Raw genomic sequence first — 115,489 nt, 5'->3', positions numbered from 1 at the left:
CAAAAAAAAAAAGAAAAAGAAAAAGGTCTATATGAGAAATGAGCATCTCATCCATATTTCTTCTGGTAATTTACATGAAAATTCACATCATTTTCTTCCAGTTATTGGCTATGAGTATCCAAGGGCATGTTTTTCTTCTGTTTCCAGCTCACAGAACAAATGCTACCATCAGATTAACAAGAACAAGCTCACACACACCAACACAGAAGTAATGTTAATGCTTAAATGAAAAGGTCCTTTCCAATAATTCATTAAAATATTTGCTTTGTTTTTAAAGTCATTTTGGGACAACACAACACCCAGGACGACACTGAAGGACTGGTAAGTAGTTAAGGCACTCGAATCGTCCGTGCCGCTCTCCCGCACGGGCGCGTGGTTAAGGCTATGGCACCGAGAGACGGCCCTTCCTCCTCGTCTCCCTCTCCAACAGCTGACAGGCACGGAGGAAATCTCATGAAACAGACTCAGGACACGGTTCTGCGGGCCTTGTCGGTGTGCTGGGGGCAGGAGGAGCCGTCATTCCACTCCCAGCAGCGGCGAGGCAGCCTCGGCGGCCAGGATGGGGTGGGCAGGCCGCTTGCCGTTCAGCTCCAGTAGGTCTTGCACAAGGGCTACCGGGCTCTCCGGGTCAGGGTCACCCTGAGGCGCCTGCTCCGTGGGGCTGCCCGGGCGAGCGGCCTTGGGAGCACTCCTGCCGGCCTCAGCCTGCCCGGCGCCAGCTGTCCGGCCCGGGGCCCTGTCCTCCCTGCGGCCGGCATCCTTGGCCTGGCTCTCCTTCCGGCTCCGGGTGACGGCCGCGTGGTTGCTGGCCAGCACAGCCGCGTCCGCCTCGTTCTCCGAGACGGGGTTGTTGCCACTGTGGGTGGACTCGCTCTCGCTGTCCTCCTCACCCCGCTCGTCCTTGTCACTGTCCTTCCCCTGGTGTTTGGCGTGCCTGGCCTTCTGGTGGACACGCTGGTGGCGAACCAGGCTGTGTTTCAAGGTGAAGGTTCGCTCACAGGTCTGACATTTGTACGGCCTTTCTCCTGGAGCAATGAGGGAAAGAAATGTTGGTTAATGGTAAGGCCACCAGGAACCACCTCTCAGCTCCACACTAAAGCAGCCACGAGGGGAAGACGAGGGGTGGGGTGGCAGGGTCAGGACGCCCTCCTTTACAGGGAAACCCTCTTATTCGTCTGAATTGGTAAAATGGGGAAGCAGGATCGCCAGGTGCCACCCCGGGATTCCTCCCCGTCATCCTCAGCCCGGGTTTCCACACCCGGATCCGGGAACCAGAGCCCCATGAGGACAGCAGTGGCACCTCCCACAGGGACAGGCACGTTTCTGAGGCTCTACGGACAGGGCACCTCCCACGTCAAAGGCAGGAGACACTCCGTGTTCTGATATGCAGCAGCTGGGGCTTCTCTCAGCTCACAAGCTGGCTGTGAGCAGCTGAGACCACCACCTGCCCGGAGCCCAGGAATATCTCTCTGTTGCGAGGACCAGCCCAGAGCCCCCAACCCCCCCAGGCCAGGGCAGAATGGCTGCATGAGGCGGGGCAGTGTGCGGGGAGCAGAGGTGTAAACCCCGCCAGCCGGGCCGGGAGGGAGGAGGAAAGCCGAGACGAAGACCAGGGCCTGGGTTGGGTTCTTTGGGCGGAGGGGGTGGCGATGTGCTTGCATCTTTTGGCTTCAGGAGTGTATCCAGGTCTCCTTCCTACTAAACAGCCCCTGCTGTGGGGTTTGCAGCCTCAACCGCCGGTGAGTCCCAGGAGTAAGGGCCTGTGCAGCGCAGACCCGGACGGCCATGCAGCAGCCCAGACAGACAGGAAAGCCCCCAAGGTGCCCCCTTCCCACCTGAAGGTTAGTAAAAAGACAAACCCAGGTGCCTCCAAAAAGAGCACCTGTCCCTACTGCCTGTCCCAGGCCACACCCCACAGTCCCCTTCCAGGCTCAGGGCTTGCTGAGACCACGGGCCCACACGCCCAGCACGCATATTCCCCCCTTACCCGAGGGGACAGACATCGCCCCCATTCTAGAGACAGGAAGGCTGAGGCTCAGAGGGACTGACCAAGGCGCTCTCACGGACAGCACTGCTGAGGGGCCCCCCACTGCCTCCCCGCAGGAGCCCCTCCGCTTCGGGCGCTAAGAGAACAGCCTGCTAAATCCCCCGTTTACAGCGCTCACAGCACGAGCAGGCTTGTTCGTCCTCCGCCTCTGTTCTGGCTCCGGGGGAGGGCGGCCTCCTCGCAGGCCTGGGACCGGGTCCCCCCTGAAAGCGCCACGGCCGGGCCTGCCTTACCCGTGTGGGACCTCATGTGCCGGGTCAGGTCCTGCAGAGACCAGAACCTCTTGTTGCACACAGTGCAGACCTTCTTCCTCTTGTCCGCCTTGCTGGCCACACTTCTGGAGGCGTCTGTCTTCGGCTTCTTGTCATCGTCGCTCCTCTCTGAGGACTTCTTCTCGGCCGCGCCCTCCCCGTCGGAGGTGCCCTCGGCCTCCTCGCCCGGCTTCTCTGCTGGGCCCTCTGGCACGGCCTCCCCCTCGGCCGGGGGCTCGGGCTTCTCCTCCGGCTCCAGCGCGGGGGCCGCGGGCAAAGGCACCGGCCCGGCGGCCCCGCTCTCGCCCTGGCCCTCCGGAGGGAGCGGGCTTTCCTCCCGGGGCACCTCGCGGCCATGGGCCTTCCTGTGGCGGCTCAGGGTTCCCAGGAACTTGAAGCTCTTGCCACAGATGCCGCAGGTGTGCTTCTGGTCCTGCGGGGAGCCCTCGCCGCCCACGGCCCCCGCGTCGCCCTCGGCCAGCTTGAAGCCCATCAGCTTGCTGGCCAGGTTGAGGTCCAGGCTCTTGTTGCTGACCGTGTCTTCCTCGGGGCCATCTTCTTCATCCTCCTCCCGCTCCTCCACACCAGGCTTCTCGGGCTCCGGGCTCTCCTCGGCGGCCTGCTCCTCCCCCTCCAGGGGCCCAGCGGCTCCCCGAGGCAGCTCCTCTCCGGGGACCTCTCCTCTGACCTGACTGGGCTCAGGGCCCCCCTCTGGCCGCGGCCGCTCTTTCTCCCGAGAGGTGAGGTCCAGCACTTCGCCCCCTGCGGCCGATGTCTCCACGTCTGACTGGCTGTCTGTGGGAGCAAGCACACAGCATGGATTGAGCCAAACGCCACCTCACCTGCCCCTTCCAAGGGCTCCTTCGTGAACCTCAGCGGGACCCGCCCTGAGTCATCACCCCCTACACCCATCCCCGAGGGCCCAAAGAATCTGGGGTTAATTTATAAAAGGCAGAAAGAGCCTCCACATACACCCAGGCCAGGGTCGCAGGGCTGGCTGTGCCTCGGAACCCCTGCCCCCGCTTTCCTGCGCTGGCCCCTGGCGCCCGGTGCCCTCCCCGCCACACACAGCGATGTTCAGGCCCCAGGGAGGTGTGAGTGACTGAGGGCAGCACAGGAAGGAACAGAGAGAGGAGAGGTGGTGCATTCCAGAGATTCACAGCGCTAGGGAGGCTGAAGGAGCCGAGCTGTAAAAGCTACTTTTGAATGCAGAGATCATACAAACATGCAACATACACGGGACTTCCCTCAACATGGTGTCTGATGACAAAATGGCCCAACGCACATACTGTGCACTATGGTCCACACTCTCACCTGATGCCCGATTTCCAGGTGGAGTTCCAAGGCAAAGGAGACACAGGCACACCAGTGGGCCTCCCTGGCTGCTGTCAGGACCCCACGGAGGGAGTGGAAGCACTTCCCGTCTCTCCATTTGTTCCTACCTGTTCACTCTCCATAGCAAAATCAGATGTGGACTGTCCATCAGTCTGTAAGGCCTTCTCGAGGGAGGGCACTGTGGCTATACTAACGGCACCACACGGTGGTAGCGTTTATCAGAAGCACTGTCTTCCTTCAGCTTACACAAGGGCCTAATGACCTTCACATTGTGTCTACGACAGTGAAGCTGTCTGCTGAGACCTACTATTGACTATAACCCAATGGCCAATTTATTAGGCCGATGAAACGCACTGTTTCAGAGCACACACGTTAGAGGTGCCCCGCACAGGAGAGCCCGACGGCAGTGTGAGCCAGCACTCACACCGCCCTGGACCCTCACCTGCTGTGACCACACGTACAACAATGTGCACCCCCCCCCCCCCGCCCCCAGCACTCTGAGCCACAGGCTTCATCATTTCAGCTTACGTACCACCTTCAGCTTACGTACCACCGTCTGCTCAACACTCCAACTTACACCCTTTCACTGGTTTCATTCTGCCTGTATCTTTTGGCAGCTACTGTCTGAGTATCTCAAAAGGTTTCAGAAGAAAACAAATCATTATGCTGTGACTAAAATTTCTGACAATGATTTTTGAAAATTATTCACAAGTTTAAAGAGGAATCCTGAGCTATACACCCCAATGTCGAGGCTATTTCCAAGGATAAGACAGATGCTCATGTTCTTGAATCATTCCAATAGGGAGCATCTATTAAATGGATTGTGGTATAAACTCTACAATAAAAAAAAAATCACAAAGTGCTCAGTGTCATATTTACTGGCTTACTACTGTAGTAGTTACATTTTTAAAAAGAGGCTTCGCCCTAGCTGGTTTGGCCCAGCGGATAGAGCGTCGGCCTGCGGACTGAGAGGTCCCAAGTTCGATTCTGGTCAAGGGCATGTACCTTGGTTGCGGGCACATCCCCAGTGGTGGGTGTGCAGGAGGCAGCTGATCGATGTTTCTAACTCTCTATCCCTCTCCCTTCCTCTCTGTAAAAAATCAATAAAAATATATTTTTTAAAAAAAGAGGCTTAAATTCTGGCTACTTCCTACTTGCCTCAGTACATTCTAGGTTTTCTTAATTGTTAATATTTTTCACCAAAGAACATGGGTTATTTTAAAGTTTAACTGGAAAATATATTAAGACGAACGTGAAAAAAATCGTAATGAGTTCTGAAACCAAACCCACATAAATATTCTAAGGTCAGATCATTCTCACTCCTGGGCCCTTCCTTCGTGTGAATCAGGGAGCGTTCAGCCCTAGCTGGTTTGGCTCAGTGGACAGGACGTCTGCCTGTGGACTGAAGGGTCCCAGGTTTGATTCCAGTCAAGGGCACATGCCCGGGTTGCAGGCTCGAGGCGGGCAGGAGGCAGCCAATCAATGATTCTCTCTCAACATTGATGTTTTTATCTCTCTCTCCCTTCCTCTCTGGAATCAATAAATATACATTTAAAAAAATAATGGAGCGTTCACCCTTAAGTCAATGAAAGGCGGACTGACTCACTTCCTCTGGTGGACAGAGGCGGCTTGGCTGTGCTCTCGCAAACATCCACTAGGGGGAGATTTTTAAAGGACAGCCCAGGCCCTTCAAGTTCCAAGCAACCCCAACTGATTTTTATTAGTGATTCTTGGAAGCAATAGAACCTCTTCTCATCATCTCATGAATACCCAGCTCATAATAGCAGATCCTATTTTGATCTCTGCCCTCCTCAGCCACCCACACTTCTAAAGACAGGTAGCTGATGACTTTTTTTTATAAGCGATGCTACCTCCCTTACACCTGCAGTTCTCTGTCCTCATCAGTCCCTCATTTGTGATGATAAATCTAAAAAAACTGCCATGGGAAAGTGGAGACTTTCCATGCCAGCTCAACAATGAAATATCTACGGCCTCCTAGAAGTTCCAAGTTACTCAGCCAAAGCGAAAAGCGACCCATCTGAACACCGCATCTGACTGGGCAGGGGCGAGGCTGTTGGAGCCGCTGCCTGTACTCCAGGCTGCACCCACGAAGGCCGTCCTGTGCTGTATGTCTTCCCACGGGCACCTGGGCTCCCAGGGGGGCAGGGCGGCCACCATTAAGAAAGCATTTGAGAACTTTCACATTAAGCTGATTTAGAAGTCGTGTGCAGGCGCCCACAAACAGAAGGCCCTATTGCCTGAGGAAAAACCTATTCCCCAAGGGCCAAGTGGGCCAGGGTACCTCTGCCCACAAAAAAAAATATATATATATATATATTAAGTGGAGTTTGTTGAACTCTGAATGAGCAATATGCCCTTTAAGCAGAACTGCCCCCATCACAGCATTTCAGCATTCCTCTGGGGGAACCTAGGTGTAGTTTCGTGAAAAACCTTATGTGATGGAAAAAGTCAGACCCTCGTTATAAAACACGTTTAGGGATTTTAAGAAAATGCAACCCAGGCATATAAACCTAGAAAACCCCTCAAGAACTTCCCTGGTCATTTCCTGCCTTTGTTTTTTATGGTCTTCCTCTAAGGCCCTACTTGCAAGTTCATGGGAGGGAGCGCCCGAAGGAAACTCACCCCTCCATTACGCTCACCTGGTTTTAAAAATGCTCCCTGAAGCCAGTGAACTCCACCGCCCCAACCTCTCCCCTCCCCTTCTTAAATCTCAGTCCTCTTTCGCAGCATGGATTGGGACCACAATTAAACCAACCATATATTTTCTCTTTGCTGGTTTCACATTACAACTTGCAGTGAATTCTTTTTCCAGAGGCTTTTTCCTTTAAAGAAAACCTACAGGGCGGAGATGAGGAAGGACTCTGACAGAACTTGGAAAAACAAAACTCTTAACTGCAAATTTAAAAACTAAACCCACCACAATGTAAAACCTGGTGCTGAATGGAAGCTAAGACACACACTCCAATTCGCGTGGTGTCTGCACCTCAGACTGCAGCCGGAGTCCCAGGCTGGCTCCTCAGTGCGACCCGGAAGGAAGGGGAGCTCATGTGCATCTGCCACTCGTTCTTACACTTTATGACCTGTCTGCAAACCCCGAAACCAAGGGCACCCCTCCACCACCTCCTTTATCCCTTCTCTCCCTCCTCTGGCACCACTGTGGGCAGAGGCACAGAGCTGCTGCTAAGCCAGGCTGCCACCAGGCCTCTCAGCGCGCACCGCTGAGCATTAAGAGCCATCCTGTGCAGCTAACTCGAGTTCTGACAGCGTTGCTGTGGCTTCCTGGGGGCCGACCAGCAGGTCATCCGCTTCCTTTTGCTCAAGGGGATCCAAGTCATGGCAGAATTCCGTAGGAGTCCACAACTTTACTCAAAGATTTTGGCAAATTATGTGGGAATGGAAGCTGGCCAACATTTTTATACCCTTTAGAGGGGTTGATTTTAAGAAGGGGCCTAGCCGTTTAAGGGCTTGTTTCACTAGGGATTGGTGGGAGGTGTGGGGAGAAGGCAGAGGGTTCCGGGTCACACCCTCTTCCTGGATAAGCTACCCATCCAGATGCATCCCTCCCTCAGTAACTGAGACAAGGATGAGGGGGCCTGGGATTAAAGGCGACCCCTCTAGTCAATCTGACAAGGGGGGAAGGACTCCCGGACACCACAGCTCCCCATCCCCACCGAAGTCTGAGAGCGAGCAGCACAGGACACAATTACAACTCTAGAAAAATAAATACATTTTGAGGGAACAGTCATCTGCTTCAAGCAGTGGGGGAACCTCAAGCTTCCAAGATTTGCAGAACTGAATCCATACCTGTGAGACCGTTATCAACCAACGGCCAGCTAGCTGTGTCTCAGTGACCTGCAGCAGCCAATTTTTTTTTAGTTTGAGGGGATGAGGGGTGCTAAACCCCAGTATTTGGAGATGAAAAAATGTACTGAATAGAGGACATGAGTAAATGCAGAAGCTGTAAGGGGGAACGGGTGGCAGGAGAGCACTGGGCAGTGTTAATTGCTCTGTGGGGGGCTGGAGGAAGGAAGCGCGTATCAGCACAAGAGAATCACCGGATCCAGGTCAGGCAGAGATGTGATTAAGGAAAGGACATGCAGAGTGCTTTTTCAAACAAGACCAAGTTTTGTTTTACTGGGAAGAGAGTTAATGAAAAGAAAAACACCCACCCTCCCTGCCAAGGGCTGGGCATCCCTAGTTCCTGCCATGCCCTGACATCTGTGTAGCCCATCCCTGCTCTGGAGAATTTGGCAGCAGAGGCTGGGGCTGGAGAAGACAACACCCCAAGCCTTTAAAGTTTCACATCCCTTTTAGAAGTCTTGCTACCAAGAGCTAAAACTGTATACCCTTCCTCATATCCCACATCCAGCAGGGCCCACAGCCTGAACAAAGGGGTCTGCTGGGAGGGGGTGGGGGAGGGGTGACAGCTCTTCCCTGCCAGCTCAGCAAAGCCTTCCAGGGGCACTGCCCTGGTCTCCCACGTGGTGATCCTGCTGCATGCTCTGCAGGGCCCCTTTCTGACTGGAGTCCTACAGGGAAGAGGGAAGGGCTGCCCTACATGCGCCAAGGGCCGAAGTTTGCTAGGAAGTTAACGGGCTACCAATGGGCTCTCCTCTGTCCCTCTCCTCTCCATCACCTGGAAGCACTACCTGTGCTATCATGGGGTCCAACATCACTCTCTTTTGCCTGGGGAATAAGCCCGTTTCTTCTCAGGGAACAGTTGGTAACTCCATGTTTGCGCAACTGGTGGCGTTCACAGTTAGATTTGGTAGAAAAGAAGGCATCGCATTTTTGACAAGGGAAGGGTTTCTGACCTGAAGCAGGAAAAAAAATAGATATTTATCTGGCTTTCTACTGCAATGAAAAAGAAAAGTCGCTTTTGATTCATTCTTCTGGGATTACTGGCATTTGCTTCCCCCTCCTCCACCCGATTCTTTAAAGAAAATAAACAAAACACATTAAAAAAAAATACTGAACACAAACAAGTCAATGATCATCTTCCCTTAGTCTGAGTGGGATGGAATGACTTCAAAATACTAAAAGTTAACAATGAGACCAAGACACATATGTTTAAAGTAAAACGACAATATCACAGTTAAAACCTTAAATAATAACAACAAAGAGTGAGTGGAGGGATCTTAGAGCACAGCAAGAAACAACTGCAGTTTGTCACAAGGAGAAGACACAGCTTTTCATAATTTCTCGCAACGCAAGTGCTACCCATGCTGGGAAATCGGAGGGACGCCAGGCCCTCCTGCAGGAATCTGGAACCCCTGGTATCTTTGGAGGGGGTCTCCTCTTCCTGACCTACATGGGCCTGGCCTCCCACAGAGGAGGCAGGTGGGGAGCTCTGACTCTGCAGGTCTCCCCCTGGCTGACTGGATGAGCCATCCTGCAGTGATCTCTGCCCAAGTTCACTGTGTCCCTAGTCAGAGGAGGTCTGCTCACGTAAGAAAGGTTCTTTGTTCCTGCTCTAAGATCCTGCGAGTCGTGAATAAGTGACCAACATATCCTGAGCCCACACTAGAAGACCATGTGCTCCACTCAACAGCCCCTCCCCACCAACTCCACCATGGGGTCACCTGCTGAGAGGAGCATGCCCATCTTTCTCCCCAGGTCATCTGCTATAGTTTTCCTATCTTTTCTTTAAAAATAATAAATAAATATAAATAAATAAATAAATAAATAAATAACTATATCTTATTTGTTTGCCTTTCCTCTCCTTTCATTTGGATTCCTTTTGTACTGTAAACATGATGTTTTAAAATGCGAGCCAGGCCCCTCTGCAACTTGTTCCTTGTTTGCATGAATGACAAGGAAAGCGAGAACCAGAGCAGAAAGTGTGGACAGAAAGTAGGAAGGAAGGAGGAAGGGGAGAAGGGAAAGGATTAGGTGACCTCAGGAGAGAGAAGATGGATAAATCACTGACTGCATCACTGGATTCTTCTGTTTCCCCATCTCCAGATTGGAAGGTCCTAGCTTCTGAGTTTAAAGGTTTGTGTACTAAAAAACAGGACTTCAGCCCTACAGCCCAGTATGCCTGTCTTGTAACCTTGGGATGCCACAATGAGACGCACATGTTAAGAAATGATAGCTCAGCCTGTGTGGCTCAGAGGTTGAGCATCGACCTATGAAACGAGGAGGTCAGGGTTTGATTTCCTGTGGAGGTACATGCCTGGGTTGTGGGCTTGATCCCCAGTAGGGGGCATGCAGGAGGCAGCTGATCAATAATTCTCTCTCAGCACTGATGTTTCTCTCTCTCTCTCCCTTCCTCTCTGAAATCAAGAAAAATATATTTTAAAAATATGACAGAAAAAGTAAAAAATAGTGTTGCCATATGATCCAGCAATTCCATTTCTGGGTATTTATCCAAAGAAAATAAAAACACTAGTTGAAAAAGACATATGCACCCCTATGTTCAGTGCAGCATTACTAGTAAGCCTGGGAATGGATAAAGAAAATGTGATATATATATATATATATATATATATATATATATATATGGTGTACATATACAGTAGAATATTATTCAGCAATAAAAAGAAGGAAATCTTGGTATTTGTGACAACACAGATGGACCTAGAAGGAATTTAAAATAAAACAAATGCATAAACAAAACAGAAACAGATCCACAGAAACAGAGAACAAGCTGATAGTTGCCAAAGGGAAGGAGGGTGAGAGGATGGGAATAAAAAATAATAACCATAAAATAAATAAAAACAAACAAACAAAAAGGCATGATACTAAATGCAAGGCATGATACTAAATGCAATGCATGAATCCAGACTGGATTAGACTGGGAAAAAGTAGCTCAGAAGGACATTTTTGGGTTAACTGATGACATGATTATGACTGTGGATTAGGAAAAGAAACAAAAAGAAGAGGCAGGAAAGTCAACCTGCACACTTCTGCTGAAACACCAATCATGGGCCCTTCCGTCTCCACTGAGACAGCTGTGCATGGAGGCCTGGATTAGTGCAGGGACCAGCCCAGGCCTGCCCTCGGGCCTTGCAGAGCAAAAAAGGACCATCATCATCATCTCCCAGTCTCACAACTCTGGGGTGCCATTCATGCAGACCTCAGATCAGGGGTGTATGACTTAGCACCACGAGAATCACTGCCCCACCAAGTTCAAGCATCAGCACTAACCAAAGAAAGGGGCGCTCATTCCCTCCCGAGCTGAAAGACTCTTTCAGCAATGGTCCAAATCACCACGGAGCTTTTTAAAAATACAGATGCCTGCACAGGTGATGTATTATAGAACCGTACTCCTGAAACCTATGTGATTTTATTAACCAATGACCCCCAATAAACGCAATAAAAATAAATTTAAAAAAAAGAAAAAAAAAAGAATACAGATGCTTAGAACAACCAAAGACCAGGGAATGTGAAACCTGGGAGGTGGGATCCGAGACCCAGGAACCTGGCACACACACTCGTAAGGAGCTCCACCAGGGCCCACAGCCTCAGCAGAGCCCTCCAACTACCCTACACTTTACCTTCACAGAGCCCAGTAGGTGTTTCTGCTAAAATTAGAAAAATGACCTAAAAAAAAAAAAATCACACTTTTAAGTAAAGACTAGTTTTAAAAGTATGTTAATGTTAACTGTGTACCCTCCCATTATTCCTGCTTTTCACTAAAAATTGAAAATATTTAATAATTATTTGGACTCTGTTTTAAGTAAGAAAAATATACTTTTCCTTTAACATTTTATTATCAAAATTCAGGCCAGATGAGAGGGAGAGAACTGGGCCGAGAGCAGACAAGTCAGAGCTATGACTATTAACTGTGATACGATTGTTGCTTTTAAATAAAACAATTGGTTTCTTGCTTCTACCTAATTCCATGCTTTACTCTGTGATTTTCAAGTGGGTAAGTGTCTCACTGTTAAGCTGGGTTGGACAGTCAGGCTGATGTCCCATGATGGCGCTTTATATTAATGCTAAATTCAGAGAACAAAATAATGACACCAAAGTTACTGTATCGCATTATGAGGATTCCCAAAGGGACACTAACGGGAGTCTTTAAAGTTCACATTTCACTGCCAGTCTTACGTTTCGAGTAGCAGTGTGCTTTCCGGGCTGCACGGACAGAGGAAAACACGAGCCCTCCAGCACTTACACTGTACAGGTTTCAAACGTGTTCCCTGGTAAGCTATAGGGAAAGCATCAAATGATTTCATTTACTTGGTAACTGCCACAAATAAATGCTTTAGGAGGGGTGTTTTAAAATGTACCTGTAACCACAAGGAGTTACCTATGTGCCCAAGACTTGAGATGACCCTCCACCCCAACGTGATACAAACCATCGCCAGCCAGTTTCCACTCTCATAGAACAGTCAAAACAAGAGGAGAGAAATTTTATAGTCAACAGTACTATCTGACAGGCACTGGAACACAGAGCAGAAGAATAAACACTGAGAATAAGGTTCATGATGTGACCTCACACCCCACACTTCTCTCCACCACCTCTCCACCCCTCAGTGAAGGTCTTTCTCTCTTTGAATTTGGCAGAAGGCGTGCACAGGGCTGGCTCCGTTAAATGGCCAGAGCTGCCACTTAGAAGGAAAGTCATAAGGAGCCAAACACACCTGGCGTCAGAAGTGATTTACACACCGAGGTTTGCACATCTTACTGATTTTAAATGCAATGCCTGTGGCCCATGAGCAGCAGGTAGGAGAGGTGAGTGGGAAGGGCCCTAGGCTGGTAAAGAGAAGGGGTAAGACCCATCAGGAGGAAGTGAGGGAGCCGGCATCCCTGCATGCAGGAAATGGAGGGCAGCTGAGACCCACAGGTCCCATCCCCTCCGCGCTCTGAGGAGGAAGGAGGAGGACCGGGTAGGAGTGGCCTGGCGGTGTTTTTCTGGCACTCACTCCCCCACCTGTGGCCTAAAAGCACACAAAATGCTCAAAAGCGGAAAAAGGAAGGAACTGTGACCCAAAGAGGCAACACTGTTCAGACAGAGAAAGGCAAGGAGCCAGGAAATGTCCCTGATCAACAGGACCCTGTGGCCGGGAGAGGAGCAGAGGGAGGAGATTCAGCTGGTGTGGAGAGCACACCAGGGGACATGAAATCTGGCAGCTAACACCAGCCTCCTCCTGAGACACAATTCCTAGAACCTGAGCTACGCAGAGAGAAAGGGCGAAACCAGATGCCCCTCGCCCACAGCAACAGTGACCCCTAGGTCATCCCTGAACACCTGGTCTACTCACCGCTGCCTGTTCGGGGGCTGGGGTGGACTGGAAACACGTCTATGAGACAACAGACAGACATGATGGTAGTAACTCTATGCATCTGCCCAGTGGGCAGGAGAAGGCCGACTCTCAAGATACAGACACAGTCGCCTAAATGTAACCTAAAATGGGACGCTCCTCGAAGCTGCTGGCTGAAATGCAGCTCGATTTTAATGTTCCAATAAAAACCCACAAAAACCTCTTTTCTGTATGACACTTGTTCACAGGGTCATCCCAGAGCCCACGTTTAATTTCTCTTATGTGTGAGCCTTAGTCTCATTTCAAAGTTCCTGGAGGGAGACATCATAGAAAGCAGGGGAGCAGGGGACAGGCAGCTCGGCTTCTTCAGCAGCAGAGTCGCCTTCCAGAACACTGCTGGTCCGCAGGGGGAGGAGGGGGGCGCGCGATCTGACCAGCTTCATCCCTCACTTGATGGATGGGGAGTGTTCAGTACCAGGCGCAGCCAAGTGCTCTATAAAAGAACTTCACAAAGGGAATGCCGAGACTGTTTCTTGAAGCTGAGGCAGTGCAACAGCAAAGAAGCTAACAGCCCAATGGGCGCCGACCTCTGTGAGTGTCTGTGCGTGCGGCTAACACCATTCTGTGGTCACTAAGTGTCTGATATAGAGTATTCTGGTCCACATCTGTCTTCTAACCTTTCCTCAAACATCTTCCCAATCTCCTGCACTGAGACATTTGAGGATACAGAGAGGGAGGGGGCATGGCCTATACAAGTTCAGATAGAGGACCAGCGGCCACACCACCCTGACGCTGGGGCAGCTGCAGGGATCTGACCCTAGCCCTGAACTCTAGCTCTCTTGCTCACTGTTCATTACTCATATGACCAAAAGCAAGCTACCCTTCCTAAACCTCCATTTCCTTATGGCACAATGTGGGCAGCATCGCCCTCAGGGGACAGTGATGAAGACTAGCTCTGAAAGTTTGCTCTATTGGCCCTGAATGCTCACCACAGGGGTCAAGGCCTGCAACTTGGCCCACTACAGGAACACAGTATATAGGATGTCAGGGAGGGGGCCGAAACAGACACTGCCACAGGGCACAGGAACTGTGAAGGGACAAGTGGCACAACATGCTTATATTTACACCCACCCCACACCACCCTGTCTTCAACAAACCTCCCATTTTGTTTGGCTTTAGATGCTACCAAATTTTAAACCAACTAGAAAATTTTGATATTCCAAAGCCAGGCAATCTAAATGACTGGATTCACAAATGGTAACTTTCTTAAAAAAATTCTTTATTGTTTAAAGTGTTACATATAGTATTACATATGTCTCCCTTTTCCCCCACTGACCTTTCCCCTGCCACCCCCCCCCCCCCCAACACACTCCCTCACCCCTCTAGTGTCTGTGTCCATTGCCCTTTGGTTGATCTCTTACCTGTCCCCCCTCCCCTCCCCTGCCGTCCCTCTGAAGTTTGATGGTCTGTTTGATGCTTCTCTGTCTCTGTATCTATTTTTGTTCATCAGTTTATGTTCATTATATTCCACAAATGAGTGATATCATGGGTTATTTATCTTTCTGACTGGCTTATTTCACTTAGCATAATGCTCTTCATGTCCATCCATGCTGTTGCGAATGGTAAGAGTTCTTTCTTTTTTATAGCAGCGTAGTATTCCATTGTGTAGATGTACCATAGTTTTCTAATCCATCATCTGCTGATGGGCACTTAGGTTGTTTCCAAATCTTAGCTATGGTGAATTGTGCTGCTATGAACACAAGGGTGCATATGTCCTTTCTGATTGGTGTTTCTGGTTTCTTGGGATATATTCCTAAAAGTGGGATTACTGGGTCAAATGGGAGTTCCATTTTTAATTTTTTGAGGAAACTCCATACTGTTTTCCATGGTGGCTGCACCAGCCTGCATTCCCACCAGCAGTGCATAAGGGTTCCTTTTTCTCCGCATCCTCGCCAGCACTTGTCGTTTGTCGATGATAGTCATTCTGATGGTACCTCATTGTTCTTTTGATTTGCATCTCTCGGATGATTAGTGACTTTGAGCATGTTTTCATAAGTCTCTTGGCCTTCTGTATGTCCACTTTCGAAAAGTGTCTAAGTCCTTTGTCCATTTTTTGATTGGATTATCTTCTTTTCGTTAAGATGTAGGAGGAGTTCCCTACAAATTTTGGAAATTAGGCCCTTATCGAATATAACATTGGCAAGTATGTTCACCCATGCAGTGGGCTTTCTTCTTCTTTTGTTGATGGTTTCTTTTGCTGTGCAGAAGCTTTTTATTTTGATGTAGTCCCATTTGTTTATTTTCTCCTTAGTTTCCATTGCCCTAGAAGTTGTATTAATTGCTATGACATATGTTTGCTATTTTGCTGTCTATGGGTTCTTTTAAGATGTTTATGATTTCCCATCTTACACTTAGGTCCTTTATCCATTTTGTTTATTTTTGTGTATGGTGTAAGTTGGTGGTCTAGTTCAATTTTTTTGCATGTATCTGTCAATTTTCCCAACACCATTTATTGAAGAGACTGTCTTAACTCCATGGTATGGTCTTGCCTCTTTAGTCAAATATTAATTGAGCATAATAAGTTGGGTCGATTTTTGGGTTCTCTGTTCTCTTCCATTGGTCTATATGTCTGTTCTTGTGCCAGTATCAGGTACTTTTGAGAACAGTGGCTTTGTAATATAGCTTGTTATCTGATATTGTGATCCCTCCAACTATGCTGTTCTTTCTCAAGATTGCTGTAGCTATTCAGGGTCTTTTTTTTTTTTAATTCCATATTAATTTTTGGAGAGTTTGTTCTAGGTCTGTGAAATATGCCATTGGTATTTTAATGGGAATTGCATTCATTCTATAGTCTGCTTTGGGTAGTATGGACATTTTAATAATGTTGATTCTACCAATCCATGAACACAGTATATTCTTCCATTTGTTTATGTCTTCCTCTATCTCTTTTTCCAGCATCCTGTAGTTTTCTGAGTATAGGTCTTTTACCTCCTCAATTAAGTTTATTCCTAGGTATCTTAATTTTTTTGGTGCGATGGGAGAAGGGATTTTTGTTTGTTTGTTTGTTTTTTCTGTGAGGACATTATTGATGTATAAAAAAACCCATAGATTTCTGGGTGTTAATGTTGTATCCTGCTACACTGCGGAACTCATTTAAGTCTAGTAGTTTTTTGATGGAGTATTTAGGGTTTTCTATGTACAATATCATGTCATCTGCGAATAACGAAAGTTTCACTTTTTCTTTTCCAATTTGGATGCCTTTTATTTCTTCTTCTTGTCTGATTGCTAAGGCTAGCAATTCCAGTACTATGTTGAACAGGAGTGGTGAGAGCGGGCATCCCTGTCTTGTTCCTGTTCTTAGGGAAAATGGTTTTAGTTTTTGCCCATTGAGTATGATGTTGGCTGTGGGTTTGTCATATATGGCTTTTATTATGTTGAGGTATGATCCTTCTATTCCCACTTTGCTAAGAGTTTTTATCAGGAAAGGGTATTGGATTTTGTCAAATGCCTTTTCGGCATCAATTGATATGATTATGTGATTTTTGCCTCTCAATTTGTTTATGTGATGTATCATATTTATTCATTTGCTAATATTGTACCATCCTTGCATCCCTGGAATAAATCCCACTTGGTCATGGTGTATGATCTTTCTAATGTAATGCTGGATCCGATTTGCTAAGATTTTGTTGAGGATTTTAGCATCTATATTCATCAGAGATATTGTCCTGTAATTTTCTTTCTTTGTAGTGTCTTTATCTGGTTTTGGGATTAGGGAAATGCTGGCTTCATAGAAAGAGCTTGAAAGTGGTTCCTTCCTCTTGAATTTTTTGGAATAGTCTGAGGATAGGTTTTAGTTCTTCTAATGTTTGGTAAAACTCCCCTATGAAGCTGTCTGGCCCCGGGCTTTTGTTTGCTGGAAATTTTTTGATTACTGCTTCAATTTCTTCCACAGTTATCAGCCTATTCAGATTTTTTGATTCATCCTAATTGAGTTTTGGAAGGTTGTATTTTTCTAGAAATACGTCCATTTCTTCTAGGTTGACCAGTTTGTTAGAATAGAGTTGCTTATAGTATTTTTGTTACAATCCTTTGTATTTCTGTGGAGTGTTATTTCACCTCTTTCATTTCTGATTTTGTTTATTTGGGTTCTCTCTCTTTGCTTCTTGGTGAGCCTGACTAGAGGTTCATTAAGCTTGTTTATCCTTTCAACAATCCAGCTCTTGTTTTCATTGATCTTTTGTATTTCTTTCTTTCTTCCTTTGGTCTCTATGTCATTTATTTCTGCTGTGATCTTTATTACTTCCTTCCTTCTGCTCACTCTGGGCTTTTCTTGATGCTTTCTTTCTAATTCTTTAAGTTATAGAGTTAGATAATTTATTACCAGGTTTTTTTTTTTGTTTGTTTTGTTTTGTTTTTAGGTAGGCCTGGAATGCCATGAACTCCCTTCTCAGGACTACTTTCACTGTGTCCCATACATTTGGGATTGTTGTGTTTTCATTGTCATTTATTTCCAGAATGTTATTTATTCTTTGATCTCTTGGTAACCCAATCATTGTTTAATAACATGCTATTTAACCTCCAAGTGTTTGAATTTTTGTGATTGTTTTTATTGTAGTCATTACTAACATTATGCCATTGTGATGTGAGAAGATGCTTTATATGATTTCCATCTTGAATTTGAGGAGACTTTGCCTGTGTCCCAATATTTGGTTTATCTTAGAAAATGTCCCATGTGCACTTGAGAAGAATGTATATTCTGTAGCTTTGGGGTGAAATGTTCTGAAGATGTTGATTAAGTACATCTGATCTAGTGAGTTGTTTAGTGTTGCTATATCTTTGCTGGTTTTTTGTCTAGAGGATTTATCCAGTGATGTCAATGGGGTATTAAAGTCCCCTACTATGATTGTATTGCTGTTGATCTCTCCCTTTATATCTTCCAGAAGTTTTTTTTTTTTTTTTTTTTTAATGTATTTGGGTGCTCCTGCATTGGGTGCATATGTTTACCAAAGTTACATTCTCTTGTCATATTGATCCCTTTAGTATCCCTTCTTCTGGTCTTCACTTTGAGGTCTATTTTGTCAGATATAAGTATTGCTACCCCAGCTTTTTTTTATTTCCATTTGCCTGAAAAATATTTTTCCATCCCTTCACTTTCAGTCTGTATGAGTCCCTTGTTCTGAGGTGGGTCTCTTGGAGACAGCATATATATATATGGGTCATGTTTTCTTATCCATTCAGCCACTCGATGTCTTTTGATTGAAGCATTTAGTCCATTTATGTTTAAGGTTATTATTGATAGGTACTTGTTTGTAGCCATTTTTATCCTTTATGACTGTGTTCCTTCTTCTCTATTTCTTCTTTTTACAATAGTCCCTTTAGCATTTAGTGCATTGCTGGCTTGGTAGTGATATACTCCCTTAGCCTTTTTTTTGTCTGCAAAGCTCCTGATTTCCCCTTCAATTATGAATGATAGCCTTGCTGGATAGAGTATTCTTGGATTCATTGCCTTGCTTTGCATCACTTTGTATACTTCATTCCATTCCCTTCTGGCCTGATGTGTTTCTGTTGAGAAATCACTTGATAATCTAATGGAAGATCCTTTGTAGGTAACACTCTGTCTGTCTCTTGCAGCTTTTAATCAGTTAATTGCCACGTGTCTGAAATGGAAACCATTCCCACATGCCATGATATTTTGAATTTAGTTAAAAAAATCAATTTGCAATGAATATTATAAAAATAAATATACTACTCACAATTCAGGTGTTCTTGAATATTTTCAGCTGAAAATTCTCACAAAAAATTACTTTAAAGCTGATCAGGGCTGCCACTCAGGGATACATTTTTTTTTTAACAGATACACATGGCATGTGGGGAAGGTCTGCTGCTTGTGTCTATAGACATATATGGCATACAATGGGTTAAGATTCTTTGTCATTAATGTTTCCCTCTGTAATTACCATTTGGTGTGGGTCTTTTTTGGGTTCATCATTTGGGAACTCTCTGTGCTTGTGTGACTTTTTTCTTCCCCAAATCAGCGAAGTTTTCTGTCACTATTTCTTCAAATAGGTTCTCTAATCCTTTCTCTTCTTCTTGTCCTTCTGGCACCCCTATCATACATATATTACTTTGTTTCATGTTGTCCCAGAGTTCCCTTAGGCTCTCCTCCTGCTTTCTGATTTTTTTCTCCAATTGCTGTTCAGATTGGGTGTGTTTCTCTGCCCTATCTTCTCACTAATTCGGTCTTCCAATTCTTCTAGTCTACTGTTGAAACCTTCCATCATGATTCTTATTGTGGCTATATCATTCTTGATTTCCTCTTGATACTTACATAAGTTGTGGACTTTCTTTTATTCGGTTTATGAACTGTATGACCATTACTCTGAATTCTTTACCTGACATATTGCATGCTTCTGTTTCATTTAGTTCTCCCTTTTTTGATTTCCTTTTTTCTTTCCTTTGGGGGTTTTGTCTTCCAATTTTTGCTATCACCAAAGTGTCCAGGTGCAGAGTTGCATGGGGCTTGTGGCAGAAGCAGAGGGCTTGGCGGGTGGGTCACGTACCTTGAGAGTCATAGGAGAGCTCAGGTGCCAGACGTGTGAGGCCTGGGGCCAAGGCAGTGGACCGGTGGGGAGGGAAGCTCACTCCAGAACTCACAGGAGCCTGTGTCCAGAAAGGCTGGAGTCCCGGTGGTAGCGGGAGCTACCGTCTAAGAGAGCCTGGTTGGCCAGCCCCTGAAAGTCCTGCAGGATTTAACTGTTCCTCACTCACATCCACACACACCACACACTCCCCTTTTGCTCCCTCATTCACACTCTCTCCCTCACTGCCATTCTGCTGGCCGCCATCTTTACTGCACAAATTGGAACATTTATCAGACATCTTTAAAGACATGGGCACAACTCTTGAAAGGAGTTCCTGGCCACACCAGTCTTATTGGGGAGACTGATGGCTCACTAGGAAGAGAATGTCCAGGAAGAAAGGCCTCACCCAAGGACAATGGCATGGGCTCCACCCACTGACCACTGGACTCCCAGCTGGAAGAATGAGCTGGGAGGCTGATGGGGGGCAGGGAGGCAGGGTAAGAGCCACACTGTTCCTCAGAGCCAGACCATCTGCTTTCTAAAAAGCAGGAACAGAAATTCCCCTCCAGACTCCACAGGGGACCATAAAGTGTCATCCAAAAAGGACAGCAATAGAAAGTGTGGGGTCACCTTCTCTTTAAGATGCACCTCCTTTTCTGAACTGTCCCCTTTGTCAGAACTGTTACTTTACTTTGTCAGGCTTACATGACTTCAAATGGAAAGAAAACGATGGTTTAAAATGCAGCCTATACTTTACAAACCTAGAAATTCTGCTACTGGCAATGAGTCCCCCAGGGACAGGCATGCCTGACATGCCAGCATGGGATTCCACCACACTGGAGAGAGGTGTCACATCTAGGTGGTCACCAGCCTCAGAGACCAGCAGCTTTCACTCCCCTCCATCCCCTCTCACACTCTCTTCGACTTCCCCTTTGTAGAAACAGCCTTCCTCTGTGGGTTTCTGCGGAGCTTCAAGGGATGATCAGCCCTGAACGAAGTGTTTCCACCTGGCACAGAGCATGGCTCACACCCAGTCAGTCCCAACACCTCCCTCACCACGCTGCCACCACCTTAAGCCTCCTAATTACCCAGGGTTGTCAGACTTACCAACTAAAATTACAGATCACCAGTTAAATTTGAATTTCAGATAAAAACCAAGTAAATTTTTAGTATATCTCAAATACTGCATGAAAAACATACAAAAAAATTGTTACTTATTTGAAATTCAAATTTAACTGGTATCCTATATTTTATATGGCAATCCTATACTGTCTAATTCTTTATTCAGTTTTAGGTACTACCTATTAATATTTAGGTTATCAAAATATTATCTAAAGGTTGAAGATCTCACCCAATTTGTCCTCAGTTCCATGACATACGTCCTGTGTGAATATTTAGTAAATTATAATTAAGAAAACAGTTGCATGGTCATTAACTTAATACAAAGCTCCATTTCTCCCTCATTGCCTCCTGTGGGTAACCAAGAGTTTAATCTTGCTGCCTTTTCCAGAAGGGACCAGAGGGATGGCAGTGAGTAACTGATTGGTCTAGGACCATTTTTCACCTAAAAACACCTTACTTTCAACACCCTCCCTTCACCAGCAGCCCTCAGAGGGATCATACAATAGCAATAGGTCGTCTGGTTACCTGAGCACATGGCCTCAATAGGCCAACCCCCTGCTTCTGAGACAGAAGGAAGGGAACCTAGGAATGGGGCCATGGGAACAGGACCCCACACTTTCAACTCCACCCTCTTTCTCCCCCTGGCCGGTGGCCAGTCTCCCCACTGGACGTAGTGTGTGTGAGGCCCTCTTACCAGTGTGTGTGAGCATGTGCCTCTGGAGGGAGCTGGCCCAAGGGAAGACGCGAGGGCAGTGGGGACAGTTGATCTTCTGCAGGCAGTTGGCATAAGAGTTCCGCTTTGTCCTCAGCAGCTTGTCTTCTGGGGGGCTGCCCTGCTCTTCATCACTGGGCCCATTGTGGTCAGCGGGGGCACCGGCCAACTCGTCCTGAGCATCGTCCTCTGCAGTCTGCAGAAATGGACTGAACTTGTTGGTGTCTGTGGTAGCCAGCATCTTCTCAATGCTGGCAAATTCCCCACTAGAGTCCAGGTCTACCCCACCACTGCTGGCCCGGGGCCGGCTCCTCAACCCCTTTTTCCGGCCCCTCTTCTTTGACAAGCCAGCTGGCCCCTGCCCAGTGGGTGAAGCCGCCTCTGGACTGTTGGCAGCAGGGGGTGGGTCGCTGGATTCTTTGGGGCTGGTGGTCTCAGTGGGGGCAGTGGTGCCTCCCAAGCTGTCTGAAGCTGTGGTGTTACTGCTGGTGCCTGTGGGCCCTGGGTCAGCCACCTTGCCTTTGAGCAAGGTGGGGGCTGAGGACACGGATGAGATGATCTGGGCAATGGAGGCCAGTGGGGGCAGCTCTTCTGTCATAGGGGGCTTTGGCAAGAGCAGGGGGGGCTTGGGGCGTAGAGGCCTCAACAAGGCTGGGCTGCTTATCAGGGTGGAGCTGCCCAAGAGAGGGGAGCTGTTGATGAGGGCTGAAGAGTAAATGGGGACAGCGACCTGAACGGAGCCCTGCAAGGGCTGAGCATGGGCTTCCAGAGTAGTGGCTGTGGAGGATGCTGCCGAAAGGGCCAAGGGTTTCTCCAAGATCCCACTGGATCCCAAGGGCACTGGCAGAGTAGGGCACGGTGGTGGACAGGGAGAGAGTTGCTCCCTGCTCCCTGGTTCCTGCTCAGGCATCTTGGCTTCACTGGGAGCAGCTGAATCCTTTTCTCCTCTTCTAAAGTTCTTAGGGATGGACAGGTCAATGGGCTCCATGGAGCAGTCATAGGGGGCCGAGGAAGAGGGGCTCAGGAACACGGCTGCGTTTTCCTGCTTCACGTGGACCAGAGCCAGGCCCTTCTGGGAGAAGTCCAGAGGCTCGTTGAAGTCCACTGAGAAGTTGCTGGCCGGCTCCAACTTGACAGAGATGGGAGGCGGAGGCTGGGTGGGGCCGGCATGAAGATAGCCATTCTGGGCCTCCAGAAAGGTAGCAAGGGGTTTGCGCTCACCAAAGGTTCCGCTGCCCTCCTCCACCCTCCCTGAGGCCTCAGCTGCAGGGGCCTCCTTGGGGCCCAGGCCATCTGCCGCCAGGATGTAGCTCTCGATATCGTGCTCTGGCACATGTAGGTGCTGCTTAAGGATGTGGTGGACGCAGTTGCGCTTGGCTGAGAAGGTGGCACTGCACTCCTTGCACTCAAAGGGCTTGTGGCTCTTAGGGCAGCCGCCCAAGCCGCGGCCACAGTGCGTGCGCATGTGGATGCGCAGAGCGCGGTAGTGCTTCAGGTCTTCACCGCACAGCCGGCACACTGTGTCTGGGGAGCAGAAGGCGTCCACCATCTCTGCCGCGCTGCTGGTCACATACTCGATGTTCTTCTCGATGTCCTTGCGGGTGGCCTTGAGATGCTTCTTGCGCAGGTGCCGCTCGCAGTTGGCCTTGACGGTGAAGGGGTAGTGGCAGATCTTGCAGATATAGGGCCGCTCGCCACTGTGCGTGCGCAGGTGGCGGATGAGTGCGGCCTTGTCGGCCGCGATGTAGTCGCAGATGTTGCACTGGTATGGAGAGATGCCCAGATGGGAGCGCACATGAGCACGCAACACCCCGGAGAAGGCGAACACCTGGTTGCAGAAGCGACAGGGATAGAGCACCTTACGCATGGCTGGAGATTTCTTGCTGCTGGGGCCCGTCATGATGGCCTTGAGGTCTCCCTCTGTTATCTCCTGCTTGATCTTGGCTTCCATGCTCAGGGGCAGCAGGGCTTCGATGATGCTGTCCTGCTCCAATTGCGTCTTCATCTCGGCCTGACCTGGTAGCTCTACCCGTGGCTGCTGCAGGAAGAGCTGCATGGCCGCGTGTGGCTGGGCCCCGGACTTGGACTGCAGCAGGTTTGTGTTGGAGGCCACCTCCACAGAGCCTTTGAGGAGCTTCAGGGCCGGCGGGGGCAGGCTGGGACTGATGCAGCCAGGGGAGGCCTGCTGGGCATTGAGGAGAGGAGGGGGTGTTGAGGTGGCCACCACTGTCCGCGGTGTGACCAGAGGCTTTGGCTTCAGAGGGGGCATGTGTTTGAAAATCGCCTGCAGAGGGGTGACAGGGGCCTTGGAGAGAGGCGGAAGACTGATTTGAGGGGGTGCTGAGGCTGCCATCTTGAGGATCTGCTGGATGTCAGCCAGCTCAATGGCGGACTCCCCGGAGATGGGCTTGACCACAATACTACTATCAGGCTGGATGATGAAGCCCTTTTGGAAAGGCTGCAGGGACAGGTGCTTCATGCTCTCCTTGGTGGCCGGGAGGACTGTGAGAGAACCGCCCAGGGAAGAAGCTTCGAAAGGAGATAGCCTCAGCATGTTGGTGCAGCCGGGTTCCTGAGGTAGCTGACACTTGAGTGCCTGGAACTGTATTGCTTGGTTGTCATCCGGCGGGGGCTCCTCGGCTGGGACAGGCCTGACGTCTTTGGTGTGCTGCAGGCCCAGCAAGGCCAGGAAGACCTTCTGTTCCATGGCGTCACCAGGTAGGGTCTTGGCTTGCAACCTTTCCCGTCCCTGGTCCACAGCGACATGGGTCTGCTTGTGCAGGGCGAGTGAGGAGAGCATGGGGAATGCCTTGTCGCAGATGTCACAGACAAAACGGTGTTGCTCGCTGATGCACCTTCGCAGGTTTGTTTCACACCAGGCCTGCAAAGCGAGGAATCAAAAGGAGGATTTAAAAATCATCACTAAACTGAGATGCAGAACGGCTGCAGTACCCAACTTTCTCCATAACGTGTAGGAGCTGACCTTTCCCTGCTCGCTAATTGCTGGAGTGAATAAGGAAACCCACAAGCATGTTTTCTTGATGAATGACATCATCCCCAGGTATCTCAGCAGTGAAGCAAGTTAAGTTAATAATATCACAGTGGTAGGATTTTCTTTTTAAAAAATGGGTGCCTTGTAAAACTAACTGACGGTGGAGAACCCCTGTGCTGTCAAGGAGAGAGGGAGCACCATCCGGGATTACACGGGTACACACATATGGGTGCCTACATATGGAATTGAGCTTGAGGCTTATGCACTGGAAGAATTTCACTGTTGCTATCATCTATCAATTTTTTAAATTTGGAAAAAAGTAGTTTTAGCAGGTACTTTATCAGCAGAGAACAAATATGGCTCAGGTTAATAATGACCCAAAACATCTATCTATATATAAAAGGCTAATATGCTAAGTGTCTCTCTGCCCGTCCGACCGGTTGCTATGACGTGCACTGACCACCAGGGGGCAGACGATCAATGCAGGAACTGCTGAGCTGGAGTGACTTGGCAGCCGCGGTTCTCGGGTGATGTACCCCAAAACCAGAGAGGAGGGAACCCAATTCCTTGTGGGCCCACGTGATTCCACCTTCGGCTGTGGGTTATGTTGTTGCTGGGGCACTGTTGGCCTCGAATATGGTTTACTGCACACTTACTTTTGCGATCCACACCCTGTACGACACCAACTTAGCAGAGTGCCCTCTTGCACTCTGGGACCCCTCAGGGGATGTCGGAGAGCGGGTTTCAACCTGATCCCCACAGGCCAGGCTGAGGAACCCCACCTGCTAGAGGGACCCTGCTCACTCCTCAGACGCCGGAGGGAGCACGGGAGGTTGGTTCCAGGGCGTGTCCGGCCCTTCTCGCCCAGTTCTGCCTCGTCAGCCACCTTCTAATTAATTTCCTTTCAGTGTGCATGAATTGCACGGGGTCACTAGTTTTAAATAAAAAACTACAATGCTGAAAATATTCAGCTGTAAGGCTAATTAAAACTATAAGCTGATGTAATTAAAAATACAAATCTAATTCTGATAGGGCCTAAAGAATGGGCAAAAGCCCTGATGAGCTAGACTCAGATGTAAGTAACTATGAAGAAAAAAAAAATGAAAGGCCACCTACACCTCTCAACACAACAACCCAAAAAAGACTAAAAAGGACAAAACTGAATTTCAAGAGGAAAGGTGTTAAAAACAAAACCCAAGGGACCTCATTTGAAGGAAAGGAAACCTCAGGGTGAAGAATTTAAGTCCCACCCTGTGGACCACGGAGGAGATGGCTGCTGGTTCTGCCCATCAGCATACCTGAGAAATCCGAGGAAACTTCCTACAGGAGAAGTCGGTGAATCCCAAGTCATGGAAGCCAGCAGGAATGGAAGGGTTGTTCTGGATGAAAGGCCTTCCCGTTGCATCTCTGGGAAGCTGTTTGTGGACAAGCGCATTGTGGCGTAGCAATCCTCGATGTGTCCGAAAGGTGACACAGCAAATGTCACATCTGGGAAGAAAGTGACAGAATATAAGGAGACAGCGAAGTCAGAATTTCCACCTGTCCATTAATCTTATTGTATTTTATTGTCCTTTGATCTATAAATAAATGAAAATAAAATGATAAAACAATTTATTATAATAATGAAAATAGGAATGATGTAACATCTAGAAGCCAGTCTGCTCACGGTCAGCAACAAAAAACTCTTCCTTAAAAAGAAACTATAGCCTAACAACTTCTGGGTTTCCCATCTTTGCAGACAGCACAGGTGTGCACACTGTCGCAGGCCTTTGTTCTGTCACACTGAGTGATCCTTCCAAAGGATCCTCTCATGGTACACATAAACTAATTACGAAAATTATGTGGCACACCAAAAAGTGGTGTCCTCACTCCCTCTGCTCAGTGTATTCTAGTCATAAAACATTTTGAAAGTCAAAAAGCACAAATTTACACAGCACCTCAGGCAATCACATCAGCATTCCTGGTACCTGATCAAGATAAAATGATAAACTCTTCAACCGAGGTTGCAGCATGTGACAGAGATTATGACTTATGTGTTATATTCTGATATTATTGCCACTCACTATCTGAAGAATAACCGCAGTTCCCACCGCTGAGCCCACACTGAGGGTAGTGGCACGACCCCGGCAGGTGGACCGTTATCACGGAGGAGAACGCTAAGGCTGAGGGCACACGCCTCGTAAGAAGCAAACACAAACCCCCACGTGAGGGTCCCACCACGAGGCCGTCTCCCTTTCCTAGGAGCCCCCACGAATGCTTTACTTTAGAGCAGCCCTCCTCTTTCACCCTAACTGTCCTGGGACACATGGATGCGTCGGAAATGCCGTTGTTAAATACTTTTCTCCACTTTCACACGAGTGCTGTCCTGTAGGTCTTTGCTGAAAACCACCATCTTAAAATTTATACAATCATTAGGAGGTTGTCAACATCCCCTATCCAGCGATTTTCAACCTTTTTCCTCTCATGGCACATTACTAATCGCTATAATTCTGCGGCACACAAAAAGTGTATTTTTTGCTGATCTGACAAAAAGTAAAGGTATGTTTTTGATTCATTCACACCGGACGGCTATTGTTGTGTTGGCTGTTGTCTTTTTTTCATTTGACAATCTAAGAAAAAAGAGGTCAGTGCCCCTGACTAAATACTCAGTACTGCATGTCTTAAAAATTCTTGAGGCACACCATTTGAAAAATCTCTGGCCTAAGCCATCACTAGAGCTACACATGGTTATTTACATTTAATTAGTTAAAATTTCCTCAGTCACATTAGACTAATTTCCCGGGCACATTCCTATGATCACAGTACTGTGTGCCAAGCATCACTCCAGTACTTACACATGTAAGCACATCTGCCCCTTACAAAACCTCTACGGCAGTTCCTATTATTGTTTCACAGAGGAATAAAGTTCTTAGATTGTTAAAAAAAAAAAAAAAAGACAATAGCCAACACAACAATAGCCATCCAGTATGAATGAATCAAAATTATCCCTTATTTTTTGTCAGATTGGCAAAAATTGTATTTTTTGGTGTGCCACATAATTTTAGTAATTAGTTTATGTGTACCATGAAAGGAAAAAGGTTGAAAATTGCCGTATTAGATGATAATAATGTCTTGTCTACATTTCTTAAAAGCCCTTTTTCTTTACAGACATATAATGAGATATTTATGAATGAAATGTGTTGCCTGGGATTTGTTTTGAAATTATCTGGGGCAGAGAAGAGATGAGACACAAGTGCCTGTGGGTGGATAATTCCTGAAACTTGAGTGACGAGTGAGGGGTCATTACAGTAGTCTCTGTACTTCTGCATGAATTTGAAATGTTCCTTATACATCTAGAAAAACATCTCATTACAAACGGCTAATGACAGTGGGCTTTTTGCCTCTTTTTTCCACAGGTCAACAATGTCCAAACTACTATTTGCAGTAGGTGTGTGTGTGTGGGGGGGGGGGGGGGGGCGCGGGAGGGGGGGCGGTCAATCTATAGAAACTCCAGAAGAAAAGCCTCTGCACTGAGTCTCATGTGGTGCAGGTAATACAAAGGAGCCCATTTCTCCAGGAGCGCACTGGACAATCAGAGGGGCTAGGGGCCTACAGGGAGGTGCAGAGCCCAGGGCTCAGGAAGGCCCCACGATGTGCGATTTACAGGCTGGCAGGACGGGCTGGGTGGTCAAGCCTATGGCCTATCTGGTTTGGTACTTTATGAACTAGAGATAGTTCATTTTCTCTCTCCCTTCCCCTCTGTCCTGCCTGGGGCGTACACAGGTATGGTTTGGGGAACTGTGGGAGATGGGCGCTGGTCCGTGCCTTCCCTGGAAAGTGAGAATAAGAGAAGAAGTAAGAAAGATTGGAGCGGCCCTAGCTGGTTTGGCTCAGGGGATAGAGCATCCGCCTGTGAACTGAAAGGTCCCGGGTTCGATTCCAGTCAAGGGCACATACCTGTGTTGCGGGCTCGATCCCCTGTAGGGGGCATGCAGGAGGCAGCCGATCAGTGATTCTCATCATTGATGTTTCTATCTCTCTCTCCCTCTCCCTTCCTCTCTGAAATCAATAAAAATAATTAAAAAGAAAAAAAAGAAAGATTGGCGCAAGCTGTAGCCCAGTGGGCCCCTACAGGCATCTTTCACTTGAAGTCTACACTATCTCGAACTTCCCGAATTCATATAGCACTGCCTACATACATTTTGTGCAGTGTTTTAAATTCATTTTTACTAGTGCCAGGAACTGTCCTGGACTCTGGATCACTATATAGTTGAGTAAACCATAAGCCCTGAGGACTAAGAAGGTGGCTGGCTGGGATCAAAAAAAAAAAAAGAAAGAAAAGAAAGGAATAAAGGAAGGGGAAGGGGAAGGAGAAGGGGAGGGGAAGGGAGGGGAAGGGGAGGGGAAGGGAAGGGGAAAGGGAAGGGGAAGAGGAAGGGGAGGGGAGGGGAGGGAAGGGGAGGGGAAGGGGAAGGGGAAGGGGAAGGGGAAGGGGAGGGAAGGGAAGGGCAGAACAGCCATTTCTGCACAGGGATCTCTCCACACACTGCACTTAGCAGAGAAGCCTCCTCAGTAAACTACCTACCTCTGCACTGAACTGCCCTCTGAGCCAGCCCTTATAAGGGTTTCCTGGAATACTATTTCAACCAATAGGACTGAAGCTTTCCCCAGCCAATCAGAGCTACACAACTCTGACCAATCAGGGACCAGAGGTGGGGACTTCTGTCTATATTAGCCAGCTCCCCTGTGGATCTGGGAGCACACTTTCCACCAAAGACTGGCTTTCCCTGGCTGCAGCTGAAACACTGTAGATTTCTCAGACCCAGCATTGACCAGAGGGAGGGGGGCAGAGCAGAGTGGACCATCACAGAGTGGACCATTACATAGCAGAGCTGCCTAGCTGAAGAGGGGCCTGGCCTCAGGACCGCCTGGCTCCCAGGCAGCTTCACAGGGAGCTGTTCCACAACAGTGCTATTTTCATGGCCATGTTGTATTACCTCTGAGCTGTTTGTACTGAATAAAGTTTCCTTCTTTACCACACCCCAAATTGGGGACTCCTGTTGCAGTTTGAATTGGCACCAACAACCATTGGTTGACAAAATACATTCAGTTGATCCTCATTATTTGTGGATTCTGTATTTATGAATTTGCCTATTCATTAAAATTTACTTGTAAACCCCAAATTAGTACTTGCAGCACTTTCTGGGTCATTCATGATTGTGCACAGCACTGTGAAAAACTTGAGTTGCCCTAGGCTCACATTCCCAGCTGAGATCTAAAAAGGAGACACTCTGCCTTCTTGTTCAGCTGTCATACTGTAAACAAGTGTCTTTTTAGCAGTCTGTTTAGTGCCACAATCTATCTGTAGTGCTTTTTGTTGGTGGTTCTGTGTATAAAATGTCCCCGGAGCATAGTGCTGAAGTGCTGTTCCTAAGTGCAAGAGACTGTGATGTGCCTTATGGAAAAAATACCTGTTTTAGATAAGCTTTCATCAGAGATGAATTGAAGTGCTGTTGGCTGTGAATTTCATGTCAATGAGTCAATAGTATTTCATAAATAAGCTGTATTTAAATAGAAACACACATAAAATGAGGTTATATATTCAGCTGATGAAATGTTATAACTGTTTCATTCAGGAGCAATGACTCAGTATTAATTCTGTGTTCATGGTGCCTCTATCTATATGTAGAAAAGCCTAAGTGACCATTATGATGGAACGATCAGTCACTATGACGTGCACTGACCACAGGGGGACAGACGCTCAACACAGGAGCTGCCCCCAGCCTGCAGGCCCCGATCACCAATGGGGCCTGCTGGCCACATCCTGGTCCCTCCTCTCAGCTTGCAGACCCTGATCACCTGATCCAGGCCAGGCTCCCGGGCTGGGACAAGGAACCGAGGGTGGGTGGTGGTGGACGCAGCCCCTTTCCCAGGGGTGTCGAAGGCCGGCTCCCTCCTTGGGGCCAGTGGCCAACCTCCTGGGTCCCTCCCCCAATTCTGCAGGCCCCAATCAGCCCACCGCCCACCTGCCACGGTGGTAGTTGGCCCCTCCCCCTGGCCAGCAGGCCCCAATCGCCGGATCAGCACCCGCTGCCAACCTCCCAGTCCCTCCCTCTGGCTGACAGGTCCCAGTTGCCTGACTGGGGGCTGGGCCTGGGCTGGGGAACCGGGGATGGGTAGCAGCAGATACGGCCGGCGAGGGAAGGAGGAGGCGGGGAGGCAGGGAACCTGATCAGCCCTGATCGCTGGCCAGGCCTAGGGACCCCACCCATGCACGAATTTCATGCACCAGGCCTCTAGTAGAAAATAACTACAGTGAATAACAAGAACTGACTGTACACTTATTCACCCATCCTATGTGTGAGTCCATGTTGCTGTCATTGCATAAATCATTCTCATAACATCTTTGATTTCCAGTTTAGATTCTTTAAGGGAGAGCAAGAACCTACATTTTTACAAACCAAACTAAACCAGAACCCCATATTTTTATGATTATTTCTCTATTTACAGGTGCCTTGCCCACCCTAAATATGACAGCAATTTTTTACAAAACAGTCCAATATGGCCAATAACCAAATCTGCCCAACTTAGACTGGGAATCGAAACCTTTTAGTGTACAGGACCATGCTCTAACCAACTGAGCCACCCAGCCAGGGCTAGACTATTCTTTTTTTAAAAACAATATTTCACTGGTTCATACAAAATTTAATGAAATTATAGCAAATAATTACAAGTATTGCTGAAACAAACAGGTTGGGAAGAAATAATACTGACTCTTGGTAGCATACAAGTCAACTGTGAAAGGTGAGTATGTGTACCTGAGAGGTGGGCTGCAAACTCTGTGAACCATACAACACCTTATAATTAAGACATTTAAAAAAAACATATTTTTATTGATTTCAGAGAGGAAGGGAAAGGGAGAGAGAGATAGAAACATCAATGATGAGAGAGAATCATTGATTGGCTGCCTTCTGCATGCCCCCCATTGGGGATGGAGCCCACAACCGGGCATGTGCCCTTGACAAAAATGGAACCTGGGATGCTTAAGTCTGCAGGCCATTGCTCTATCCACTAAGCCAAACCGGCTGGGGCTAATTAAGACATTTTTGAGCATGCATCTCATATCTATTTATTGTTTAACTGAGAAATATGTACAATGTGTATTTATATAAACACACAGTCCTTGGGTTATGTTGGACTTGACGTACGTCATTTTGTGGTTATGTCCCCACTCCCATCCTATCTAATAAAAGAGAAACATGGTAATTGGCGTACGACCGCTATCCTTCCCATTGGCTAATCAGGATGATATGCAAATTAACTGCCAGTCAAGATGGCGGCCAGCAGCCAGGCAGCTTAAACTGAACATGAGGCTTGCTTGCTTCAGTGATGGAGGACTGCAACGTTCCCCGCCTGCCTTGCCGGCCTCTGAGCTTGCAGTTTAAGAAACATTGTAACATATAGAAGCTAAACAAAATCCCAGAAACCAGCTTTCAGCCGGATGGGATTTCAGAGCTGGAGTTGATACAGAGTTTCGATTATAGAACCTAAACAAACCAGATACCTGCTTTCAGCAGCAGAGGCCTAAGAGCTGGAGCCTCAGAGCTAAAGGTGGCCCAGAATAAAAAAAGAAAAAAGAAAAAAAGGAGCAGTTGGGAGCTTCAGTCCCAGCCTGAAAACAGCCCTCAGCCCCTCACCCAGAGTGGCCAGGCACCCCAGTGGGGACCCCAACCCTGATCCAGGACACCCTTCAGGGCAAACCAGCCAGCCCCCACCCATGCACCAGGCCTCTATTCTATATAGTAAAAGGGTAATATGCCTCCCAGCACCGGGATCAGCGTTTCAGGGGGCAGCGCCCAAACCCCCTGATCGCCCAAACCCCCTGATCGCCCTGCGGCTCTGTGTGTGACAGGGGGCGGGGCCACAACCTCCCTATCTGCCCTGCTCTGTTCCTGACAGGGGAAGGCGCCCCAACCCCCTGATCGGCCCTGCTCTGTGCCTGATAGGGGGGAGCTCCCCAACCCCCTGATCACTCTGCGGCTCTGTGTATGACAGGGTGCGGCGCCCCAACTCCCCCATCCCACGGGCCCTGCTCTATGTGTGACGGGGTAGAGCCATAACCTCCCCATCAGCCCTGCCCTGAGTGTGAGAGTGGCGGCGCCCCAACCCCCTGATCGGCCCTGCTCTGTGGGTGATAGAGGGTGGCGCCCCAACCTCCCCCCCCACAGGCCCTGCTCTGTGTGTGATGGGGTAGAGTCATAACCTCCCCATCGGCCCTGCCTTGAGTGTGACAGTGGCGGCACCCCAACCCCCTGATCTGCCCTGCTCTGTGTGTGACAGGGGGCAGTGCCCCAACTCCCCTATCGGCCCTACTCTGTGCATGACAGGGGGGAGCTCCCCAACCCCCTGATTGGCCCTGCTCTGTGCATGACAGGGGGGAGCTCCCCAACCCCCTGATCGACCCTGCTCTGTGCGTGACAGGGGGGAGCTCCCCAACCCCCTGATGGGCCCTGCTCTGTGCGTGACAGGGGGTGGCGCTGCAACCTCCCCATTGACCCTGCCTCGAGTGTGACAGGGGGCGGTGCCCCAACCCCCCAATCGGCCCTACCCTGAGCGTGACTGAGGGTGGCATCACAACCTCCCAATCTGCCCTGCTCTGTGCATGACAGGGGGCGGCGCCCAAACTCCCCAATCAGCCCTGCTCTGAGCCCGACCAGAGGCTGCACCTAGGGATTAGGCCTGCCCTCTGCCACCCGGGAGCAGCAGGCCAAAGCCAGCAGGTCATCATCTCCCGAGGGGTCCCGGACTGCGAGAGGGCACAGGCCGTGCTGAGGGCCCCCCTCCCCCACGAGTGCACAAATTTTTGTGCACCAGGCCTCTAGTTTATTTATAAAAGAAAAAAAAAGTTCCGTCATTTCGACGTGTGTATATATGTGCTTTATGTTTTTTTTTTTTTTTTTAAATATATTTTATTGATATTTTACAGAGAGGAAGGGAGAGAGATAGAGAGTTAGAAACATCGATGAGAGAGAAACATCGATCAGCTGCCTCCTGCACATCTCCCACTGGGGATATGCCCGCAACCCAGGTACATGCCCTTGACCGGAATCGAACCTGGGACCTTTCAGTCCGCAGGCCGACGCTCTATCCACTGAGCCAAACCGGTTTCGGCGCAATGTTTTTTTTTATTATTTATTTACCACAAGTAAAGGTCAGGAATTGTTATCTTTCTTTTAAATTTTTTTTACTGTTTCACTTCATTACTGCTGTGTATGTGCTCCATGTGAGTGACATAGGGGCGTATGTAGGTGGGTTCCGACTTAAGGCAACAATTGCGTGACGTCGTGCCGTAGGAATGGATCTCTGACATAACTCGAGGACCTACTGTACATATATTTGTACGCATATATGTCAGGTACATTATAAAATGTAAAAACAGAAAAATTTAAAGGGTGAGATAAAAAGTTCTATTTTTTTCTTATACCTTAAGAGATCTTTCTGAACACCCTCCACGTTTGAGACTACCACACCAGCGCACACCTATTGGCCATGAATATTCAATGTAAGAGGCAACATAAGCAGGTTTTATAAAAAAAGCAAACAAACAATTGGAAAGCCCAGCTGGCGTGGCTCAGTGGATGAGTGTTGACCTATGTACCAGGTGGTCATGATTCAATTCCAGGTTGGGGCACATGCCCGGGCTGTGGGATCAAATCCTTAGTGGGGGGTGCGCAGGAGGCAGCCGATCAACGACTCTCTTATCATTGATTTTCTATCCTTCTCTCCCTCTCCCTTCCTCTCTGAAATCAATAAAAACATATCAAAACAAAACAAAGCAATGGACAGTCTCTCTTAATAGGGCAATCAGAATTTGCTGCACTTCTATTATAGCAATTAATGACACTCTTTCTCTAGTCCAGTGGTTCTCAACCTTGGCTGGACATTAGAATCACCTGGGAATCTTTAAAATCCTGATTTCTGGGCCTCATCCTCCGGAAATTCTGTTTCTTTGTTATGGGGTGAGGCCACAACATTAGTAACAAAGAAACAGAATTTCCAGAGGATGAGGTCCAGAAATCAGGATTTTAAAAAGATTCCCAGGTGATTCTAATGTGCTGCCAAGGTTGAGAACCACTGCTCTAGTCTCTTATCCTAATATATAAAAACCCTGGGTCGTAACGAGCTCTCCTGACCGAGGCTCGACCAACCGGAAGTCAGTCCTGCAGTCAGTGCTGGGTGTGGCAATCCAGCACAGACTGCTTTCATTTGCAGGTGCAGTGCCCCAGCACTGACTGTTGAGGGGGCTGCGAATCAGGGCCAGAGAGAGGCCTGAAGAGAGAAGCAGGGACTGATCCATTGCCTCTGTGGCAGCTTTTGATCAGCACTTGCCTCTCTCTTTCTCTCCCAGTCTGGCTAGCAGCCACGCCTCCATTTCTCTCCAGGCCTCCACTGGGGCTGCTTATCAGCCCTGCTTATCAGGCCCCATTGATAGACCCAAAGACGCTGACTGACATAGAAACCGAACAATCAGAACAGAATCTGGGTGCTATGAGGAACAAATGGCTGCCTAGAAGGCGGAGCTTTTGACGTTGACTGGCATAGGAAGTGACTAATCAGAACCAAATCTGGGTGCTGTGAGGAGCCAATGGCTGCCTAGGAGGCAGAGCTTTTGATGCTGACTGACATAGAAACCAACCAATCAGAACCAAATTGGCCAGAAGAGAAGGGCAGTTGGGGGCGAGATCAGGCCTGCAGGCAAGGGCAGTTGGGGGTGATCAGGCAGGCAGGCAAGCAGTTAGGAAGGATCAGGCCTTAACTGGCAGTCGGACATCCCCAAAGGGTCCCCAATTGGAGAGGGTGCAGGATGGGCTGAGGGAGCCCCCCCATGCACGAATTTTGTGCACCAGGCCACTAGTCCTATATAATAAAAGACTAATATGCAAATCGACCAAAGAACAGAATGACCGGTCACTATGACATGAACTGACCACCAGGGGGCAGATGCTCAACATAGAAGCTGCCCCCTGATGATCAGTGTGCTCCCACAAGGGGAGCGCTGCTCAGCCAGAAGCTGGGCTCACAGCTGGTGAGCACAGCAGCGGTGGCGGGAGCCTTTCCTGCATCTGCAGCAGTGCTGAGGATGTTCGACTGCCGGCTTACGCCCACTCCCCGCATCAGTTGGACATCCCCGGAGGGCTCCTAGACTGTGAGAGGGTGCAGGCTGGGATGAGGGACCCCTTGCCCCCGCCGCCCCCAAGTGCACAAATTTTCTGCACTAGGCCTGTAATTCAGTTTATAATCCCTCCTGTTCCTGGCTTCTAGAACAGAGGTTCACATGTAGTAGGTTCTCAATGAACTCATGGCAGAATAAACCAGTGCCACCCACAGCTCTGTGTCCTCTGTGGAAGGCAGCTGTGGAACAGTGCGGGGATGGGCCCAGGGACCAGAGGCACTGGGCGGGTAAGTCCAGTGGCCTTGTAGAATTTACTTTATCTGCATTTTAGCTGCCTATGTAAAATTTCCCAAACATGCCTGAGATATGAATCCCCTCAGGACCTTCTTAAGAAACCATAATCCAAATAAGGAGAGCATAGGCCTAAGAATCTGTATGTGAACAAGCACACAAGGTGACTAATAGTTAGACAACTTTGAAAAACAGATTATAGTGAGAATTAAGTGAGAGGATCTTGAACCTGTAAGATCACTCTATAAGCTACAGGCCTGTGAGAGCTCTTTCACCTTCCTTCTCCAAGCTTGTTTATTTTCTCCTGTGTATGATGGGGATCTTTAGAGCTACGATGAATAACAGATAATAAAATCCTTGAAAAACTGCAAGGCTGCATTACAAACTTAACCATTATTTTGTATTGCTAGGAGCATTAAAAAAAAAAATCAGGAATAGCTCATTTCCTGGCAATCAGAGCAAACAGAAAATTCAGGAAAAATGGAATTTTAATTTCAAAAGGGTGTGTTCTCTCTTGAGAACTTCATAATATTCTCTGCTACTTCTGTTTCACTTTGAGACTCCTGGGGAGAGGCCTGTGCTCTTTGTGGTCAGCCTCCGTCCTACCTACAATACCTGCTTCCTCACCACTCCCCCACCCTCCTGGAGCCACAGCTCATGCAGAGGAGCTTGCACACACTCAGAGCCTTCTAACAACATCTAAATAAGGCCCTGGATCTACAGGTTCACACCTCTGTTTTTCATGGGATTTCAACCAAGGGGCTCCGGTTTCACTTCTGAAAAGATATAGAATGTCATCTCACAAACAAGCTGCTTGAAAGTGGCAGAGAAAAAAAATCTGCTTTGAAACCAGAAGTACTTCAAGAGGCTGGTTAAAGGCAGAAAAAAACAGCCACAGAGAAACACTGCCTCCCCCTCACACTCGGCACCTGGTGACAGACCTAAATAAAAGCAGTGTGGAAACCCATCACCCAGGACATTTGGATTGGCCTTTGTTAGCCAGAGACACCCATTCAACCAGCCCTCCCAGGGAGAATGCCCTGCAACTTTGTTTCTAAGCAGCTCTTCAAGGACAATGAAGGTCATTGTAAATTTGTAAGCGATGCTGATGTTGTTGGATGCAGAGCTGGCGCAGGCATGATTCCTGGGGTATTTGCTAACCTCCCTTGGGCTTGTCAGTCTTCATTAAGGCCACAGCCATTGGCCAAGTGGTTCCCCCAACTCTCCCCTTACCCCTAGTTTAGGGGATCTCTCAACTCTGCCAGGAACTTGTGAACAGCACGACTGCAAAGTATGTAGATGGAGTAGAACTGTCCTTAGAGTCCTAGGAGAGGGGAGGCTGTAGGACGATTCCATTTTGCAAGTGATTTTGACGATGTGCCAGAGGGAAGTTTTACAAACCCAAACGGCTGTTTCTGATTGTCTGGTAGCAGAGATGGCCCTACACAGGCAACTGAGGGTAACTTTTCCAAAATGGGAACTATGCTCTCAGTAGGACAAATGAATTTCGGAGAAAGTGTATCTAGTTGTAGGATTTAAACAAGCTAACAGAACTCCACCAACTCTTCTAAAAACAAACCTGCTTCCTTCCTTTTTAAATCTCACACAGAAATAGGTACTCTAAGGAAAACAAAAATCCATCAGTGGAAAAACCGCAAAGGACAATTTAAGTAAAGGTGAGATTAGATTCCAAGTGTCACACAGGGATGAAAGCTCACGTGTCCTCAATTTATAAAAGGAGGATCACCTGTATGTGAACGCCCATCATTCTATTCACAGACACAGTGTTTCTGTACCCTAAGGCATCTCACCAGAGCCTATTCACCCAGAAAACACCTGAACTCTAGCACGTTAGCAAATGCCTCTATAAGAGAGTATGAAACTTAATTTAGAATACTGGAGTGGATTTCAGCATCCCCCATTCCTCAAGGAGGATCCTCTGACCAGGGCAGGGATCTAGCAGCTCTGTTAGGGGTGTGTGGAAAGGAGGAGCTATAGTGTCAGGGGCATGCAGAGTTGAGCTCTCTTGAACAGCAGAGGGTTGCAGCTGCTTGCAACTTCTCTCTCCCTTAGCACCACTTGTAATGTCACTGAAGGGCATGGGTAGGTGTGATGCACACATAGGAGAGGGCTGAGGTGGGGGGGGGGGGGTCCCAGGGCAGGAAAGTGCCCCCAGGGAACATGTGGGGTGAGGGGGTAGGTGAGCCCAGTTTCCACTGTGGCCCCTGGTATGGCAGGATTGAGGGCTCCCAATGCTGGCAGCTGGAAGGAGGCACCCATGATCCCAGAGAGCCTTCAACTCATACTTTAGCCCTTCTTGTCCCTTCTCTTTTGGAAATCAAACAAACCAAGCAAAATCTCACAGCACACTGGCTCTGACCTTGGCATTGGCCAGGCTAGAAAGAGCACATTGTTAACATGGTAAAGACATCTGACTCCCACAAGAACAGTGAACTGGCAGGGTCCTGAAACCATGGAGAGACCTGGACCGCCAGCCAGTGCCCAAGCCCTGCCCCGGCTGCCACAGGCAGAGGGACAGCACAGCAAGGGAAGGGCTGCAACAGCCAGCGCTGTAGGCCAAGGAAGTACTCGCCTTAGTTAGCTGAGGTTTGTCCTTGCAATTCTCAAAGGACTTTATGGCAAATAAATGATATTCTTGTTCATAGCCAGGTCCCCAACTAGTCTTAAAAAGAAAAAAGTCAAAATTTTAAACTCATTGAATTGAGAGCTGACATGTACCACAGCTTGCTTAATGAGGCAGGGCACTATGGTATCTGTTCTTTTTCTTTTCTTTTCTTCTAAGAACACAGCACACAGGCAATAGGGTGGTGAAGACCTGGAGATGGGGAGACAGGGGGAGGGGCGGAAAAGGGGAGAAAATGGGAGGTTTCTGTAATACTATCAACAATAAAAAATATATTAAAAAATAAGAACACTGCATAATTCTGGGCAATGGGATTTACAGAAATAAAAAAAAAATAAGGCTTTTAAAAAAAATAAACCTTGTGGCTAAACAATTTTGGGATTAGCTCCTCCCTGGGTAGAAATGCAGTGTGACCCCCGTGGTGTCATGGTCTGGCATTCTGTGTAAGGCGTGTGGGTACAAGAAGCCCTGAGCAGAGCCAGCAGTGCTGATGGCTCGCAGTAGGGCTAACAGGCACTTATCAGGAACAACTATCACCAGGAAAGGTATCAACACTGATAACCACTAACAAGCTTCTTGGGGTTTTTTTGTTTTTAGTTTTTAATATGACAGGGATATTAGAAGTATGATAGCAAGAAACTATTTTTTAAAAATATGTTCTTACTGATTTTCTTTTTTTTTTTTTAAGATAGAGGGGAAGGGAGATAGAGAAACATCCATCAGTTGCCTCTTGTATGCACCCTGACTGGGAATCAAACCCACAATCTTTTGGAGTGCAGGGACGACGCTCCAACCAACTGAGCCACCGGCCAGGGCCCACTAACAAGCTTCTAAACAACCTTCCCAAAACACCCCAAATGGGCAGGAAGCACGGATACACATCAATGATTAAGAGTCAGGCCTGAAGGCAAATTTATCAGCCATGGGATTTACCCAAATGAACAGTAAGGCTAAAAAAATAAATGGACCTTGTAGCTAAACAATTTTAGGATTAGCTCCTCTCAGTGCTTGCTACGATAGTATTTTATTCATCCAGTGACCTTAACTCTCCAGAACAAGAGGAAAATCCTGGAGTTAACAAAAAAGCTTCAAAGTAGCCCAAAGCAATAAACCACAGGCATTTGACTTTCAAATCATTCTACCATTGCGTCAGGTAACGGACAGATGGGTGAACCCATCATCAAGAAAGGGTAAAAAAAATATTTCTTCCCTATACTAAACGTATTTTCAGAGAAATGCTTTGGTAAATTTCAAATATCAGGAAATTTCTTTAGCATCTCAGATTTCTCCAAAAATCCAAGGAAAATGATGTGTGGCTCTATTATTTAAAGGTATTAAGTCCCTTCAAGCTTTTAAGTATGTGGCTCTTGGCACAGGTGTATTACAAAATTTCGTTGTTAGGACTCAAACCTAATTTACTAAATAGCCACTCGGTTTTCCCAATATTCACAAAAGCAAAATTAAATAAAAGAGGCTCTTTATAATCCTATATAATAAAAGGCTAATATGCAAATTGTCCCCTCTGGAGTTCGACCTACCGTGTGTTCAACCAACCAGGAGTTTGACCACTTACTATGATGTGCTCTGACCACCAGGGGGCAGTGCGGAATGAGGTCAGGCCCTGGCTGGCAGCCGGCAGGCGGGGGAAGGAAGGCCCCAATTGGCCCTGATTGCCTGCCAAGCCTAGGGACCCTACCCATGCACGAATTTCATGCACTGGGCCTCTAGTAATAAATAAAGGACAATCTGCTTTTATGTTCTCTGTCAAGTAAGCAGTACCTGGGAGATGTTCCGGAATTTCACTCCTTAATGTCATTGGAATGGGGTACCCAAAGAGTGTTATAAAACCATAACTGTAAATGTTGTAAGGTTTAAAATACTAGAAATGACATATTCTAAATATAGTATCAGAGGTAAATGTTCATCCAGCATTTGTTGCAATATAATGGAATGTGGATTGTCCCCTTCCCCCTCACATCAGTCCTGAAATTCATTTTGCAGATGGAAAAACTGAGTCTCAACTTGCTGGAGGCTACAGAGCTGCCAGGCAGCTAGGAAGGAGCCAATGGCTTAATTCCTTCTTGCAACTCTGCTATGCTGTCAGTTCCGAAGACAGTTATTTGCAGGTGCTCAGCTCCTTCTACAACTCATGCCACTGGACAGCAGCTCCACTGGGAGCCCTTCTTAGCACTAACACTCGCAAGCAGCCAGCAGGCCCAGGCCCTGACATCAGAACCTGTAAAAACCTAGCTAAGAAGGCTGCTGCTCACCCAGGCCAATTTCCTAAGATACTGGATTTCTTGCTCATTACAGTGTTTTAATCGAGAGACTGACATTATTTTTTAAAGGGATTTCATGCTTCATTTTTCCTGCTCTGTCTCGGGAGGCAAGAAGATTAAGTGCAAACAACCTCTCCTCGGAGTCCTGCCTGGCTCAGACATTCCTCTCCCCTTGAGCCCACTCTCCCCTCCAGTCCCGTCCCAGCTGAGAACTGACATCCAACAGCTGCACTAATCTCTCTCGGTTGCTGGGAGCAACAGTGCAGGCCCTGTGACAGGGCCTGGCCAGCAGTGGGCGGCAGCCTGCCCTCCCTACGCCCAGGAATCCTCCAGGCTGCACACCGCGTCCCAACACCCTGCTTAGACTGTTCAACCGAACCAGTGTGGCATGAAGCCCAGGCAGATCTAGGGTGGGGTGAGCCCAGAAGCCGGTGGCTATCCCTGCCCGGCACAGCCCAAGCCATAGAGAAGATCCTCAGCAGGGTGGAGAGGGGGCAGTCCTGACAAAGGTGCCTCCAGCTTCTAGGCCCGCTGGGAAGGAGGAGGGGAGAAGGGAAGTGTACTCCCCTCCAACCTTGCCACCAACAACATTTTAAATCTGCCTCCAACGGGCCGAGCCTCAGAACCCTGAGACTCAAATACAAAATGCTGACCAATATTTTGTTATCCCTTTCCCTGTTTTTAGAATAGCATGTAACAAGTGTGGGACCAACACCATTGAATGCGTCTGAAGGCCTTCCTGCAGGCCATGGGTGTGTGTGCGTGTGTGTGCAGTACAGGGAGTGGAACACTCTTTGGAACACTTCAGAATCCCCAGGAAAGAAGGTTCTGGCACCTCTCCACTGCCAAGACGAGAAGGGCCCAGCCCATCCACACCTACAGCAGCACTCCCCTCCCCGCCCACATCCTGCCCGTCAGAGCCCCCTTGGGCTCCAGTGGACTATTCCCTGACAGGGATATGAGGGCACTGCCTTCAAATGTGAAATCACCTCACAGACAACCAAGGCCATACCCGCTCAACGGAGCAGGGCCTCCAGCAGAGGGTTGCGGGGAGCACTACCACACCTGATGTGAAATGCCCCGGGAAGCTCCACCCAGCGGGATCAGCTCTCTCTGCTTGAACAACAGGACCATGCCCCTCGGGTCCTGAATCTGTCCCCTTTGCTTTTTTTACTCCTCATTTACTTTCTAAAAGCCCTTGAGGGGTCCTATCTCCAACATCACTATTTTTTTTCTCAAGTCTAGTCAATCGCCTAAAATATAATAAGCACTCAATCATATGCTAAAAAGATTGAAACATCATTTATTACCTGATTTCTTTCAATCAAGAAGCCATGTAAGCCCTAGCCAGTTTGGCTCAGTGGATAGAGTGTCAGCCTGCAGACTAAAGGGTCCCAGGTTCGATTCCAGTCAGGGGCACATGCCCAGGTTGCAGGCTCAATCTTCCCCAGTAGGGGGCGTGCAGGAGGCAGCCAATCAATGATTCTCTCTCCTCATTGATGTTTCTATCTCTCTCTCTCACCTTTCCTCTCTGAAATCAATTAAAAAAAAGAAGAAGAAGAAGAAGCAGCCATGTAAGATTGTACAATAACTTTTGCCAGATTGTGCCCCCAGCTGCAGCCACATCACCATGGTGACCACCCAGCTGTCACTGGTCCAGGCCCAGCCCCAGTCAGCCAGACATAAGTCATTCAGACACAAGACCAGGGGCCAACAAAGGAAAGCCGCTGCCGTGGCGCCATCCCTGCTATCGGTGGGCTTATCCTAGGCCTGCACCTGTGAGGTGGTTGCTGGGCACTTGAAACACGCCTGCTTAAACTGAGATGGGCTGTGATCATACCACACACTGTGGACTGCAGACTTGGTACATAGACAAGAAACTAAGACATGTCGCTGACAATTTTTATATTGTACTTATGTTCACATTATATTTTGGACATATTGGTATAATCAACAAAGCACGATCAATTTCACCAGTTTCTTTTTTATTTTTTTAAAACGTGGCTATTAGAAAATTTAAAATGATATCCATAGCTCTCTTCCTACCTGTGGGCACGGAGCTGCACTTCCCTCCCAGCTAACTTTATTCATGGAAGTGCACGGCCTGCTACTCTGTTCTATTCTTATAACCAAGCAGGAAATTCAACACCCTGCAACATCCTCACACAGGGATGTCCTTTTTGCTTCCACCTGCTCGCTGAACACTCTTGCCCATCACCTCCAATTCCAAATGCCAGGTCTCCAGAAGCCCCGCACTTCTTGTCTGGGAGCCCCATAGACGGCTGGTTTACTGCTAGTCACAGGGCCCAGGCAATAACCAGCCAGAGCTAGAATCACTAGAAGCAGCCTCATGTCTTCCTGTCGTTCCACACTGACACTTCGTTAATTTGAAACACAGGGGAGTGGAGGACAACGGCCTCAGCGTTTATATGAGTTTAGATTTCCAACATTTTTTTATTAAGAAACAATAAGCATCTTTCCAGTGGGGGTGGGGGTAAGGGCAGGAGAGACGAGAAGCCAACAGCTGTTTTGAGTTATAAACTTTCTGTCTAAACTGGTAGCATCTATCCCACTGTGGTTCTGCTGCCTTTGGTGTTTGCAAATGGAGTTGGTGCCTATTTTAGCTCTGGGTTAACAAGCAATTTCTCCCACCAGCTACTGTCACAGTTCACTGCCTGGCTGGGCCCTGCTGGCTCCTGCCTGCCCCCATGGTCTCCTTGATAGCAGGCTATTATGTGGAAAGGCAGAGCAGTGAGGAGAAAAGGGAAATTAACTATGTTCTGTAATCAGCTCCTTTTGGTTTCCAGACACAAGCCCCACCCCAACTAGCAATAACCGCTAGACAGGGCATGGCCTGGTTGTCCCACAATGGAAGCAAGGCAAGCCCTTCTTATGGTCATTGCTGGGCACTGTGGATGCAGCATCCAGGGGCTCCCGTGGGAGGGAGGGCTTCCAGGAGGGGCTGAGTCCCTGCCAGGCTATAAAACTTCTCCAGTCAAGCCCTCACCAAACAAAGGGTATTACACCTGAGTAGGCAATGAAAACAGGCAGGACTTGAGGTTCAAATCACAGCCGATCGGTGGCCCTGGCGTCACGGTGAGTGTATTACCCTCTGAATCGTGCAGAACAGAACCACCGTGTCCAGTGCATTTCCCATTCTAGCCTCTCGGAGCAGCAAGCCCAGCCTGCCCTGGAGAAGCTGCTTGTCTAGAAGGCTCCATCAGGAGAACCCACACCCTGGTGCAGGTCGGCATTTAAGAAGGGGACACCTGGTCTTTATCACTGCTATACACTGTGCAGGCTCCAGCCACCCACAATCTCTACTGAGACTCAAGTTATGTTCCCTGCAGGGCAGAATTACACAGAAGGGGGCAAGTGGGTAGTTCCTAACGATATCTAAACACAGAATAAAGCATGAAGTGAAACAAAACATGTAGGGACTCGTAGACTAGCAGTGTGTTTACTTTGCAGTGAAAGGATTTGGGGGTCCCACGGCTATTACTGTCCCTGCCCACGACTTGCCATGTGACTTCAGGTAACTTCACCTCTGTTTGCTCAGGTCCTCAGTCTGGAGAGCTAATTCAATATTCACCACCCACCACAAGCCCACATCCTGGGAATGCTGTGGATGTTAATAAAACCGCGAAGTCAAGTTCCTGAATCTCTCAGAACTACAGGGCTTATAAAAGAGTCAAATGCTGTTTCTTGGTAGACAAAGAACAACTGTTAAGAGACAGGTTTCAGCTTCACAGAACTGAAGGCCTGAAAGGGCCCGCAGGGGTCGTCTGGTCAGCTCTCCATCAAGGTTCAGATGCAGCTGGTCAAGTACCCTGTGAGCAGACAGGAGTGGGACCCAGGGGTTGACCACTCCACGTGTCATGCAATGTCTCAAAATGGGGGAGTTATGGAGGGACATTTTATAGCACTTCAATTGCTCAGCAGTTTGAACTTGTCATAAATCCCTTTTTCCCCTAATGAAAAAATGTCAAGCTAATGTGATTAACGATAATGATACCTGACACAGCTTTATGTTACCATACTATTAATTAGACTTCTCCCTCAACACAAAAGTCCGGCTTGTTCAGACCCCTTCACTCCTCAGTCACAACCAAACACGTATCTCAGGAAGGCAATGTGGCCCATACACAGACGTCCAGATTTCCACAACCCCCACTGTCTCCTGAAACCCGAAGCCACAGCCCTGCATGCGGACACCTGCCCTGGGTGACCCTGGCAGACACGCAACTTTCCAGCGGCACACGGCACCAGAGGCTCCCCCAGGCACCGAGTTGATTCCAATGCTTACCAATTTAAAAAGTGGCAGCTGCATAGGAAAAGGTTCCAAGCCTATCTGCTCACTAAGAACACAGGGCTTTCTACCGGATGAAAGTTCTCAGGGAAGGTTGGGAAAGAAAGCTGAGTGCCCCGCCCCCCAGAACCCCAAATTCTGCTGGAAGTCGTATTAGCATGTGCACTTTCTGCGAGGAAGGGCGGGGAGACCTAACCTTGAGGCTGACCAGCAGGACTATCACCCATCACTGTTCCTCTGGGACGGGCTTCACTTTAGGTCAAATGTCGCACGAAGTTGAACTTGGTCTCACACCAAAACGCATTTTCCGTGTCCTGTGCTACCGTCAGTCCAGTGCCACCTACCTGTACCTACAGCACCTGCTCGGCCTCTCCTGCCCACACCGCACACTCCTGCACAGCTAGTGTCATCTGGGATGCAACACCTTCTGTGAGGACAGTGGGTCTGCTGCCTAAAAGCTGTGAGGAGACGCGTGTGCACGGGCCTCCCAGGAGTGAAGGACGCAGGGAACCTCAGTGAGCACGGCCTGTGGCCACAGCACCTTCTCTCTAACACAGTGGTTCTCAACCTTCCATAAAATTATTTTCGTTGCTACTTCATAACTGTAACTTTGCTACTGTTACGAATCGTAATGTAAATATCTGATATGCAGGATGTATTTTCATTGTTACAAATTGAACATAATTAAAGCATAGTGATTAATCACAAAAACAATATCTAATTATATATGTGTTTTCCGATGGTCTTAGGCGACCCGTGAAAGGGTCGTTCGACCCCCAAAGGGTTCGCGACCCACAGGTTGGCGACCCACAGGTTGAGAACCACTGCTCTAACACCTTTCAGCCCGTTGTCACACACCATTCTTTTTATTTATTTATTTATTTTATTTTTATTGATTTCAGAGAGGAAGGAAGAGGGAGAGAGAGATAGAAACATCCATGATGAGAGAGAATCATGGATTGGCTGCCTCCTGCAAGTCCCCCACTGGGGATCAAGCCCACAATCCGGGCATGTGCCCTTGACCGGAATCGAACCTGGGACCTTTCAGTTCCCAGGCTGACGCTCTATCCACTGAGCCAAACCGGCTGGGGCACACCATTCTTTTTAATATTTTTTAAAATTGATTTTAGAGAGGAATGGAGAGGAAAACACCAATGATGAGAGAGAATCATTGATCAAGTGCCTCCTGCACTTCCCCCACTGGGGATCGAGCCCGCAATCTGGGCATGTGCCCCGACCAGGAACTGAACCATGACCTCCTGGTTCATAGGTCGATGCTCAATCACTGACCCACACCGCTGGCTCACACACCATTTTTAATGGCCTTGCGAGCATCCTCATACCCAGGTGAAATCCTTTCAGCCCGGTGTGTAGTAATAGGGATGGGAAAGAGCTCCGAGTGCAGGCACACTCCACCCTTCCTCCTACCTCAGTGGGTTATCTGAGTGGGTCTCCATGTGGCTCTCCAGTCCATACTTGCAAACGAACTCCTTGAAACACACTGGGCAGTGGAACACTTCATCTGCCTTCTTCTCCAAGTCACCTGACTGCCCGTCTTCCACCATCTTAGGGGAGAGGAAAAAGAAATCATGAGGGAGGCTCCCACATGGGCTGACATCTAAGGCGTTGCCAACTCTCGGTCCAGAGGCCATCGAAAAGGAACGGGGGCCACCTCCTGGGTATTTAGGATGCACCTGACCAGTCCTTCACGCATGCAACGAACAAACACTCACCAAATATAACATCCACCCACCCACCCAGCATCCACCCTCAGCCACTCATCCATTCAACACGTATTTACAAAGCACCTAGCGCTTGACAGGCATTGGGAGTAAAAGTCCCTAACACTGAGGCAGCTGCCACTCTAGCTGGAAAAAACAAGCAGAGGAGCAATGGAACAGGCTCTCCCTTTCCTTATGGGCTCCGGGGGCTCCACAGAGGAAGCACACACACCCTCTTCTGCAGACACCTTACACAGCGTGGGAAGCACAGGCCAGCGCCCCCCGCCCCCCCCTCCCCCCCCGCAAAAATAAAGACTAGGTGTGTTTCTACCAAGAGTCCCGTGGCTAGGCACATCGGGGCTGGGAGCAGAGAGGACCTTTTTAGCAGGTGCTGGGTCTTCTTTCTCCGACTCGGCGTCATGACTCAGTTTCCTTTTGGAGGACAGCCGCCGACGCTTCAGTGGGGACGGCGGGGCGGCAGCAGCAGCGCTGTTCGGGTCCTTCTCGTGGATCTTCATATGTCTGGAAAGCGCGCGCACACACACACAGACAATTTGATTTAGAAAAAAAAAATAAATGCATTGGTTTACTTCTTTTAAATGTTTTACGTTTTATATTTAGACATTGGTAAATGTTCTTAAGAGATATGACGTATAATTTATACAGTGACTTCTCTCTTTTTAACCTCCCTGAACCCTCCTTGAACCCTCTTAAGTTTCTTGCAACTGCTACCCAAAAAATGTCACTTAATACCTTGCTGTCTGTTGGGAGACATTCATGAACTTCACTGGCACCAATGAGACGAAAGCAAAGTATCTGATGACCTGTTCTTATTCAGGCAAAATGGACTATTTTAGGACACATAATTCTACAGAATACAGAATTCCCAGAGCCCTGGACGGTTTGGCTCAGTGAATAGAGTGTCGGCCTGCAAACCAAAGGGTTCTGGGTTCAAGTCCGGTCAAGGGCAGGTACCTAGGCTGCAGGCTCCTCCTAGACCCAGACTCTGGTCAGGGCACATCCAGGAGGCAACCAATTGATGTGTTTCTCTCACACTGATGTTTCTCTCTGTCTTTCCCTCTCTCTTCCACTCTCTAAAATTCAATGGAAAAATATCCTCAGGTGAGGATTTAAAAAAAAAAGAATTCCCAGATACCACTAGTTCACAAACCAAGCAATCACTGTATATTGACCCTCAGGACCCAGCCCCCACCTACCAGTACTGCATTTTCTCTCTTCTGCTTTCTGAAGAATGTTATGGGTCAAATTTGGGAAGTGGTGACCGAACAAATATCTGGGACGCTTATTAAGACCCAAAAGCCTTTCCATGTTGTTCATGGTATTGCATGGATTAATAGCTCATGGGAATAGCTGGGACAATAAAATGAGTAAGTTACATGTTGCAACCCTGACATCTATGAGACTAGAACTATACATATAAGTATTACATATTCATAATATATATACAATTACAATACAGAGTTTTATGGGTTCCAAAAAGAGAGTTTTATGGATAGCTGATTTATAGTGACCTAACTTTATCAAGTTCTAAAACAAACATCCTAAGAACAAGGTATCAAGACCAAGAGGGAAAGAATGACATTATATAAAGAGAGTCACTTTCAATGTCCTTGCACTGTGACATAAAAGGCTTAGTCTTTCTAATGACAATCATCACCACCACCATCACCGTCGTCTCTGACGGGATCAACTGTGCCCGACGCCAGAATGCAGCCACAGCTTTGTATAAATAATTCCTTTATAGGGTTATTGTACTGGAGACGGTAGGAATGGGAAGAACAGCAGAGTTTTCATAAATGATCCTACCACACTTGTGAAAAGAAGTTCAGTTCACTTTTGGGGACGCCTTCTTCAGGGAAGACAGGCTAAGGATGCAAAGGTGAAGAAGTTCTCAAGCCACAAGCACCACAACACAGGCCTCGGGCCACCGACTCATTGACACAGCTAAGACAATGCCTTTCCCTCACATCACCCGCCCTGCGACACCCGCGAGTCCGTGCTGAGCATGTGGGGGTAAGATGCGGACTTCCCTTGTTCTGGTTCTATAGACACGTTCTAGAAGACGGAGGGGCCTCCACATTAGCCCCTGCCCAGAGAGCACCAGCCCAACCAGCTGCCGGCAGCTTAGACATGGCCTAACCTTCAAGGAAATGGGCCTCAAGGAAGGCGGTTCAGGCCAAACCTGTGTCCTTAGGGGAATCGGTGTGGTGGAGCAGAGAGACTCTGCGCAGAGAATGGAAAAAAAATCCCAACCATAATGCCCACTTAGAGTATCAGGAAAGGGTGCTTTGGTATTAGTCCTTGGTCACCTAAGCGTTGGGAAAGTTCATGAAAACAAACAGCCTTCCTCTAAGTACCCGTTCTGTTCTACAGGGATTTAAGGAGACTACCACTTAGCATCCGTGTTTGGATGGAAAAAGGAAAGGCCAACAAGCTTCTTTCCACGTTTATTGGATGGTACATTCCAACTTTAGAAATGTAAAAAGAATTTTTTCATAGCATCTAAGCCCTGAGGAAGTATAACACTAAGGGATGCGAATTAGTACCAAACCCACCCTTTCAATAAGTAAACTCAAAATTAACTTAAAAAATGAATACCCTTTCAACAGTCGACAGGTTACCTCTGCAGATGAACATGAGGCCATAACCCATGAGAAAATGAAATCAGACTGACAACTGTCAGCAGTTCACTGGGTGCCCTCTCTATCAGGTGATACTAGCATGTCTAGTTCTTAGGATTTACGACAATTGTTTCCACAGAGAGAGAAAGAGGAGGGGCGAGAGTGAGTACTCAGTGAGGATCTGGTGGGAATGTTACATAGAATATTACTGTCATTTTGCAGCTGTTGAGGTGTGGAGAGGCTGACACACCCGGGACCTCAGCTAGGACAGAACGGTCCTTGGTGTGCTAACACCAGAGTCCATGCTTTTCCTCCAAATCACCTCCAAAGGCCAGGCCTTTGGATCTGGGTTCTGGATCATGGGCTGCATTCTTAGGGGTCGAACCTGAACCTGCACACTTCCATTTTGAGTGACTGTTGCCCAAGGCCTAGCAGCTGATAGCAAGCGCTAACAAAATTACAACAGGGAGTGAACACTCAGAGGTCAGGCAAGAACATTCCCCACCTCCAGTCCTGTCTCTGTCTTATTCTGAAAAACTAGGACTGCCCTTGAACTGCATCCCTATCACAGGCAGGGAGAGGAGACCAGATCACAACAGTCTTGAGGGGCTGGTAGGAAATATGAGGCCACTGAACACATCAACCCACTCCAATTTTCCCATAGTGCCCAGCTGGAGCCCTGGGTTCAGAGCTCAAGCAATACTCCATAACAGGGTTAAATCTCTGGGTGATGGACAAGACACAGGGTGTCCCCAATCCATCCTTTCAGCTACATGGTAATCAGCAGCTGCAGGTTCATTTAAGAACTTAACTCAGGCAATAGCTGAGCTGCCAGGGTTGGGAGTTCCAACCATGTCTGGAGTTGGCTGAGATCTGTGGTTAATGATATCCTTCTCTGGCCTCGGATAGCAGGAGTGGCTGCACTGGCTGTCCATTTCTTCCCGAACCCTCACCATAAGTCGGGCGAGTCGTCATGATGAGCCAGTCATGGCTTCTTTCCCGCAGAACATGGCCAAAACAGAGGAGGGCTGGTACAGACGAGATAAAACCTTCTTTAAAAGGTTTGGGTCTATTTTTCCCTTATGTTTTATCTAGAGGGCTAATTCATCTAATTTCCATGTACCCTAAGAACCAATAAATTGCAATGAACCTCAGAACTGGAAGGGAGCTGAGAAGCTGTCCAGCTTCCCACTAAGCACAGGAAATTCTCACTACCATTGTTCAAATATAAACACAGTAGACACACCATCACTTAGTTCTGTGACTACTTCCAGCACAAGGACTTCTCCATTTTCAAGTGCTAATTGCTAAAATCATCTTCCCCATGAGAAGCCAAAAATTCTGCCCTTTGTCTATCTGTCCTCGGGGCAACACAGAATCAGTCTACATTCAGAATGATGACTGCCTTTCTCCAAAGCTTCCTTAAAATTAAACAACTCCAGCTCCTTCAGCCAGTTCTCTCATCTGTCGAATGATGCCAATCACTACTAACCTTGGAATACTCTCCAGTGTGTGAGCATCCTTCAGATAATGTTGGGTCAGAAGTGAGTACCAATGTGGATGTGGTCCGAGAGTGAAAGCCACAGGGCTGGGACCACCACCTCCAGAGGCTGTGTAAACAGACCTGGGGTTTCCTTGTGTGTGTTTAACAGCAACGCCACAACTTTAGTTCCTAAGAGCCGTCTCCTCCATTCTGCACCTGAACAGTTAACATCTTTTCACACTTTCCACATTGACCAGGATGAGAAATATGCAATGTTCAGGTGGTGAAGTATACTTCCCCTTCTCTGCACTAGCCCCTGGTGGCACATAGTAGGTGGTCAATAAATATTTGCCAAAATGGCTGAATAAAGGAATGAATAAGTATTTATTGAATCATTGAATGGAGGGCAGGGTGAAGTAAATATGCAGAAAATCTGTTACACCTGCAATATCACTACAATGTATGTCCTCAGTTTCCGAGACACCTTCTAATTTTCCTTTCGTAGGATTTCATGTTCGCAAACTCGATAGGAGACTATACAGTAAACAGTGCTGTACTGAAGAGCCTTTAAGAAAAAACACCCCATTGTGAAGACTGAAGACACATGCTAATGTTCTCTCTACTGGAATTAACCTGTATGCCCGCATTAAAGACTGTACCTACATCCACGGCAGAGAGAAGCTAATGCAAACTCAAGGTAAGCATCTGCTTTTTGCATAAAATTCTAGAACTTTCTTGGGAGGTATGCCACTTCAGTCGTAGGAATCCTGCCACACCTGGTCTGAGGAATGAATTTTATCAGAGCTCTTGCTTTCTCCTGTTCATAACACCCAGAGGGGCTTTTACAGTAACAACCAAACAAATGCTGCAGATGTTTCCTAAACCAGGAAAACAGTCTAAAGTGGAGTCTTTTTAGCACTGATAAGAGCCTACTTTGAATTTTGAGACGGATGCTGATTTTCAACTCCAAGTTTTCCTCCCATAATCATTTATTTTCTAAAATGTGAAAAGATCCATTGTATCTAGGGTGTTATGTCCAGAAGAGTAAGGAATATATCAGAGCTAAACCAGATACACCTAGTACAAGAGCTGAACCCAGTAACTCAAAGGAGACAGGCCCTCCCTTACTCCCTGAACTTCCTCGTTTCCAGTTCCAAATACGGGAACTTTCTGCTGACCTTTCTTAGGTATGTAAATCTGTAGATTTGGAAACACAGGTAAACTCTTAACCTTTCAAGCACTGGCTTGCTCTGAGAAGCCAGCAGGGATTGGGATAGATGAAAAAAAAGCAGATTTGAGTGGGAAGACAGTGTAGGAGGCAGAGCGACCACGTGATGGCACTGAAGCCTTACGCAGTCTGGGAGCTGCAAGACCTGCACAGGGCGCGTCCTGGCTCTACCACCTGGAAACCATGGAGACTCCCCATGGTGAGTCTCCTCAGCTTCAGTTTTCACATCTGTGAAAGGTACCGGGAGAATACTACCAGCCTCCTAGAGCACACTAGTTTTCAAGCTGTGGTCCTCTGACCAGCAACAGGAGCGTCACCCGGGAGCCTGTTACAAATGCACGTTCTCAGGCCTGGCCCCCGCACCCTGGGCGTCCACACACCCTCCAGGTCATGTGTGAGCCACTGGATGGCAGGGAAATTCTAACCCTTCATACGGTTCAAGGATCTGGTTAACTTTTTGACTCAGATACTGACATTTTTTGGGTATAAGCATTAAACCTCTCCCTGGCTCACCAGCAGACCTTGCACATGTTTACTGTACACAAACCGTACCCAGTACCGCTCGGGGCCGCCAAACTCAAGTCAACACGTTTAAAACGGGTTTTTACAGCCTGATCACAGACACATCTCCACTCCTACCACGCGTGCTCACTCTGCTTTTCCAGCAAAGTCTTGTGACAACCAGAGAGAATGCATGAGATTCAGAAGCACCACAGCTCTACAACCTATATGTGGGCCAAAGAAAAGAAAGACTGCAGAAAGATTAGTGTATGTTTCTGTAACAAGTTTAGAGGGAGAGTTTAGGGTGGGGAGCTGTGAGAGACACTTGTAATGTCCACAGAGTCCTGTGCCACCAAATGAGGGGATGGGGAGTGAAGATGGAGGTGAATGGGGTGGGGAGTGGAGGGGTAGAGGATGGCATCAATCAAGCCATTCCCAGTGTGGCCCCACCTGTGAGCTCAAAGGCACCTTCTAGCAATTCGGGTGTTGTTCAGGCTCAGTCATGCTTATCCAGAAGGCAGGTCACACCAGCTGTGCCTGGGTGCGGAGGAAGGTTGGACAATGGTGTAAGCAGCCTTGCTGACCCAGGAGACAGCACTCTCATAAAGATCTAGAAGTCAGCCTAGCGTGAAGTGCAAACCGCAGGGAGGCGTTCCTGCTGTCTGCAGGCTGGCTGTGGAAATGCCTCCACCAGACTGCTCCCAAGGCTCTCAGGATGTGCTTCCTGAAATGCCGGGCTGCTGCACCCACCCCAACATGAGCCAGTGGGATTCCACGTGCTCTGACACCGGCAATGTGACCAGCACAGGCGAGGGCGAAGGCAAGGATTGCATCTTAGTGCTAATACTTAAGTTTAATCCTGCTGCCTTTGCCTCTGCTCAGGGGCAAAAGACCATGTCCCACTTGTTGCCTTGTTGGCTGCAGCCCGACACTCTGGTGGTGCCATGAATCGAAACTCCATACAAAGTTAAGGAATATTAATTCAAAGTAGGGGTGTGCCGGGGGTTCAGTCTCACCATCTCCACGGCTCCTCAGCCAGAGCTCTCCACCCAGATGCGAGACTGCATTTCTGGCTGGACCCCCAGGCCTGCTCTCCTGTCCCATCAGCTCCTGTCTCCTTCATCACGAGGGAGATGGTAATTCCTACTCCATCTTGGTCTCACCTAAGACCTTGGTACAAACACTACCCTGTTGATTGACAGAGCTGAGAGGATGATGCCTGAAGAATATTTTCCCTCAATGTTCCCAATCTCTTAAGCCATCCTTCAGGAAGGAGAGAGGCAACCTTTTGGCTACTGCCTTCCTTTCCCCCACTGCCATGCTGATACTGGAAGCTGCTGACCACACATCAGAATCGAGGTACAAGGTCTTCCAGTTACTGACTGTCTGCTGAGGAAACAGCGGGCCCTTCACTGCTCACTCTGAAGCTCCGTCCCACTCTCCTGACTTTCAAACTCAGCGTAGGAAAGCCTGGCGGGTGACCCGTTATCAATAAATATCAACCTTAAAAAAAAAAATGCAATTCTAGACCCTGTTCCTAACTACCATGCTTTAGAATCAGTACACCCTAAACCCTCATGTACTATTTTTCCTAGTTCTGTTAAAATTTTCACTTGTTATAACATGCTTCTGTCACTATCTGGCTCCCTGGATATCTTTTAATAGTATATATTGCCATATAAAATCACAAATTCTTAAAAAACAAACAACAGACCTCAGAGGTAGGATGAGTTGACCTCTATCACACCCAAAGAGAACTCTCTCATCCGTGCAGAGATGACATGGCCTTGCCTGACTTTCCTTGTGCTAATCTGGAAGAATAAGTAGAAAGTTGCCACTTTTCTTTAGGCAGCTTCCCAGGCTACGCTCCTTCCCCAGGCTACGCTCCCTGCATTTCTGCCACCTCCCCATACAGCTGGGGTCCCAATTCCACACTCAGAGCTGGCCCTGCAGCAGGACTCGGGGACCTAGGGTCTCAGTGAGAACGCCACCGTCCCTAAGGGAAGCCACCACCATCCCCTCAGCTGGAGAGTGCTTCTGTGGCAAGCAGCTAAGGAACGGCAGTTAGGCCAACCCCCAAACCTCAGTTTCACGGCAGAATGGAAATGCTGAAGTCACTGAGACCTTTTCTCACTCCAGCCCTGAGGGTATCCGCTTTAACTTTAAGATGGCAGAAGCTAGTTCTTCACATCCTCTTTCTTCTTGCAGAGGAGGAAGAGATGTTTATCGCCACAGTAAGGTGGTGCCAAGTCACTGTTTGCTGCTGCTCGGCTGCTTCCAGAAGAGGAACAAGTAGTGCTTAGGATGGCCCTCCCTGATGGCCTGCCGCCACCGCCACCGGGGAATGGAGGGTGGGCGCTGGGAGCAGGGAGGAGTGTGGGGAAAGGAGTCACCCACCACTACGGGGACACCATGTCATATTATTAGGGGCCGAGAGAAAGAGCAGAGAAGGAACGGGGTACCACCATCAATTCATCTCTGAGAGAGAAATCACAGAAATGAATCCAAAGAGAAATGTCACCTGTGAGCACCAACCAGCGGCAGAGCCCGAGTGACGGTAGCAGTGCGGTCACCTTTTCTCTAACACGGGATTAAGGAGGCACACACTGGTCTCTGTTGGCCACAGGCGACGCATCGCCAGGTGATGCGCTGCAGGGAGAGGAGCACGCTGTCCCAGCACTGGGAGCCAGGGAGAGGAGGAGCCAGAAGGAAGGGGCCAAGGCTTGCCTCCGATCTTAGCTGAACCCCGTATCATTGCAGACCTCACTGTTCCCGCCCGTGGGACTAGAACAATCCCTTTGGAGAATTAAGTGCTGATGTCACACACCAATGAACCCCATTTAGGAGGTACAAAATCTCTCTACACTGACAGCCAATAAGCTCTCCATCAGCCCAGTGTCTTAGAGGATGCCAAAGGAGACCGACCCACGGGTACAGTGCACACGCCCAAGAGGAGGTTGAGTAGGACTCAATGTGCTACGCGTGTATCCTAACATTTCTGTGCTGCTGGTTTACTTTTTAGTAGAGGGTGGGGGCACATTTTGTTGCTAATCACCTTCCTTAACAAATCAGAAAAACGTTGACAGTGAGTGGGCACGTTTAGATGTTTGCTAGCACCAGCTTGTTCAGCCCAAACAGGTTGGACAGGTTGAATATTTAAACAAAGGCGGAAAAATGCGAGGCATAAAGCAGGACGTGCTGTGGTGGGACTGCGGCCAGCACCTGCAGGTTTAAGTCTGTGATCTGACGCAGGTGACCAGGCTCGCCCTCCTCCTCCTCCTCCTCTTCGCTTTAATACTATGGTATTATAACACTAGACTGGACACACTCGGGATCTGCTCAGAGTTGTCAGGACAGCAGAGAGGGCATGGTGGGAGAGGAGAACAGGGCACTCCAGAGCAGCGGCCAGCTCTCCACTCCTCCTCCTACCCCAGCAAACACATACCTTCCCTTCTGTGACCTAATTTCTAGCTCTCACAAATGCCAGGCTGTTCAAGTGTGGGCAAGCAAAGGTGCTCCAGACTGCGAAGCCATTCATCAGTCTTACTTGGTGCAACTGAACTTTTGAAATATTTCAACAAGATATGTCAAAACCACCATACTGCCTGCATGCAAGAGAACATTTTTTTCTGCGTCTGCTTAATCTCCAAAACAAATGAATAGACCATCACCGCCTCTACCAAACAGAAGAGAACCTGTTATAAATATCAGCATCCATCCAGCCAAGTGATAGTCAACTATTTAATTATGAAGCAGATCGTAAATTCGAGAATCAGTGTCAGTATGAAAAAGGCTTCCCCGGTGTCCCGAGCTTGGGAAGTTTTATGAGAGAGCTCTTTGGCATAACTGTCCTCCAGAAAAAATGCAGAACAAAAGTGAGCACATTTTTGAAATATCCTTTTTAAAAAATACCCCAATTATTTTGACTGTTAAGGAATACTGAAAGAGAAAAAAATACAAAGTAGAAGGGAAATGTTTTAGAGAATGTCAGCAAATACGGTAAGAGTCTGCTCTGCACAAGAGACTGTCAACTGAAATGCATCAACTGTCAGCTTTGCTATTTTCTTATGCTTTTTATCTTACTTGAGTAATACAATTCTGTGGCAGATCTCTCTGACCGGTCCTTATTTTTAAGTTGCGGTATAAGGGACATACATTATACTAGTTTCAGGTGTGCAAGGTCACAATTCCCTATTTCTACCAACCTGTTCTTTTTCTCAGGGAATAATGATAGCTTCCCACGCTGTGAACATTTCTAAGATGTAAAGAATTCTGAAAGGGACCACAAATGCTCATCTGTTGGTATACATGCTAATTCACATGAGAAATGTAAAAACACCTCAGAACAAGAAATCCCTCCGAAAGGCATTCGAATAGTACAGATTTGCACACTTTGGTAAAAGAAATTTAGGCATAAGGCACACACTACTTCCCCAAACAGTCTCAGACTGTTGGGTTCTTAGAACACAGCCTCTGGACCCTCCAGGTTGAAGGGTACTACCACAGAGTCTACTTCCTGGGTTTTGTAAGTACACTGGCTACCAGCATGTGGAAGGCACTGATGGGGTAAGTTTTCCTAGGGAGACAGGAAAGGAAGGAAACTATAATTTGTTGAACATCTTATGTGAACCAGAGGCTTGGGTGTATATCATAGCATTTAATTCTCACAACAACAAACTCTGTGAGCAAAATGTTACCCTGCTAAAGATGAAGAAAGGGAGGCTCCCTTCGCCATCCGTGGAGCATCGTTCTAGGCCCTCCCCCGAGAGGAAGGAAGTGCTCTGAGGACACACAGAGAGGCCACCTTTAAACCACTACTGAACTTAAAATCAGAGCAAACAGGTTTCAATTCCAGTCAATGAGATGTAAAGAAAGGCTAACAACATTTAAAACTAATCAAACAACAGCCTAGAATTATTTTTTATAGTTAAAAACAGTTTTAATGCTTATTAAAGAAATGTTTTTTAAACTATACCCAAATTGTGTCTATTTCAGTACACAGAGTACTAAATGTACAGAAACTGCCTGGATGCCCAGCACACTACCAAGTACTCATTGAGCACCCACCATGTGAGGGTCGTATGTTGAGGCCAGTTCACAGGGTTGGGCTGTGTCTATAGCATTAACACCTCATGTGCACAGCCCTCAACCATCTTCACAGAGAGCTGCATGTGTGGTCACAGAGCACTGGTCACCGTCAGTGGACGGAATGTGCCAAGGCCTCTGAGCAGTCTGAAGAGATATTTTCTTCCAGTGTTGTAGGTAACTGAAATGTTATTATATAATCATCTTCCCTTTTTAAACAGGTATTTCAAAGGAAGCAAATGTTCATATTGTCCTGGGTTGGTGACACACAGATTTTTATCCTAAAAATAATTTCTTCCCATGTGAACTAGCACGACACCTTCCTTCCCTCACAGGAGTTTGTCAGGGGAGCAGGCACCTGGTGACTAAGACCTGTTTCAAGATGGACTAGCTGACTCTGAGTGGTAACCTCCACTCCCGAGCAGGAGGCAGGCACTAAAGCTAGCTACAGCGTGCCTTTAGAAATTCGATATTACCACGACACAAGTTCACGGGGCCTTCCTCCTGCTGGGCTCTGAGGGTAAGAAAGCGACTATCCCCTTCCAAGACACTGTCCTGCCTCTGCTCCTCTGTCCTTTAATGCTGGCCACCTGTTCAAATACCCAAGTTGGGCTGTGTGTGCCAAGGCTGGCTCTGCCCATGCATTGGAGAGTGGTGCTAAATCCAGAGCCTTCGTGGTCTCATTTGTCACGAGCAGGTCGCGTTTCTGTGCAGCGAATGTTTTCTTCCAGCACAACTGGGATACATAAGCCTCTGCTCCTGAAGACTGTCTACCCAACGGCATCCTCGGGTCTGTCTCCTGCACTCAGCAACACAGAAAGCCACGGCCACTGCAGAGGAGAGCCTGTGGCAAACAACTAGAGCAAGTTCCAGCGATTTCCCTCCCTCAACCTCACCCTCGTAGTGCCACAGCAGAAATGAGAACACATCCCTGCTCTTCAGAGAATAAATGGAGGAGTTAGGAAAGTTTGCTCCTGCCAGGGACTTCAGCGTGTTCTTACCATCACATACACTCCATAGCTTAGGTCTACAGTTTGTAAAACAAGGAGCAAAGTGGAAGTTAATTTCCTATTTTCCCAAGGCAATCACAATTTGAAAAAAATAAAATAAAAAAACACCCATTTCAGAGATAGGATTTCTTTTGAATGAGGGCTGTTTCAATTCTCTCTTTTCAAGTATCATTACTTCTTCAAAGCTCTGCAGCCCAGCACTTTCTGGAATCTTTTGCAAAGCATAAAGCTCCATGCCCTTTTTCCTACATCCAGCTCTCCCAAGGGCGGGTCCTGGCTCAGTTTCCCAAGTTTGTTTTGGAAGACAAGCACCACTCAATCCAAATTTTCAACGTGGGAGCAACTGATAAAGCGTTCTGGGAAGTTAAAAGCTGGAGCTGCGGTGATATTTCCGTGATACATATTTTGTACTTGATGGCAACCTGTTATTCTGACCAGGAACTAAGCTGTGGTTAGAAAGGTTTGGGATAAAGAATTTTCAAACCTCAAAAACACAAAAATCCGCAGACAGGGAAGTGGCAACTTGAAATACTATACCAGATATGCTAATAAATTGAGATGGTCTCTTCGCCAACCTTTTTCAAAATGAGCTCGAATTTGCATCAACTCTAGTCTCCCTAGTTACTAAATATACGTTTACTTTTAAAATGTCATTTAAATTTATTTACTAGAATTAAATTATAAGTTATGGGCTTTATCAGAGCTTACAATGCAACTGTCAACATGATTAACATAACTTAGTATGCTACCTGATTCTATGAAGTTTATTTCCTTTTACTAACAATTCTGTTGGGATGATTATGTGCTGATGGTCCTCTCATAAAACTAAGATAAAGAAAACTCTACAAAAAGACTGACTCGTGCCCAGGCCGGGTAGTTTAGTCAGAGCACCATCCTGATATGCCAAGGTTGTGGTTTTGATGCCCAGTCAGGGCACATACAAGAATCAACCAATGAATGCATAAATAAGTGGAACAACTAATCAATGTTTCTTTCTTTCTCTTTCTTTCTTTCCTTTTCTTTCCTCTCTCTCTCTCTCTCTCTCTCTCTCTCTCTCTCTCTCTCTCTCTCATACAAGAATCAACCAATGAATGCATAAATAAGTGGAACAACTAATCAATGTTTCTTTCTTTCTCTTTCTTTCTTTCCTTTTCTTTCCTCTCTCTCTCTCTCTCTCTCTCTCTCTCTCTCTCTCTCTCTCTCTCTCTGTCTCTTCCTTCCCTCCCTCCGTCCCTCCCTCTTTTCTCCCTTCCTTCATCTCTAAAATCAATCAATTTAAGAAAAAAAAAAGACTCACCGTATAAATAAAGATAACTAACATATCCTCATGACTAGTGCTTAAAGGAAATAAAGTGAGTTGTTCTATCAAGGGGGTGATTACAAGTACATAAATATCAGTTAAAAATCACCCGAAACTGAAAAGGATGGAGGTCTTGGGGTCCACATTGTACATGCTGTAAGATGCAGAGCGAGCTTCCTGAGTGTTGCAGCAACACAGGTCTGGGTGGAGCCCGGACCCGTCTCCCACAGCAGCTGCTCACAGTAAACACCAGCAGGCAAGGCCGACCTGGAGGAATGTGCGCACGCGGAGATACGTGTCACATGTGCATGTGCAGATGACCTTCAGAACGGGGGAGGGGTGAGCAGGAGGCCGGGGCAGGTGAACTACGTGCTCCTAAACCAGCCTTATGGAACTAAGCCTCAGAGAAATGCATCTTCAAATCCACACACAGGGAATCCTGTCAAAGCAGGGGCCCTGCACAATCCTCGGCACTCAGAGCAAGGGAAGCGCAGCTGGAGGGTCCCTAGCCCCGCAGCCCAGCATGGGCTCCGGCGCCCCACAGGCCGCTCTGGCTTTACTCAGTCCTGCTGGTCCTCAGACCTCGGGCAGCAGAAGCAACAGAAGGAAAATGAGAACAAGAACTCTGGTCTTCAGCACAAAACTCATAGTCCACTGACTTCCTTCCAGGCTTTCAAAATCAAGCCAGGATGCAGGCTAATCAGTTTGGGTTTTCATGACTCTGTTTCATTCCTGCACACACGTCCCGGGACAGCTCTGGCCCCTGATTAATGTAACACAGGTATGTGCTTAGGAGGGATCTCAGCTCACCATTCAAGTTTCGGATTCTGGAACAGATCCACCGGGACAAATAAATCTAACTCTACTCTCTGTGGCACATTTTTGTAACTGTTTTCACATTTTCATAATTTTTTTCCAAAAGTACAGTTTCACCAACAAATGAAGATGGTAATGATTATGACTGATTACCAAAAACCAAATATTCTTTTAACCCATTATTTGCAATTTTCTGCAGAGAACATAAATGTCATGTGATAAACTCAAATATGCTAAATAAGTGTTGTTTTTGAAATTACAGATTTCATATAGCAAGAAGTAAAACAAAGACAAAACCACCTCTGTTTATTCTCTGGCATTCCATGAATGCTTACTTGGTGTATTTTCCCTCAGTGGCACAAACAACATCAGCGGCCATTTATTTATAAGTATTATTTAACAAACGTTATCCTAAGTCAGCCGTGGGCAAACTACGGCCCACGGGCCGGATCCGGCCGTTTGAAATGAATAAAACTAAAAAAAGAAAAGACCGTACCCTTTTATGTAATGATGTTTACTTTGAATTTATATTAGTTCACACAAACACTCCATCCATGCTTTTGTTCCGGCCCTCCGGTCCAGTTTAAGAACTCATTGTGGCCCTCGAGTCAAAAAGTTTGCCCACCCCGTCTTAAGTGCTCTGCATGGATTAGTTCATGAATCCCCACAATGTCCCCAGGTGAGGACAGATACCACTGCCTTCTACAAATGAAGTTAACTGAGACACAGAGAGGGTCCAATAACTTGTCCAGGGTCACACGGCTAAGGGTGGCACACCGCCCACAGATTATCACAAGGGAGCCTTGCAAGCTAACAATACAAACTCAGAAACACCCCCCGCCCCAGCAGAGACATTTCCATAGTATACTGTAGGCCTTCAGAATGCTTTCACAAACATTACAACATTTTTTAGCACAAGTTCTAAATGAGGTTTTACTATGGCATTTTGTTAAAGTATGGAAAAATTAAGCAACTGCTACAAAGTTCTGCAGAATTAGGACTAGCACTTGGTCCCCAACAATTAGTCCTCTCCTCCAAACCAAGATGATGCACAGTAAGTAAAATCAGCACAAAACCCCAAATTACACAAACAAACATCCCTAGGGCCTTCTTTAAAAAAATATTTATAAACAGTAATTTACCAACAACTCCAATATATGCTGTTCATAAATGAGAGATGTATATTAAGATAATATCAAGGGCTGTGCTATAAAACATTCAAAATCATTTTTAAGTCTATCCATGTATAGCCAAACAACACAGCACACAAAAACTTATGGGATGCAACGAAAGCAATGTTTAAAGGGAAACTTATAGCTGTAAATGCCTATGTTAAAGAAAGTTCTCAAATAAAAAACCTTATCTTCTCTACCTTAAAGCACTGGGAAAAGAACAAAGTAAGCCTAAAACAAGCAGAGTGAGGGAAATAATGTTTATAGCAAAAAATTAATAAAATAGAACACAGAAAAGTAAGAGGAAAATCAACGAAACCAAGTTATTTCTTTGAAAAGACCAATAATGTTGACAAGTGTTTAGCTAGACTAAGGAAAAAAAATAGAAAAGACTCAAATTATCCTATATAATAAAAGCCCAATATGCTAAGTGTCTGGTTGTCTGGTGACTGGTCGACTGTTCAACCAACCAAAGCGTAATATGCTAATGATACGCTAAGGCCGCTCAACCACTCACTATGATGTGCACTGACCACCAGGGGGAAGACAGTCGACTGGTTGACCAGTTGCTATTACGAGCACTGACCACCAGGGGGCAGAGAGTTGACCAGTTGCTATGATGTGCACTGACCACCGGGGGGCAGATGCTCTGACTGGTAGGTTAGCTTGCTGCTGGGGTCCAGCTGATTGGGACTGAGCGAGATGGGCCGGACATGCCCTGGAGCCCTCCCACATCCCTCCCTGGCCGGTCCGATCAGGACTGGGCAGGATGGGGTCAGACACGCTCTGGAGTCCTCCTGTAGTCCCTCAGTGGTCTAATCATGCACTGGTGGGGTCCCTCGGCCTGGCCTGGGCCCTCTCGCACTCTGGGACCCATTAGGGGATGTCTGAGAGCCGGTTTCGGCCTGATCCTGCAGGCCACTCCCTTCGGGAGGGTGCCAGACTCAGGGCACCTCTCCTGATTGGGGCTGATTGGGCGTGAGCCCACAGCAGGCACAGTGGGGCCGGGATGAGCGGGAGCAGCAGGTAGAAGCTGCAGGTGGTGTTGTACTGCGGGTTTTGGCCTGATCCCTGCAGGCCACCCAGAGGGGCCCCATCCATGCACGAATTTGTGTACTGGGTCTCTAGTTAAAATCATAAATGAAAGAAGATACAACACCACTCACTTCACAGAATAAAAAGCATTATGGGGGGGATACTATGAACAACTGTATGCCAACCAATTAGACAACTTATAGAAAACACATAAACTACTAAAACTGACTGAAGAAAAAATAGAAATGTGAACATACCTATCACAAGACACTGAATTAGTAATTTAAAAACTTCTCAGAAAGAAAAGCCCACGTGACTTCACTGGCGAATTCCACCAACTATTTCAAGACTTAATACAACTCTTCACAAAGTCTTTTTAAAAAAAAAGGAGGAACTATATCCTGACTCACTCTATGAAGCTTGTATTAATTACCCTGATACAAAAACCAGATAAGGGTATCATAAGAAAAGAACACTACAGACCAATCTCTCTCATGAATACTGGCAAAAAAATACTGGCAAATCAAATCCATCAATTTATGAAAATAATTATACATTGTGACCAAGTGGGATTTATCCCAGGAATAAAGTTAGTTCAACATCCAAAACTTGACTATCTCAGTAAAATGCAGAAAAAGCATTTGACAAAATCCAACAACCTTTCATGATAAAAATATTCTGCAAACCATGAAAAGAAAGGAACCTCAAACTGATTAAAGGGCATTTATGAAAAACCCACAACTACCATCATATTTAATGGGAAAAGATTGAATACTTTCTTCCTAAGATCAGAAATAAGACAATGATGTCCATTCTCTCCACCTATATTTAACATTGTGCTGGAGGATCTAATGACGGCTAGCAGGCAAGAAAAATAAATGAAAAGGCAACCAGGTTAGTTTCAAAGGAAGAAGTACAACTATCTCTATTTCCAGATGACATGATCTTGTATATAGAAAAGCCTAAGGAATTCACTAAGTAACTATTAGAATGAATCAGCAAAATTGTAGGAAATGAGATCAATATAAAGTCTGAACGGTACTTTTATACACTAGCAACGCACAATCAAACAATGAAATTAGCCCAGCTAGTGGGGCTCAGTGGTTGACCGTCAACCCATGAACCAAGAGGTCACCGGTTCAATTTCCAGTCAGGGCACAGGCCTGGAGTTGCTCAATCCCCAGTGGGTGCAAGCAGGAAGCAGCCAATTGATGTTTCTCTCGCATCGATGTTTCTATCTCTCTATCCCTTTCCCTTCCTCTCTCTCTAGTTGAAAGAAATCCAGTAATATCTACGTAAATGGAAAATATTCCATGATTAAAAATTTAATATTATGATGGCAATGCCCCCAAATTGATCCACACATTTTGCAATCCCTGCAATTATTTCAGTTGCCTTTTTTTGGAAAAAACAAACAAAAACGAACACCTGACAAGCTAATCCTAAAATTCATATAGAAATGCAAGCAACTCAGAATAGCCAAAACAATCTTGAAAAAGATCTAAGTTAGAGGATCCATACCACTAGATTTCAAAACTTACCAAAAAGCAACAGTAATTATTATCATGTTAGCCTCAGGGAAGACATAGAGATCAAGGGAACAGAACTGCGAGTACAGATCTAAATCCTTGTATTTATGGTCAACGAGACAATTCAACGGGGAAAGAAAAGTCTTTCTAACAAATAGTGCAAAAGACTGAACTTGGACCCCTTCCTTACACACTATGCAAATATTAACCCCAAATAGATCATAGATGTAAGCGTAAGAATTAAAATTATATAACTCACACCTATTCCATTTCACACCTATTAGAATAGCTATAATGAAAAAGACAGAGACAAATAGTAACAACTGTTAACAAAGACACGGAAAAATTGGAACCCTCATCCACTGCTGGTGGGAATATAAAATGATGGTATAGCTGCTTTAGGAAACAGTGGGATAGTTCCTCAAAATGTTAAACATGGAGTTACCACATGTCTCAGTAATCCCACTCCTAAGTAGCTACCCAGGAGAAATAAACACATGCTTCCACACGAAAAACTGTTCAATGTTCATAGCAGCATTATTCATAATAGCCAAAAAGTGGAAATGACTCAAATGCCCACCAACTGAAGAGATAAGTAAAATGTGGTACCCACACAATGGCCTACCATCTGACAACAAAAAAGAATGAAGTACTGACACATGCTACATACAACATACAGCAAACTTGAAAACATTATGCTAAGTGAAAGCAGCCAGTCACAGAAGACCATCATTATATAATTCCATTTATATGAACTGTCCAGAATATGAAAATCCAAAGACAGAAAGCAGATTAGTGTTTTCCCAGGGTGGAGGGTGGGAAGTAATGAGAAATGATTGCTTATAGGTATGGGTTTCTTTTGGGGGTGATGAAAATATAAAATTGATTAGAGTGATGGCTGCATTAATTCTGTGAATATACTAAACCCATTGAATTGCATACTTTAGGTGGGTAAAATGTAATGAATAGTATATAAATTATATATCATAAAGATGTAAACAAATAAATAGAAATTTAGTCCAGTGCCAGATGCATAGTGCACTGTAACTTTAGTTATAATTAGAAATTTTTAAAATCAGGTGTGATTGGGCCTAAGACCAGAGATGGCTCATGGAGTATCATAAGCAGTAAATAGTTAGGGCTAAAGCAGCCAGGAGGAGGGAATGCACCCCATTGCCCACTGCCAAATAAGAGCTGGGGAGTCCCCCTGAGCAGGAGATTCAGTAGGACAAAGCAGGGGAACTGCCCCAGAAAGCAACAGGCAACAACACTCTAAGCCCAGATTTTAAGATGGCGAATGTATGAGGGAGTCCTTTTTGGGAGGTATGAGGTAGACAGGAACTGCAGGAAAAACAAAATAAAATGGCAAAGAGAAGGCAAAGTCATCAACAGGCTGATATGGTGACAAAAAAGCTAAAAGCTAAAAGGTAATATGTATTTTAAAATAGCAACAGTATTCACTTCCTTCTTTATACCCAAAACTCGAGAAGAGGAGGAGCAAAGAGAGAAAACTGAACTTTTTATGGGGGGAAAAAAAGTAAAGCACTTTGTAAATATTCTTTAAAATATTGATACCTTTCAAAGAGTCATACTATATTCTAACTTCTAGTGCAGACTGAGAAATTCCTAGGCTTTAAATTATTGCAGTTTTACTTAGAAATGTAAGTAATAGACATGTGCTGAACTCCTTATTTCCTAATCCTCATCTTAGTACAATTACATGGATGATACTAAAAATCTTGTGTTAAAGAGGAGGTAACTGAGGTACATAGGTTAAGTAACTTGTTCAAGAATGGGAAATTTACACGTGGCAGAGCTGAAATTTGAAACCAGGAGCCTAATTTCAGAATCCAGAAATTTACCATTATGTTTGTATGTTCCAAGTATACCATCAGTAGCTCATGAAATGATTTTAGGTGGAATACATGGACCATATCATATTAGTATTTACATGTAATAAAACATCAATTTTACAACATATTTCTTTTGAAATAAATATGAAAAACAAGATGCTGGTCAACTTTTAAAAAGAAAGCAGTATGCCCTGGCCGGTTTGGCTCAATGTATAGAGGGTCGACCATCAGGCTGAAGGGTCCAGAGTTCGATTCCAGTGAAGGGCACGTACCTCAGCTGCAGGCTCCATCTGTGGTCCTGGTTGGGGCACATGTGGGAGGCAACCAATCGATGTGTCTCTCTCACATCGATGATGTTTCTCTTTACCCCTCTCCCTCCACTCTCTAAAAATCAATGGAAAAAATATCCTCAGGTGAGGCTTAACCCCCACCCCACCCCCCAAAAAGAAAGCCTAGAAGAGAATACAGAAAAATAAAAATATCCTGATTTTCTGAGAAGGTAAAATTTTGAGTCCCTTTAAAAAATCTTCCTAGAATTCTAATGTTCCTAAAATGTTTGTGCTAAAACAAAAATATTTAAAAAGTCTTTTCTGCTCTAGCTGGTGCTGCTCAATGGTTAGAGCATTGGCCCATGTGCCCCAGGTTCAATCTCTCTGGCCCCAGTCTGGGTGCTTTCAGGAGGCAACCCATCATATGACTCTCTTACATCAATGTTTCTCTCTCTCTCTCTCTCTCTTTCTCTCTCTCTCCCCTCTCTTTCACTCTGTAAAACTCAATGGAAAACATAACCTTGGGTGAGGATTAACAACAACAAAAAGTCTATTCTAACCCCTCAAAACATATGTAATCATTCTATAAAGTATACTTCCCATGGACTCATACCACAGAATTTTAATATGCCCACCACTGAGTTCCCTCCCACTTCTGAGTGAGCCTCTCTCCCCGTCAGAAGCAAATTCCTGACATTTATTAGATTGTCTATTTCTTCTATCCTCTCTTACCCTAAAGCTCCAGGACCAGGCAACTTAACTATTTATTCAAAGGTCCCAGAGATTTTTCGTAAAAAAAACACCCGCAGGGAACCTAGGATGCATATGCAACTAGTTTTTAAAAGGCAAAGGTTACTGTGCTATTCCTTGAGGGTTCCTCTGTATCTGATAAGCTGCCCACCTCTGGCACCTGAACAAAGAAATAGCAACTGGCAAGGACTTGGTGTTTCACCCTAATCCCCAAAGGGCCAAAGAGCTAGCCCAGGTACTTCTGTTTCCCACGATGAGACACCTTCAATGCTCCGGAGATAGTATGCACACGCAAAAACCATCTCTGGCTTTTCCAGACAGTGAACAGGATTCAGAACTCTTAATGTTTCCAGGCAAGTCCTCTCTCTGATCATGGCTGAGAGGCCACCAGGCCACAGCGGCCCTCACCCACCTGTGCATGTTCCCATTGGTGGTAAAAGACTGGCCACAAACAGTGCACTTGTAAGGCCTCTCGCCAGAGTGCACCAGCATGTGGCGGTCCAGGGAGCTGGCCGAGCTCAGAGACTTCCCGCAGATGCTGCATGAATGGTCTGCCCCTCCGGTGTCCGTGTTGTGCTGCAGAAAGCAATCACCACAGTGGTCACTTAAGATGAGCCAAGACTCAGTAACACAAATTCAAAGCTTTATAATAAAACCAGTAAAGCTTCTCAGCTTTTTTTTTTTTCTGTTTCATTTTAAATATCTTCCTGAATGTCAAGACTGATCAGCAACACAGGCAAATAAAGATTCTGTATGATCTTCTTCTACTTCCATGTTTCGGTTTTGAAAAATACTTCTGCAAGACTCAGAGTTGGAATCTTTGAAGGTCTTTCTTGGAGACACATATGGATGAACTGACCACTCTATTAACACGAACGGGAAGACTGTCAGCTCTACAGCGAACAGGTGAACTGTGGTCCTCACATTGTCAGTCCATTCTTCAAGTGTGATGACTCAGTCTTGCTGCCAGGGAAGAACTGAAATCTGCACAGTTGAGAGAGGTCTGGCCTCTGAAACATGTTAAGAAGGAACATTTCCATCCAAACCCAACTTAGTAAATGATGTTATTTTTTAGCACCACGCTCTAACTTGAATAATGGCACTAGAGTCATCAGTACTTTGTCATGAATCAGTTATAAGAGGTGAGGGAGAAGGAAAATTCTCATAATAAAGAGGAAAAACCAAATGAGATCCCAAATCAAGTTAATGCCCGGCTGCACGACATGAGGCTGGAACAACATAAAGAGCAGGGTGTACACCTACAATTTCCTGTTCTGTAAGGAGTTTGGTTCATACTGACGAGTCACATACCATACAGTCTTCTGCTACATGGGGTCAGTGAACTCGGTATTTGCTAAATTTTGAAAAGGAATTCTGTGTTGATCTGGGACTTTGACACAATCACGCACACAAAAATTATTTCATAACTACCTCGCAAAATAATTGAAATATTAAACTGAAATTAAACACAGCCACAATTCATATACTGATACCAAATCACTTGGTCCTCTCTTAATGAAGAATGATTTAAAACAAAAATATAAAAGCAGTAGCAAACCTGACGAATGTGCATAGTTAACTGGTGCTGTGTAGTGCAAATCTTTTCACACAGGGGGCAGTTGTAGGAAGACTTCTCTTCTTTCATTTCCTGAAAAGACATAATAAAAGGGAGAATCAGTTGCACCTGGTGCCTCTTCTGTCTGCCATGAGCACCTGTGACTCATGGGCCGTAGCAATGAGACGGCTAAGAGGATGGGCTCTGGAGCCTGTCTGGTATGCGCTTGGTCAAGTCACCATCCTGTTGGCCCTCAGTTTCCTCATTTGTAAAATGGGAAAGTAACAGCATCTACCACATCACATTGTGATGAGGATTAATTCAGCTGACACACATAAAGTACTGGACTAGTGCCTGGCACAGGGTAAGTGCTCAATAAATATTAGTATTCTTATTAGACATATACCCTTTAATCATCAGTAATGGCGAAAAATTAAGCATTAAGTCAAGGCAGAGCTAGGAAAGGAATGTATTTCTCCCCAAATCCGACCCAGGCTCCAGCTACTCTTTTCAACCTGTCCTCGGGCCTCCCAAGGACACAGGAGAGGTAATGAAGCTCCCATGACACCTCCTAATGGGGAAGGCCTCCCGGCCCAGATGTGTGCCTAACAGGCACCAAGTTGGCCCTTTTACTCCCTGCTTGACACCGCTCATAAATAGTAAATAAGAATAAGAATGCTGTGATAGCGACTAAAAACCCAAAATGAAGACTCCCACAGAGGCGACAAAAGAACAAGCTTACTGCTTGGGGAAGTGGCCCATTTTATGTTCTCTCAAAACACACAGGACAGGACAAGCTTCCTTGAAGCAATATATTTTACCTTTTTAAGGAAAATGACAAGCTCCTTTACTACCTACACAACTCCTTTCAAAATAATTCCTGGAGCTTTGTCATGGACATGCCTGTCACAACCTTCTCAACACACAATCCCTGAGCACCTCAGGTCTGTCCTCATCCCCAAAACTAACGGGATCAAGGCCTGGATGCCACTCTCAGGAATGTGGAATTGAGATGCTTAGAGACTAAGATCCATGGGTTTCCGAAGATCAGCAGAATCGCCTGGGAGCTTCCTGAGATTTCTAGATCAGACTCACAACAGACTGAGTCAGAATCACTGGGGTGAGGGGAGCCGAGTCCCAGGAATTTGTTTCACAGGCTCCCGGGAGACGTTGGTATGTGCCCAGGTATGGGGTTGACTAGGTTACTAAGTTAGGTGATCAGCAGCACTTGAATTACAGTGCATGTAGGGTTGGGGCCAGACCCAGCAGCACGGCGGGCCCCAGCCACAACGTGCAGCTGGATGTGCTAATGGAGTGGGAGACCAAGCAGCCTGTGAAAGAGGGGAGGGCTGGACCTGCGGGCATTTTCAACAGACCTCTTTTTCCTTGTGCTCATTTGAATGAGTTTCTGTTCCTCGCAAATAACACCAATTATTGAACACTTACTATGTGCTAAACTCTGTACATATAAAAATATCAATTTTTTTTACAACCACTAAAAAAAATAGCCACTATAATGGACCCCATTTTCTGGATGAGGAAACTGGGATACAGAGAGGCAAGTAACCTGCCCCAAATCAGGGAACTATTACATAGATCCAGAATTAAAACTCAGGCCAGCTGCTCAACAGCCCATGCCCTAAACCACTGTTATAGAAGGCTGACAAAAAAAAAAAAAAAAAAAAAAAAGATGAGCTCCAAGGCACAGAAAAGAAACGCCATTGAGGCTGGCTTATGAGAGATGGTGAAAATACAAGTCACCCTGAAGACTATAAAAACAAATGCACCATAAGCCAAACGAGGTGAAGTGCATGCATGATGTCTACTGAATAGCTGCCTATAGTGGTTCTCTGTCTCTCTCTCTTCAAAGACTAGCAAGCCTCGTTTTAAGCACAGTAGTCCCCCCTTATCTGCAGTTTCATATTTCATGGTTTTAGGTACCCATGGGTCAACTACGGTCCAAAAATATTAAACGTAAAATTTCTAAAATAAACTATCCATATGTTTAAATTTCCTGCCGTTCTGAGTAGTATGATGAACTCTCATGCCATCCTGCCCTCTGCTGGGACGTGAATCATTCCTGTGTCCAGCATCCCAGGCTGCATACACTGTCACTCAGTGGCTATCTTGGGTATTCGATTGACTGTTGAGGTATTTCAGTGCTTGTGTTCAAGTCGCCCTTATTTTACTTAGTGATGGCCCCACGGTGCAAGAGTGGTGATGCTGGCAATCGAATGTGCCAAAGAGAAGCCAAAAGATGCTTCCTTACGTGAAAAGGCTTGTATGTATGGGGAAAGTCATAGTAGATATGGGGTTTGGTACCATCTACAGTTTCAGGCATCCACTGGGCATCTTGGAAAGCAGCCCCTGTGGGTAAGTCACCTTTTTCTAGTCTGTGGCACTGGGTCTGAGACCTAGGTATGTCATATACATCTTTCACTCTCAAATTTAAAAAAAAAAGTTACAGCTATCAATTCTAAGGAAGTTGATTAACCCAGAGATAGTAAAAAGCCTGCAAGTGTCACTGAGTCCAGCGACTTGCACTCCTCACAGGGGTATAATGTGTGTCTGGGGTGTCCTACGTTCTCAGCCCAGGGCTACTACACTTAGAATGGAGCTGGCCAAGAACCACCAAACGGAAAAACAAAAAACAAAAGTAGCAATGACAAAATACGAGCACTCACAATCATAATGAAAAATGCCTCACAGCAGGCCAAAATTCAGTCTTGGGTCTTTTTGATGAATTATTAGATTAGCAATACAATATATTAAAATTTTTTAAGCGAAAGATTCATCAGTAGGATATAAATACATGTTAAAAAGTCAAGTCTCCAAGAGACCAGCTCCTTGAGGAGGCAAATAAATAAAAAAAAGAAATCACCTTTCATTCACCTTGAGGGAGAAGCAGACAGAGCAGCTCATGGGGCTACCTGGCACTGCTTCTGGGGCTTATCATGAACTCGGGCCCAAACGTGCTCTGAGCCTGGCAGTGGCATGCCGCAGCCTGTGACTCCAGCCCACAAAATCCACGGTGCTCTGGGGGAAGGAAGGCTGTGAACGCGGATTTAGTTTTCAGTATAAAAGGCAGCATCATGATGCTGGGAGAAGCCCTACTGGAGAATTCTGAACCCAGTTATTGGGGCCACCGTAGTGGAAAGAGCGCACTTCCTGAGCTGACAGATAAAATTAGCAGCTAATGTGATAACTAACCGTTCCATAGCGAAATGCTCTGGCACCCATGCCGGTGTCTGGCTGGGGCTAATCTGCCCTAGAACTTGGTGCTATCGTTCGTGGGACTCCTCCCAGGGCTCCGTGGCAGCCTTCCCCACTCACTCCCAGGTGAGGATGAAGCGCTCTCTCCCCACTGCATTCTGTTTGTTTTTTCTCCTGTGCACTGTCTTTCCCTTTTTACCTCTGTCCCAGACATCCCCTTCAAAAACTGAGCCAGTGCCCCAAAGAACCCAAGGAACCCTGGAGGCACAGGGGGTAGATGACAAATAGCCGAGGCACACACCTGTCCCATGTTCTGCACCACACTTACACAGTCACTCCCAGTTACCACCCAGGGACTGAAGAGCCGTGTGTCCCCTCCTATGGCTCTACTTGTCGTCTCTGAACCACTGGGAAAGGACTGGAGCCCACACTTGTGCCGACTCTGCCTGAGCAGGGCAGTGCCGGGCTACTTAAAGAGGAGGTGATCCCTACCTACCACTTACTCCTGGTAGAACAGCAAAGGAAGACAATGACCTTTCTATCTCATTCATCCCGAAATGCCTGACACCATGGTGCAGTACCTGGCTGGAATTAGGAGCTGGCATATACCATGAAACGAGTGAATGGATGGAGAGACGAACGAACAGATGGATGGACAGACAGTCATGTGAGAGTGGAAATAAACCTTTTCTTCCCAGAGCTAGCACTCCTTCTTGACTCAGGCCACAGTCATGCAGGCTGAGTATTTTCTCAAGGACCCATAGGAAGAGAGGCACGCAGAGACAAGGAAAAAAAGAGAGAAAAAGGTATCAATGCTCCAACCCTAAAACACTGTTTAATTCTGCCAAGCGTTCAGCCTTGAGAAAGGTGTGGAGAAACAGACACTCTCCCATGCTACTGGAGGGATTTTAGGCTGGTACAACTTTTTCTGGAGGGCAAATTATATAGAAAGCCTTAATTAATGTTTTACTTCTAAGAATTGATAGAAAACCATCGTAGGTGTACTCAGACAATTCTGTATAATAACAGTCACTGTAGGATTGTTAATAAAAAAAAATTTAATTTAAAAAATCCCAGCAAGTTTACTTTCATCTCCATTTCTGGTATCTAGACAAATTTAAGACTGCCTGCTCCCTGAGGGTTTGGTATAACCCCATTAAATCCGATAAACCAAAAACTAAATGTGGAGGAATTTGTTCATATCATATGGATTCAGAGAAGAAATGAGAACTGTGTACTCTCTACCTCACTCCTTGAGCTTCGTTGAACATGCTGCTTAACAGGATAGCAACCACTTTGCAAGTGCCCCCTTTGTATGTCAATTAAAAGATCCATCTCATTTCCCAACGGAGGGGACTGGACTTTGACTACATCATTAATCCTCTGTATCCCTGCCCACTCATTTACTCTTTCCTTCTTCTCCTGATCTAATGCCCACTACAAGTTCAAAAGGACTAAATTGCCTCTTATGTGGAATTCTCTGGAGCCAAATTCTGTGCTTTGTCGAGGATGGGAAGCTGGGTAGTAGCCCCAGGACAACCCGTTCTTATTTGTTCCGTAATCTGAAGACACTTAAAAAGTAATCAAGGAGGTGGTTTTAGCAACCAGCTGGGTAAGGAAAGGAACAACATCACAATAGAGAACTAAGTTAAGTTCTTTACCTTGGCCATCAAATGAAGAAAGCTGGCAATCAAATAAAATCACAGGGCAGAGAATCAGGGCATCTTTACCAATATTGACACCACAGCATAGGAAACTTTCTCCATGAAAGGAAATGGAAATAAGCTATGAAAAGTTCGCACTTGAAAAATGATGACCACCTCTGGGTATGTCTGCTTACATCTCAATACACCCACAGGTTTATCCGAGCAAGCTGAGGCTCAAGGGAACATCCTTCTCCCAACGTCTGAGAGACCGAAGTCACCAGACGTCACCACCTCGCCCACAGCAGCTTACCTGGTTCCTTCGGCCAATCCGGTTTGGTCCTGGAGGCTTCGTGGGGGACTTGATGCTCTGGGGGCTCCCGCCATTCTCGGCAACCTTCCCTACACTCATTACCGCTGACATCATGGTGTTGATGGAAGACAAGTCTGAACCTTCCAAGCCAATGGGCGAACTTGACGTCATTGGGACAAGGGTTTAAGCTTCTAAGAAGCCTCTGCCATAAAACTGAAAATCGGAAATTGCTGATATGATCATTGGGAAATTGAGGCTTCTGTCAGAGCCAGGTGGTACTGGCCATGGCTACCACAACTGTAGGTCAGGCCAAAATACCTAAGACCCTCTGCCTTCAATTTAAGTTGACACTCACACCCATAACGACTTAAGCTTTCACCTAAATGAAGTGTTGTCATATCAAAGAATAACCTTACTTCCTTTCTGAGTGTATGCCACTAACACAACTCCCAAAGTCACCTGAGGCAGGTCTCTTTGCCGATACTAATCTTTCATTAGGCAGAGTGGCAAAGGCTGACCAACAATTAGGAAGCCCAGGGAGCTGCCATTTGACCAGCACCTTCCCAATAACCTAACTAACTTATTACTACAGGGATGTTGTAGACCTGACAACTGAGAACCATCAGGTTTCACTTAACTCTGCTGCCACAAGCCAGTGATTTCAATGGGCCCCAGTTGTATAAGGCAATTGAGGTGCCAACCCTATCAAATTGTGACCAAATTTCAAATCAACACAAAAAACACTGCTTCTTAAAAAATACAAATAGGAAATATACCGATACCCCAGAAAATGGACAGAAGAAAATCCAGCCCACTGCCAATTACCTCCATTTCTGCCCCAACTGATAAACTATGAGATTTTCCCTTGCTATAGCTATCATCCACGTGGAGTAGGAAATGAGTCTGTGTTTCACGTTTTTTTTCTTCTCCCGGTATCACTCGTTGACACTGGAAGGGAAGCAAAGGCAAAAAGACTCAGTGCATATATTTTCACTTAGTGAAAGATTGAAGCCATTTATTTGCTGTAAGCTCAGACCACGAAATTCATGAGAACACGGAGCACAAATAAGAGGCAATTCCTAAGTCTTCGTTTTCTTCCAAAACCATATCGTGGTTGACGTCCCCTATAGTGCTGTCATTCTCACTCCCGACAGACAGAACGATTCTGCGGTATTTTACCTTCTGAAGCCTGTGCCTGTGTGTGCGTGTATGTGTAACAAATACCCTTTCATACTCTGCCCCTGGCGTCCTTCCCTAGGTCCGCTGCATTGCTGCAGAGAGACAGGGGCATGGGGACACTCAGACTCCAATTTGACTCACAGTCCAGCAGGTATTATGTCAAACCTAAAGGAAACCAGGTAATGTGAAAAGAATAGTCAAAGGGAAAACTGACCCACAGCCACATCAAAACCTGCCTCTACAGGCCTTTTCTAGTTACATCCCTTGCAACTGGTAGTCGATGGCTACAGGTATGGCCAGAAGTTAAGTCTACGGGTAAATGATTTCCCTTGTTTTATCTGGGAAGGTATTTCTCAGCTGAAGCCTGCAGTGAGCCACACACCCTGTCCCCCATGGTGTGCATCAGTAAATCTCACAAGTCCTCAACTGCCATCAAATATCACGCTCATTATTTCACCGCCAAGTGAATGCTTAAGGAGAACACCAGAAAGAACATGGCTTCCTGTGGTTTCCTCCTCCAACTTTAGGCAATGTGACAGGACATTGGAGAGGACAGTGGCAACACCCAGAGCAATTACAAGTGCCCAGCACCACAGCAGGAGAGGCCTGGGAATATAACTTTATTAAATGATGTTGCCATGAGTTTGGAAGCAGTCCTTTTCTTGTCAAGAGACAAAATGTGCCTTCTTATTAACAGACTTTTGAAAATATGAACCTAATGGTTTTCCAAATGGTAGGTGAAAGGACTAACTGCAGAGACATACTCCTTAAGACAACTGATTCAGCCTCATCCCTCACATATTTCCTCACAGAGGAAAGTAATGATCAAAATTAAAGGGGGAAAAAAAGCTGTTGTCTTTCCATGAAGTTTCCCCATGCCAGAAAACCATTTAAATTTAATAAAGATTGTGCTTCAAACTTCCTATTTTTAACTGCCTTTAAAGTTTATTTGGCAGATTTCTCTTTAAGAAAGGACATGTGAAGGAAGTACATCCATAAGTGTACACACACCTCAATTCTTTTGTAATGGGTTTCTAACGACAGCATCATCAGTCCCCTAGAACTGTAATCAATCAGCATGTAATTATTTGTTTGAGTCAAAGAAGTGGACACCTTCAATACCAAAACGATCTTCATTCTTTTATCTTAGTTTATTTTTATGGATTTTTATTTATTTCAGAGAGGAAGAGAGGGGGAGTCGAACTTGAGACCCTATAGTCTGCAGGCCGATGCTCTATCCACTGAACCAAACCTGCAAGGGCTAAAACCAACTTCAAATATATATATTTTTTCATTGATTTCAGAGAGGAAGGGAGAGGGGGAGAGAGATAGAAACATCAATGATGATAGAGAATCATTGATTGGCTGTCTCCTGCATGCCCCCTACTGGGGATCGAGCCCGCAACCCGGGCATGTGCCCTGATGGGGAATTAAATTGTGACCTCCTGGTTCATAGGTCGATGCTCAACCACTGAGCCATGCCAACTAGGCCATCTTCATCTTAAAAATATACTTCTCCCATAGTTTTATTGTACATCAAATTATAAAATAACTGGCTAGAAATCTTCTTTACTATAATTATGCCAGTAAAAAAAAATTAACCTTTCTAACAATTTATAGTATGAGTTTAGAAGATGATCTTGATTTTGTCCTATGACTCAACTTAGAAAAGAAAATGTGGTAAAGTTTACTAAATCTGAAAATAGGTTAGAGTAAACACCTTTAGGACTAAATATAATATTTTAGGTTAAAATAAAAATTTAATTTAATTCTATCATTGTGTAGGGAAAGAAAGTGGAGAGGAGGGAAATATTCAATATAAAATTAACAAAAATACATTCGCTAAGCAGAGCCAAATTGCCAGTAAGAATTTTTCTCACAGTCACTATAACATCAAAGACACATTCTTGCAAACTTCCTAAGTGTCTTAAATATAGAATACCTAGCAAGAGTCAAGAGAGCTAACCAGCATAGGGAGAAAAGTCAAGCAAACTTATTGTTTCCCATTTTGTCCTGACAAGGACACTTGCTAAATTGGTTTCTTCTGTTAGGATGAAGTGTGATGTAACCCACTGATGACACCAAGATCACCTACATTTACTTCCTTTTCCTGGTTTAAAGGTAAGTAAATAGCATTTTTTTTTAAAACAAAGACTGCTTATCTCTTTCCTAAAGATGCAATTAACAAAAGGAAACTCTCAGCTACACCAATTGAAGAGCCAGGGCACTCTGAAGAGCTGTTTCAGAGCCTCGTTTTCAGAGGTACCCAAACGAGCCCCTGGAGGTACCACAAGGTCTCACTCCAGTTTGCTCTTATACTTGAACTCTCCATTGGGACAATGGTGCAAAAGAGGGAAAGAACCTGGTTCTATGATGGGGAAAATCTACTTTAACAATGAGCTCACCCCTGTGCTAATTTAAACAGAGGCCAATATAGTCAATTCTACCTACCCCAGCCTGACCCTAGACCAGGGGTGGGCAATCCCTGGCACGTGTGCCAAACATGGCACGCCAGTAACTTTTGCTGGCACGTGAAACCCTGTCTTAAAATCTTCCATTCACAATTATTTTCTTAATATCGACTTTTTTATTTTTCAGATAAATTCAGTGTAGGTGCATCTTAGATAAATAAATAATCCTATCTAATAAAAGAGAAACATGGTAATTAGCGTACATCCGCTACCCTTCCCATTGGCTAATCAGCGAGATATGCAAATTAACTGCCAGCCAAGATGGCGGCCAGCAGCCAGGCAGCTTGAAGCTAACATGAGGCTTGTTTGCTTCAGTGACGGAGGAAACCAACGTTCCCCGCCTGCTTTGCCAGCCTCTGAGCTTGCAGTTTGAAACATTGTTACAAATATAGAAGCTAAACAAAACCCTAGAAACCTGCTTTCAGCCCGCTGGGATCTCAGAGCTGGAGTTGATACAGTGTTTCGATTATAGAACCCAAACAAACCAGATACCTGCTTTCAGCAGCAGAGGCCTCAGAGCTGGAGCCAGAGCTAAAGCTGGCCAGGAAAAAAAAAGAAAAAGAAAAAAAGGAGCAGTTGGGAGCTTCAGTCACCCGCCAGCCTGAAAACAGCCCTCAGCCCCTCACCCAGACTGGCCAGGCACCCCAGTGGGGACCCCCACCCTGAAGGGTATGTGACCAGCTGCAAACAGCCATCTTCCCCTCACCCAGGCTGGCCAGGCACCCCAGTGGGGACCCCCACCCTGATCCAGGACACCCTTCAGGGCAAACCAGCCAGCCCCCACCCATGCACCAGGCCTCTATCCTATATAGTAAAAGGGTAATATGCCTGCCAGCACCAGGATCAGCGGAGCCACGAGGCCTCCCAGCACCGGGATCAGCGGAGCTGAGAGGCCTCCCAGCACCAGGATCAGTGTGACAGGGGGCAGCGCCCAAACCCCCTGATTGCCCTGTGGCTGTGTGTGACAGGGGGCGGGGCCACAACCTCCCTATCTGCCCTGTTCCGTTCGCGACACGGGAAGGCGCCCCAATCCCCTGATCAGCCCTGCTCTGTGCCTGATAGGGGGGAGCTCCCCAAGCCCCTGATCGCCCTGCGGCTCTGTGTGTGACAGGCTGCGGTGCCCCACCCCCCACCCCGATGGGCCCTGCTCTGTGTGTGACAAGGTAGAGCCATAACCTCCCCATCGGCCCTGCCCTGAGTGTGAGAGTGGCGGCGCCCCAACCCCCTGATCGGCCCTGCTCTGTGGGTGATAGAGGGTGGTGTCCCAACCCCCTGATCCGCCCTGCTCTGTGCGTGACAGGGGGGAGCTCCCCAACCCCCTGATGGGCCCTGCTCTGTGTGTGACAGGGTATGGAGCCCCAACCTCCCTGATGGGCCCTGCTCTGTGCGTGACAGGGGGCAGAGCCACAACCCCCTGATTGGCCCTGCTCTGTGCGTGACAGGGGGTGGCGCCGCAACCTCCCCATCAACCCTGCCTTGAGTGTGACAGGGGGCGGTGACCCAACCCCCCAATCGGCCCTACCCTGAGCGTGACTGAGGGTGGCATCGCAACCTCCTGATCAGCCCTGCTCTGTGCATGACAGGGGGCGGCGCCCCAACTCCCCAATCGGCCCTGCTCTGAGTCCGACCAGGGGCTGCACCTAGGGATTGGGCCTGCCCTCTGCCACCCGGGAGTAGGCCTAAGCCAGCGGGTCGTTATCTCCCGAGGGGTCCCAGACTGCTAGAGGGCACAGGCCGGACTGAGGGACCCCCCAAGCTACCCCCCCAACCGAGTGCACAAATTTTTGTGCACCGGGCCTCTAGTTTTACATAACAAGTTATCTTAAAGACCATAGACATGGATTGATGAGAGAGGGGAAGAGCAATTTCTATGCCTCTGCCTTAACTCTCCCTGCCTCCCTAGATCCGACCAGTGTTTTGGTTTCATCCATATACCCTTGTGAATCTTTGTTCCCAGTGATGAATTTTGTTAAGTCTCATAATAGGAGTAGCCTGACAGATGAAAGTAGTAGCTCGTGCATATCTCTGAAGGTCACGAAATATAAACCTGATGTAAAATCTCTGTCATCAGTGATGCAGCAGCAAAAGTCCCACTGATAATATCAAACGGAGTCATAAAATTTTCTGTCAGACTATCAGTGTACATGTATACACTAAAAAATAAATGTATTTTTCATCATCATATACTGTGTTTTTGTTGCTCAAATGAATTTTATTATTTCTTCAAGGTTCTTCACATATGTACACCTTAAGAGATATCAAGTAGGCGTAACATGTTCTCAAAAAATTAGGGTTGGCAAGCAGAAGAATTTTGAGTCAGAGATTTTGCTGGTTCTGGCACGCACTCACAAAAAGGTTGCCCACCTCTGTCCTAGACTATATAAGAGTAATAACTCAAACTAACTAACCTAAACTTACTGATACTTGATCTCTGGGAATGAAACGTAAGTTTAAGAGTTTAGCCCGGCCAGCATGGCTCAGTGGTTGAGCATCAATCTATGAACCAGAAGATCACGGTTCAATTCCTGGTCAGGGCATATGCCCAGGTTGTGGGCTCCATCTCCAGTGTGGGGTGTGCAGGAGGCAGTTGATCAATGATTCTTCTCTCATTATTGATATTACTATCTCTCCTTCTCCCTTCCTCTCTGAAATCAATAATAAAAAAAAGTTAAAGGTCCATTCACAAAGCGTATTTTTCTTTATTTATATTTATAGTATTAATTTTTTATTCTCTCCTTTGCCCCATTTCTATTCCCTGACAGCATCCTGTACAGCAGCCTCACCACTGCAAATAATAATAATAATAATAGGAAATTATTGGTCCCATTCTAATACAATCTCCTCCAAATAGAATCAGAGAGGATTCGGAACTCAGATGAAATTCCCAATCACAGATATGAAAAAATCCTCATCTTCATTGACATGGCCAGGTGGACGGGCCTGGTATCCGTTTTTAGCACAGTCTGGATTTGGGGGTGTGCAGGGAGAAACAGGAGATGGGATTTATGAAGTGCTGCTTTCTTTTGAGACAAACACTAGGCACCCTTTTGGAGACTTCTCATCCTACACCTCAGGTCCAACAGGTCAAGAAGTAGCGATTCAGCTACAATTTCACCCTGGCTGTGCATCACAGCCTCTGGGGGACCTGGAGAAGGGGAGGGAACTCAAGGGAACGTGGGGCGCGAGAGGGAGAGAAAGGAAGACTCAACATTCAAAGTTACTGTGACTCAAGGAAAGTCAATAAAGTTTAACCAACCTGTTTTCTTTGTCTTATCAAGCTGGCCCTCCTTACTGAGGAGCTGGTGCTAGCTGGGCCCAAATGTGGGCAGGGTCACACCTCAAAGCCACCACCCCTGGAGCAGAGTGGGAGCAACCTACAAAATGAGAAAAGGTGACATTATAAGGGAGTCAACACCAAAAATGGTCCCATCTCTCTATTTCTCCACTTAATACCACCAGGAGTCACAAATTAGAGACAACAAAACGTTTCCCAGCCCCTGCCTGCACTTTGTAAGCAAGCTTCCAGCTCCTGGGTGGATTCCACCTAATCCTCCATTAGCCTCTGAGCAGGAGCCACTGGGGTCACGCGTGCCTGGGACAGACAGGCTCCCACAGCATGCCCCAGCCATGCCACGGGCAGCGTCACCGGAGAATGGCTTGGACCACTAGTTCCAGGTGGAGCTTCGAGCATCTCAATGGCATGTGAATGCTGATGGATGGCCAGTTGAAAGGGTAGAGAAGGGCGAGGCATGATTAAGTGCTATCAGAAACAGGGAGGAAAAAAGAAGAGCTGAAGAAAGTGAAAAATATGGAACTAAACAGTTCCTCAGTGTAAGAGAATGGGAGTGATGGGAGAAGTGTCCATAACAGCTCAAATAGGAACAAATGCATATTTTTACTTTCTGTCAAGTAAATGCAGCAAATTATTCAAATTGCATGGGCCCTTCAGGAGCTTGAGAATGTCTGCTCTGGGGGCCAAAGGCCTCCAAAGTGTGTCTGGGGAGAAAGCCATGTTGGGCCCTCCACAGAGTGAGAGAAAACAGGGAGGCAGTACTTCCCAGAGCTATGGCGTTCGGCCACACTCTCTGAAAAACAGCATCCCATAGCTAAACTGAAGAGTGAAAAACTGGGAAGCAAAAACTAAAGAAGTAAAATAAATGGCCACACAGACAAAACCGGTCAAGAAATACTTGCTTGGTATGTTTTCTCGTGTTTATTCCCCGTTGGAGTCAGAAAGGCTGCCCCATCATGTGAATGACCAGTTATCATCTCGACTCTTACTCTGTCCGCATGGAGTTACTGAGCACTTGAGGTGGCAAACCTCTGCCCGCCCCGCAGGGTGGCGGGGAGGAAGCCTCCCAGCCCTTTCTGTTAGAAGCAGCTCCTCACGGTTTCTGACACAGTGAACAGTTTCTCTCTTTACACCTCACTGCTTCAATTACTCATCTTTTTACTTTGAACCTTTCTCTTTTGAAAAGTTCTTTGCATTTTGAACCAGCCAGGGGAACCGGAACCTTACTCGTTCCCCTGTAATTCTCAAAGTTTCTTAGAGGCAAAACCCTCCTTGAGGATCTGATGCAATTGTGGCCCCTCCTACAGAAGAAGCATGCACATTCTTTACACTCAACCTTTTTTCTTTTCTTTTTTTCTTTTGGGTCAGTATCAGGAAGGCCAGGAATCCCAGATACCTCTGCAGGATAAGTAAGAAGAATCTTGGTTTCACTTGATATATAACCCACCTTCCTTTAAACTATGAATCAAGTCAATTTTATTAAAATTCCCATGAGATTTCAGAAATATAGGAACAAAACATCCTTTTATATCATCCCCACCCATCTAAACTTAAAGCTGCCTAGGATGAAATTAAACACTGTAAAAACAACAACAAAAAACAAGCAAGATTTTCTTGTTATTCGTTTTTAATCAATGGCACATTTTTATGAGGAAGAAAGTATAGAGAGAAATGGCTCCATACTTTTTTCTAGGAACCATCAAGATCTCTAAATAAGTAAACTATATGTAGAAACACACAGAGACAAGTCTCTGGAATTAAAAAATTTCAAAATATAACTAAGAGTCTCAAAATCTGGACATATGCCCTTCCCCTCAATTAAAAAAGATACTTGTAACCTCTCAGCACACACTGGGAACTCAGGGGAGGAACGGGCCAACCTGACAGATTTGACCTTGCAACTTCCATCCTCTGATTCTGGATGTAAATGATTTGAATATTGAGAATGTCTTGCAACCAAGCTGAGTAATAAGAGTCACTACCCTGTTTACTCTGGGTTCCACCAGGCAGGAGGGATTCATAGAACTCAGAGAGCGGAAAAGTACAGGACAGTTCTTGGAAGAAAACTCAAGATACCCCTTACCTCTATCAACACTGCCTCAAGGGGAAGAAAAAAAAAAAAGCAGTGAGGGAGGCTGCGCCCTAGATGATGCCTGTAGGGGAAATGCAATAAGCAGGCTGGGGAAGCTTCTGCCCCACAGGGAAGATGCTGAGTTTCTGACTTTGCATTCCCACACAGGCCTTGCCCAGATCTAGTGGAAGCAGGATGACTTGGAGATGGCAGAGTTCCATCTGTGAGGATGAGGGGGATAAGGCTAGCCCCCACCCCTGAGGAGATAAGGGACAATGCTATGTAAAACCAGAAAGAACCAGGTCCCAGAGATAGCAATGAGATGGAAAGATGGAAAATGCTCTAGAAACAAAGCTATCCAGCTTCTAGAAACCCTACAGATTCTTAAGGTGGAATCTAAAATCTTTCCCAAGGCCCCCAGGAAAGATGGCTAAGTTTAGATGCCTGGGATGACAGAAGACGCCCCCCCAACCTCCCCCAGCCCCATACACACATAACAGTGAGCTTTACAACACCACCAAACACCAAACTGGGAGAGCTGCTGTGCTGAGCTTGTTTTGCTTGAAGTCCCATCCAACCAGGAAAGGCTAAAAGAGTTTCAGAGGAGCTCAGGTACTAAGATGCTGTGAGCTGCTACGGAGCTTAACAAGCAGCAAGAACATCTCCGGAAGGATGGGCTGAGGCAGAAAGGAAACCTTCTTCCCCGTCTTGGCTAGCTGGGACAGAACCAAGCCAGACTAGATGTCGCAGCATGGCACTGCCTGTTCTCCCCTGCCTGCCAAGCACAGGACAAAACCATCTCCTCTAACCAGGACAGCCTCACGAGTGCTCTGAGGCCCAAGACAGCTGCGATGACGGCTCTGAGTTCCAGGAAGTGGATGTGTTTCTTGGCTTAGGGTGCACTCTATGCCTTGGATAGGGCGACACCCATGCAAGTCACCCTCCCCCCTTGTTGACATGAGCTTTGGTCCAACGGGGCCAGCGAGTGTCACACTGAGCAGGCCCTGAACAATCAGGCACTCAGAGCTGCTCAAGGGGACCCCTAAGAAGAGGGGGACGACCTCTTGGCCCACGTTCAAGAAAACAAAGTGTGCAGGGGTGGGGGGACTGTACCTATAACCAGGTACAAGAGCCTCCCTGTGGGTTGTCTTCTGACCTCTGCCTCAAGACTGCAGAAAATAGACTTTCTAACCTGCTAGTGAAAGCCCTCCATGCTCTGCCCTCAGTTTACCTTCTGGCCTTCTTGCCCACAAGTTCCCATGGTTACTCTCTGTTCAGTTTCTTCTGAACATTCTTCTCCCCACCCCATCCCTTAGGGACCACTTTCTACTACTAGATTTCCCACTAACCCCATTCTTAGTTCCAAACTTGAACTCTGAAATAATAGCAGCAGCTAGTACTTTTTTTATCCTCACCCGAGGATATTTTTTCCATTAATTTTTTGAGAGAGTGAAAGGAAAGGAGAAAAACATCGATGTGAGAAAGATACATCGACTGGTTGCCTCCTGCACACTGCCCAAATGGGGGCAGGATGTGACACGCAATTGAGGTACGTGCCCTTGACCAGGCATCGAATCCGAGACCCTTCGGTCTGAGCCAAACCGGCCAGAGCAGCTAATACTTTTTGAATACTACGTCGCCTGCTTTCATCTCATAACAGTCTATTAGGTGTACAGATGAGACAACTAAGGTGTTGGGGTTAAGCAACATGCCCCCAAGATCATGGGGGGAGAGCAACGTGAATCCAGTTTCTAATCTCTGTTAAGTTTCTTTTGCACAAAATTTGCACCTCCTAGCACAGGGATAGAGAGAACAGATGTGTTCCCCTCAGTCACATTCTCTGACTTCTCACAATCATATTCTGAGTCATTTCTGCCCTTCCAGGCTGCTCAGCGCCTGGCCTCCCATTTCCTCCAGTTTCTAGTAGGAAAAAGGAGTTCTCCCCTCCCACCTTCACCTTTGCCTTCTTCTCTGTGCAGGACAGGGCTGGACTTCCACCTCAGACTAAAAATTCACTGCACAGGGCAGGAGTCTGCCACAAGGGGATGGGGAACTCCACATCCAATGCCGCTGCGTCCTAGAGGCACCCAGACGAGGAGACGGGAAGGAAGCCCCCAGGCCCTGCTGAAGCCACACAGCCCAGTCCTGTCCAATGCTAGCTCGAGCTCAGAAGCGACCCATGAACTCCGGCCCACCTCTGCTTCCGTGAACGTGGAATGCACACCTGGAGCAAGAGGAAGCTCTGGTGACATGGGGAGTGAGTAGCCAGAAGTGCACACACCCAAAATTAAGCCAACACCACGGCAAGGAACTCTTACAGTCCCAGGTGAGAAGTTACCGGCCACTGACCCTCCAGCAGAGCCACCCAGCAGGTGCAGACCTTTGTAGAAGAGCGATTCTCAATGCGCGGAGGTCCCTATATGGTGCACCTTAAATGTACTCTGAAAATGCAGCTTCGTGGGCCTTGGCCGGGAGCTGCTGCCTCGGAGACTTGCCTGCATCTGTGTGCCAGCTACCCGGGGACCGTGGCACAGCCTGGGGAACCAGCGCTCTTCTTCCCACCATTCTGGGCGAAGGGCAGCACAAAACCACAGATCTCCCCGAAAAACGTCCTTCTGTCAGGATTTGGAAGGAGCCACTCTCAGAATAACCACCAAGGCACCGATTCTGACTTCAGCTTTATTTACTATAATCCTATCTAATAAAGCAGTAATATGCAAATGGACCATCACTCCAACACACAAGATGGCCGCCCTCGTGTGGTCAAAGATGGCCTGCAGGGGAGGGCAGTTGGGGGTGAACAGGCCTGCAGGGGAGGGCAGTTGTGGGTGATCAGGCCTGCAGGGGAGGGCAGTTGTGGGTGATCAGGCCTGCAGGTGAGGGCAGTTGGGGGGACCAGGCCTGCAGGTGAGGGCAGTTGGGGGGACCAGGCCTGCAGGTGAGGGCAATTGGGGGGAACCAGGCCTGCAGTGGAGGGCAGTTGTGGGCAATCAGGCCTGCAGGTGAGGGCAGCTGGGGGGACCAGGCCTGCAGGGGAGGGAAGTTGTGGGCGATCAGGCCGGCAGGGGAGGGCAGTTGTGGGCGATCAGGCCAGCAGGGGAGGGCAGTTGGGGGCGACCAGGCCAGCAGGGGAGGGCAGTTGGGGGCAATCGGGCTGGCAGGCAGAAGCGGTTAGGGACAATCAAGCAGTCAGGCGAGCGGTTGGGGGCCAGCAGTCCTGGATTGTGAGAGGGATGTCCGACTGCCCGTTCAGGCCTGGTCCCACCGGGGAGGGTGAGGAGGAGGGTGAGAAAGGGGAGTCCCGGAGGACAACCCCAATGAAAGCAGGCCTCTGCATGGTTCCCCCTGGGCCTCAGAACTATCTCACCACCTACTGTGGTTTGTGTCTTAATGGGACTCACAGCTGGAGGAAGAAAAATGAAACTGAGTTCATCCCAGCCGCCGAGAGCAGTGGGTGTAGGACCACCATGAGCTGCTGACACACCCTGGCTCTCTGTCATGGGTAAAGGGGACACTGACATTCAGGAAAGAGGGGGAAGGAGTGGCTCATGGGAGAGTGACAGGTTCTATGCTGGAAGCAGTTTCTCCCTTAGAAATAATTTGGGCATTTTAGTTGTTACAGTGCATACAATTTCAGCAGAGGCAAGGGCTGATTTTGAAGCCAGGGTTTTTGCTTACCAAATGTCTCTATGAAGTCAGATTCCATTCACTACTTAAAATATGAACTGCTGGAAAGGTGAAGAGATTTTTCTGGTATGTGCTAGATAAAACTATCCTATGACACCCCATTCTTCTTCCTGCATCTCTAAGGGCACCTGGCTTCCTCAGATGGAGGAAAAGGAGCAAAGCCCTGATTATAAGCTCTTCTGTCTGTAAATAAGACTATGAAGAAGCAGACTCCAGTCCTTGCAGCTCTCCTGGGGGCAGGTCTTACTGACAGGAACTAACTACTGCCAGATTCACGAAACCAAGACACAGCTGCCACATGGCAGCCATGTGTCACCCTGGGCCCTGCTCTTCTGAGAAGGGCCATGTCCCTCTCCCCAGGTGAACCAGTCTTTTCCTAAACATTGCTTTTCTGCCAGGCCACCAGGATCTGGTTACTTCATCACCTTCTTGCCCAACTTAGCAGAAACCTGTATGGTTCTCTATTCTGCCAAAGAAGCCGGAGAGGAAGAAGGTGGGCAGCCAAGGGAGCCTAAATAAGCAAGCACCCATGCTGGGCAGAGGGCCTACCACACCCTCACCTACCCCCAGGGCAGAGAAGGGTCTTTCAGGCTCAGGCAGAAGTCTCAGGAGGAGGGTCCTGCAGGGGATTGAGTTTTTAAGTCCACAGCCCACCCCACCCTGGGATCTGCTCTGTGGGCTTATCAAAAAGGGTAGGGAGAGGCCTCCACATCACTCCCTGCCTGAGGAGTTTAAAAACAGAAAAGAAGCCCAGCTGGTTTGGCTCAGTGGACAGAGTATCGGCCTTCAGACTGAAGGGTTCCAGGCTCGAATCCAGTCAAGGGCACATGCCTGGGTTGTGGGCTCAATCCCCGTCAGGGGGCATGCTAGGAGGCAGCCGATCAATAATTCTCTCTCATCATTGATGTTTCTATCTCTTCCTCTCCCTTCCTCTCTGAAATCAATAAAAATATATTAAAAATAAATAAATAAATAACAGAAAAGAAGATGTTACTATAATAGAAAACGGAATTTAAGTCAGAGTGTATCAGAAGTCTAGTGTATGTCGATTTCCCAGTAACTAGGGGTCACAGACTATTTGTGACATAAACTGAGTCAGAAAATTTGTTAGGCACTTTACATTTATCCCCAAATCCTCCCCCAAATCTTGTCCTATGCGGTCAGATTCAACCAGTGTCTGACCGTTCAACCAGCTGCTATGACACACACTGACCACCAGGCAGGTTAGCTTGCTGCTGGCATCCGGCCGATCGGGACTGGGTGAGATGGGCCAGACATGCCCTGGAGCCCTCTTGGGGTCCCTCTCCGGCCCCAATTGTGCACTGGTGGGGTCCCTTGGCCTGGCCTGCGCCCTCTCGCAATCCGGGACCCCTCTGGGGATGTCAGAGAGCCGGTTTCAGCCCAATCCCCGCAGGCCAGGCTGAGGGATTCCACCGGTGCACAAATCCGTGCACTGGGCCTCTAGTAAGGTAATGATTAGATTATTTGCGGGGTATTACACAGCTGTTAAGGGGGAGGGCTAAAATTCTTGTACTTTCTGCTGCATCACAAAGAGGACCATTAAAAACCCATTCAGAGAAGGGTGATTGGAGAACTAGAGAACTGGGAACCAAGTCAGAGGGAAAATAAGAAATGTCTGAAGGAACTAGAGATGCTCAGCCCATTGAAGATAAAGAAATGGAGACCTGCAAGGCTGGCTGCAGACACCTGAAAGCCTGGGGTGTGGAATAGGGGTGCACCCTTCCCATGTGTCCACAACGGCAGGAATGAGGTTTGGGAAAGAGACACAAAGAAGCAGGTCTGGGACTCCAAAATTCTTTACACCAGAGCTTTGAACAATTAAAGCTGCCCATCATGGAATGAGGCCCCATAAAAAGTGAGCTTGCTGTCCCTGGGATATTAAAGCAGAGGATCCTGCAGTTGGGTGGGAGACCAAATTGGATCATTTTTCTAACGTCTAGATTCTGGGCTTCTAAAAGGATGGTCCCTTGTCCATAATACTCTAAGATTCCAAAGTGTGCAGCAGAGGACAGACCACGGTAGTATAACTTAAAAAGCACTTGCTGCGGTGTCTAAATCTTGGACTAGAAACTCCGCTGGCCGCCGACGGAGCAACTTTAAGTCTCTGGCCTCAGTTCTCTCATCCAGAAAAATGAAGCTAATAATAACTGCCCGCCATACCTTACAGTACAGAAATCGATCAAAGGAATTATAACGCTTTACAGTGCGCTCTTCCTCTGGGGAGCACGCCCATGCCTTTCCGGCCCTGTTTTCTTCCCCTAGGTGCTTAAGTAACCTCTGCCTTTCTTCTCCCTCCTAAGCTCCAAGGGCCCTTCTATTACCTCTGTAAATTTCTAAATATAACTTTATCTCACAATTTGAAAAACAAAACAAAGAAATGGTCCAGCACCCCCCAGGATGAGCTATTGATGTTATGCTCTTTATCTCCCTACATTCCAATTTATTTAGCCTCTGGGCCAGTTCTCCCCAACCTTTTGATTCATCCACGGGATCCCCTATCAGATTGCAATGCTTTGAGGGCAGGGGCCAGTTTGATGATCTTAAAATAATTTCGGTTCCAACCCCTAAGTTTAACAATGAAATAGAAATATAATTTAGCTTATCACAAATGCAATCCCATTGACAATAAGGAGTAGAACATGCTGTGATGCGCAGGAAATAAAACCCCTCCTGTTTCAGTTTGCTGCTGAACAAACCCTGGTCAACTTCACACAGTCTTAGTAAGGAAGGTCCCACTGCTGGCTCCCACAGGACGAGGCTCTCTTCCAGACGCTCCCACACCTCTTCCCTCCCGGCTGTAGAACTCCATACAGCACAGCTGACACCCAGCACCCAGAATCCCAGGCAACTGGACCACAGTGATGGGACTGTTCTGGACACTACTCTGAAGTGGCTCTGGTGCCTTGGGTCACATTTACAGCCCAGGGGAGGAAGCTGGGGTAAAGTTCAGTAGCAGTTTGCTGACAATTTTAGGCAATATCCTGCAACTCTTTCATAGGCCCTGGGGTTGTGGCTGGCCTTTGTGACATGCTCTGGTAAAGGGTCAGCAGCTGCAGAAACAGGATTCTCTACTTTCCTCCTGAGGAGGAGCTGGAAGGCAAGCTAAGTGCCCCTAGGGCAGGTGGTCAACCTAGGATCTGGGCTTTAAATCCCCAGAATTCAGGGTGTGCACCACCACAGCCTTTATAAAATCAAAACTGCTTTGTAAACGACAGCATTGATTGAAATGCTTCTACCCTAATAGCTCAGAGAAGGCAGTGGAAGGAGATGAGTTCTTTCCTCGCCCACTGGAAAAGCGGTCAGCTGTGGTCAAAGTTTCACAGTGGGTAACCAGACATTACAGACCGTCAGCTGAGAATGACTGTGCTGGGTGCATTTACCAGGAGCTGGATGGCCTGCCCTCTATGCCTTCTGATGGATAACCTCTTCCCCCTCTAAAAAAATTATTCACCACTGTATCTATGAAGAAAAAACAAATACTCCAAGATATAAGTGGGGGATGAGTGTTTATCACAAGCCAACCAATTGAAAACACTAGCAAGCCAATGGATTTTCTTAAAGTAAACTGAGGAAAACCCAAACACTACTGTGGGATGGGACGGGCGTTGGAGGGAAGGTGGCACGTGGGCAGGTTTCTGTCCCCACACACAGCACTGATGAGCTGACCAGCAGAGGCACTTGGAGGAAGTCTGGGGCACTAAGGTCCTCTCAGTTCCTCCCCTGACCTGGTGAGAGGAGGGTGACTAGTTCAGGACCACTGCACCGCCTCGGGTAGCTAACTGCACTGCTGCTACACCAGCACAAAGGGCTGAGCCCCCGCCCAGCAGGGTCTGAAACAAGCATAATGTGTCCAAGGCACATCTGTCCTTTTGCGGGATGACTGAAATTACACAGGACGCTGACCATGCCCAGGCCTTTCAATGTGGGTTCACATGTTACAAACCCCACCCTGAGAAACAGATACCTGTCTACAAGCTCCTAAATGTTTCCCCGACCCATCCCTGCAAGTTATAAAGAACAGGATGGAAAATCTAAAAGGGGAGATCAACACCAGTTGGACAGGTCCCCTTCCCATAACCTCTGGTACCTGCGTGAGAGTTCATCCAAGTAACAGAAAGCGGGCCTGCGTTCCCACCAGCAAGATCGCTGCTGTGCGGGGCTGTTTTGTTCATCTGTTCGGCCCATGGACAGCCTGACACTTCCACCAGGTCCCTGTGGGTCAAATACTGCACAGGGAAAATCTCTGGAGCACAAAGATTTGAAAACCCAAGCGCAGGCCCATTTCTTCAGCTGTATGTAACACAAACACTGTCAAATGGACTATTTTGGGTGAAAAAAGGCTGGCCCCTACCAATGTTTTCATGGCACGAAATTGCTTTAGTGCATTTGCAATCTAAGTGGAGGACCTCTTGCTCACCCCCTTCATTTTACTTGAATGCCTGTGATAAAGGCACCCTCCTGTTGTTCAAAAAGAACATCCCTGCTCTTTCCTTTTATCTTTCCTTAACAGTTTGCCATCCACTGATAGGAGGGGCCTTGCCTCCAACAGTCCACACTTTTATCTCCCGCTGACCATGCAGCAACACCAAGCCAAGGGCTGGATTTCCTGCAGCTTGCCTAGAGGGGCTGTTTGACTTGTTTAAAATATTACTGGCCTCCAGAACCTTGGAACCATGCCCGAGCAACACCTACCCAGCATCCATTTCAGCTCCAACTTTGAAAGTCTCCAAGTCCAATGTACCAGCACTCCCCGTGCCTCACTGTGGGAGAGGCTTGGCCACTTCCAAGAAAGAGAACTCACTTTCCGGCTCACCTACATTATTTAACTTTCCGTCTGCAGCAAACCTAAGCGCTATCTTCATCAAAGTCCACATACCCCAGAAGTTAGTTACGGTAGCTCAAATAAACTCTGAGTTTATACTGCAGCATTAAAATAATTCAGTAGCATTTAATAACACCCTTTAACCAACGGAGCACAGAACAAACAGTACACCATGTGCTTCCTTGCATAAGCAAATGGCCTGGAATACAATGGTCCCCTCCTCGGCACAGTGATGAGGACATGATCTTTGATGTCCCTCCCAGGCCTGAGTCGGCGTATGCATTCAACTATGCTGGAATGCTGGCATGTTTTTAGGTCCGATGTCAAAAGCCCTTTCTACCTGCCTAATGCTATGAGCACTCCCGTGAATATCCAGGATCTAAAATAGCATCCAACTCCACTTCTTAATCAAGGCAGTTGTGGGGCTGTGTGCCACTTAAGGGATGTGACGGCCACAGGGAGGTGACACATCAGAGCAGAGGACCCTGACTCCCTGCCATTCAAGGCCAGGAGTTGCATTTTCTTGGCATCACACCACATCTGTGAGGTTAACGGGTTCAGAAAGTGATAAGACCAGATGTTTAAAATTACAGTCCCCCAGTGTTCCTTTTCTGGAGTATAAGGAATCTTTCTAAAGTCAATTCAAAAGAAAAATGTCCTTGCCTAAGTACCCCTGAACCCCTCAAATCTCAGAGGTAAGAGGGCTGGGTGAGAGAGAAGCAATGGAGTAATGGCATTGGAGATGATGATAATGGAAAGGCAAGGCTGTGGAGAAAATGGTGGCAAGTAAGTGACAGAAACCAGGTTACAGATTAAATCCACAACTTCAGTCTCTATGCCAACACTTCAAAACGAAGCCGATAAAACAAAACAAAACAACAACAACAAAAAAAAACGGAGCCAACATTTTTAGGATCTCTCTTTTTTTTTTATGATGCTAGATAATGGAGTAACAAAGGGTGATCAGAGACCTGAGCAGCCACACTGTCTCCATGCAAAACCGAGAACGTTGCATTGTGTGTGGCCCCTCTCCTATAGCCACAGGACTTGGCCCTGTCACTGGCTCATCTGAGAACAGGAGCCAGCTAACCGGTTCAGCCCCACTGGCCAAACAGCAAGCACTCTTCAACATCCTCAATTTCCTCCCAGCCATGAAGTCAGGAACAACCTGTACAGACAAAGAAAGTAGAAAACTTGCGAAACAACGGCATCTACCGTGCTCACTAAATATGCCTGAGGAAACTTCCAAAGCCCTTTAAGATGCTTCATTACAACTCGGGAAAGAAAAAGCAGTCCACTACACCCAGGCACATGTTCCCACAAACCCAACTTCACACTCTGCCAGCCCCACAAGCAAAACGCAGAATTCAAAATACAACTCAAGAGAGTGGCCCTGGTTGCTTCACAGATTTGGAATTGTAACTGACACGTCTCCATAACTCTATTAAAGACCAGTGACATCCTGAAATGTTCCCAATCTAGAAACAGAATTTTCCTAAGGGAGAAAAAAAAATCTAACGGATTGTACAACAATTTGCTACCTGGCCATGGTGAAAATGCTGTTTGCAGGATGTAAGGAAAAACCCTTAGCGTAATTTTGCTCCTTGTAGTTAACCCTAATGCTGTGCTCTGGCCAAGGTAGGAATCCTTGCAAGGCTTCACTCACAGAAACCACTAATTGTGATGATGGCTTTTTTTGTACCCTACTACCCAGTGATCATGTAATAGGGTGAGAATTTGGAAGATAGATATGGAAAGTAATTCTGGTTCTGCCTATTCTACATAGACATCTCGAAAGAACCGTGCTACTCATCTATTCTGTACAACCCAAATTTATAGTCAAATATTATTCTCATTCACAACATTAGGCAAATGCTCTGTTAAATTTTTTAGCTTGTAGAAAGAGAAAACAAAGGAACACATTAATCCGTCCAAGTTGCTAGGCCTTAAAACTTGAACAACTTTTTGTACTTATCATTTCTGTGGCTTCAGCTACCAAACAGGTTTCATTTCAGAAATGGGTCTCTCTAGTTTCCTGCAGCTTGAGGTCCAGGGCCATCCTGCTGCTTTCAGTGTGCTCAAAGCAAAGCCTAGGAGAGCGCGCAGAACAACGTGTACTCTCTGCGAGGGTTAAACACAGCTGCTTAAGATGTTCTATACCATTTTTGTACCCTTGACATAGGGCAAGATCTGGTATCAATGTGAAGACCTGAAATAGGATGACGATCTTCCTTGGTCATCGTCTATTGTCTCAGATGTTAGAGCCACCAAGAAGTGAATGATAGAGCCGGTATCTCAAAGGCTGACCCTCAACTGGGGAGGCAAAGGAGACCTGACACAAAGAGCTAAATTCCAATCCAACGGAAATGGATTATGAGTCAAACACTTTAAGGACTGCAAGGCTCCCCAAAGGTAAGTCATTAAACATGAGGGCAGTGGAACAGTGATTTTCAACCCCTTTCATCTCATGGCACACATAAGCTACTAAAATTCTGCAGCAAACCAAAAAATATATTTTTTGCAAATTTGACCAGAAGTAAAAAAAAAGTATAATTTTGATTCATTCACACGGATGGCTGTTGTGCTGGCTGTTGTCATTTTTTTATTTGACAATCTAAGGGAAAGAGGTCAGTGCCCCTGACTAAATAGTCAGGTACTGTGTGTTTCAAAAGTTCTTGTGGCACACCAGTTGGAAATTGCTGCAGTAGGGCAAAGGCAAACCTGAGCTTGAAGGAAAGATGCGGCTTTCAGAGGACGGGGCATTCCAGTTAGAAGGAAACGCACGCGGAAAAGGTTTGGAGACTCAAGAGGTACATCTGGATGGAGCACAGTGTTGCAAAAACATCAGCTCCTAAATGTCTATTTTCACTCTTCTCAAGTGAAATGAAAAAATTCATTGAGAGTCTCACAATGCTGAATTCTTATTATTTTTTTTAAGGTTAAAATGCCCTTTTAAAATGAGATGACAAAGTAGATGGTGGAGACTGTTTTAATGTGCTTACTGGGGATGGAGGGGTGGGGTGCGGGGGGGAAGAAGCAGCAATCCCATGTCTAACTATGAAAGTTTTGCCTTAGGTTTCTGACCCATGAAAACAAAGACTTTGGGAGACCCAACTATACCAGTCATGTGTGAAAGGAGGGAGAGTGGAATGCAGGAAATGGCAAAGATGGGCTGGTAAAATTATGCAGAGGTCAAGGTTCCATCTCACAGGATAAACTTTATATCCTGTGGCCATAGAAACCCACTGAAGGGTCCCACACTTATTTTTTTAAACCTCAGAGTAAAATAATCACATTCATATTTTTAAAAACTCTGGGCAGCAGTTTAGAAGATGGACGACTAGAAAGCCACATACCCCGTTAGGAGGCTATTGCAATACCATATAAGGGACAGGCATAAAGAGTACAGGGGTCCAGAAAATTTCACCAAGGGACCAACCTGGCTGTGAGGAATGAGGGCCGGAGAGATGCTGGGCTTCCTGCATTCCCAACAGAATGAGTGGCAAGGCAGTTAACAGGGATGCAGAAGAAATTCCCCACACAGGAGAGAATACAGCAGGAAGGGACAGGGTATGGAGAAGTAGGATTAAGATAGTTCTGTTGAAAAGAAAACCTAAGAATGCCCATAGACAGAAGGAGCAGAAGGGAAAAGAAGGTCCTGGTGGAGATGGGAAAGGAGGGCCAGGGTCTCCCAGGCCCAGGAAGATGAAACACTTGTGATTACAAAATACATAACACATGCGGCCCTGTAAACACACACACCATCGTCAAACCACGAAAACTGCTAATGAAGGCTGACCATCATAAGCAGCTCACATGGGGGAAAGTGCTTAAAAAGCCTAAACTTAAGGTTAAAGTCTACAAAAATTTTTACCAAATATAAAACAAGAACAAAATTTGTCCTCTAACTTTCAAAGAGTCTACTACATAAAACTAACATGTTAGACACTGAGCTGAAACATTTTGTGGAATTGATATGTTCTGGAGCAAAGCTGTCCGGTTGAAAGTTCTATAACATGAAAACAGTCTCTATACGTGCCGTCCAATATGGTAGCTGCTGGCTACACATGACCAGTCAGCACTTAAAATAAGGTGAATGTGACTAAGGAACTAAATTTTAAATTTTTACTTAAGTTTAAGTTAAACTTAAATGGCTACACATGGTCAGCAGCTATTTGGCTGTTGTACTGGACAGCACAGCATTTATTGTAGTTTTTCTTTCCCCAGTAACCTGGATTACGAGATCGTAATCCTTGTTGGGTTTGGTCCTTGGACTTTAAAGCCCTAAGGCAGAAACAAAGATAGCCCAGTACAGTTTCACCTGCAGGCAGGGGAGGGGATCATAAGCTGATCCCAGGAGTAACTTACTTTGCTATGATTCTTCATTCTTCCAGGTGTTTATCAGAGTTTCAATGTATAAAGGGAAACAACCCATGAAACCAACAACAGAGGGACATCTAAACCAGACTGACTTCTCCCAGGTGAGTCATCACCACCCTGCCCCATCTACTCAAAACCTGCTCAGGCCTGGTCCCACCTCAAACGTGAAGGTCAATGTATGAAAACATGAGAAAACATTTTTAAAGTAAGATCAAGTTTAAAAAGCAAGTGAGTACATTTAAGCATTCTATGTTCTGATAATATATGGGTAAAGTCTGGAAAATGCAACCTGAAGTGAGGTATGTGTCACTGGAATATGGTGGTTTTCAAAACAATAAAAGCAATTTAATGTCACTGTACAGTTGATTTTTGTAATTAAAAATTATTTAACAAAATATACAAGAAAGAAAATAATCAAGCTGCGTTCCTTCTTAAGATATGAAACTAGCTCTAGCCAGTTTGGCTCTGTGGATAGAGCTTTGGCCTGCAAACTAAAGGGTCCTGGGTTTGATTCCTGTCAAGGGCATGTACCTCGGTTGGAGGCTCGATCCTCGAGGCTTGATCCCTGGTCCTGGTCAGGGCATGTGCGGGAGGCAACCAGTCCATGCTTCTCTCTCTCTGTGACTCTCCCCCTCCCTTCCACTCTCTAAAAATCAATGATAAATATCCTCAGGTGAGGATTAACAACAAAAACAAAAAGATATGTAACTGCTCTCCTCTCTTTCTCCCCCAATTTATATCTAGTTATAGACAGTGCCTGGCACTTGATTACTAGTTCATTCTATAAATATGAGCCTCTTATGCGCTACCTATTAGGGGCAATATGCTCAGGTTCTATAAACACGTATGAGACTCATACCCTTGAAACTGTATGTAAAATTTATGTGGTATTCATTTTTTTTGGAGAAAGAGTCTATAAATTTGATCAGACTTACAAACCTTCCTTTTTCTTATGAAAATGAGATCAACCATGTAATTCACTTTAAATAGTATCTGACACATACATGGCAATAACTCAATAAAAGTTAGTGAAATCAATCCTCTAAACAATCTCCCAATTCCTGCCACAAACAGTTATAATTCTAGAACAGAACTCATCCTACAGAAAGGAAGGTGGGGGTGGGGGAATCCTTGTGAGCCCCATCTATGTCACTGTGCTTCCGTGGTTTTGTTCTATTCCTCATTATGCCAGGAATAACGGTTAGAAGACTAACAAGAGTTAGCTTCTTGATACTATTAGCTTAAAACTTCTGAATGCATGTACTATCACCATCTCTAGGCCATCAAAGGCACAGAGGTGGTTTCCTGTGAATCCACCTATAGGTGTAAATGTGGCCCAAGCACTAGCAATTCCTGGGAATCTCAAAGGGGTCCCAGAATAGTGTGTGGTCTTGTGGAGGATGTTTGTTTTGCAATTAACAAAAAGTAATAGGGGCGTTAGTGAGCCTTTTAAAGAGAAGCCAAAAATTAAAATTGAGTCTTCTATGTACCCAACAGTTCTTAAATTGCACTGCATAAATAAAATAAATTGTCTATAAAAGGGATTATATTAACTATAAAATTTAAGAATCATAACGAGGAGAGTGGGAAAAGTGACTGATTAAAAGGTGCTTGGGGGAGGGGCTGGCCTGTCCTTGTTTTCTCATGTGTCCTTTGAAGGTGAAAACAAACAAACAAAAAAAGCCTTTCTGAAAAATAAACAAATGGGCCCTGAAATCTCTCTCCCTTTTTTGGGAAAAATATTCTACTTAAGGCTCTCAAATATTTCTTGATGATAAAAATACATCTGTCAGTTACCTCTATTAGTAACTATTGATCTACTACTAGACTGGGGGAGAGGGGTCCAGGAGCTCACCACCTAGCTAAGGAGAAAAAGGAAACAAGCATTTAAGAGAACTGTGCTATCTATGCAATACTAATTGAGTCCAAAAAAACCCCACTGGCCTGTGTAAGTGAAGGGTATCAGGTGGAAGGGAGGGTGGAGGAGACGAAACCCAGTAAGGACCACCAGAAGCCAGGTCCTGATTACAGAGGCTGGGGGAGGGGAGGACACAAATTACGGGGAACTAGGGCAGTGGGGAGAAATAACGTCAAATTTTAAGGAAACCTGTTTGAACATGGTATGGGAGTGCAGGAGAAGGAGAACTGACTAAAATGGGAACAAAGGGAATAGAGAGGGAAAGGTAAGCCTGAACATCTTTCAAAGAACTTTGCGGACCTGAGCTATGGAGTAAGTTGCTTCTGACACAGTCTCGATTTCCTGGGACACTAGAATGGTGACTGCTAAGGAGGGTGGGTGAAATGCTTTTTTAGAGACTTGGAAAGTGAGGAAAAGGAGAGGACTCGGAAGGGAAGGTCTTGGTACTATGGGATTAGTATATTGGTGAAAAATCGGAGATACTGAGTGCATGTGGGACTGACCCCTCCACAGAGAGCCGAGGCCTGAGCTAGGTGAGCTGACATTCAGAGATAAGAGGGCAGGAAGGAACATGAGGAACACCCATTTTAAACCACTGAGACAGCAATAAGGCCTTTTAGGAATGAGGTCCCCAGGAAGGAGGAGAAAGGGCAGTGTCCAAATAAATGTGACAGCATTAGCAATGAAGGGGGCATAACCCTTCCGAGTCTGAAAACAGGAGAGTAAAGACATCTGGAGGGGTGCTCAAGGAAGCTCATGGTTAAATGGTCTTAATCCTGAGCACACAGTAACACTCAATTATTTTATTGATTAGTAATCTCAAGAAAATAGGCAGCAGGTCATATACTGTGAGTAGGAGGAGGAGAAAAGGGAACTGATGGTGTAAGGAGCAAAGGACCACAGGGGAGCTGGCGGCAGGACAGGGGTAGTCAGTGATAATAAGGCCTCCCTGGGGCCAGGGATGATGAAGGCGTACAGGGGGGACTCTCGGTTGGCTTAGGTATCACAGCCACATGGTCTCATGGTACTCTGCGACAAAAACGAGCTCAGGGCAGCAGGGAGGCTGCCCTCTGGAACCCTCTCCTCCTACTCAGACTGAGTCTGTTATCTGTTTCCTACTCTGGTGGCTGGCTAAGGAGAAAGGAGGAAAACTATGTGATTTCAAATGGCTGCATCCTTTATTCCTGCTATTTGAGGCAAGCCTGTTATGTTTCTTCCAACAGATGCCCAATTTACACATGTAGCTGCTCTCATAAACAGTAAACAAATGGATTCTCTCTACAAATACCAAGGGCGCCAGGTCTCAAAATGTTTCCCAAATGCCCAACCCAAAGTGGCTTTTGCTTTGTTTTCCGGCTGAACTCTGTAGCTCTAACCCAGATGCAGCTCAGTGCAGAATGCCGCTGGGACACCGCACAGGACTCGCAGGGGTTAGTTCCTAAGAAAGCACAGCCCTGCGCCAGCCCAGGGTTCCCAGGGCATGCTGGTCGCAAATTCATGCTCAGCGCTCGGTGACTCAATTAGTGTAAGTTCAGTTGCTCTTTCTTAGGTCAGTTCTTTCTTCTTTTGTTTAGATCTGACTCAAGATTTACTTCAATTATCTACACCTCTATTAAAGTACCTAAGTAAATTAAACCATTGTATGAGATGATGGGAAAGGAAGTGATGAAGGAAAGGAAAGGAAGAAACTGGATCTTCAAAACAACACAGGCAAATAATCTTCACCTTTCTCCTCTACATCTCTGTGCTCATAAATTACTAAACTCCAAGACAAGCAACTGTTTCTCAAAGGCAAATTCTAGACCCTAAAACCCCATGGTTAAGCACTGGCTTGCAGAAAACTAAAAATTTCAGCAATTCTGGAATGAAATGTTATGTTCATAACTATACAAAGCATAGCAGCTGTTCCCAGCCAACATGAAAACCGAAAGGGGTGATGCTATCTTTATCCTTTACCTAGAGTCAAAGCTGGTACCGTCTTGGGCAGAGCTGCCAAGAAGCTGTCTCAGTTCTAGTCTGCTGAGCACAAGAGACAAAGAAGGCAAGGGAATGAATACATGGGCCAGCAAGGTACACCTAAACAACAACACATAACAGACCCACCTGTGAGAAAGAAAATGCAGTTAATAATTAAAATTTTTTAAAGGATGCAAGGGAAAACAACTGCTTGAAAAGTAGTTCTCAATGTCATTTGGAAGATCCTTTTCAACTCAATCCGTTCAAAATTCAAAAGATTAGATCACATCTAACTCTACCTGAATTTCCCAAATGGAAGAGGAAGAACCTTTTTTCAATTTCCTTGGAAGTAAAAACACATTTTATCTATTAAACTCAAGTCCTGCTCATAAAAACGTAACAAAAACCTTCTTCAGACAGCCTCATGGAATCAGGCCTCGGATGAGCATCTCAGAGAGGACAGGAAGATGGAAAATGAAAGATCTGAGAAGAATAAAAAGAGAAGCTTATGAGAAAGGTTTCTTTCATAAGCCTAAAGCTCACACACAGGCTAAATGAAGAAAATGTTTTTCTGATGTTACTGAACTACCTCACTCTGAGAAGGCACTTCCCACCAGCAACTCCGTTCTACCCCAACAACCCCATTCTATTTACTGTTCAGTTTTAAATGACTGGGCAACTGCTGCCTCGCCATGCATCCTCAGGATTGGCCAACACTGTTACCCCCCCACCCACATAAACCACCAACGAATGAAGCTGGTGGTGGGGGGAATGAGCTCGTAATGTGAACTGCCACCGACACAACACACTTCCTGCTAATTCTGAAATGGTCTCCATTCAAGAAAACGTGAATAACCAGTGCAAGGCCTGGTAGGTTTCCACCCTAAGCTCAGCAAGCGGACTACGCAGGTTCAAATCTTGCCTCTTCTACTTGCTAGCTATGGTAAGTAGCCTGACCTTGTGGCACCACTTGCAGACAATTATGGAACCGCTTTCTGCCTCAGTTGCCTCATCTGTAAAATGGAGACAATGATAATACCTACAACATATGGTTGCTGTGAGAAACAAGTTAAATCAGCAAAATGCTTAAATACAGTCTGGGACATATAGTACAAACCCCCCAAATGCTTGCTATTATCACATATGTGCTCATACCTGAACTTAGGTTTATTACACAAATACACTAGCAAGTGCAGGGTTGATTCACTAATTATCAGTTCAACAGGTGATAAAGACATTCCGTTCATCTAGGGCAGTGATTTTCAACCCGTGTGCTGTGGCACAAGTGCTGCAAGAATTTTTGAAACATGCAATACCGGACTATTTAGTCAGGGGCACTGACTTGTTTTCTCTTTTTCAAATTAAAAGAAAAGAAAAAAAGCCAACTAACAATAACCGTTCAGTGTGCATGAATCAAAATTATACCTATTTTTTGTCAGATTGGCAAAAAACATAATTTTTAGTGTGCCACAGAATTTTAGTAAATTTTAGTTTATGTGTGCCATGAGAGGAACGTCGCAAGTGGGGCTTACGAATCTGTATCACAAGTTCCCAGGGGATGCTGGTCTAGAGGTCAAACTTTGAGAACCACTGCTCTATGGAAGAGTTAACTCCTTATGTTCTATGTTTCAGGCCTAAGCCTTACCTAGTTTATTTATGTGCACCGAGAGCCTTAAGGAGATAAAATAAGAAAGGAGAGTGGCAAATATGCCTGAAAGAGGTTAACCGCTCAGAGAATATCCATGTGTTCCTCCACAATGCCTAGCACCCCTACCCCTCTGCATGTGGCAGACCACGTGACAAGTTCTGGCCAATCAGCTGGGAGAAAAGAAAGATGTGTATCACTCCCAGCCTGAAGCGTTTAAAAGCTTACATGTGACCCCCTAGCCTAGCCTTTCCTTACTGTGGTGACCTGAAGGCCAGATGACAGCAGCTGGATCCTTGGGCCACAGCTTGGAAGGGAGCTACACTAGAGAGCTGCTGAACCTATAGCGAATTTCACATAAACAAGCAATGGCATTTTATGAGCTGAGACACAGATTTTTAGGTTGGTTTGATGCTCCACATAGCGCTTAACCCAACTAAAACAATTCCTATCATCTTTATAAAAAAGAACCTCCACATCAGTCTTATTAGGTCCTACCTATCAAACATTTATGTGAGGTTAAAATCAGTTAGCTAGAATTTCTACCCTATTTTTATTCACTTCAATTCATCAAAATAGATTAGGTATTTTTAAAAATTATCTTTATTGTTGAAAGTGCTACAGATGTCTCCCCTTTATTTCACTCCCCTTCTCCTCACTCCTGGCCCCTCCTATTTGGGGTCTGTTTCCAACCAAATATAAAAATTCTTTACTGCAACATGATTATGTAACAGTTGCCAGTAATTTAGAAAGCTAAATATGCTAAGAAGTACTGAAAAATGTGAAAAGTAAATACACTGAAGGACTCAGATCAAGAGCTCCATGAAACAAAGCATATGGGCACGCACATGCACCCCTGGACTCCCTGACTCTCAGGCAGCCCAGAGGAAAAAGGGTTGCACTTGATTTATTAAATCATGTCAAACTGATAACGTATTTTGCCCAAATGAGAGGTGGTCTCTTTAAGGTAAAAACATCACCATTTAACCACAAACTGCTCTTTAAAACATATAATAATTTCTGGGCAACCTAGGAAAAGTTTGCAATTTACCTTCCTGGCCATGTGTATAAACATAAAAAAAAAGATTTTCTTCTCACAAAAATTACCCCCACCACACACACAGAGCCAAAACAAAATATAATCTAGAACACCTCAACAACTTAAACTAGGAAACTTATGAAATAGAAAATTAAAAGAATTAAGGAGGGAATTTTAAAATATGTACTGGAATCACATAGGGTCCTTCCTGGTCTATAGAGCAAAACAGGCTTTTTTTTGCAGGGCCCTCAATGAGGAGGACTTTAGTTGAGTGGGAGCTACAGCTAATCTCACAGGTGAGGAATTCTCCCTAACTCTTCCTACGAAGGGCAGGAGAACACCATGTGTAACTGAGTGCGTGCACATGCTTTCAAACTCATCTTCGAAGGAGCTCATGGCTTTCTGCTCCCCAATTAGCCCTGGCAAAGCTCAGTGTTAATATGAGGGATCCTGCTGCTTCTGGCCTTCTCAAGTTTTTAGGCCCCGTGAGTGTCTCATTCTCTGGGTGTGTCACATTCCATCTCTTTAGGTACTTCCATTGTGGCCAAAAAGAAAAAAGGTAAATACTCATGTAATGCATTTGGTCACACATTACAACTCAGCTGTAGTCAGAGTTCGAAAATAATAAAAATGCCCCAATGATAAAAGCTGAATTTCTCTAATATTCAGCAACTGTTGGGTTTCTTTGGTAAGGGGATTTTTTTTTTCTTTTTTTCATTTCTTTCAGGAGACTTGAAAATGTCATTTTAAAAAATGAAAACCTGAAACTTTGAACATCTCTATTTTTTAAAAAAATCATATGACACACTACCTTTAGGACATCAAGGAGACCAATAATCTCCACATGTGCCTTAAAACAGAGTTACCTCTTTACTTTTCATTAAGGAGCTACCAGAGATAACAGGGATAATGTGCAATTAGATCACAGGTGGATATATTAATAATCACAGAGCTAAAAAAAACAAACAAAAGCAATTCAGCATCACATCTTGCTAGTACTCTCCGGTAAAACCCCTGAAAACTTCCGATTATCTAGCAAGTTGATTTTACAACGCTCATGATGTATCCTCAGATCAGCATCACTGTTTGCATCTTCAAGAAGCGTAATAGGAACATCCACACTTAGAAAATGAAAGCCAGCCCTGGCTGGTTTGGCTCAGTGGATAGAGCATTGGCCTGCAGACTGAAGGGTTCGATTCTGGCCAAGAGCACATGCCCAGGTTGAGAGCTCGATCCCCAGTGGGGGGTGTGCAGGAGGCAGCCGATCAATGATTCTCTCTCTCTCCTCATTGATGTTTCTATCTCTCTCTCCCTTTCCCTTCCTCTCTGAAATCAATAGAAAATATTTTTTAAAAAACGAAAGCCATATAAAAGCGATCTCATGTGATTTTTGCAGTCTAACTTCTTCAGTTTAATTCTTCCATAGTCATGTTCATAATGAATCAAGCTATAAGTCAATTCCTGGGAGTTCATTAACATTATGCTTTATTTAGCCATAAGACCCTTTCATTTATTTATTTATTGCCCAAAGAGGTTTGTGGTTGCAGACGTCTACATATTGTCCACATGTTGGGAATTACTTTGGGAGCTTAACAAGATGGTTTTCTCTATCCCCAGGCCAGCCCAGCAGGGCCTGCCACCCTCTCCCAGGCATGCAGGGAACTGCAGTGGGCCCATCCGCAGAGCTGCTCCCACTGCTCTTACTACCACCGCCTCCTCCAACTTGCACCCAAACCAGTTGTAGGCCATACAGATATCATGTCCCTGTGACGTGCAACTTTCATGCAGACCTAAGAGCATGAGGAAAACCAACTCTTGACTAAGTGACTCCCAAACCAGCACATCCCATGCATTCTCAAGTTCCTCCTCTCCACAGACTCCTCAGCAGAGACCGCTCCAGGGGGCTGGTGTGCAGATCATATGACTACTGAAATCCCTTGGATAAAAGCAAGCATTGTCTACTTTTCTTAACATATCGAAATCCTGGATAAGATCAACAATCAAGTAACATTTCAATCCTCCAACAGCCTTAAATCAATTGATCAAACTCTTCTCTTTGGTTCTCAATTCCCCCACCCCAATAAATAACAGTAAAAGCCATTTTAGTCAGCTCTTGAAGCAGACTGTGTCAGCATTTACTTTCAATAAAAGATTAGGATTATGTGAAGGGGAAAGCTTTTAACTAAAACAAACAATGCACGTTATGAACTGAGATACTAACAACAACTGCCCAACACATTTCTGTCATGCCTTTCGAGTGCTCCTGGGGCATCAGAGTATTCACTGAAAACATGCTCCCTGCCTTCTTCATGCTCAGCCTCCAGTCACACAGATGAGTGCTCTGTGCCTGTGATTCATGGAGGCTGATCTCCAGGCAGCCAGCAGCTGTTCAAATCCTTGCCTAGATGGATGTCACCCCCCATCCCCCCTGCCTTGCTCGCACCTCCAGCTCCAGTTGTCCTTGAGGCCCGCCTACCCAGTGGATGCTGGAAGCACATCGTCTCAAACTGAACCAGTGCAAGGAGTTGCAGGTGGCTTCACAAGCTACATACAGAACGAGGCACAAGCTCTTTCACCTCTGCTCCATTCCTCCTGCCCCATTCCTCTGCCCTGTCTCTACCCAAAAAAGTCATGGCAAAGATCTGCTCCTCACTTCCTAGGACAGTGATGTCGAACCTTTTGAGCTCAGCATGTCAGCATTTTGAAAAACCCTAACTTAACTCTGGTGCCGTGTCACATACAGAAATTTTTTGATATTTGCAACCATAGTAAAACAAAGATTTATATTTTTGATATTTATTTGATATATTTCAATGCCATTTAACAAAGAAAAATCAACCAAAAAAATGAGTTTGCGTGTCACCTCTGACACGCGTGTCATAGGTTCGCCATCACTGTCCTAGGAAGTAATGGTTTTTATGACTTTTCCATTTGCTGTGAGCGTGTAACACCCAGATAACGAATGCCTATTTCTTACATGCAATTCACATACATTTCCCTTCCCTGACAGAGGCACAAATGTCTAACCATAAGAAAATACTTTCCCTCTTCGGCATGGCAATCAGGAGGTACAGTTTCCATGGACACTCAGGAGACCAAATTTCAAAACTAATTTACATTTTCAATGGGAACCATTTCTCTTAGCTAAAAAAAAAAAAAGGTATTTGATTCAGGAGCTAAAAAAAAAAAGGTATTTGATTCAGGAGCAGAAAAGTTTATACCAGTTTTATTCATATGTTAACTATGAATTATAGCAAATCTAAGAGCACAAAAGACTTAAATTTAATACTATTATAAGCTAATATGTAAATAAAATGCATCTATAGGTATGATTAAAATAGGGCCAGCAATGTTCCATACTGAAGCAGATAAAAAACAAAATGCTTAAAAATATTAGCTACCCTGGGGAGTTTTCAACCATATGAAAATGTCCAAAATACTCAATAATAATGGAGGAAGATTTTGGTGTCCCACCATGAAATGCTGTAGTTAGCTCCATGTAGCTACTGAGAATAAAATTAACAAATAATCAACAAATATAATAAACTCTGCCAAGCGAACATATAAAAAGCCACGTGGACACAATTCCAGGTGACATGTTCAATTCTGAGCAGATATAAATTATGGGAAAATATTGAGTAAAATGAGGGCAAACTCGTAAAAAAAGACCAAGAGACTACTAAGTCCCTCCCGGCTCTAAATTCTCTGATTCTTAGAATAAGCTTATAGTAGGCATGAGGGAAACACCATTCCTTCCTTTTATTGGTCATGATGGCTTAACGTTAACTTGTTTAGATATTCAAGTTCTCTGAGGCTTCCTTTAAGCTCAGAACTCCTTTTCAACAGAGACTGCGTTTCCCAGGGTACCCACGACTTCTCTGGTTCCCAGCAGACTGAGGAGAGGGTCTTCTCTATCACCTGCTATTTAAAATTCATGACACTTTGTGTATTATTTTAGTTTAAAATATGAAAATATTCTCATTAGGAATACAGATAAACAATCTAATAATAATTGGGTCATCATTTGAATCTGTTAATGAATCATTTCCTTTTCTTGCAAATCTGAGTTTTTAAAATACATTACATTTTAGTGTCCACCTGAACACACTGGAAGGTTCATCCTAACCTTTCATGTTAACTCATAACGCAGCTGCACATCACTGAGGGGTGTTGTGGAGGGAAGTATTCAGAAGTTAATTTTCCATATAAAACTCCTGGGTGTAAATCATTCTAAATTATCTTTCAAACTTCCCCCTCTCCTTAAGCAGAGCATGGTGAATCAATGTATGATTAATCTAACCTTTTTGGGCAGTGACTCAGGATCATGGTGATGAACAACTATTACACAAGGTGCCTTCGGAAACTCGGGTAAATATCCCTCCTGCTTCAGTTCTGCCTCTATCCCATAGGCCTCAGTGGACCGTGCTTTTTTTGTTGTTGTTAATCCTCACCCCATGGATATTTTGTCCACTGACTTTTTTTTTTAGAGAGAGAGTGGAAGGGAGGAGGAGAAACAGAGAGAGACATCGATGTAAGAGAGACACATCGATTGGTTGCCTCCTGCAAGGGCCCCCCGACCAGGGCTGGGGATCGAGCCTGCAACCACAGAGGTACGTGCCCTGACCAGAATTGAACCTGGGACCCTTCAGTCCATGAGGTGATGCTCTATCCACTGAGCCAAACCGGTTAGGCCTAACTGAAACTTTTATTGAGAACACAGGCAGTTGTAAGAAATAACAGAGAGGGCTCCTCTGTTCACTTGACCCAGTTTCCCCCAATGGTAACCAGCCATACTGCTAGCATTCCTCTGCCTCATCCCCTGAAGCCCTTTCTTGTTGCTATCAGCATTATCTCCTGCTGATGGCTTTTATCCACTTCTAACCACCAACTTTGGCCTCTAACTTATTGTTGCTGGACATGGGAGAAACCAGGTGGTCATGGCCATGGCCATATCTAAAGTAAGAATAAATAGTGCTAAAGTGTGGACCTAAAAGATCATCATAAATCAAGGCTTCTGAAAGCTTTATTTTGCATAAACCCACACCTCCTGCTGGTTCTCTCTGACTCACATGATGAATATTCTGGACCCAAGAATGTCAAATAAGTGACCTCCACATAAGTGTTATATTACTTTGGAGCCCATCAAATACCAATTAGTTGCTGTTTCCATACTAGCAATTGGTACTCTGGCAGTATCCAGTGTTGTACTCTTTTTCGTTTGTTTGCTTTATTTTTTATTAATTCTCACTGAGGATATTTTTTCCATTGATTTATTGATTTTTAGAAAGAGAGGGGAGGGGAAGAGAGGGACAGGGAGAGACAGAAACATCATGTGAGAGATGCACATTGATTGGTTGTACGGCTGGGGGGGGGGGGGGGCGGGATCAAATCTACAACCCAGATACATGCCCTTGATCACGTTTTGAACCCTCAATCCCTTCAGTGCACTGGCTGATGCTCTAACGACTTAGCCATATGGGCCAGGGCCCCAGTGTCATACTCTTAAATTTTCCACCAGGCCTCATTAATAGTTTGAAATAAATACACATAGCCTTAAAAAAAAAAAAATCAATTTTTTTTCCTGGAATCTCTGCTTTTGAGGAAGTTTTAACTCATCAAATCACTTGTACTACGTGGAACAACTCAATTATATGAGTTGAAGGAATAAAATTCTAAAAAAGAGACGATAAAGAGCATACATAATAAATGTGCTTTAGAGACTTCAGCAAGTAAGAAAACTGTCACTTTGTTCTACTGCATTAGGAACTTCTCAAACAAAGAGGCCTGATGGAGGCAGACAGAAGGGGCTTAACAGCTTAAGAAACGGGAAGGATGGTACAATTAACTGTCACATAGTCAGATATAATACACTCTGATGAGGCCAAAGAAAGAAAACAAGGCAAAGAAAGTGCCCATCTTGTCTCTTTATATGATATCCAGATATCCAGGACTGCAGATCACCTTTTCGTCAAAGGTTATCATAATATACATTTGGCCTGAGAAGAAAGGCATAGCCTTTGGAGGGAGGGGGACGGAAGGGAAAGAAAAGAGGAGGAAGAGGAAGAAGCCTTATCTGAACCATAAGGCTCACTCCAACAAGCTGAGTGCTTATCCTTAGGTACTCCAACGAAAAAAACAGCTGCATTTCTTATTACTACGTCCTCCCCGCTCCACAGACCCAGCCCTGCCAAGTGGAAAACGGCCTCGGTCAGTCCTGCGGAGAGCTGCATGCTTTGCCCTGGCAATCGGAGGGCGCAGTGTTGTAAACGCAGGGCAGCCCATGGAGATCTGGGCGGAAACAGTGGTGGGGAAGGGGGAGGACAGCACGAAAGCAACTTCTCTAAGGGTGCCAATAATGAATGTTACAAGGGAGAGCTCACCCTCACAGTGTTAAAAGATGCTCCAAAAACAAAACAAAAAAACCAGCTCAAGACTAGGGACCATAAAACAGAAAACGTGTGTGGTGTTAAAAATACTAAGAAAAACAAGGTTTTTATTCTAAAACAGATGTACAAAGAGGATTCAGTTTCTTCTCACGTGACAATACAGTTTCATTAGTTTTCAGAGTGCCAGACACACTAGGATCAGGCACTGTGAAGATGGCGAGAAAAGAACCCTCTTCCCCCTCCCTCCAGGAAAGAAAAGGAAGCCACAACAGAAATAGCTGGGCCTGCTGCTAAGTACCGGACAGTCTGTGCACTGGGAGAGGTTCCCCTGCAACGTGTGCTATAGTGAGCTGAAGCATGCCTATATATGGGCTGTTTACGCAGGGATTAGATACAAACACCGTACAGAACTTACATGAGACCAGACCTGGCTTGTAAAGAGCTCAGTTTCTCCGCATTTATGGCCACAAAACATCCCCTAAGTCCAAGCTAACTTCAGATGCTTCAAAAAGCAACGTCTCATGACTTACTGACACTTGGAGCGCAGGGACCCCCTTCACTGCCTTCCACTCTCCATCCAACCTCGCCTCCTGCCCTCTCCACCTCCTACTCCTCGCACAGGGCATCCACCCCATGGCCCCACAGAAGCATAACTGTGCACTGAATAATGTCTGCTGAATGGGGCCTATGTTACATGATGAAGGGCATGGGCTAGCACGCCATCGGTTTCTGGAGAAACAGCTGGCAAGGCTGAGGCCTCTCACATAGGCTCCTCAGCAGCACAAAGCATTTTCATCACATCAAATGTTCTGCTCAGGAGAAGGAAAGCCAGACACTGAGGCCGGTGGTGGAGGTGTGTGTGTGGGGGGGGGCGGGGAGGCGGGGGAGGGGGGAGCGGTAAGGGTATAATCTGAAGATGCTTTAAAGTTCTGGAGAGGAAAGGGGGAACAGAGGAGGAAGGAGAAGGAGAGGGGGAGAGGGAGAGAGGAAGACAGAGGGAGAGAGAGAGAGAAAGAGACAGACAGGCTGGGGGGGGGGGGGGCAGGCTTCATCACTGGCTTAAACAGTCTTGCCCAACCTGTTCTGTGGTATGTTCTGTTAACTCCTTTCTGGCAAATGGATGCAAACAGCAACTCCTTTCTTTCCTCTTCTTTTCCCACAGCCATACTGCAATTTGAGGCAGACTTGTAGTGAAAGGTCCCAAAGAAAAAGGCTAAACACATTACTGACTAGTCTCAAATCCATAATTTTTATCATATAGTATGAGACCTTCACTACAAGCTTTTAGGGCTGTCATCTTGCTGGACAATATCAACTCCCCAGCCCGCTCCAACTCCTAACTCTCCTCCTCCCTTTAATATACCTAAAGTGAGGTTAGGTCCTCAAACATAGGTAAGTGCAAGACAGGCTGAGCCAGGCCCAGTTTTTATGCACTTGAACAAACCACTATGTACGAAGGAAGCATAAGGTTAATGATTTTTCTTCTTGTTATTTTTTTGCCTGACATTAGGCATTTATAGGGTTAATAGACAGCTTGCAGACCAGAAATCTACCTGCTTAGCAACAGAAGCATCAACTAAGCCACACTGGTTGTTTTGACACAGGAAAAGCAGTTTCTACCTGGTGAAAATACCTGGTGATGTTTCAGTTGCCATTTTAAGCAACATACATATTAATCACAGGAAAAGAGCAGTCAAGGAACAACATAAAGGGAGAAATGTCCAATGAGCGTTTACCCAGCTTATGGTACAGATCAAACCAGGCATGGAAATGCAGGGCCGCATATGGAAAAGGCCCTCCACAAGTTAAGAGTGGCCTCGTGGCTGAGAAAACTGCTCTGGAATCAGTAAAACCTGGGCTCACTGTCCTCTGAACCTGTTTGTAACTGCGTAGGCTTTCCGTGGACCTGAAGGACGCGTCGGGCAGTGGGAGATTTAATCCTTACAGAAAGGTAGATTCCCTCCTCCAAAGAGTGAGGTGAACAGGAAAGCACGAACCTCACAAAAGGTTGCACTTTTTTCCTTAAACATACTAGTATGTCTCAATTTTAACAAAATGTAAATGCAATCCAAGGCCTCCATAATCTATGAAAGAGAACAAATATTCCTTGAAACTTAAATATCTACTTTAAAATTCAACTAAAGAAAGTTTCTTCATTTTCAGCAAATGATTGTTTCCTTTTTGGAAGCTCCAGGACACTGAGGTTGCAGCGTTGGTTGCTGTAGGATGTTTACTGCTGTTTTAACACAAATTTGTCTCCCTAGCCAGAACAAAGAAGGCCTAAAAGCAGTTAGAACCGACCATTTGGCCCAGTTGTTGAATATGTAAAACACAGCAGAAAACTATGTTAATACACACTTTTAACTAAAATACAATTAGAAGGAATACTGTCTAGGTATGTATGTAACATAGACAGGGTGTCCCAAAAAACTGTATACACACTTTGAAAGATTATAAAGTCAGTGTTTATTTTCAAAATTTAAAAGAGTCTACAGAAATGAATAATTTTTTTTTTTTTTGTCAATGCCTGTTTTCAAACTGATGACTGCTCTGGTCCAGGCACTGCTAACATGAAGCAATGAAATCGCAGACATCAAGAATCATTTTGTTATGTATGTGTGTTCCCTCAATTCATCGACTGTTGCCAGTTTTGTACTATAAACTTTATCGTTATACATCCCCATTAAAAAAAAAGCCTAGTGGCACTTGAGGATAAATATTCTTTGTTCAAAGCTTTGTCTGGCTTCACCCATTATTTCAAATCAGTTAAACCTAAAAAGAAGTGAAAATTAAGTGAGTTATCAGCTGTTAGTGTATATATTTTTGGGGGACACTGTATGTACTTACAGAGCCCAAGAATGAATATGTGAGAGAAACAAAATAGAAGTAAAAATTTTAGCATTAATGGTATCAATTTTGGAAATGATACCCAAATACTCTAGAAAACCACCTTGAGAGATTGATTATGATAGCTTCTCTTTTAACTAAAGACAATACTTGAAGACAAAGAGATTGTGTATAAAGTTTTAAAAGAAGGAAATATAATGACCCAGGAAAAACAAAACTTTCTAACTTCAATACAATTTAGAAACACAATTTCAAAGTCACATGGTTGAGATTACTAAAAAGCATATATGCAAAACCAAGCCACAAAAATAACCTTCTCTTTTAATGCTTTATAAAGTAAAATACTTGCAACTTATTCAGAACCCCTATAGCAACAATTTGAGCAAATAAAACCTTATTTCTGAAACTTATATTTCAAAAATGTAAGCTGGGTCAAAGAAACTGTAGTGTGGACAAAATGGTGGTATTTAAAGCAAAAATCTGGCCTATGCAGGGAAAAAAAAGAAAGAAAGAAAAGGGGGAAAAAGGCAGCAGTGATGCACTCTGCTTGCAGGCAGAGTGGGCTGCAAGGCCAGTTGTATCCAACAGTTGTGCTTGAAACAACAAATGGTGCATTCATAAACTGCAAAAGCCATGGCTGTTAGAGGCTGTAAAGTCTGCACACGAAATGATGAGCAGCCGACTTGCTGTTGTTCCACAGTAAAGGAGTGAAACAAGGAATGAATTTAGTTAGAGGCACAGGCTGTCCCTTCAGCTGTGGCAAAATGGTGAGCAAGAGGGTCAAGAGTCCTCACGTACCATATACTCTCTTCTAACAAGAACTGGGCCTAATCATAATTGAGTAAACACCTCTACATGGATAATACTGGGAGAACCTTGCAAGGGAAAAAGGATGACTAGAAACCAGAGAGTACATCCTCCTCCTACCCTTTTTAAAGGAAATATTCAGGAACCCAAAATCCACAGCTTCAGATCAAGGCTGGTAGCCTTATTACCTGTGACATTACCTATCCATGGCCTTAACAAAAGAAACATCTGGTACCAGCTACTCAGCATCCCTGATCATTCTGTCAGAGCGCCAACTTCTTAAAAAATTAATTAGAGGCATTTACACTCGCCAATGCAGACAGCCTATTCTAGCAGAGGTACCACAATACCTTGCTTAGTAGAAAACACAGGGTTGCAATGAGCAAGCATCAGATGAGAGAATTTCAAGGTTTCTGTCATTTCCTAAATCTACTTTTTTTTTAAATTCCCAGTGGCTCAAATGTATTCATCTGTCTCATTTGCTATAAATGTAACAGTAACCTGTTTGAATCACCCAGAAAGCATTTTTAAATGGACAAGCCTCAGTCTTACATTGGAGTCTCCTGGAGTAGGCCCTGGCAGGTGTGTTAGGGAAAGGTTTCCCCCTGGCTTGAAAATCACTGGTTTGGATGCTGTGGCCCAGTGAAAAGTGATCACCCCACCACCCCCCCCCCCCAAAAAAAAGCACATAAAAAATGAGAGAAGTCACAAAGTGAAGAGGCTGTGCAAAGTAAGTCACTGAAATTGTTCTATATCGTTCCTGGAGCAGGAGGAAGTCTCCCTGGAGCCGACAGTGTCCCTGGTTCAGATAGCCAGCCACCTCGGGTTCTGCCCCAGCCACATGACCGAACAGAGAAGCAGGCAGGAGCCTGTGCCCTGTCCACTGTGCCAGCTCACAGAGCAGGGCCTGCCTGGGGAAGATAGGGCACACTCAGCAGGGTGCCTCTGCGGCAGCTGGCCTTCAGCCATCAGGAATAGGGCTGCCTGCCGGTTACCAAACGACCTGTTGTTCTCACGGGTAAGGTACCTGAAGTACAGAACATCAAGAAACTGCATCCCAGCTGAATGGGATAACATTAAAATACTGACTCTGAGGGCAGGATCGGGTGCCCCACTTGCAGGAGGAGTGCAAGGCTAGGAAGCGGTTGGGATTTAAAACCTGAGGCTACGGTCGCTTGTTTGGTTCTACTTTGCCCCTTGGCCTCAGTTCTCAGAAGGCAGGTCACATCAGAAAGAAGAAAACGGTTGCCCAATACTCTGCGTAAAAGGACCACATGCTGCCCTGCTTCCAAGCTCTGCCCCCCTGGCCCGCCCCCCGCCCCCCCAATTCTCCTATCCCTTTGTACATAAGCTGCTCTCCTCTCCTGCCTTTTAACTTCCAGTTCCCAGGTTTGGTGCTGGTAATACCCGCACCCCTCCTCCTTGTAATAAAGGGCTCTGCGGGTAATTCTTTTATTTTTTTTAATCTACCTGCTGTTTTCATTTTTAACACAGCAATCAAGTAAACAAATGTCTTAAGCAGACTTCTTCTGGGAAATAAAAACAAAATGCGAGTGGGCTAGCTCACGCCTATGCAAACTTCTGAAAATTTAAAAAGTGGTCACAGGCTGAATAGTCTCAAATTAGCCAAAAAAAAAAAAAAAAAAAAGCGAGAGAGAGAGAGAGAGAGAGAGAGAGAGAGAGAGAGAGAGACTTCACTCAGAGCGCACACATTTTCTGATCTCTCCCTAAGGAGAATTCATTTTTCAAAAACCAAGCGCAGTTCCTGAACGGGCTCTTTGAAGATGTGTGGTAGTGCCTGAATCGCTCCTGGGGCCTAGGCGCCCAGAGCGTCAAGGTCTTCTTGGAAGAGGAGCCGGCGCTGCCCACCGGGAAGAACAGCCCGGGCCCCGCCCCCGCCGGCCTGCTGACCAATAGGCGCCGGCCGCCCTGACTGACGGCCCCGCTGCCCGCTCAGGGGGCCGCCCATCGCGGCCCCGGGTGGGACGAACGGCCGAGAGGGCCCGGGCTGGACCAGCGCCCCAGCCACCCCCCTCCGGCCAGGCCGTCGCCGGCCCGCCTCCCACTCGCCGCCTCGTCGGAACGGCACGGGCGAGTCCCCGGGGACCACGGCTGCCGCGCTTTCAGCTGCGCGGACACATCTGCTTAGACAGCATCCCCTGTGTACGAAGGCTCCCCGGGCCCGCCAGCGCCCCCCCCCCCCCCCAGCTCTGCCGGCCGCACGCCTTCCTGACGGGGAGTCCCGGACCCAAATCCAGCCTGGCAGCCTCAACCCAGTGCCTCCAGGGAAGACACACGACCCTACACCCTACGCAGCAACTGGTGCTTTCTCTTCCCAGCTTGAGCCTTCAGAGTTGCCTGAGATAGTCGCCAGGCAGATGCACAAACGACCATGCAGCCAGGGAGCAAAAAGGGGTGCCCAGTGGCAAACTTTATTTGGATTCTTCCATACACGCTGCACTGAAGGCAGGAAGAGGATAATATCTATTGTCAGTAATTTAAAAAAAAAAACACTCAAAAACTTGAATGCCCTTTTAATTAAAGTGCACAAATTACATTCCTATTATGGAAAAGGATAGAGAGAGGCAAGAATTTTAGAATATTACATGATTTCCGAAACAAGCATGTTTATTCTGTATTTAGCAATATTTCATTCTAGCACTTGTATTATGACTTACTGTGCTAACTCCGGAAATGAAATAAGTTATCAGAGGGCAATCCCAAATAATCTTTGAGAAGAAAAAAAAAAGGGAAAGCCCAATCAAATTGAAAGATCTTCAGAATCACTTTGTTACAGTTCTTTGTTGAAACCTTGAGAACCTTTCATCCTAGAAGGCAGCCTGAATAAAACTTTTTTAAAAAAAAAATATTTTTATTGATTTCAGAGATGAAGGGAGAAGGA

General features: G+C 46.2%; 1 protein-coding gene across 1 annotated transcript; it reads right to left on the bottom strand.

Annotated features, from left to right (window-relative positions):
* Window positions 1–216: 216 nt before the first annotated feature.
* Window positions 217–81,074, bottom strand: RREB1 (ras responsive element binding protein 1). The gene is made up of 11 exons (XM_081087340.1): window positions 80,973–81,074; window positions 74,892–75,014; window positions 74,067–74,279; window positions 68,901–68,990; window positions 67,755–67,918; window positions 47,047–47,191; window positions 46,377–46,513; window positions 25,572–25,761; window positions 21,264–24,162; window positions 2,281–3,093; window positions 217–1,025 (listed from the first exon to the last, which is right to left on the bottom strand). The coding sequence occupies exons 3-11, from the start codon at window positions 74,235–74,237 to the stop codon at window positions 517–519; spliced, it is 5,118 nt and encodes a 1,705-aa protein (XP_080943466.1). The 5' UTR covers window positions 74,238–74,279; window positions 74,892–75,014; window positions 80,973–81,074; the 3' UTR covers window positions 217–516.
* Window positions 81,075–115,489: the final 34,415 nt, after the last annotated feature.

Source organism: Myotis nattereri (genome assembly GCF_964212035.1).
Source record: "Myotis nattereri genome assembly, chromosome: 3".
Classification (NCBI taxonomy): Eukaryota; Metazoa; Chordata; class Mammalia; order Chiroptera; family Vespertilionidae; genus Myotis; species Myotis nattereri.
This window is presented reverse-complemented; position numbering and strand designations above follow the sequence as displayed.

What these genes read in the sequence shown, in the direction of transcription:
- RREB1 (XM_081087340.1), bottom strand. Translation starts at nt 74,237, where the DNA reads ATGACGTCAAGTTCGCCCATTGGCTTGGAAGGTTCAGACTTGTCTTCC. An exon ending in TAACTATGCACATTCGTCAG is followed by an intron (nt 67,919 to 68,900) that starts GTTTGCTACTGC and finishes TGCTTTCTGCAG; the next exon opens with CACAACACGGACACCGGAGG. An exon ending in AGTTTCCTCGGATTTCTCAG is followed by an intron (nt 24,163 to 25,571) that starts GTATGCTGATGG and finishes CTCGCTTTGCAG; the next exon opens with GCCTGGTGTGAAACAAACCT.